Source organism: Rattus norvegicus, chromosome 16, assembly GCF_036323735.1.
Source record: "Rattus norvegicus strain BN/NHsdMcwi chromosome 16, GRCr8, whole genome shotgun sequence".
NCBI lineage: Eukaryota > Metazoa > Chordata > Mammalia > Rodentia > Muridae > Rattus > Rattus norvegicus.
In genome coordinates, this window is record NC_086034.1 from 68525647 (window position 1) to 68669825 (window position 144179).

Genomic DNA, 144179 nt, shown 5'->3' on the forward strand with positions numbered 1-144179 from the left:
CCACAGCTCACCTGAGTGTCTTGGCAGAGAGGCAGCATTGCTGATCACAAACATACAGGATGAAGATGTGATAAAGCCCACACAGAAACTTTTGGTTTAGATAGTTTTAAATATATGAACAAATAATTATCTTTATTCCTTTTCCAGTAACATGTATATTAAGAGCCAATCCTAAAGCATACTGTGTGTGCAAATATTTGAAATTACAACATGGCATAATGTGGGTAATTATGTGGTAAAAGAAATTCCCAAAAATCACCAACATATTTCTTGCTAGATAACAATCATGACTAAAATGTTTTCTCTTCTTTTTCTTTTCTCTTCAGATAAGACATGAACCTTTAAGAGCCCCAACTGGACTTGTATTAAAATTCACATTATGCAATTAAGTTATGTTCATTCAAAATATGTGCTAAGAACACTGGGAAAGAGAAAAGTGAATATATATATATATATATATATTATAATTACATCAGTTCCTGCTTACCTTTCCTTACTCCAGACCCTAACTCGCAGGGAGCATTGCAGAAGAGGGAGCAGAAAGATTTTAAGAGCCAGGGACCAGAGAGTTTTCTGTGAGATTGTGTCTCCCAGAAATATCTGATAATATACCCATAAAGTCTCATCAAAATGACTGCCTACACACAGAAGTTGAACAAGGCCAGAAACAATAGACATACAAAGTTGGACAATCAAAAGTCTGCAGAGCCTCAACCCTACACAAAATGCTATAGGCAACAAAGAAACACTGAGAATGGGAGAAATACTTTTCACCCCCGAGGAGCATACTGATTGGTTAACCCATATGAAAATGGAAAAGAAAATTTTCAATGGGAGAAGCCATTGAGGCGTTCGATTGCATAGTGTGCCATGACTCAAAGAAGTCTGGGACAGAGAAATGATATGGGAAGAAGAGAAAAGCACGAACTCAAGCTGAGCCTTGCAGGAAGAAACAAACCATGAGGAAGATTTTGTTTTTTCAATTGAAGTTCGGATTAAAATCCTACCTTACTTAGAGGTTTTGTACAGGGCTCAGACTATCAGTCTTTATTTCATTTGTACATAAGAGACACGTTTTCAAGCTATTAAAGAGGATTAGAGATAATATAATTTTAGTTTAAAGTTTAATATAGCTTAGTATGTAGTTGTTTCTTCAACTTCTCTGGCCAAATGATTCAAGAAATTATTCATTTTTGAAACATAGGGTTAGTAGTGCTGGTTCTACGACCAGAATTCATGCTTCTTTGCTTTTGGATCCTTGATTTTCTGTCCCTTAATGACACTTTTTTATTTTATTCTATTTATTTTTTTATTATTGGCAAAATACAGAGAACATTGCCTGCCTATAACACAGAAATAGTAGTCAAGATTTAGCTGCTATCATTTTCAACTGATTCCAAATCTTTCTAAAGATGCTCTTTAGCAAGTAAAGTTTGGGCAAACATAGAAACCTACTACTTTCTGAAGACAACAGCCTGTACTTGTTGTATAATTCATTGTTGTCTATAAGCTCATGCTGGCCGTGTACCTACCCAAGATGTTGAAGAGATTGAAGCATGACTTGGAGCTCTTTCCTGTTCAGAAATAAATATATGTTCCAAGCTGTCTCCTGGTTTGAGTCATTGCCAGACCTGTGACTTCCAAGATTGAACAGGACTAGACTTTGCATGATTGCAGGCTTGGTCCTTTACAAGGTTCTGTGTGTAAACTATGAACCCATAGTGTAGACGGGTGGGCAACCTGGGGCAGTGAGTAGAAAACCAGTAACTCAGATAAATCTTCTACACACCTAACCTATGACAATGTAGACGTCCACTCACAACTTACTATGGTCTAGCACATGAAAATAAAATAGCAAAAATTCTGAGAGTCCAATTCTGTTTTGAAAATGAGAAAATATATCCTTAAAAGGTTAAATATCTGCATTGAGGTCACACAGTCTGAAGCTAAGCTATGCTTAAATCAGACTCAGTGACCAGATCTCCTACAAACATAGAGGCAATTGCTATGGGAAAACTGGATGTAGGATGGAGAAATACCATAAAGAACTGAGTTGGCATTTCACTTTTCAAAAAGAAGGAAACAATAGAATATTCCATAATATGCTATCAAATTGTATACTGGGTATGGTGCTCATGGTGAAACACATAAACACAAACGTGCACATATACTTCCTCAGAAATTTATTCTGTTAAAAAAAATAGGCAAAATTCCCTGAGTTGCTGTCATGTCAGCTACTGGTATCACCAAATGTCTTTAATCTCTTTTCTGAGCATAACTCTGATATTCAACAGCTGGGAATAAATAAGCAATATAAATCTCAATTTCTCAGGAACAGAAATGAATTCTATACCTTGCAGATAACTTAATAATCTCCAGCATCAGTAATAAATATCCAGCTTTCTGTATAAATTACACGGGGCCTTGGAATATTATGCTCATACCTGAGTTATTTGTTTCCCATCTCATATCTGTAGATATACAAATTAAAAAAGAAGTGCTTTAGAATGTGCTTGTGGTCGGAAGGAGGCGTGTGTTAACAGGCTAAGGTTGAGAAGTGTTGATCTCTATTGCCTATCTTGTTCTTTGCCAGAATTGCCTTTAATGGAATGAATGCACTATAAATTCAGAATAAGGGATGCGAGTGTCAAGAGGAGCCATTCGGCCAGCTTCACGTTCAGGCCATCTAATCTGGCTTTGGACAAGGAGGTCTTGACATCTGATAATGGTCACAGACTCTGATTAGTTGTTCCAGCCTCTGTAGAGAGCTGGGGTCAGAGATAAATATGGCAAAGTTCTAGTCGTTCTATTGCTTGAATGAGGGATGGCACTTTATGTTCAACTGTGCGAGAAGACTGGCTAACTGCATGCCCGAATTATTCTTTTACCCGTGTTAAAAGGAAAATTTGACCTCTACTATCCTGCAGAGGTCCAAGCTGATTCCAATCAAATCCATTCCTCCACACACTAAGCCACGTGGTTAGAGAGCTTAGGATGCAATAGGAGCCCCCAGGAAGGCTTTGTAACGTTGAATTGGGAAGTGTCATAAAGCCAATGCACTCAGACACCGATGGACTAAATAAAGCCTTATATCATAGCAGAAACGTGTGGAGATTGTTTTCCAGTTCATTCATTACCAGCTCAGCACTTCCTTTAAGTCAGAGTGTATTCCCAAAGAGCACATATGTGACATGAACAACAGTGATGGATTTATATATGCTGTGGTGCGTAGGCCCACACATAAAAGGAAAATACCTACAGCAAAAGATGTATCAGCCAGCCCATCCCTATGCAAATTACTGTGTTCTAAACATAGGGATTTCATTATAGAAGAGAATCCAAAATATCATTATGAAGTTTGCTTGCCTCACTGAGTTTGTGGCCTTTGCTTTTGCTTGAGCAAGGCATTATTAAATTTGAGTTATTAGTATTTTGAAAATAATACTGGAGAGAAAATTAAATCTATGTCCGTAGATACAATTTGAATTGAACATAATTTTTCTTGTGGTTTTATTTTATTTATATTTATTTATTTATTTATTTATTTATTTATTTATTTATTTATTTATTTATTTATTTATTCATTTATTTCTGATAAGTTTTGGATAAGGCTTAGAAGTCTGCAAGTCAAGATGTAAAAAGTGGTGGGTTTTGCTTTTAACAAAAATTCCCATATATGAGAGGATGGAGAGAGTTTGAGAGATGAGTTATCTTTTCCCATCTTTATATCATGTTGGGACATAAATGTGCTCTTCTGAAGATCCCTCACTCACAGTGCGTGAACACTCACTCACATTGCATAGAACAATGACAGATTATGTTCTTGTGTTGGTAAGTTTTGCTATGGCTTTAATGTATAAGCTAGTTTGTGCAGTGGCAGATGTCGTAGGAATAGTTATTTTACTATGTGACAGTTCCCTTCATAACAGGTAAATATATTCGAATGAGGAAAGCAGGAACACAGTAGGCCCACATCAGTTATCATTGATCACCATTTTCTTTAAGCATTAGCCATTCAGAATTTGGATCACACATTGAGGCCTTCATGGTCCTCCTCAGTGTGACATATTTATGATTGTTAGTATACACATGGCACACTTATTAGTAACAGCACTGAAACAGCAAGTGACCCTGAGGAGGATCTTCTGATTGCAACAGATAAGACAAAAGGTCTACGTTATACAACGATTGGCTAAGAATCATATAACACTGCATAATGATTCCATATTTGGAGACAGAGAGTATTGGCTTATAATCAAGCCAATTACAACTTATTAACAACACGATTTTAAAGAAGTTAACTCACCCCCATAGGGCTCAGCTTTAAAATAAAGTATTTATGAAAATACATCCATCTTTAGACTTAGTGTGGCACTGGTTGATTAATTCTCATAAAATAATTAAAATAGTACTTGACATACTAAAACATCTTAATACATATTAAATATATTATCCACAGGGCTTTGCTTAAGAAAAAAGATGGAAACAGAGTTCTGGGCATGAGGCTGCTTCTGATGGAAACTAATATTCCAGAAACTTCAAAGCTACATTCCAACATGGATGAAAAAATTTATATCTCCACAATTACTTGTTTTGAATCATTTTTTCAATATCTTATTATATTTATTATTGTCTGTATTTTTTAAAATCTTAAATCATCCTGGTGGGTTTAAAGTTTTATCTCATTCTGGTTTCCCATTCCCAACTGAATAATGATATTAAATATTCCTTTTTTATATACCCATTAGCTACTTGTGTAGGCTCAAAGATCTTTCTGTCCCAAACCCTTTCCACTCATTTTAGCAATTATAATTATGAGAGCTTGGATCTGTGAATTTTTTCACATTTCTCCTTTCACTGTGACTTTCACTCTTGTCTCATAAAATGATTTTGGTAGTATCCCTTTGAATTCTCTTCTTTTTGCTGTCAGAGTTTGTAATGCATTGTTGTTAAGGGTTATTTTAACTTATTTTTTAAAGATTGATCAGTGAAACTATTGTTCCAGGGATGTTTCTTTGTGGAGAGGATTTTGATATCACATAGACCACCATATTATAGATACTTTTAGAATTCTCCACAGAAATTTTTACTGGGCAATTTTTATTTGGTATGTTGTTAATGACTGGTGATATTGTATGGGATGATATAGATCTATTCAAATTATTTTATTTTAATTTAGCAACTTTGTCTCAAAGGGCCATTTATATCTAGAAATTTATCCATTTCTTATAGATTTTTTAACTTTGTGGAATATAGATTTTTTTAAAGATCATAATTGGATGAAAATATGTCTTCTTTCCCTTTCCTCTCTCCAAACTTTTTCATATCCTTTTTCCTGCTGTCCTTCAAATTCATGGCTTTTTTGTTTTGTTTTGTTTTGTTTTGTTTTTTGTTTTTACTAATAGTTATTTTACACACATGCACACATGTATACACATTTCTAAATATACATCGTCTGTCTGTATAGTGATACTGGTATATGTTTTCAGCGCTGACTCTTGGCTGTTCTTTTCCCTGGAGAAAGCCACAAACCTCATTCCCAGCTTTCCACAGTTGCCTGCAATGGTTTGTTTAGGACTGAGGCTTCATGGGCTGTCTTTGTCTAGTTTGATAGGTTCATTAGTGTCACCACTGTTCAATTCACATTTAGGCAGTCATGGTGGTAAGATGGTATGATTATAGCTCCTGCAGTTAATAGGAGACACAATCTTACAGAAAAGTTCCTAGCCCTCTGGCTCGTAAAGTCTTTCTTGCCCCTCTTTCTACAATGTTCCTCGAGCATTAGGTTCTGGGAAATCTTTGTAGATTTGTTCCCTTGGAACTGAGATCCACAAGTGCATTTTGAGTGGTTTGGTTTTCTGTAGTGGTCTCTATGTCTTACAAAGAGAGGATTTCTTGACAAGGGATGAGTACTACATTTGTCTGCTGGTATAAAGTCAAAGGTTTATACATTGCCGTTTGGGATTAAACTGGTTTAGCAGATTAGTGCTTTATATTCTTCTCCAATAACCAGAATTTTGAATAACTCATTATATATATGTACATATATATTTATATTGCATTAACTTAAAAAGCAATTGATAATGAAAATTGTAGTGTCTTTTGAAGATAGATAATGTTAAAAATAATCACTATATTTTACTTACTAAAGATTTTACCTCAAAACAATCTTGGGAAATATTCTGGCAATTTCTAGGTTTGAAAATCAAAGTATGCTTTATTGATTGTTACAGAGAAAACTGCCAAGAAATGTGGAAAGTAAGACATCAGAGTCAGCTAGTAACTGGTCTAGATGGATTGTCTGTGGCATCATGCCCAAGCTTTTGTTGACAAGAGGTTTTCATCCACAAAGAGCTTTTGTTAGTGTTCGGTTTGTTTGATTTCATTCCACATGAAGTGCTGCTCCTTTAGTAATATGTCAAAATATAAAATATGAATATAAGTATCTATGAATAAAGTTTGTACTCATCTGAATAGAAAGGGGGAACTGTTGGTCTATTAATCAAGAAGAAGTTGCAGACTGAACTCTTGGAATCCATATACAGCTTGGTGTAAGGAAATAACATTACAGAATCCTGACAGTCCAGTGGTCCTCAGCTAAATGTGAAATCCAGTGACTTCTTTCATTTAAAGGTAAAACCTGTAATTCCCAGAATGAGCTCTGTACTGACTAGTTCACCAATTCACTGCTTACTGGTCTTGCCTAGTAAGAGAGCATAAATATTTAAACCTTGTCTTTCTTTAGATGCAGAGTAGCAAAGATGATTTTCCATGGAATTTAGCACTAAACTCGGGCAATTTATACAGCTGTGCATATAAATGGCTATTCACATAATCTCTAGAGGCCAGGGTCAATGTTTCTCCTACATTTTAATGCTGTAGATGACACAGCGACATCTTTCCAATTTATGTTCCCTCATAATTGAAAGGGGCTTAATAAAAGCGAGGAAGAGACAGTGTGTACACAGTGACATCGATTTCTGCTGACAGCTGAGCAGAAGTTAATTGTAATTTTAATGTAATTTGTTCCATGGTTAATGTTGAGCCCTAGAACATACCTAAGTCCATTTTAAAAGAAACAGTGTATTTGTATGTATACCATATCAGAGTGACCCAATTATATAGCTGTCATGAAGACACCAGAAGATTTCTTTAATTATTTTACTCACTGGTATGTTTGTTTAAAGAAGTAAAAAAATCGGTCTTTATTATCAACACAGAATGTTACCCAGTCAGATTTCTAGGTGATGCCAAAGTTATGTTCCCAGTAACAAATGCACACATGAGTTACCTAAGTAGCAGCACAACACAGTTCTAATTGCTAAATTTAAGCTTATCGGTGTGAGCTGTGGTTAATGTTTATTCTGGGTGAAATAGTTTTTATTAAGTTATTTTTTCATTGACTCTAGCTAATAGTTTTGTTGATAATTCAAACATGTCCTGCTGTGAGTTAAAAACAAATGCAAAGCTACAGAATGGTGGTGTTCTTCAACTCTGAAATTTGCTAATTACACAGTTATTCAATTATAGGTAATATTCTTTTATTGCTAATAAGATTACCATGTGTCAACACGACTGCAATCTGAAATGGAATTTGTCCTGTTTGCCTTGTATGGAATTTAAAGCTGCTCGGTAGAGAGGAGTCAGGAAAATTAACAGTGAGCTATGAAAAACAGGGCAAAGAAATTAGTAAAACGACAGGCTCAGTGTTTCCCATCCAGATGGTTTTGGTACGATTGCTTTTTGTTTTTGTTTTTGCCATCCAAAATCAAATAAACAACAATCCCCAGTGTGCAATCGGATCTATTACCATAAAAGTTGAAAATTCTTAAAGTAATTAAAACTTTTTTATGTAATTTAATGTTATTGAAACCCCCATCTCCTAGTCAGCGTATAGTATTATATTGGGTATATTATAAGCCAAAAATCACTAGAAAGCTATGCCTTTCGTGTGAGACTTGAAGTATCAGGCTCCAATAATAGAGAAGATAATGGCATACAAAAATGTATTATTACTAAGTCCTACCTCAGCAAATGTTTAAAATTCTTATAATACCTATTCCCAAGAATGTGTAGGTTTATAGTGATCTTGCCTTTTTATACCCTTGTATGTTGAGAACTACTCACCTGAGAGGATCATCGGATGTGTAGGCTATTGTCCGTGTCTGATCTTGTGAGTTCTGACTTTGATTATTTGGCTATCAAAACCATAACAATGGCTTTTCATCTTCCGCATAGGAGAGCATTAGTTATCTACTTACTGACTAGCAAGCTAAAGTGAGGTGTTGTTTTTTTTGTTTGTTTGTTTGTTTTTTCGGAGCTGAGGACCGAACCCAGAGCCTTGTGCTTGCTAGGCAAGCGCTCTACCACTGAGCTAAATCCCCAACCCCTAAATTGAAGTGTTTTTATGTGTCCTGAACATCAGCTCGGGCATTACGAGTGGTTCTTTTCTAGCGGGTGCTAATGCTCAGGCATGATGGGATACAGTCGCTCTCCCTCTGCTTTCATTATCACATGTGTTCCATTTCTTCTCGAAGTCTTCCTACTCAGGGCCCATTTCTACTGTTCTAGATTCTACAGATGTTTCAAATTAAACAAATAGTTTAAGCAGGGATAACACAGGAGGGTGAGATACTGGGATAGTGGGAGTGGGAAGACGGGAGGGCTAATAAAATTTAAGGAGATGTGAAAAATTTACGTAGGAACCTACTAATATAGAAGATAATTCAAATATCTTAGAATAGACTCTGAATGGGAATACCCAGTGTGCATGGATGCTTTTTTTGCTCCTGGAAGCCATTAAAGAAAAATCCCTGTGCCAAGTGTGGGGTACTTCGTTATGGGTCGTCAGCTTGGGAATCCACAGAGGTTCCCAGTACAAGTTATTGCTCCTGGTCCTGGTTGCACACCAGAAATGGATAGTAAGGCGTGATTACTGAAGATATCATACCATTGCACTGTTTTCTTGACAGAGAAATCAAGTTGGAACTGAACTTGAAGCTGCTATGCAGCTGCCCAGCTTTCTTAGCACTGCCGGGTGCTATGCAGGCTGCTGAAGGAGTAAAGATATTCATACTTTCCCAGAAGTCGATCTGTGTGTTTCAATAGCAGTCTACCAAGCAAGATGTGACCACTGGTAGAAGAGCGACATGGGTATAGTAGGGATAAGCAAGTACTTTCTGCTTGGGTTTGAGAACTGCTTTGTAGGAGAGAATTTTTTTTTTTTTTACTGTAAATAAGTGTTTTCCCCAAAACTCATAGTAAGGAGGTCATAGAACCTAGGAAAGGGTTTCAAACTACAATTTTATTACTTGGATATATTATCAAACTATCGTATGAATATTTATGTTTACATCCATAGATAAGCGAGTGCTGCTTTCAACCTTGGTGAGAGAAACTTCTTCTGTGTTTGCACGGCAATTAATGGAGAGACTCAGAACAAGGTGTTCAAAGTGTTGAGTATAGGCCTACATAGGACATATACACCACTCCCTTCATAGCTCATGGGACATAATGGCAGATGAAGAGTAAATAATGTAGGAGTCACAGATGGAGACAAGTATTAAAATAACCCTGCCCCCTGATTTTGACATGGCCACTGGTGGTGGTATAACCATTGGGCAATTACTAATGCCCCAGTAAATAATCCCCAAATATGTTCATGTCAGCAACCCTAATCAAACTCAGTGGATGATATCCATACAAATGATATAAAAGAAGGAATGAAATTTGTTGGGAAGGAGAAGGGGTGACTGGTAAGGGAAGAAAAAGAATAATGGGTGAGTGCCTAGTCAAAATACATTGTATGCATGTATAAAATTGTCAAAGAATAAATTTAAAATTATCTTCAGTATACAACTTGGTAGGAAGGGTGCTATATTAAACTCATTTATTACTTACATATTGCATTCTCCTCCATATTTGATATTTAATGTGTTCTTGTAAGATAAAGAATGAATGGAACTACAGAAAATATAAAAAGAGTATGAAGGACAGATCCGTTGGGAAGTATGATTTTTCTTTGTAAAATGCTATTCTACAAGTGAGATCTGTGGATCATTGACATCATACTAACTTAGAAAGATATAACCAGTGCAACCCTTGCAGTTAAATCCAAGAGAATGGATCAAAGATGTATTAGCATGCTTTCCACAACCCAACCTTGATTCCCAGTGGAATCATACACACTAGCTGAGGGAAATACTTTTTACTCTTCTTTCTGCTCCTAAGCCAAACAAGTGTGTCTGCACGTCTCCAAGCTTTAATTCTGGAAGTGACATGTCCTAGGAAATTCCTTATCCCAGAGAAAATTAGTATAGCTGTTTCCCTAAAATGTAATTTCAAATTCTGGTTTACCAATATTCGTGCCCATAATAGGGTTTTGAGTGCAGCACTAAACCATGTTAAGATTCAATTTCTTCAATGTTTAGTGTCCATTTTATGGAGAAATTGTGTGGATTAAATGGAATTAGATATGATTATGTATGTGAACCGTCTATCAAGCAGACCTTTCACAAACATTATTTCTTTTTCCTACCATTGCCTAAAGTATTCTTAGTCCCAAAGGGACTGTTCCAACAGGAATGTAGAGTTCACATAACTTATTTTACTTTCCCCCCACAAAAAAGGATATACTTTGTCAATAAATAACAGGTTGTCATAAGCAGTTTGTAGGAGGATGTAGATTTTTTTATTTGCAAGTATGCAGATTAAGTCATGATTCACTTCATTTCCATGTAAAATTAATTAACTCAGTATATAAACAAAAAGAAGGAAAGGGGACTTTAAAATATGGAGATGTATGTCTTAGAAATTATTGAAGATGATTGAAGCTATAAAAAGCAGAGCCAGTATGGCTTTTAGAGTTTGACCCGACATGTGAACAAAGCCTTGAGGTCAGGTTATATCCCCACTGTTGGCTTTGGTAAACAGTATGGATTTAGATAGTGTTCTATTTTATTTTTTTATCCTCAGATTCCAATCTTACAGAAGGATGGGGTTGAATAGAACATTAAATGGATCTCTAAAGTTCCTGTGAGTTCCATGATCCCATTTGAGATACATTATTTTGCATCTATTTGAATCCTCCCCATCAAAGAGATAAACTATACTAAGGAGATTGATTTAAGATTATTTTCTTTTATTTTTAATTGAAATCTTTTCTCTATGACGGACTTCCACTCTTTATAAGTCTATTCTAAGACAAAGTCAGAGATTCTTTTACTTCCTTTTCCGTGGAGCAGTTTTTTCACTTGTTTGAAATGGACAACTCCATTGATCCATGCTATATCACCTACTGGAAAAGACCATGATTCAACAGTGTTTGATCATGTTAGTCTTGATTGGAGCAGACGATGAGAGTCGTCTAATTAACTATCACCGAATAGCTATGTTGCACATTGATAATTTGGATAAGCATACACCGACATAAAAGTGTGGGGTAGCCAAATGAAAGGTGTTACCATTTCTAGGCAGTTCAGTTAGAAAACTGTCAGAGACTGAGGACGGCAAGAAATGGGGAACATAAAAGCTTAGGAAAAGCTCAATTCTAGAGAAACTCCAGAGCAAGCAGATTCAGGAGTTCACCTGACAGGGAGACTGGGAGAATAGTGAGTGTGGAGTTAATTTCTTACCAGTAACAACAACCATAAAACTTAAGGTAGAAAGGGTTTGTTTTGGTACACACTTTTGAAGCATTCACTCCATAAACCCTTGGCCCAGTATATTTTAGCAGAACACCATCGTGGCCAGAGCATGTAGTAGAAGCTACTTTTAAGTTGTTGGAAGACAGGAGGCAGAGAAGGAGGATTCAGGAAGAATTTAGGGAAAGATGTTTGCAGCAACTACTTCTCCCACCTGTGTCCCACACCACATGCCTTTTACCACCTCCCATTCATGGTGCTGTACTATGGATCAATGAAAGAAGAAGATAACCCATTGCTTAGAGCAGAGTTCCCATGATCTCAAGCTTCTTCTGAAAACCCATTCTTCACACACACACACACACACACACACACACACACACACACACACACACACCCACACACACACTCTCTCTCTCTCTCTCTCTCTCTCTCTCTGGTAGTTTTTTGATGCAATCCGATTGACAACCTAAATTACCCACCTCAGAAAGTGTTTAATCAATACTAATATCTAAACCTGAATCTTAGCTGAGAGGTAATAATCCCATCATGTATTTAATAACCAGGTTTTTACGAACTCTCTCCTGTATATCAGTCGCCCAAGCCTAAAGATCAAATTTTACTAATGGGGACTGAAACCAAACCAAGAACTGCATAATTGTTAAGGAGCTGCATTGTTATACATTGTTACTAAGTCTCCATTGTTGTTACAGAGCCTTTGTCTTGCATTGTTACTGAGTCTCCATACTTTAAAAGACCAAGCTTCTGTTTCCTAAGCCTAATCTATCCTGCAAACCTAGTTTTACAAGCTAGGCTTGTATCCCCATGATGTATGCCTACTCCTCTGCTTTAGAAAACTTCTGAATCTGTGATATATGATTGCCTTCTTGCCTTATGTAAATGTGTCTTCCTGATATCGAGATGATTCCCCTTCTACATGGTGTATACTTATCTGCCTCCCAGGCAGCCTTGAGCCCTGAGTTCCCTACTCTTCTGTCCTGGTGCTAGTAACCAATACCAATTATATCAACAGCTCTTTTTCTATCAGCCTTGACAGTTCCCCATAAAAGAGACTTCAAAAGCCAGTGAGCTGCTGCTCTCAAAACTGACTTAGGCGGAGTCAGTTGTCTGACCAATCCCTGTGTACTTCTAAATACAGCTTGCAGACAGTGGTGGAAATGTTTTTTTTTTCCCCTTCAAGTCTAATAGTCACTATTAAAGTGCCTACTATTAATATACAAATGATGTATTCAAGGTCTTATTGTTACTAAACTGTGTGAAGTGACAGATTTCAAACTCATAGCTGGTCATGGTGTCCACAAATATAATTCCAATACCCAAAAGGCAGAAACAGGAGGATTACTATGAGTTTAAGTCCAGTGTGATTGATCTCTATGTAAAATCTAGGCTGAGTGGGCAACAGTGAGATATTCTCCAACTAATCAATCAATCACACATGTAATTTTGATTGATAGGTTTAGCATGAGACCTAGAGATACAAACTTTAAATATACCTTCATTTTTTTCTAGAAACCCTGATTAGATACTTTGAAAAATTGCTAGAAAGAGAAATCAGATTGCCTAAGCAACTGATTCTTTGAACGGAAGTACATATCCAGCACAGCTGAAGTAGTATTTTCTATCCATTGATACATGACTTATTCAGAGCCTTGGCAACCCAGAAGCTATCTCCAATTGACAACCATTCATGAGGGAAAAATTAGTGTTCTCCAATAATCTCAGTCAGTATACAAACCACATTTAAGGGTAAGCCCCATGCCCGCCAATAAAACTGAGAGGTATTTTTGAGTTTTTTTAACCTTACTGATGTTTCCATATAAATTATGATTTCTGAGTTTGTCTTTATTTTCTGTGTGTATGATTAGATTTGTCTGAATGTCTACACTTGTTTCCTTTTACCTCTTGTATTATCCTATTCTGATTTGCTTTCATTTTATCTTATTATTATTACTTTTTAGATGTGTGTTTGTATTCTAATGAGAGTGGAAGAAAGGGTGTAGATTTATGTGGGCAGGAAAGGAGAATCTGGGGGGAGTGGTAGAGGAGAAAATACATTGTAGGAAAAAATATTATTATTCCAACACAAAAAAATACAAAAAGGGTATTGGGGAATAGCAATTGAACCAAAATAAAATACACACACACACACACACACACACACACACACACACACACACACACATATATATATATATATATGTGAATGGAATTATAAAAATAAAAACAAAGTTGTATGTTTTCTCTCAAAATAAATGGCCCAGAATTAGCCAAGTTTTTCCCGATGCATTCAACCAGTTGGCTGCTATATTCACCTTTATATTTTATATTTTTGACAGCAAACATTTACTAGTAAGTTAAAAAGTATACATTTATTCTCATCAATGAAGTTATGTTTTTGCATGTTATTGAACTTGCTCTCAGAACAATCAATCCGCCCGGCCCGCAGCAGCTCTCTGCTCCCAGAACCGGTGAGAAAGAGACCCAACCGCCTGGTCAGGTGGGCACTCCTGAGGCTGCAGAGCGGAAGAGACCACCAACACTGCTCACCCCTGCCCACATCCCTGGCCCAAGAGGAAACTGTATAAGGCCTCTGGGCTCCCGTGGGGGAGGGCCCAGGAGCGGCAGGACCCCTGCAGGAGACACCGCCGGACCCTGAAGGAAACAGACCGGATAAACAGTTCTCTGCACCCAAATCCCGTGGGAGGGAGAGCTAAACCTTCAGAGAGGCAGACAGGCCTGGGAAACCAGAAGAGACTGCTCCCTGCACACACATCTCGGACGCCAGAGGAAAAAGCCAAAGACCATCTGGAACCCTGGTGCACTGAAGCTCCCGGAAGGGGCGGCACAGGTCTTCCTGGTTGCTGCCGCTGCAGAGAGCCCCTGGACAGCACCCCACGAGCAAACCTGAGCCTCGGGACCACAGGTAAGACCAAATTTTCTGCTGCAAGAAAGCTGCCTGGTGGACTCAAGACACAGGCCCACAGGAACAGCTGAAGACCTGTAGAGAGGAAAAACTACACGCCCGAAAGCAGAACACTCTGTCCCCATAACTGACTGAAAGAGAGGAAAACAGGTCTACAGCACTCCTGACACACAGGCTTATAGGACAGTCTAGCCACTGTCAGAAATAGCAGAACAAAGTAACACTAAAGATAATCTGATGGCGAGAGGCAAGCGCAGGAACCCAAGCAACAGAAACCAAGACTACATGCCATCATCGGAGCCCAATTCTCCCACCAAAACAAACACAGAATATCCAAACACACCAGAAAAGCAAGATCTAGTTTCAAAATCATATTTGATCATGATGCTGGAGGACTTCAGGAAAGACCTGAACACACTTAGGGAAGCACAGGAAAACATTAATAAACAAGTAAAAGCCTACAGAGAGGAATCGCAAAAATCCCTGAAAGAATTCCAGGAAAACACAATCAAACAGTTGAAGGAATTAAAAATGGAAATAGAAGCAATCAAGAAAGAACACATGGAAACAACCCTGGATATAGAAAACCAAAAGAAGAGACAAGGAGCTGTAGATACAAGCTTCACCAACAGAATACAAGAGATGGAAGAGAGAATCTCAGGAGCAGAAGATTCCATAGAAATCATTGACTCAACTGTCAAAGATAATGTAAAGCGGAAAAAGCTACTGGCCCAAAACATACAGGAAATCCAGGACTCAATGAGAAGATCAAACCTAAGGATAATAGGTATAGAAGAGAGTGAAGACTCCCAGATCAAAGGACCAGTAAATATCTTCAACAAAATCATAGAAGAAAACTTCCCTAACCTAAAGAAAGAGATACCCATAAGCATACAAGAAGCCCACAGAACTCCAAATAGATTGGACCAGAAAAGAAATTCCTCCCGTCACATAATAGTCAAAACACCAAACACACAAAATAAAGAAAGAATATTAAAAGCAGTAAGGGAAAAAGGTCAAGTAACATATAAAGGGAGACCTATCAGAATCACACCAGACTTCTCGCCAGAAACTATGAAGGCCAGAAGATCCTGGACTGATGTTATACAGACCCTAAGAGAACACAAATGCCAGCCCAGATTACTGTATCCAGCAAAACTCTCAATTAACATTGATGGAGAAACCAAGATATTCCATGACAAAACCAAATTTACACAATATCTTTCTACAAATCCAGCACTACAAAGGATAATAAATGGTAAAGCCCAACATAAGGAGGCAAGCTATACCCTAGAAGAAGCAAGAAACTAATCGTCTTGGCAACAAAACAAAGAGAATGAAAGCACACAAACATAACCTCACATCAAATATGAATATAACGGGAAGCAATAATCACTATTCCTTAATATCTCTCAATATCAATGGCCTCAACTCCCCAATAAAAAGACATAGATTAACAAACTGGATACGCAACGAGGACCCTGCATTCTGCTGCCTACAGGAAACACACCTCAGAGACAAAGACAGACACTACCTCAGAGTGAAAGGCTGGAAAACAACTTTCCAAGCAAATGGTCAGAAGAAGCAAGCTGGAGTAGCCATTCTAATATCAAATAAAATCAATTTCCAACTAAAAGTCATCAAAAAAGATAAGGAAGGACACTTCATAATCAAAGGAAAAATCAACCAAGATGAACTCTCAATCCTAAATATCTATGCCCCAAATACAAGGGCACCTACATACGTAAAAGATCTTAGCTTTCCTCCGATGTGAGATATTATGGCTGACGTAATACATTAAAAGGAGGAAATATTGACTTATGCTTGTAGAATCAGATGCTGCCAATTATTGTTAGCTCCTTGATTTGGAGCCTGTAGCAACACAGAGCTGTTGGCACGGAGCATGCTCTGAGAAGAGCTGCTTACTTTGTGACATCCTCCTGGGGCAACAGTACCCCAAATCACTGTCACATATATCCTTGCAATGACCTAACTTCCTTCCACCAAAATTCATATCTTAAATATTCTATAATCTTTAACCACCTGATGGATAAGATTTCAATATGTTGCATTTCGAGGGTATTTAAAGTCTAGATCATTGTAGTTCTCTGTAAAGTTACCAAGTGCCATTGATAATATTTAATGTAATGTATTATTTCAACTATCCTATTTTCTTCACTTTTATGTAAATATATTCTACTGGTCTTCTTCTCATTACTAACTTAACTTTGTAAATCTTATTTTATAACTTCATGGTAGTCACACAATCTCCAATACATAAGATGGCTCAGGACTTTTATCCTTCTGCCTCTCATCCTTTTATTTATTCTTTGTAACGAGTGCTTGCAGGGAGAAATTGTTATAGTTGTTTCAGATACTATTTTCATTCCATTTATCTTTTTGGATCATTCAAACATTTACTGCATGGGAATTAAATATGGCACTTAACGCAACTGACTGATCAGTCCTGGTCTATTTTCTAGGTATCTAAGAATAAATATGGCAGAGCAGGGTATCTAAGAATAAGTATGGCAGAACAGATCTATTAACTATAACTCTTCTAGCTTGTTCTGTTGCAGTATTCTTTCACCTCGGGAATCAGTCCCAGTATTCTGTCACCTCAGGAAATGGGACCACAAATTTAAAAAGGAGCTTAGTCTATCAGTCTAAGAGTAGTAATTCTTGGTGCTTTTCTATTTCCTTCATATTCTATATCAAATCTATTAGTTAGTCTTCCCATCCATCCTGCCAATGTATAGGTCACATTCAGCTACTTCTAGGGTCCAGAAACCCATAACAGTCCAGAAACCCTCATTATTATGGAGTCTCCTTTTATGTTACCACACATTTGCTTTTAAATCACTTTCCACAAAATAGATACAGTGATAATTTGAAAAGTCAGTGAGTGTATTTGTAGCATACTTGTGATAATAAGTATGGCCTTTTGTTAAATGTAGAAGAAAATATTTTGAGTCTTGTGAGAACTCACTAAGTATGTGTTTATATTTTTGTCTTCGTTGCAAACCCATTGCTGTGTTAAAACACCATTTCTAAAACAAATCAAGAAAGAAAGTAAGTAATTTGCCATTCAGAGGATTAGAGTCCATGATGGCAGAAGGAAGGAAACAGCTGAGACCTTACATCTTGATCCACAACCACAAGACAGAGACACTAGCAATGGCATGATGTAGATATAACTTATTTGCCTGAACTGATGTAATTGTCTGAATAAGCTCATCTTTTCTAGTTCTTTCTGAACTCTGGCTGGCTGGTTAAACTAAGCTGTTCTAGGCAAAAATTCTCTCCAAGGTAACTGACTCAATCTGACTTCTCTCAGCTTCTCACTGAAATGCTTTGCTTGGCTTCAAATTAATTGATAATTTGTTTTAATCTTCTGGCTGATTCTTGTTATCTGGCTTCAAATAATTCTAAAGACCCATAGTGAACTATCTGAAATCACAAATGAACGTGACCACTGCATTGTACTCACTTCACTGACCTTCAACTGACTGAACTGAACCAAACTGAACGGACTGACCACTCTCCTGCTGACACTCTCTTCCTGCACTGCCCTTGAATAACCTCCCTTTCCTGTGTGCTCTCATGAAAGTTGGGCATATCATGTCTCTGTCTCATTCTGTCATTCTTTCTATGATTGTCACGTTGTTTCCCTTTCAATTAGATCTCACTTTCAAACATGGCTGCTTCCCTCCGCAAACTAACTTTTCCTTCATTATTTAGGATTAAAGGGTGTATCTGTATTCTTGCAAGCGTAGACATGTTGGATTAAAATTCCTCTACATCTTCTCCCTTTCTGTTTAAGGAAAAATCAGTACACTGTTTAACTTTTACAAGAGAAACAATTATTAACCTTGAAGTGTTAATAGTTTGAATTTTCTTATGAAGATCCACTAAGCTATTTTTGTGATGACTCATAATAACTGTGGTCCTGATCATCTATACTTCAGCAAATGTCCATTCCTGCATCAAGGTTTTTAGTCTGCCAGTCTGATGAATTATCTGTTCTTACGTAGCTGGTTTGTGAAGCTGTCTCCATGCTAGGGCCATCAGCTTTCTTTATCATCTGCGATGCTTTCTTTCTGTGTCTCTTCCTTTATTGAGTTGTACGGAACCTTTTTTTACTCAGATCAGATCTTTATCAATATTGATGGAACAGAGAGTCTTCCACCACCTCTGGAAATATAGGCAAAACCTCTTCCCCAATGCAACACGTGACCTCTTCCCCAATGACTTCCATTCTGATGTTAGAAATGTTTTTAAAGCAATGGTTGAACTGATTTAGCAGTTTTCCTACAAGCTAGTGTCTTTCAGCTAAAACACGATCTTTTTGAAATGTCAAAGATAATTTCTACTCCTACAAGTATGCCAAGCAGACCATACCTCCTAATTTTTTCCAAATAGTTTCATCAACAGGGGACCAAATATTCAAATATATGAGCCTATGGGGCCATTCTCATTTAAGTTACCACAATCTTCAGTTCACCCATGTATATTATCTCAGTTTCTTATAAATCTAGCTCCTCATTGACATTTTTTCTGCTCTGCAAACAAAGCAAACTTTCCACCTATGCCTTAGAATTAAAAAGAATTTTCTGGCTATTTTAGACTATTATTTTTCATTTTATATGTTTGTATAAATGCCTGTTTTTATTTGGAATTCAATGTAAATATTAGTTCCTTACCGAAGTGTCCTGGTCCCTGATTACCCCAACTTAAGGAGGTCTTTCAGTCACTTTTCAAATGAATAGTTTTTATTACAATTGGTGTATTTAGTTCCTAAAATTTGCTTCTGTATATTTATAACATTTCTCATCTATGTAACAAAATACAGGTTCTTATAAACATTAGTGATATACCCCAATAGCTTAAAATAGCACCCAACAAATAGTACATATTCAATAGTTTCTGATTAAACAAAGGTCATGTCCAATTAAACAAAGTACTTGTCCAATATATATATATATATATATATATCTGCTTTGCAACCACTCAAATGTAGATTTTCAAGATAGGTCAAAATTCCATTCCATTCCACTGGTTTGGTCAGTTGATCTGACTCACTGAGATTCCCTTATGTCATAAATCCTACACACTTATTTGTTACCTTTCCCTGTGGTTCTTTTGTTTCAGCTTTATATACAACTGCATTCTGTTTTTTAGCTTACAGTTATTTAATGTACTTTTGTGAGGTATCAATTTGTTTTGCCAAGTGGAATTTTAAAGTTGATAGCTATGAGACGGCACTAAAAAAAACCTTGTTTTGTAATTAAATACAATTCAACCATTAAAAATTCAGACAAACATATACATGTATGTGCAGAGATTAGCCCTGACTGACCAACCTACAATGTGACTTCTGCACCTCAGGTTCAGGAAACATGTCAAAATGGGGGGTAGAAAGTTTAAGTATCAATAGAACAAAACATCTGCTCTGAGGTTGTGTTTTCAAAAATGTCAACAAAACCTACAGACATGAAGTCTTAACAACATGGTTGCATTAATATGACCTGAGAAATACAACATAATAAACGTGTTCATATAGAAGGGGGAAAATCCCACAGTGCCCTAACCCTATGCAAAATACTATAAGCAATGAATTAATACTGAGACTAGGAGAAATTATCTTCCTCAGGGAAGAGTCTATCAATTGGCTATCTAATACTAAGTTGTCTTTACTGAAGTCATGTATCTACAAGTAACATTATATGATCTTAGCATAGTTATGAAATATAATTATATATAATATATATCATATATGTATATATATATATATATATATATAATATCTATTACAGAAAGAGGCCAGAGGCCATGAATTTGATGTCCATTTCTTTTTTCTGAGCTGGGGACCGAACCCAGGGCCTTGCGCTTGCTAGGCAAGCGCTCTACCGCTGAGCTAAATCCCCAACCAGGCCATGAATTTGAGATAGAAAGGGAGTTGTATGGGAGAAGTTGGAGGGAGAAATAGAAAAGGAAAAAATGATATAGTTATATTTGTTTTAAAAAAATTGTAAACATAGAAAAAAGTGAAAACATGAATATTATCCCCACATTGTCTTCTTTTGTGGAAAGGTTTTTTATCTGTAGCTCAGTTTCCCCATCTGTCAATTGGAGTTTGCAGTATTTTGCTTGAAATATAGTATGTAAAGATTGGTCCCTGTGATGCTCGGCATGGAGAAGTTGCACATAAAAGGAGAGTGAGCTACTTACTGCCTGCACTCCTAAGTGAGAGGTTAGTTCTGAAAGGCACAAAACAAGGCAGTCTGGCCTCGAACACTATTTTATACATTTTAGGCTTGCAATTTCATGCATTACGCAGTTACCACTTAACTTTCTATTAATTTCTTTCTTCTAAAATAGTGGGTATAGTTAGATAATCTCCATAGATACAAAAATCCTATCGGGTTAAATTAATTTACAAGGGGTCTGAGAGAAGAAAGAGATTTCCTGAGTTTCCCAAAGAACCCACTTTTCGATGTCTGGTTCACTGAAGACTTTGGGAGTTTTGTGTCTTGCATTTTAACCTCTTGCAGTATTGGGAAGAGGAGAGTTAGGAAGCTGGACAGGAAAGATTCCCACTGTGGATTGGAATCTTCCAAAGGAGGATAGAGTTCTTATGTGGAAAATTGTAAGTAAATATGTCATCATGTTATGGGTCTCCAGAAATCTGTTTAAGGAATAAGAGCATCAGGACATATCATGGCTCAGTGAGAGGAAGAAGTTATTTTTGTTCAGCTGCATCAGAGCCTTTACTAAGACTGGCAAACAGTAGCACAGGATGCAGTTCAACTTTAAGTATAGAAGATCTAAAACCAGAGGCAATGTGTGCTTTTATGATTTTAATCTAAATCCATATTATCAGTAGTATTCAGTTGATTTATGTGATGATTTGATGTATGTGTCTAATGTAATGTGGCATAATATCAAGTTTAGGCACTTAATATTTCCACAGTCTTAACCATTAAGAAAGTTCTTGATTAATCTATAATGATACATTCTAGCTATGTAACCTTCTCCAAGACATTAAGTGTCTCTAAGTATCAACTGTCTCATTTGTAATAATTGGCATATCATCTCCCTCATAACTCTTACTTTAGATAGTTGCCCAGATAAATATGACATAAAATGAAACAATTAATCAATATTTCTCAATGTTTCCTGATAATGATAATCACCTGTTTTTTGCCCCCCCAACCCCGCAAAAAACACAAATTATAATGACCTACTTCAAAACAGTCTGACTCATCAGATTCTGTTTGGTGACCAGAATTTAGGCTTTTATTAGTCAATGGAAATATAACTTGAAACAAATACAAGGATATGATAGTATTTTGCAATGATCGGGTTGTACCACTTAATAGTTTTGTAAGAGCTGGTTTTCCTTCTGTTGAATAAGCCCATTTAAAAGCATGGTTGACAGCTTTCCCTCCTCCCAGTTCTCACTGCAAAATGTACTTAGTGTTGTCTGTCCACTAGATTGCTCTAGAGAACAAGAGGTGGGTTTCAAGATATTTTTTTTTTATTTTGGTGGTCAGAATAGGTCACAGTGTGCTCAGGCTTGCCTCAAACTTAACAATCCTCCTGCCTCAGCCTCTAGACTGTTGAGATTATGGGTCTGCAACATCCTACTACTAGTCGGATTTTAAAATTGAAACCGTCACTGTATATAGTTCATCCTCCCATGATTCTTCAGGTTCCCTAGGGTACCCAGTAAAAAGCAAGGTTTACTGTAATCTTTGCCTCACAGGGTAAGAGTGGCATAGGCTAAACAGGCTGCTTTTGTCTAAGTAGTGGGCTCGGCTCAGGCTTAGGTACAGAACCATAGAAAGCAAGAGGCAGCAATGGCGTGCTACAAGTTACACATTCACTGTATTGCTACTTGTTAAAATTACTTGGGAGATCTTAGATGATTTTGGTTTGTGTGACTTGTGGTTGGCCTACACACAACATCATGGCCCTTAGAATGAAGAGAGAGAAGCATGCATGATGCCTCATTTTTAGACTTCCCATGTCACTGGTTTTGACATCTGTCCCCTCATTATCATTGGCAGATCAAGCAAAAACAAAACAAATAAACAAAAAACTGACGACTTACACTCATCAGAAGTTTGCTTTCATTATGTCCTAGAGTCTGCATCATCTAGTGACATCATCTTCAGAATGAGGATTTTTAAACTTGTGAATTTAGAGGGATGGTAAAGGTTCCAGTTACTACATTTTTCTAGTTTCAATTGCTGTCTGTCTACCTATTCTCCTAGGTGTCTGTCATGCCATTTCCTGATAAGGACTTCAAATCGGCCACTCTAAATCTGGCAGGGTATTGTCAAATATTAGTCACAAACTGATTCACTCAATCAACCTATAAATACCTTGATAACCAGAGCTCATCATGTTGTAACAAGACCAATGATGTTAGACTGGATGTTACTTTCAGTCTAGTACATCAACAGTCTACATATTCATTTTTCGTAAAATATCTTACTGGAATTAGCCTCAGAATTCATATTTATTCTTCACAAAACACCTTATTGGATTCCAATAACAAATATTAATATCTTGTAAATTCTGGGGTTGAAACCTTGGAAGTTGCTTAGATAGATTCTGGCATAGTGCTTCCTATGGCATTATCCTGGAGAGCACATCTACCACACGGTTATCTGGCATATGTAAAATTAAATATCAAATCGACTTCCTTCCTCAGAAGATTGCACATAGGGGAGAGTTAACATCTATTCTTCTTTATGAGGCATAGTGACACATGACTGTAATCCCAGCACTCCAGAGACTGAAGCAGGGGGATCCCTCGTTCTAATCCAGTCTGTGCTCTTGGCTGAGATACTTGTCAGGGTACAGGGTAAATAAATATAAACACAAACAGAAGAGGGAAGGGATTTTGTTTATATTTACTTAGATAATTCTCATAACTCTATACCTCTTCTTTTAAAAAAATACAGATTTTACTTTTCATGACTGAAGGAAGCAATTTATCCAATATTTCCCAGGTAATAAGTGGGAAAACAAGATTCTGAACCTGGTCAAGCTAATGCCAGCACTGTTTGAATTCTGTAGAGTGATACCCACATTATCCTCTTCTTGACATTTCCTGTTGGGTCAGTGTTCCTAAGTACAGGCATCTTCATTACACCATCAATATCCTTTTTGGCTTTTTTCCATGATAAAGTCAAGTCACAAATTAGGTATAATTTCCTCCCATCCAGATGCATTATCTCTCCCCTCCTATGATTTCTTTTCTACTGATCCCTTAGCAGATGAAAGATCAGAAGAGAGTCACTACTTTAGAATATCTAATTTCCCAGAGAAAGAGAATCCCCATTTGCCAGCAGTAAAATGCAACCTTTAATAACACCATCATGAAGGATTGCAGTTCTACTGCTATTCTGGTTAACATCACTCTTGGAAATCACCACTGGACAAGCCCTTCTTTAGTCAGAATGTCATTTTTTGTGTGTGATGTAGATGAAAAAGGATATTTTATCTTCTACTCATGAGCCTCTGTGGCTCCTTCTGCTTTCCCAGATTCATTATCCCTTGGGGAATAAGTGTGTATAATAAGTGCAATTTTTATTCCTACCACACCTCTCAGGGTACAGAGCCCTGAGGATATGCTATGTCTTTGCCTTGATTTATGACTATTTTAATGCCTATGGTTAGCATTTATTGCACAGGTTTCAACTATAAAAACACAGAGATTCCTGCTAAAGGGGCAGAATGAAATAGCAAGCTGTTCTTACAAGAGAGGTAACTCAGCTTAGTCTCGTCAAAAGTCAAAGGTTCCCAGTGTGCTATATCCATCAGTTGAATCCTGATGCTTCTGTAGAATCAAGTTCATAGATGTTGAATGTGTAAGGCCCTCATTCAATGTTACAAACTTTGTTGCTAAACTGTCTTTGTGTCTGTTTCATTTATTATTCTCCAGGACTCAAAAGAGTGAGACTGGTTTCTAATAATCCTTGATCTCCTAACAAATCAGAATATTTTCACCATCACTCATTGTCCCCTGACATGCCTGGCATGAGAAAGAAAGGCAGGCTACTAAAGGATCACCCGTACTCGAGCATATCACTGAAGATGGACAGTCGTGCCTGTGATCTAATGACGAGCCTCTCTCAGACTGAGCAGGCCAATATTTCTAGTGCAAATCTGGGAGTTTGTGCTTATGCTTCAATGAAGTAATATAATTAATGGCAATCTGTGAGTCACTGTCTACGAAAGCATGATCTTTTAAAATCCAAAGTGTTAAATGAAAAAAAAAACACCTGTTTTCTTTCCTTCTTTTATATTATATTTGTATGATGATGTTTATATTTGTATGATTTCTGATCACATTTTTAAGTTTAACATATTTTAGTCATCTTGGGTATAATAGTGAGTTTTGGCTTCCTATAGGACAACTTCATTTTATACACCTTCATATTTGATTACATAGGATAGGAATGGCCATTTTGATCTATGTTATATAGATAATTATATTATCTATAATATGCTGTAAGCTTCCTCATCAGTAAAGCAGGTGAGGTAAGTCTAACAAACTGCAGGTGACAAATGTAGACAATTAATATTTACAGATGAACTATTTGCTACTTCTTAATAGCAGGAAAGAAAATGAGCATGGAATAAGGTCAAGAACAGTGGTGGCAACAATGAGCCTTGAGTGGAGTAAGGAACCCATCAGCTGGCTTTATTACTTGTTCCTCCTTAAGGTGCCAGTCCTATAAATGTGTAAATAAATAATGAGCAAATATTTAAAAAATATATTCGAATAAATGTTAGATGATGTGCATGCCTAGAAGTTTGGCTTTTAACAGTAACTTCTTACCTATCTCTAGGTCAGAAATATAACTAATGGAAGAACAAACATCTGAAGGAATCGAGAAATGGGAGGACATCAAGCCTAGGAACACAGAAGGACCTTACATGGGGTAAAGTTACATAAGGATTCTGTTCCTAGAAAGTTCACAGGCAGGGGCTTCTGTAGGCAGTCCACAGAGACAGTTGTACAATAGTCCTCAAAATATCATTACTTCAGTGTGATATTTACAGTGACGATTCAAGCTTAAAATAATAATAAAAAGAACAATACTTTCTTTGTAAAATACTTTGTAGAGAAGGTAAAACATAAAAGTTATCAGAAAATAAGGTTTATTATCAAATTTTATCAAAACACAAAGTACGTGAAATAAAGGATTGTAAGCCAAGAGGACTTTATGTGAGGAATCACTGAGGGAATGGTTTTGCTTTATTAAACTGCTACACCTCACTACCAAGGTTGTATCCTACCATGTCTGGAAAGCTTTTCTGAGCTTGGTGAAAATGGTAGACTCCCTTTTCTTAGCAGGGCTTCCTCTTCTGATCTCTGGAATGCCTTTCTATGCCAATAAGGTTTCCCCAGATCCTTAAACCTTAGCCAATGAAACTTCAACCTAAGGAGAACCCCTTTCCACTTCCCAAGGTTTGTATAGCCCCTGATCCACCCCAAGTAAGGTGTTAGTGCACAAGCTGTTTGGCTGACTACCATCTAAGAAAGCTGTTTCCTAAAAGAGCTGTAACATGAAAAACAGAACCTTTAACCTTTTCACTCTTATAGCAATGTGATCTATGCACTGGTTGTTTAACCACCCCTCCACCCCCTTAATGACCACTGCCACTTTACTAATGTAGGTAATTTTATCAAATGTATTCTAAGAAGGCTAACCCTGAAACGTGTGGTGATTCATTGAAGATTAATCTACCTATGGTAAGAAAAATATAGGCCCAGGAGCAGCAGGAGCCTCGGGACCACAGGTAAGACCAACTTTTCTGCTGCAAGCGACCTGCCTGGTGAACTCAGGACACACAGAGGCAAAATTCCTCTAGGACTGGACACTTTCGGTGTTTACCGAGAGTCCCAAACCAGCCGACCCTGGCACGCAGCAGCTCTCTGCTCCCAGACCCCGTGGGAGAGAGATCTCACCGCCTGGTCAGGTGGGCACTCCTGAGGCTGCGGAGCAGAAGAGACCACCAACACTGCCCACCCCTGCCCACATCCCTGGCCCAAGAGGAAACTGTATACGGCCTCTGGGTTCCCATAGAGGAGGGCCCAGGAGCAGCAGGACCGCTGCATCTGAGACACCGCCAGAACCTGAAGAGACCTACCGGATAAACAGTTCTCTGCACCCAAATCCCGTGGGAGGGAGAGCTAAACCTTCAGAGAGACAGACACGCCTGGGAAACCAGAAGAGACTGCACTCTGCACACATCTCTGACGCCAGAGGAAAACACCAAACGCCATCTGGAACCCTGGTCCATGGAAGCTCCCAGAAAGGGCAGCGCAGATCTTCCTGGTGGCTGCCGCCACGGAGAGCTCGTAAGCAACACCCCATGCGCAAACTTGAGCCTCAGGACCACAGGTAAGACCAACTTTTCTGCTGCAATCGACCTGCCTAGTGAACTCCAAACACAGGCCCACAGGAACAGCTGAAGACCTGTAGATAGGAAAAACTACACGCCCGAAAACAGAACACTCTGTCCCCATAACTGGCTGAAAGAAAACAGGAAAACAGGTCTACAGCACTCCTGAAACACAGGCTTATAGTACAGTCTAGCCACTGTCAGAAATAGCAGAACAAGGTAACACTAGAGATAATCTGATGGCGAGAGGCAAGCACAGGAACCCAAGCAACAAAAACCAAGATTACATGGCATCATCGGAGCCCAATTCTCCCACCAAAGCAAAGACGGAATATCCAAACACACCAGAAAAGCAAGATCTAGTTTCAAAATCATATTTGATCATGATGCTGGAGGACTTCAAGAAAGACGTGAAGAACTCCCTTAGAGAACAAGTAGAAGTCTACAGAGAGGAATCACAAAAATCCCTAAAAGAATTCCAGGAAAATATAAATAAACAAGTAGAAGCCCATAGAGAGGAGTCACAAAAATCCCTGAAAGAATTGAAGGAAAGCACAATCAAACAGTTGAAGGAATTAAAAATGGAAATAGAAGCAATCAAGAAAGAACACATGGAAACAACCCTGGATATAGAAAACCAAAAGAGGAGACAAGGAGCTGTAGATACGAGCTTCACCAACAGAATACAAGAGATGGAAGAGAGAATCTCAGGAGCAGAAGATTCCATAGAAATCATTGACTCAACTGTCAAAGATAATGTAAAGCGGAAAAAGCTACTGGTCCAAAACATACAGGAAATCCAGGACTCAATGAGAAGATCAAACCTAAGGATAATAGGTATAGAAGAGAGTGAAGACTCGCAGATCAAAGGACCAGTAAATATCTTCAACAAAATCAAAGAAGAAAACTTCCCTAACCTAAAGAAAGAGATACCCATAAGCATACAAGAAGCCCACAGAACTCCAAATAGATTGGACCAGAAAAGAAATTCCTCCCGTCACATAATAGTCAAAACACCAAAACACACAAAATAAAGAAAGAATATTAAAAGCAGTAAGGGAAAAAGGTCAAGTAACATATAAAGGCAGACCTATCAGAATCACACCAGACTTCTCGCCAGAAACTATGAAAGCCAGAAGATCCTGTACAGATGTCATACAGACCCTAAGAGAACACAAATGCCAGCCCAGGTTACTGTATCCTGCAAAACTCTCAATTAACATAGATGGAGAAACCAAGAAATTCCATGACAAAACCAAATTTACACAATATCTTTCTACAAATCTAGCACAAAGGATAATAAATGGTAAAGCCCAACATAAGGAGGCGAGCTATATCCTAGAAGAAGCAAGAAACTAATCGTCTTGGCAACAAAACAAAGACAAAACAAAGAAAAACAAAGAAAAACAAAGAGAAGAAAAGCACACAAACATAAACTCATATCCAAATATGAATATAACAGGAAGCAATAATCACTATTCCTTAATATCTCTCAACATCAATGGCCTCAACTCCCCAATAAAAAGACATAGATTAACAAACTGGATACGCAATGAGGACCCTGCATTCTGCTGCCTACAGGAACACACCTCAGAGACAAAGACAGACACTACCTCAGAGTGAAAGGCTGGAAAACAACTTTCCAAGCAAATGGTTGGAAGAAGCAAGCTGGAGTAGCCATTCTAATATCAAATAAAATCAATTTTCAACTAAAAGTCATCAAAAAAGATAAGGAAGGACACTTCATATTCACCAAAGGAAAAATCCAGCAAGATGAACTCTCAATCCTAAATATCTATGCCCCAAATACAAATACAAATACAAATACAAATACAAATACAAATACAAGGGCAACTACATACATAAAAGAAACCTTACTAAAGCTCAAAACACACATTGCACATCACACAATAATACTAGGAGATTTCAACACCCCACTCTCATCAATGGACAGATCTGGAAACGGAAATTAAACAGAGACGTAGACAGACTAAGAGAAGTCATGAGCCAAATGGACTTAACAGATATTTATAGAACATTCTATCCTAAAGCAAAAGGATATACCTTCTTCTCAGCTACTCATGGTACTTTCTCCAAAATTGACCATATAATTGGTCAAAAAACGGGCCTCAACAGGTACAGAAAGATAGAAATAACCCCATGCGTGCTAGCGGACCACCACGGCCTAAAACTGGTCTTCAATAACAATCAAGGAAGAATGCCCACCTATACGTGGAAAATGAACAATGCTCTACTCAATGATAACCTGGTCAAGAAGAAATAAAGAAAGAAATTAAAGACTTTTTAGAATTTAATGAAAATGAAGGTACAACATACCCAAACTTATGGGACACAAAGAAAGCTGTGCTAAGAGGAAAACTCATAGCTCTGAGTGCCTGCAGAAAGAAACAGGAAAGAGCATATGTCAGCAGCTTGACAGCACAACAAAAGCTCTAGAACAAAAAGAAGCAAATACACCCAGGAGGAGTAGAGGGCAGGAAATAATCAAACTCAGAGCGGAAATCAACCAAGTAGAAACAAAAAGGACCATAGAAAGAATCAACAGAACCTAAAGTTGGTTCTTTGAGAAAATCAACAAGATAGATAAACCCTTAGCCAGACTAACGAGAGGACACAGAGAGTGTGTCCAAATTAACAAAATCAGAAATGAAAAGGGAGACATAACTACAGATTCAGAGGAAATTCAAAAAATCAACAGATCTTACTATAAAAGCCTATATTCAACAAAACTTGAAAATCTGCAGGAAATGGACAATTTCCTAGACAGATACTAGGTACCGAAGTTAAATCAGGAACAGATAAACCAGTTAAACAACCCCATAACTCCTAAGGAAATAGAAGCAGTCATTGAAGGTCTCCCAACCAAAAAGAGCCCAGGTCCAGACGGGTTTAGTGCAGAATTCTATCAGACCTTCATAGAAGACCTCATACCAATATTATCCACACTATTCCACAAAATTGAAACAGATGGAGCACTACCGAATTCCTTCTACGAAGCCACAATTACTCTTATACCTAAACCACACAAAGACCCAACAAAGAAAGAGAACTTCAGACCAATTTCCCTTATGAATATCGACGCAAAAATACTCAATAAAATTCTGGCAAACCGAATCCAAGAGCACATCAAAACAATCATCCACCATGATCAATAGGCTTCATCCCAGGCATGCAGGGATGGTTTAATATACGGAAAACCATCAACGTGATCCATTATATAAACAAACTGAAAGAACAAAACCACATGATCATTTCATTAGATGCTGAGAAAGCATTTGACAAAATTCAAAACCCCTTCATGATAAAAGTCCTGGAAAGAATAGGAATTCAAGGCCCATACCTAAACATAGTAAAAGCCATATATAGCAAACCAGTTGCTAACATTAAACTAAATGGTGAGAAACTTGAAGCAATCCCACTAAAATCAGGGACTAGACAAGGCTGCGCACTCTCTCCCTACTTATTCCATATAGTTCTTGAAGTTCTAGCCAGAGCAATCAAACAACAAAAGGAGGTCAAGGGGATACAGATCGGAAAAGAAGAAGTCAAAATATCAGTATTTGCAGATGATATGATAGTATATTTAAGTGATCCCAAAAGTTCCACCAGAGAACTACTAAAGCTGATAAACAACTTCAGCAAAGTGGCTGGGTATAAAATTAACTCAAATAAATCAGTAGCCTTCCTCTACACAAAAGTAAATCAAGCCGTGAAAGAAATTAGGGAAACCACACCCTTCATTATAGATCCAAATAATATAAAGTATCTCGGTGTGACTTTAACCAAACAATTAAAAGATTTGTACAATAAGAACTTCAAAACTCTGAAGAAAGAAATTGAAGGAGACCTCAGAAGATGGAAAGATCCCCCATGCTCATGGATTGGCAGGATTAATATAGTAAAAATGGCCATTTTACCAAAAGCGATCTATAGATTCAATGCAATCCCCATCAAAATACCAATCCAATTCTTCAAAGAGTTAGACAGAACAATTTGCCAATTCATCTGGAATAACAAAAAACCCAGGATAGCTACAGCTATCCTCAACAATAAAAGGACTTCAGGGGGAATCACTATCCCTGAACTCAAGCAGTATTACAGAGCAATAGTGATAAAAACTGCATGGTATTGGTACAGAGACAGACAGATAGACCAGTGGAACAGAATTGAAGACCCAGAAATGAACCCACACACCTATGGGCACTTGATTTTTGACAAAGAAGCCAAAACCATCAAATGGAAAAAAGATAGCATTTTCAGCAAATGGTGCTGGTTCAACTGGAGGGCAACATGTAGAAGAATGCAGATCGATCCATGCTTATCACCCTGTACAAAGGTTAAGTCCCAGTGGATCAAGTACCTCCACATCAAACCAGATACACTCAAACTAATAGAAGAAAAACTAGGGAACCATCTGGAACACATGGGCGCTGGAAAAAATTTCCTGAACAAAACACCAATGGCTTATGCTCTAAGATCAAGAATCGACAAATGGGATCTCATAAAACTGCAAAGCTTCTGTAAGGCAAAGGACACTGTGGTTAGGACAAAACGGCAACCAACAGATTGGGAAAAGATCTTTACCAATCCTACAACAGATAGAGGCCTTATATCCAAAATATACAAAGAACTCAAGAAGTTAGACCGCAGGGAGACAAATAACCCTATTAAAAATGGGGTTCAGAGCTAAACAAAGAATTCACAGCTGAAGAATGCCGAATAGCTGAGATACACCTAAAGAAATGTTCAACATCTTTAGTCATAAGGGAAATGCAAATCCAAACAACCCTGAGATTTCACCTCACACCAGTGAGAATGGCTAAGATCAAAAACTCAGGTGACAGCAAATGCTGGCGAGGATGTGGAGAAAGAGGAACACTCCTCCATTGTTGGTGGGATTGCAGACTGGTACAATCATTCTGGAAATCAGTGTGGAGGTTCCTCAGAAAATTGGACATTGAACTGCCTGAGGATCCAGCTATACCTCTCTTGGGCATATACCGAAAAGATGCCCCAACATATAAAAAAGACACGTGCTCCACTATGTTCATAGCAGCCTTATTTATAATAGCCAGAACCTGGAAAGAACCCAGATGTCCTTCAACAGAGGAATGGATACAGAAAATGTGGTACATCTACACAATGGAATATTACTCAGCTATCAAAAACAATGACTTTAGGAAATTCGTAGGCAAATGGTTGGGACTGGAAAATATCATCCTGAGTGAGGTAACCCAGTCACAGAAAAACACACATGGTATGCACTCATTGATAAGTGCTATTAGTCCAAATGCTTGAATTACCCTAGATGCCTGGAACAAATGAAACTCAAGACGGATGATCAAAATGTGAATGCTTCACTCCTTCTTTAACAGGGGAACAAGAATACCCTTGGCATGGAAGAGAGAGGCAAAGATTAAAACAGACACAGAAGGAACACCCATTCAGAGCCTGCCCCACATGTGGCCCATACATATACAGCCACCCAATTAGACAAGATGGATGAAGCAAAGAAGTGCAGGCCGACAGGAGCCGGATGTAGATTGCTCCTGAGAGACACATCCAGAATACAGCAAACACAGAGGCGAATGCCAGCAGCAAACCACTGAACTGAGAATAGGACCCCCATTGAAGGAATCAGAGAAAGAATTGGAAGACCTTGAAGGGGTTCGAGACCCCTTATGGACAACAATGTCAAGCAACCAGAGCTTCCAGGGACTAAGCCACTACCTAAAGACTACACATGGACTGACCCTGGACTCTGACCTCATAAGAAGCAATGAATATCCTAGTAAGAGCACCAGTGGAAGGGGAAACCCTGGGTCCTGCTAAGACTGAACCCCCAGTGAACTAGATTGTTGAGGGGAGTGCTGCAATGGGGGGGATGGGGAGGGGAACACCCATAAAGAAGGGAAGGGGGAGGTTTTAGTGGGATGTTTACCCGGAAACCGGGAAAGGGAATAACACTCGAAATGTAAATAAGAAACACTCAAGTTAATAAAAAAAGAAAAGAAAAGAAAAAAAAAAGAAAAATGTAATTACTGAAGGTTTCTTTCTTTCTTTTCTCTTCAGAGCAGTTTCCAAAGAACAATCAATCTAGACCTCTAGACCAAAGATGATGTAGAAAATTGGCTAACTATGCAACAAAGAGGAGAAACCTTAGACAGAAACTGAAAGGTTCTGTCCATATGGTTCCTCTGACTTCATCACTGGTGACAAGCCTGTGCTATTCATTAAACACTGAAGGCAAGGTCAAGCGGGGAGTTAGGTCTTCATCATTTTAAGTTAAATCTTCCTGTGTTTTACAATTGTTTTCTACAACGTAGAACTACTACGTGCTTCTCAAATAATTCCTAAGTCAGTATTAAAAAATCTTGATTGGATACACTATGCACCACAATATTCGTGGTATATGTAAGTGCATGTGCATATAGGTGTGTGGAGGCCACGGGTAGAGGTTTTCTTCTATTCTTTTCTCACCTTGCATTTTGAGATGGGTTTTTCATTGAGTCTACAACTCACTATTTTGGCTCCACTAGCTGGGCAGGGGCCCTGAGATCTTTCTGTCTCTAGCACTAGATTGGCTTATTTATACCACCCCACTTTATTTCTTATACAGGAGTGGGAAATCACAACTCAGGACCTCATGCTTATTCATCAAACGTTTTGGCCATTGAGCTGTCCCCCAAGCCCTAGAGAGATTCTTTCTCATGTTAGTCTATGTTCCCCTGAGTAACACCAATGATGATAAAATTAGAAAAAACAGGCATATTCCTTTGTGTTATGTTTATAATACAGTTTCAAACTTGAATCCTTGTAATAAAGAAACGGTGTGTTGTTTCTCTTATAAATTATAATTTTCAGGCTTTCTTCTTTATGCTCAAAAATGGAATTTAATTAGTGAATAGTATAATTCTAGGAAAATAAAAATATAGTCAAAACAAGTGCATTCCTTTTTCCTAATAAAAAATATTATTGCATTGGAGAAGGGAGCTCACAAATCATCTTGCTTCCAATACTCTTCTTTAGTCAGTAGAAATAATGGTAAATTTGACAACAAACTTCTTTGAATTAATTTTGTAGTAAGGTTGAGGAATAATACTTTTACACCATTGTAGAGTTGAATCAACATTTGACATTGTTTGTATTGAAATATTACTAGAAAAATACACATATTTGATCATCACTATTAAGAAAGTTATTATTCACATCATATGTGAAAAACAAAGGATTAGGAAAAGAATAGTATTGCTTACCTTTCAATCTACCCATCTGTCTTCATCTCTATATTTATCTTTAGATTTACATAACAGATGAACACTTTTTAAAAACAGTGATATGCAATTTAGAAAGAAAAGAGAGACTGCAGGAAACAATGTACCATATGGCAGGGGCTCCAGAGGAGACAGATTCTCACCTTCCACAGTGAGAGTATCTGTTTCAATAAAAGCTCAACACACATGGCTTTGAAAGAAGTGCTACACATACATAGACTTCTGAATACAAATTTAATGGAATTTAGTTGAGAGTTGTCCATCACTATTTGGAGTGATTCCTGTTCTCACAAAGGTAAATTCCTTTACTACCATTTTCTTTTCCCATTATAGATTCTGGCATGAGGGCAAGATATCTGGATTTTAATATCTTGATATATTTTATGAAATATACTAGTGTACTTTACTATTTTGACCTTTTGGCTTATCATATTTTGCTTCAGATGGCCAATTCACTTTTGGCTTTCCAGCTTAGGGAGGCCATAAAAGAGTGAAAGGAACAGATTGACTGTAGTTCGTCACCATACCGAATACTGAAAAGGTCACTTTAGCTCATCATCTGTACGATTATTCATGGAATATACAGGATCTTAAATACATGATAGTATAAGCTTCTGAGAAAAAAATCTAAGAAAATGAAATAAAAATCACTTCTCTCATGGCAAGTTTCACCATTATTCAGGGAAGAAAAATAGCAGAATAATTGTACATGAATGAAAAAAGCATTTCATTTTGATCTCTTTTGTGGTTTAGCTTCTGTCTTACCAGAAAAGGCTTTAATGATAACCCTTTCTTTTTCTATACCTATAGAATCTTTGCTTCTATATGTCTATATTGACAGTTGTCTTTGGAGTACATCTCATATCTACATTCATATATTCTCCTCAATCATATCTTCACCCCATTGACCCTTGGCTCCCACCATTCCTCATTTTACAACTTAAATACTGATCAACATTGCCCAGTCAACACTAACTTAATACCTATATTAGTCAGGGTTTATAAAGAAACAGAATTTATTGAATATATGAAATTAATCAGAATTTTTCTTGGAAAAGTCTAGATAAGTCAAGATAAGCCTGATAAGACAGGCAGAAAAAACAAATGGATAAAACTTCATGCAAAACTGGGTTGTTATAACACATGCCAGTGGAATCCAGATCACTTTAAGATAGCCTGAAAACCTGGAATACTAAAGACTAGATGACAGAAAGAATTTATGTTCACAAACTCATAAATTCACAAATGCATATGACCTACCCAAATTGAATTCCCAAAGTATGAGCAGTTTAACAAGACTCATGGCAAGCAATGAAAACAAATCAGCAATTGAATTTCCAAAGAAAGAATATCATAATGGAAGGATGTACAAATGACTTTTCCCAAACTTCCAAGTAAGATCTAAAGCCGACAATTTTCAAATGGTTTCAAATGGAAGGAATATTTTCAAACACATTCTATGAAGACAGTTTACCCTGATGTCAAAGAGCACTACATACTTAGTAAAGATCAGTAGTCCTCAATATGTGAGTTGCAAACCCCTTGAGGGTTGAAAAAGGCTTTTGCAGGAGTAGCATATCAGATATTCTGCATAACAGATATTTTATTATTATTTATAATAGTATCAGAGTTACAGTTATGAAGTAGCAATGAAATAAGTTTATTTGTGAGGGGGTCACCATGACATGAGGAACTATATTAAAAGGTCACAGCATTTAGAAGTCTGAGAATCACTGCTATAGATCATTTCCCTTGATTAAAATAGATAAAATATTCTCAGTAAATAACATTCAAGAACACATTAAGAAGATAATATATCACCCCAAAATGTTTTCATCCCAAATATGTACACAGATATCATTAAAGTAAATATACTGTATAAATACACTTTAAACAGAAACTAGATGATCATTTTAGTGGATAAAAAAGGCAACTGACAACCTTACTCTTCATTTCATGAAAAGTCTAGAAGAAAGTAGGAATGGATGAACAGTACGTCAACATAATAAAGGCTTTATAGAATGAACCTATAACTAACATTACACTAAGTGGAGAATCTGAGAGCATTGGTTTTTAAGTATAGTGATATGTGAATACTGATTCTCCATTCTTATCTTAGCTACTTTTCTGCTGCCAAGGCACATTAAAGAAGAAGTGTGTGTGTGTGTGTGTGTGTGTGTGTGTGTGTGTGTGTGTGTGTGTGTGTGTGTGTGTGTGCGTGCGTGTGTGTGTGTTTACATCTTCTGGTGACAACAGAATCTATAACTGTAAAACCTCACAAATATGATCCCCCAAATATGAAATTGAAAAGGATGACACATACCAGCGTGCTGCACTGGATAGAGAAAGCCAAGAGGTCGACCACCTACAGAAGAGATTGTCCTCCCTAGGAAATAGCTGACCAATTGGTTGTCCAGTGCCAAATGGGTAGTCATTAAAGCATACATATAAGTACATTAGACTGACTCAACTGATTGTATTTAGGAGACGTCTGTATGTACCAATAGAAACAAGGACAGTTTTAAAGTGTCAAAAAATGCATGGATCCCAAGTTCACAGTTAGGTTCTACTCACATCAGGAGTAAACCTTGACAGCTCCCCAGTCCCTGTTGAACTTTCATTTCTCATTCCTTAAAGGAGCTTTGGGTATAGATTAATTCAACTTTGGCTCTTAAGAGTGCAACATTTTTATTTATTTCAAAACTGTGATTGCTCAGGTGAACTATTCTACCTCTTTATAGGTTCCTTTTATTAAACTATGAAAACAGTCCCTTGGGGAGCCCTGCCCGAACATAGTCCTCATTCTTTTTAGAACACCGTTAGACACCAAATATCAAAAGCAATGCATGCTACAGATTTTACTTGATAAAACGTGGCACAGCAGTTGGTTTTTGTCTCTGTATTTTATCACCTGTCCGTTTAGAATTGAAGCCTCACCAACAACTTCTCAGAAATGACCTCTTAAACCTTTGTAAATTAATGTAGAAGTATTATTTTGAGGGTACCAGGCAGCCACAGGGGAAGTTCCTTTGGGTTTTTAGTGTTTATATATTTCTTAATCAGAAAAAAAATTATGACACCCATTTCCTAGTTGTTCTCTGATATTTTAGGTTTCCTAGTCTTGGCAAAGCTATTTCTGCTCCAAAGAAAACAGACTAGACTAGACTAGACTAGACTAGACTAGACTAGACTAGACTAGACTAGACTAGACTAGACTAGAAAATGGTACAACATATCTAGGTCTTTTTAGAAAACCATTTTTGTCTATTCATGCAAACCTTTACCCATCCCTGATGAAAGCCATAGGTCAGAATAAGGTTTTCCAATTACTTCCCTGTTTAGCAGAATAGAAGCTTAGAGGCAAATAAGATTTGCTTTAAATAAGAGCTAAGGTTGTGATATTTTAATATACTAAAAGTATGGTTGCAAATATGGAGTGACAACTGACGTCTGGGAGACATATATGTTCTTAGTCAAATCTTGAACCAAAGGACTGGATTCAATAGCTATAGTGGCACAGAATCTTTTTAATACTCAGATTGTAAGGGCTTCGCTACACCCTAATTCCTCTCTAGTTTCTGTATTCTGTGTTATGATTCAACTGTGATGAACTTAGAGTGAAGAATACATCGTTTGCACATTTATGTGTATGTGCATATGAGAGCAGAGGATAATATCATGTTATCCTCAGGAACACAACCTTCCTTTAAGACAGTGAGCTCAATGACCTTGAGCTCACCAGATAGGTTAGATTGCCCTTGTATGAGTTGCAGGAATTCTCCTGTCTCTGCCTTCCCTGGGGCTGAGATTATAAATTCACTCCACCACAACCAGCATGTTAGTTTAAAGGTTTTCTATGTTTATTTGTTGGTTTGTTTAGTGTGTGGTAGTATGTATGTACCATGGTATACATGTGGTAGTCAGCAGTTAACATACAAGGATGGTTCTTTCCTTCCACCACATTGGTTGTGAGAACTCTGACCATCAGGCCTTTATTAGCTGAGCCATCCCATCCGCCAACATACTTAGAATCTTCTGGAAACATAATGAGGATTAAAGTAAGGTCTTTTTTGCTTACAGGACAAGTGTCATATAAGTTCTTTCTCTCTAGCCTGCCCTTCTTATTTTTTGAAAATTGTCATGTATGCCAATACACGTACCTAGACAGTACTGCCTAAGGAACAGAATAAGGAAGATATTTTATATACTTTCAAATATTGCATAAAAATGTGGATTAGCATAAGATATTTCAGGTTACTATTTTTAATTTTTCTTCATTTTGGTAGGTAAATCAGTCACAGAAAACCTTCACTGATTAAGGTAACGTTCCTCTTACTTTATAACTAAGCAGTATGTTGGATCACTTGTAATTACAGAGTTCAAGGGTCTTCCCATCAGTTACTCATGCTCTGAGTCCAGTGCCTGAGAATTTTCATTTGATGATTCTAATAGTCACCTTGTGGTGGTCACATTTGATGACCAAGCTACTGTAGACACTGGTTTTCTATGTATAGTAAATTATGTTTAAAAACTATTCATCATAGCTTTTAGTTATTTATGAAAATAACATGAACATATGTTCAAAACAGCATTTATATTTTAGGATTGTAAAACAGAACAAATGGCACAATAAGAATGAGGGTAATGAATGTCCTACGTTCTTCATTGTTCAAGTTAGGAGAAGTTGAGCAGCTAGCCTGTCAACATGACACATGAACCTTTTCTGCTCTAGTCTGTTCATATCCTAATAATAATTTGCTTTCATTTAGAGATTCTCAAAGCTTCTGCTAAGCTTCTAAGTTTCTGTTTCTTAGTCCTATTTTTGGAAGCTTTGTGTTTCCCACCCCATCACACATAGGGTTTAGAAGACAGTCTGTTTACCTCCTTCCTCTGGGCTTCAGGGAAGACCCAGCCAAGATGAAATCATGTCCTAACACTCAAGACAAACCAATATGGGTTTCATATTTCTGTGTACATAAAGGCTGAATGTTTAGATATGATTATTCCCTGCCAGGCCATACAGCACAAGCTGATGGTATTTGATGAATCCAGAGAGTCAAAAAGCAATAATGTTTTAATGGTTACATAATACTGCCTATTGTTGAATAGCAATAAGTAATGTTCTCATCATAATAATGTGAAATCTGTTCACACAGTACTGTGACCACTAATGAGATGGGATTTCTAGATATGAGTTAAGTGCAGTGGAGTACAGAATGCCACAGTGCTTGTCAGATGTTCTACTAAAGAAAATTGCAGGGCTGGAGAGATGGCTCAGCGATTAAGAGCACTGACTGCTTTTCCAGAGGTCCTGAGTTCAATTCCCAGCAACCACATGGTGGCTCACAATCATCTGTAATGGGATCTGATGCCCCCTTCTGGTGTGTTCAAAGACATCTATAATGTACTCATATACATTAAATAAATAAATCTTTTAAAAAAGAAGAAAGAAAATAGCAGAGGAGAACAACATGTAATTAAACTAATTTTCTTATGATTCATACAGTTATAGTTTGATGGTGCCTTAAATTAGGGACACGGAATACAAATTTTCATAATATAATTATAGTGATCATCAGAACTCCTGAATTATATATATGAACTTCTACAATTCATTGTCTTGCCTCTAAAACTTACTCAACCCTTCCCATGTACCTATATGTCTATCAGACTGTGTTTCTCTGTGTCAACATACAGATTTAATATCAGTCAGTTAAGGAAATCGCATTATTCTGAATCATCATTTTTGAAATTTTAGTCCATCAGTAAGTAGACCCATGGCTTCTATGTTTATGCTGAAGATATCAAATGGTAATCCCATAGAGGTTCATTTTGTGGCAAGGAAGCATAAAATGAAGAGGTAATGCCCAAGAGCCTCATGATGCCACTTAAAGACACAACTCCAGTGACCTATATGCCCCCTTCTCAGCTCCATTTTCTAAATGTTGGAGCAAGTCACTATAGCACCTGCTGGGATAGGACCTCAACATCAGCACAGTAGTTCTTGATGCCTTATGCTGGTCTTTTAAATTTGATTTTCTGTAAAATGGTGTTAGTTCCATATTGATTTTCAGAATATGCTGAAACTCAGTTTTCTTCTGAAATTATCTTCAAGAGCTACCTGACTCCACTCCTCCGTTCCTGGTATTTGTGCCTTGTTTTCCAGGACTTGGGGCATTAATCCCTCTGTGTTGATCACAGGCTTCCCCCATCTTAACATGAGGTGTCCTGTCAGAATGAGGTTGGTTCCTCCTTCTGTATCACTCTGCTCCATACTCTCCCTTGACTCACCTTATGCTCTTGTAGGTCTCTGCTGTGTATGTTCTCTTGCACTCTCTCTAGTCTTTCTACAAGTGTATTTTCTTAAACCAACCTGAATTCAGAATAAAGGACTGACAATGGATTAGAAACATGATATATAAACTGAGGAGGATAAGAGTGAGCCCCAAAAGATGCCCCAACATATAAAAAAGACACGTGCTCCACTATGTTCATAGCAGCCTTATTTATAATAGCCAGAAGCTGGACAGAACCCAGATGCCCTTCAACAGAGGAATGGATACAGAAAATGTGGTACATCTACTCAATGGAATATTACTCAGCTATCAAAAACAATGACTTTATGAAATTCATAGGCAAATGGATGGAACTGGAAAATATCATCCTGAGTGAGGTAACCCAATCACAGAAAAACACATGGTATGCACTCATTGATAAGTGGCTATTAGCCCAAATGCTTGAATTACCCTAGATGCACAGAACACATGAAACTCAAGAAGGATGACCGAAATGCGAACGCTTCACTCCTTTAAAAGGGGAACAAGAATACCCTTGGGAGGGAACAGGGAGGCAAAGTTTAGAACAGAGGCAGAAGGAACACCCATTCAGAGCCTGCCCCACATGTGGCCCATACATATACAGCCACCCAATTAGACAAGATGGATGAAGCAAAGAAGTGCAGGCTGACAGGAACTGGATGTAGATCTCTCCTGAGAGACACAGCCAGAATACAGCAAATACATAGGTGAATGCCATCATTAAACCACTGAACTGAGAACAGGACCCCCGTTGAAGGAATCAGAGAAAGAACTGGAAGAGCTTGAAGGGGCTCGAGACCCCATATGAACAACAATGCCAACCAATCAGAGCTTCCAGGGACTAAGCCACTACCTAAAGACTATACATGGACTGACCCTGGACTCTGACCTCATAGGTAGCAATGAATATCCTAGTAAGAGCACCAGTGGAAGGGGAAGCCCTGGGTCCTGCCAAGACTGAACCCCCAGTGAACGTGATTGTTGGGGGGAGGGTGGTAATGGGGGGAGGATGGGGAGGGGAACACCCATAGAGAAGGGGAGGGAGAGGGGTTAGGGGCATGTCTGGAAACCGGAAAGTGGAATAACAATCGAAATATAAATAAGAAATACTCAAGTTAATAAAGATGAAAAAAAAAGTGGGCCCTCACTGTAAGAATCATCAGAAACCCAAATCACTACTGATATCAGCCAACGTCAAGTAAGTGGATGACTTGTTGACTCTTCCTAACCAGTAAGTTAGTTGTTCAACAGCTTATTTAGCAAGTTAAACTGCTTCCATCCAACTGCTTCTTGTATAAATTCCCTTGTGTGTTGGTAAGTCTTTCTAAAAATCCTAGGCCATATTTATTTTTAAATTTCTGCCTGGATAACGCCTTTTGTGTAAGACAGGGGTGTATATCTGTATTAACCAACATATTTCCAGCTCTGGGTGTGAGAATTTAACATGCATCTGACCCTCAGGATAAGGTTTCTCTGAAAGGCTGTCAAATGGAGACAGGGAGGGGAGGCTACCAAGAGGAAAGTGTTGGGATCCAGGGCATGTCAGGCCTGCCTGACTTATTATGTGAGTTCATCAAAGTAAGAAAGCCAAAGGGCTGAGCGAGGTTAAAACTCATGCTATATTTCTCAGAGATTTAGAGTGAGAAACACTGAGACCGTTGAACACTTAAAGGTTTTTGAAGTGCTATAATTGATGACCGGTTAAAGTAACATGATTGCCATTTTCTACATAAGAAGTGGAAGGGCTCAGAATTAGCTTTCTAAATCATTGATCAGTCCTTTTTGTTTAAATCAGGGTTTCATCACAGCAAATTGGCCACATTTCACTAATTACTTGATTTGTTTAGATTTACAAAATGCTTAGTTTCTCAACTCTTCCCAGATTGCCACCTGGCCCAGCTGTATGTGCAGGAATACATTAATTGTCCTTGTTGAAGATAAATAATGTTGACTGTAAGGGCCATTCTTTTCCGCATTGATGATTGACCAACAGGAACTCCCAAAAGAGCTCTCACAAAGACAGTCTGGATGCATACCCTGGGAGGATTTTCTTTACCTTAGAGATCTAGTTTTGTGGAGTGTTAAGCTGGTAGAGGGGACAATGCAAACTGACATAGTCACAAAAGACCTCCTGATTTGTGTCCCATGTAAGTTCAGTCAATTGACAAGAAGACAAACTGCTCTTTTCGGAATCACATTCTTGCTTGCCATTTTTCATACACCTACCAGATCTTCTTATACTGATTCTCATCTCTGATTCACAGCCTGTTATTGTCTCATTGTCTTAAACTGAAAACAAACACAGCCGCCAGCAATGCTGTCTATACAATATGCTCTCCCACAGCGAGACTCCCACAGAGCAGATGAGTGTTTACGCATGTGAGAGTTCACTTTCCACAGGGTGTTGAAGTATTTGCCAAGACTATCACTATGTGGGAATTTTTCTCATTTGATCATACATCTTTTAATTCCCTCACACATATTTTTATTTATTGAGATAGAGTTCCTATATAATAAAATGAACAAATGATAAAATATTTTTGGTAAAACTTGTGAAATGTGTGTGTGTGTGTGTGTGTGTGTGTGTGTGTGTGTGTGTGTGTGTGTGTATTTCATAAAGAATAAGACCATCAAATGATTGTATCAAATGAGACAGACAGAAAGGCTTCTTGAGTCTATTTCAATGTACATAATATCTTTTTCCCCAACTCATTTCCCAGCCCAGGTATACCCAGGCGTAGTCACTATAATTTCACCATAGCTGGTCTGCCTGTTGTTAGTTTTCATATAAATAGATCTGTGCAATATGCTGTTTTCTGGGTCTGCGTTTGTACTCTAATCATAACATTTTGATTTGTCCATGTTGAGCGTATAAGAAGTTATGTTCCATTTTATTGCATGGTAGGCTTTCATTATATGATAATACCACAGTTTGCCAATTCGTTCTTTATTGGTGGGTATCCTAATTGTTCACAGTGAGGGACCATTATGGCTAAACTTGCTGTAAATGTTCACATACAAGATGTTCAAATGCAAATCATGTTTTCATTTCTGTTGCATTTACAGAGCAGGTGGACACTGGGTCATTTAGGTTAGGTTTTAATATTCTGTTTCTATGAAAGAGCTGAATAAGCCTGAGGAAGACTGTTTAAAGATGTCCCAGCGTTCTTTTGACAGCAGAATGTCTGGAGGCCACCATAATAGACATTCAAACACTGGAAGTAAGTTTGTATGTTTCTACCGTAAAGAAACGATCTTGGTTTGAGGAGATAAGAATGATTACCCATATATATGAATATTAACAACCCCATATACTGTGTTGAAACAGTACAGATTTAAAAGTAACATACATGTCAAAGGTGATTGCAGGATTTTACACTTCTAGCAAAAATGAAAATTGATGAGACTTTTCCCCCCATTCAACTTAAGTGTCATTTTTACTAGATTTATCTTTTTTCTTATATCCCAGTTGAATATATATAGAATTTTATTGAGTAACTAATTTTCACTTCCTGTACTGCTAATGATGCAAAACATATCCTATTTTTTCTTAACAATTATTGTATTAATTTCATAAAATGACTGCTGAAGACTATTTGTGCTTTATTAGTCTTCATATTAAAATTATGTATCTTTTGTTATTTACAATTGATCTTTCCATATTTTAGAATAAATCCTTTGTTAAAACTTATGTTATAAATGAAATAATTTATGTCTATTTTTCTATATGAATATCTTGTGCTAGAACAAAGTTGTGAACAGAAAAACGTATTCTTGCAACCAGAGTTAATATTTCTCTTGTAAACGACTGATAAAATAATCAGATCTGTTTGAATTATATGTAGTCTCCCTACAAACTTTGAAAATTTATTCTCATACCTCACTGGTTAAGTTACAGTAACTTTTGAGGCTATAGTAAAATTGGGCAATAGAAATGTACTAAAATTTTATGTTCTTTTTCAAGGTTATACTGACTTAGCTTGAATTTGATTCGAATTGCATTGTAAGTGATATTTTGAGAACTACAGCCTTGACAACATTGACTTTTCTAATGCATTAGATGATATTTTTTATTAGACTGTATTTTATTTTGCTGTAGGAGCACCTTTATAGTTTTCTGATATAAGTCACAAATATTTGTATTTAATATAATCACATGATACACATTTGTATTCTCTGTAGTCTTTGAATACATTATTACTTTTTAAATTTCACTTCTAAATACCACTATTACACAAAGATACAATCATACTCTCATATCTTTGCTAGTGACTAAATCTTATCTCTGTCAGAACACATGTTTTGTTTTTAATTATTAAACCCTGACATTTTGACCATATGCAACCATTTCACCATGACTTCTTTTATTGTATGAGCTAAAATTTGGAGTGCCATGACAAATTAATAAGTGTAGGCATGATGCAGAATTTTAAAGATCATATCAATGCCTTGATCAAAATTAACATTATGGTAGTCAAGTTTTTAATAGACACACTGTCTGTTATACTAAGGTATGCTCACAGACAGGAGCCTAGCATGACTGCCCTCTGAAAGACCCAAGAAGCAGCTGAAAGAGTCAGATGCAGATAATTACACCTAACCAATGGACAGAAGCTGCTGACCCCTGTGGTTGAATTAAGGAAAAGCTGGAGGAAGCCGAGGAGGATAGCGGCCCTTTAGGCAGAACAGCAGTCTCAGTCTGGACCCCTGAGATCTCTCAGACACTGGACATCAACCAGTCAGCATATACCAGCTGATCTGAGACCCCAGTCCCGCTCCCACCCCCGACACATGTACAGCAGAGGACTGCTGGATCTTGACTCAGTGAGAGAAGATGCATCTAACCCTTGACTAACCCTAGGGAGTAGGGAGGTCTGGTGGGCTGAGGGTGAGGGTGAGGCGGGGACATCCTCTGGACACAAGTGGGAAGAAGTTATGGGAACAGTCAGAGGGCAGGCCAGGATAAACAATGTAAAAAAAGATTAATAAAAATAATTAAAGGAAAATTTAGTTTTCTTTCTTTTCTCCTGATTATAACATCATCATCATCGTCTCCATCATCATCGTCATCATAATCATCGTCGTTGCCGTCATCATCATCATCATCACCATAGTCGTTGTCGTTGTCGTCATTATCATCATCGTCGTCATCGTCGTCGTCATCATCATCATCATTAGCAATTGACATTAATTAAACTTGGTTATTTTCTCCTTGATTCTTTTGTAAAGACAACTTATTCCTTTATCCTTTTATCCTTTATCCAGGTGATGTACACTGACTTCAACAGTTAAATCAATCAAAGTTTCTCAGAATTATTTGACTGATCACCTTTTCTTTGGGTGAATTTGTTTGTTTTTTAGTGCCATTAGATTTGTGTTTACCTTATTTCGTTAGTGAGGAACCACAACTTCATCTCTATTCTGAGTTTGTATATATTAGTACTATGTCTCGTTGATATGCTTGCTTGAATTCCTCATTTGAAAATATCTAGAATAAACTGCATTGTGAATTTAATTTGTTGTATAAAAGTGCCTTCTAAATTTTATCTTTACTAATTTTGAGTTTATTTATATTTCCTGAAAGTCTTTTATTTTGTGTAAGTTGTCAAAATAGTGACCTTGATTAATAACAGACTATATCAGCCTTATCATGTTTAATAGCCATAACATTTAATGTGGTGTGCCCCCCATCATTGCTGACACATTTCACTGTCTTGGTCACTCTCTTTCATTGATTGCCCACAAAAAAGATTAATCAAGCATAGAAATCTGTTCAAGAAGCCACATATAGGTTGGGAAGATGGGCCTGGGAGCAAAGGTGCTTCTTGCCAAACTAGAAGACCAGAGGTTGACTCCCAGAACACAGAAAACAGAAGGAGAGAACCAATTCTTGGAAATTTTCTTCATACCTACACGTAACATGGTGTGGATTCTCATCTCAGGAATTCAATAAACAAATAAATGTGATAAAAATTTTAAAATTCATATTATTAAGATACATTTTTGAAAAATAATATTTCTACTTTTATTTTCTCTATAGATTTTACAATTTATTTTGGTGATCTTTTATTCAGATTTATATTTCAACTGATGAATTTTCTTTGTTTAGTATGCTTTAAAAACAGAAAATAATCAAAGGTCTTTTTGGCAATCAACTTAGATGATACATTTTTGAAAATGACCCCAAAATCATAACCTAAATTCTCAGTCCATGTGGTATAACTTGTATGTGTGTATGCATGTATGTGTTTCATGTGCTATGTGTGCGTGTGTTTATGTTTGTGTGTGTGTGTGTGCGTGCGTGCGAGCGAGCGAGCGAGCGAGAGAGAAAGAGAGAGAGAGAGAGGCAACGTCAATGCCAATGTATTAAAACTATTTCAAAATGAATCACATTAAGGTTTTAAATAGAATTTTAAACACGTCAATCCTTCTCACTATTTTATCAATGTTTCTTTTTTAATCACGGAACCCATGGAGGTACACAGAAGAGTTTGTTATCTATCCTGTATTTCCATTTTTTCCATATCATTGTGGCTTGTACCTTTATCTCTTGAATTTTAGGTTTGATGATTTCTTTGCGTCGGTGTGTATATTTTCACATTTTTGATCATCTGATACTCAGTTTGTATTTTAACATTCAATTAAATATTCTGTAAGTGATGTATAACTGGGTATTGCTGGTTTTCTAGATTGCTCTCTTATTTATAGTTATTATGATCTTACTATTTTAATGATTCCTGATAGTTGAGTTTCTTTATACTTCAATACTTGCAAATATTAGATCTGTCTTCATTTTTGCTTGATAGCTTTCCATTAATTATTATCAACAAAATAGATTTGCTCATACAATTTCTTTCCCTGTACTTAGATATCTATATTTTTGATGTCTTACATATTTTTATAAGACAATTTTTATATTGTTATTTTATTAAATAGTTAATATTGTACAGAAATGAGTATATATCATTTGTCTTATATACATACAAATATAAAGATATGAAGGTAAGTAAAATGATGAGTAGATAGAATGTAAAACACATATTAAAACTAGGAAATCCTTGTTATAATTTGTAGTTCACATGTACAACTTGGTACTTAGCCTATATATCATTATGAAAGTGACAGACATTTCAGGAAGTGGGACTAAGTTTGAAACCATCACAGTAGGGTACTCTACAGGCTATACCTCCAGATCATGAAAAGTATCTTTCTTCTTTATGTATTCCCATCAGGATGTTTTGTTCCTTGTTGTTACAATTCTTTCCAACACCACCACCACCACCAAAACACACACACGCACACACGCACACACGCACACACGCACACACGCACACACGCACACACGCACACACACACACACGCAATCAGAAACTGAAGTTCCTGAAGGATGCATCCTTTAAGTTAACCGCAAAGAATGGGGATAATATGTTTTGACAATCTAACCACATAGTTCAGAGTTTTTGGAAAATGGATTGCCACTGTAATTTGGAAAAGTTTGGAGACATACCGTAGAAAAATCTCAGAACACTGTAGGCAAAGCTTGTGGTTTATTCTAGTAGGATTCCAAGAGAGAAGATTGACAACTGTCAGGACTGTCAACAAAACAGATAATGCTTATGATGTTTCAGATAAGAACAAGGATTTCATATAAAATTTAACTGGAGGCCATTCATGTTCCAGTCTAGTAATGCACTGGATCTACATTCTGTCTGTTCTCTAAGACAAGACAGGGTAGGGGAGTGTAAAGTGATGGACAAACAAATCTGCCTGAGAAATTTCTGAAGCAATGCAGCCAGCATTCAGAGTACAATATGCATATAGATTTACAGTGACAATTTAGAATAATAATATCAGCCAACCAGACCCCCCAGAGCCCCCAAGGACTAAACCACCATCACAAGAGAACACAGCAACAGACCATGGCTTCATCTGCATATGTAGCAGAGGATGCCCTTGTCAGGCATCAATGGGAGGAGAGGTCCTTGGGCCTGTCAAGGCTTGATGTGATGCCCCAGTGTAGGGGAATGTCAGGGCAGGGAGGAGGGAGGGAGTGGGTAGGTGGTGGGGAGGGAACACCCCCCATAGAAGCAAGGGGGGTATGAGATAGAGGGTTTCTGGATGGGAAACCGGGAAAGGGGATAATATTAAAATGTAAATTAAAAAATCTAATAAAAGATGAGGAAATTCTAGGGCATAAAAGTTGGAAAGCTTACAGTTTACTAATACACAAAGCCTCTGAAAGTTTGGGGATAAAGAAAGCATAACTCTTGTGGCTATTCAAAAACAAACAAACAAAACCAGACGGGAAACCCTACTGTCTCCCCTAGGAAGAGAAGGGTGCCTTAATATCATCTCAGGAATTAACTAGATTCTGACCATTACAGGCTCAACGATATAACTAATTTGGAAGCTGTTGCTTTGGGAAGAGAACTTCAGAAATCTGTGTCACAAAGAAATTTTCCCTTTTATTCAATCACCCAGGTACTCCATGCTCACCAAACCTTGACAATAAGACAACATGGCTACTGCTCGAGCTAGTAGCATACCTTAGCATCACCTATATGATGCTGCTTTTAAAATTTTGTAGAAGGTAAGAATTATGGAGTCATAGGGACTTCTACCCAGATTTCAAAAGAAGCTTAGAAGGCTGGGGAATCTTACCAGGGTCAGAGTCACTGAAGGCTACCCCTGCGAGTGTAGTGAACAAGGTTGTAATGTTGAAGATAGATGGATAATCGAGAAAGTTGGTGACAGGAGTATCAGACATCTGCTGGGGAAAGTCACAGTAAAGGTGGCAGAAGGAACAAGCAGGACCACAGGGTGGTTTGGTGGGGTGGTGTTTGCCTAAGGCCTTGAGAACTATTGGAATATCATCACACATGTCCTATTGAAAGACATGGGGACACAGAATATGCTTTTTGTCATTTACCTTTTGCTTTTGTTTTCTTAATAGAAAATATGATTATAATAGGCCAAGAGAGATGTGTATTCTTTTTAACAATTTTGGAAGTATCAGCCATTATCTCTTTAAACGTTGCTACTGTTAACTTTTTTTCCTAACTTTCCTTAGATACACCAAATAGCCAAATGTTAGAAGATTTGATAGTGTTTCATACCTTTTAGTGCTTTCTTTTCTTTTTTTCTTTTTCTTTCTTTCCTTTTCTTTCCCTTTCTTTTCTTTGTATTTCTTCTATTTCTTCTCCCTCCATCCCTCCCTCCTTCCTTCCTTCCTTCCTTCTTCCTTCCTTCCTTCCTTCCTTCTCTTATATAAGATGGACTAACAAATCTGCCAGAGAAATTTCTGAAGCAATGCAGCATACAGGCTGCAATATGGATATTGTGGACTGCTAACATATAGCTTTACATTGACAATTTAGACTCTTACCGGTTCCCCCATCTCCTCTCTCCCCCATATCCCCTCCCTCTAGAAGAGAGTATGCCTCCCAGAGATATGACAACAGCTTAAGACATTCAACAAGGTCAGGAAAAAGACAGTCATCAAAGCTAAGTAAGAAAACCCAGTGGGAGGAAAGAGGTTCCAAGTGTAGGCAAAAAATGTCAGAGATGCCCCCTCCCCATACACGACCACTGCTAGGAGTCTCACAAAAACCTGTAACCCAACTGCCATAACATATATGCAGAGGTCTCAGTGCAGACCCCCTCAGGCTCTACAATTGCCACTTCAATCACTGAGTGAGTCCCCATTCACCCTGCTTAGTTGCTTGTGGGACCATGCTCTCCCAGTGTCTTCGACCCCTCTAGCTCTCACAGTTTCCTGTAGTGCTTTATCTTGGTTATTCCATTTTTTTATTTTCTTCACTTCTTGGCTTATTATTCTATTGAGGCTATTTCAATGTATTAATCGTTCACTCTGCTGTGTTCCCTAATCTAAAACATATTTGGAGGTTTTATTATTTTTTTAATTGTTAGGAGGTTTTCTCCGATTGCGTTTCTTGGCCCATTTTAACAACTAAAGTGTCTTCTAGCATTTTACATTCATATCTGTGGCTCCCCATTACTCAGCTGCTGCTGGATATAGTATTAGATTAACTATAATTCCAGTTGATAAGCCTTGTAGTCAATTCTGAATCTGCTTTTTCTAATCATATCTCACTTATCCAAGTGCCACAAAGTCTTGCTTCCTCATTGATGTTTTGATTCTTGGACTATGTTCTCCATCTGTTTAGGGACACGGAATTAGCATGTATCTCCCATTGGTTAGTGCTATGGACAAAAGGTCAGTCTACATGTGTCAGTGGCAGCAAACCTAATAGCTGGGCTGGGTTTGGGTTTGGAAAGCTTTGGTAGATTCAAGTTTTACCAATAACTCGCAGTTTTATGAATGAGACTAGGATTTTCTATTGAAGAGATTGTGAGCATCACGATGGGGTCACTCGTTTAGAGCAGAGGTACAACTTGGGATTCTGATTATTTTTAAGTCCCCCAGCACATGGCCTTTTGCTCATAGGAGCTATCATTCCTGTTGTCCTGCACCCAGGTTTCTCCTGGATGCTACGTTATTTGCTATCAAGATGTAAAGTCTCAGGTTTGATTTTCTTCAGCTCTCCTGTCAAACTTCAACCTTGGTTTACAAAACCGACTTGATTAATACAACCATTTCCTAATGCACTTATGTTTGTAATGATTGAACAATTCATAGATTTTCTGGCTTGTGCTTATGTGTATGGGTGTGGTTTGGTTTTCCCATCACATCAGGACACAAATTTGATGGACAGTCCAAATTTAGGAAACACTAGCAGTTGTTTTCTTCTGATCGGGTGACTTTAACCTGCATTTATTAAGATGATTTAAAATGTCTATTTATGAATGTCTATATTTTTAAAACTGTCAGTGTATTTTATGATGCTGTATTGTACACATACAGATGGCATGTAAGTTTAAAAAGAAAGTATTTCTGTGTTGTTTATAAGAGTCAGCAGAAGAGGCTGTCTGTAAGGTATGTAATTATTTTAGTGTTGGGGATTAAGTCAAGAGTCAGGGTTCTTGAGTTGAGGGGCAGCATTGAACTTAAATGGCATGATACTGTATTGCCACGGTAGACAAGGTCTCAATGCTCTGGGCTTTCCCATAAAGCCATTTCAAAGTTTATCTTTATGCCTAGTCCTGCACACTTGTAATCTCGTTTCTCACATGACTGAGGTAGGAGGATCACAGGTTTCATGTGTGCCTCTTATACAGGATGAGGTTGAGGCCACCTTGGCAAATGTGTGGGCCCCTTCCCTGAAATGAAAGCCATAGAAAAGTTTGGGGTTAGAGGACAAGAGTAGAGCTCTTCCTCTACTGCCTCTGTGGTACCACAGAAGGAGAAGGCAGAGGAGAAGTGGATAGGGAGAGGAGAGCTTGACTCCCGAGGCCACTGAGAAATTATGTGAAGTCACAGAAGCAGTGGGTTCTGCTCAAGATCATTTAGAAAGAATCCATATCAGGATGAGGGAAAAAAAAATCACAGAAGGGGCAGCTACATGGTCTTTGTCCTTGTCCGGGACATCTAACACTTAGTCTACACATGGCAAAACTGCCCACCTACTTTAAAAGTCTCTTGAGGCAACTATGAACACCAACGGTATTTAGTAACTTTCAGATCACAGGTATCTGTCATGTTAGACTAACCTCTGGCAGTAATGGCCTCAAGATGAAGCACAAAAAAAAATACACTTACAATTTGAGGCAATCAAATTACCACTGTTACATTTTTAGGCATCCGAAACCAACAATGCTTAATTTTTCTTACTTATGTGCTCAAACATTCCTAAAATTGAAACTTATTAATAATCATATTACTTATTCCATACAGAAATAAAATCGGTTCTATTTATAATAGAAATATTTATCTTTCAGAAGCATTTTGTTAAATACTTTACAAATATTGTCTCATTTAATATTTATAAAAACAAATATTATCTGATCTTTTGTTTCAGGAAGCACAAATATAGAAGGTCATGACCAGTAAGCTGCAAAAGATATATAAATATATGGACATATAGATATAGATATAGATATGTACATGTCTGAGTCCATTGCTTTTTCCATTATGTAAGAAATTCCTATTATTTCTGTAATAACATATGAAAATAAATGGAAGCATCATTTTCTATAGACAAAATGATTTAATTGTTATATATTTTTACACTAATACATCTGTATTTCAACAATGTGGATCATTATGATCTGTGAATAAAAATAGTAATAGAGTATTTTCTTCACCAGAATCCATGACCTCACTAGTCAGGACGTAACAAACTAGGTATATGGAACTATGCATGAATCCCCTTCTATTCAGTGAGCCTTATGTCCAATTAGGTGGCTCTTTGTTGCATCAAGATATAAGTACTACTATTGTAATTTTGAGTATATTTTGACAAACTAGTCATGGACTTTAATGCTGGGAGATCTTTTAATTACTTTTCTTTCTTGTCAGCTTGCATAACTTTTGAATGATAAGAGAGTTAGTCTTCAGGGAGGAAGCTTCCTGGTCAGTTGTAGTTTGACTTTTCCAAGTCCTATCTAAGAAGCCACCAATGGCAATTGTAATAATGTATATTGTTTGAGGAGTCTCTCAGACTACTGGGGAACATTCATTCTTTCTCTCAGCAGTCATTAATTGCCTTGAGGGTATTGAGGTAGGGTTTGTGAGAGATCCTCCACACATGTGGGGAACATTGGAGGTGTTTGAAGTAAAGAGGGAGGGGCTAATATGATGTAAATATAGTAGTTATGCCTGAAATATGTATAAAAATGATGAAAAATAATATAAATTATTTATTTTGGGTTTCCTTTAAAGATTATTCACACTGTTGAGTTTATAACCATATTCAATTATAAACATTTTTTAAAAATTGTCTTACAAGAAAAAACATGAGTTGACAATTGTTCAACTACTTTCTTTATGGTTTTAGTTCCTCTTTTGCATAAGAGAAACAAACACTAGAACAGAGATCATAATTTTGTCCTACATCAGGTTAAAACATGCTAAGTAATTATTATGTTTTTAAACTTAAAGATTTTACACAGAAAAAAGTAGGGCTTTTCATCTTCTTTTGAGAGGTCAGAAAAATGGGTGTTACATATCTTACCCATGTACACAAGGCAAGGAGGGCATTTGTTATGAGAAAAGCATCAGTAGGAGAAAAAGCCTTTGATTCTGTGAAAGCTCATTTCCCCAATGTAGGGGAAAGCCAGGGCATTAAAATTGGAGTGGGTAGGTGGGGGCGGGAGCATCCTTAGAAACAGAGGGAGCATGGAGGGGTTATGAGAGGGGGGAAAGGAGATAACATTTGAAATGTAAATACATAAAATATCCAAGAAAAATAAAATTAAAAAAAGAGAAACACATGAGTATACCAGGATTTAATTGTGAGTGTTTCTTTCTTGCTACTTCTTTCCTTGTGTTGACTGCCCAGTCCTTCACTACTCTGACCTGTCCAATCCTCTTTAGAGAATTGTTTTAGCCAAAGAACAGAGGAACTAGGAGCCAACAGATGATGAAAGCAGAGAGAGCCTTCCCTGGAAGAGTGCAGAGGTCAACATGTTCTCCGTTCCAGTGGTCTCCCAAACTATTTCAGCTTTGGTGTAAAACAATTTGGTCTTATATTAGCTTTTGAAATTCATCTTTTGTTTAATATAACTGTATTTTGCAAGAGATTCGTAATTGCTTTAAGGTACCATTTAATGTTCCAATAAAAGCTAACATTTCCCTTGTGATCTAGAGTCATCTCTCCGATCAGATGTCACATAAACACAGTGAATGAGAAATGTGATTGCCACAGAATGGGACTGAATGGGATGCTAGAGGGCCACCATTCCTTAGTTATTTTCTCCCACTTCTTATTTTATTTAGTGAAAACAGATTTTTCTCTCATGTAATACATCCCAACCACAGATTCTCCTCTTTCCAATTCCCTTAGCTCCCCCATGACTCCCTTCTCCCCTACATCTGCTCTCCCTCAATTTCTTCTTCAGCAAAGAGCAGGCCTTCAAGAGACGATGCCAAACAGGACAAAACACAATATAATAATCTAAGGCTAAAGTCCTTGTATATGTCTCAAGCTTTCTAATATACTCTAGAAAGTTGTTTTATCTGTCTTTTTCTCAAATTTATTTCCAGTATTTTGTTCCTCAAGTGAGAGAACTTAATTTCTATTCCTTTAAATACATAAGGTCATATTAATCCTATTCTACTAAAAAGAAAAACCCAGTAACAGTACTCAAAAGCATATCACATATAATAGTATAAATCTGTAAATATGCACATATACTAGGCAAAATAAATGCATTGAGAAAATGTCTATAAACAGCAATTCTGAGGCAGGAATGTTGGATCCGTACTATGTGTATCTAAGTTTGTGTTACTATGTATTTCCTTTTCTATATAAACATGGTACTTGGAAATAGTTTCACTGTAGGTTTATGAACCAGTGGACTTAAATATTTTTTTTCTTCTTGGGGTCCCTTTTCACAATAATTGTCCCTGAAGAGTGGAAAGAAGACAGGGAAGGGTGATGTAGATGCGAAGAGGCAGAGCAGGACATGTCCAGCACTCTTATTTTATCCTTTACGTGATGAGAAGCCATTTATAGCTATAGGCAGGGTATGGACCTAATAAAAAGTTATACAAGAATCAAGTCCACCAAAATTATTTTTAAAGCTCTAGAAGATGAATCAAAAGCTACTGAAGCTTTGGGCTATTGTAAACAATGAAGATTTTCTCATATGGACGAATGGATGCTGCATATTTAGAGAATGTGTAGGTGCGATGGTCCTTGGAAATAGTTTCACTTTAAGTTTATGAACCAGTGGACTCAAATTTTTTTTTGAGTATATTACAGAGTAGTGGGTAGGAAAGGCTGGGGGAGAGCAAGAAATCTGGTGACTCCCACCCTAGATGAAGATGCTTGGTATTTCACATGACACAGATACACTGTGAATGTAGATAGCATTTTGTCTGTATTTACTTCTGCTTAGCATAAAGGCACTCACACAGGAGCCCCTCAAGATGTTTGCTCACGAAATTTTCCTCCTTTCCTTCCGATGACAGTGGTGGGATTATACAGAGAATAATCAATATTCTTCAGTTCCTTCACCAGAGGCTATCAGATGCAATGGTTATCAAATCTTTTTGTTCTTCTTCCCTTTTTTTAAGTTGAGAATCAATCAGCATTACTCATGTTCCCATTACCATTTGTCCGTAGCTCATCAAATGTTAATGCTGATGGCTATCGCGTAGGACCATTTCAACACCAGTGACCTTCTCATGGAGCGTATATATCCATCAGGCAGAACTGAGGGAGCACGATCAACACTTGTAACAAAACTCAGTCTCTTCCCCTAGGTCTTTGTTAACATTTGTACACCCCGTGACACCTAAGCGGCAGTAGGATGCTAGCTCAGAGAAAACTACAGACATGATCACATATAATATAGCACATCAGGAAAGCCCCTTGTAAGTGATCTGAGCTGCTCAGAGCCCTGCCTGCATGCCCTTGCTTGTCAGCAGGGAATCCAACTTATAAAATTCAGCCCTTTTGTCTCCTAAAGTTTTTCTCCAGATTCTTCTCCCACAAGCAAAATGGCTCTGCCGCATAACCAGGAATCAAGGGTAATCAGCACTTCATTTAACCACAGGGTGCTGATGGTCCTCCTCTGTTCACTCAGCCTTGGGCAGGGGAGCATATTCTGTCATTTAAGATACCAAGTGCCATGATCAGCTGCATAAGCAAGCTGTATAGCTCAAATTTCTGGATTTAATTGAAAGCACATCAATCTCCGGGGTGGCAATGCTGCTCATTTTATGCAGACTTCTTCAGGAGTTTTCTGTCTCTGGCACTTTAGTAAAACATGAGGAGTCAAAGCATTTAACATCAATTTTCTTCTTCTTATAAACTGCAATCTTCTCACACAATACCAGAGTCTGCAGTAGCGTGGGAGAGACGGAAATGTCCTGATTTGTATTTTCATCTGATCTCTAATCAGTTAGCCTTTCTGAGTTTGACCTTCTATATCAGGAGTGGGGAAAACATTTATTAATTAGTTAATATTTTAGGTCGGATGACTACTGCATGGGTGAAATACCATGACGAAAGTGTCATGAGGAAAGGGCCTACTCATCTTATGCATTTACACAGCACTGTTCATCATTGGAGGATATCAAGATAGGAACTTAAACAGTACAAGATCCAGGAGGCAGGAGTTGATACTGAAACCATGAAGGGGTGCTACTCACTGGCTTGCTTCATGGCTGTGCCCTGCCATCTTGTCTTCTTATAGAACCCAGGACCGTAAGCCCAAGGATAACATCACCCACCCTGGGCCAGTGTCCAGCCATTAGAACTTCCACTATCAGTCATTAAGAAAATGCTCTGTAGCAGGAAGCTAAGGAAGGATTTTCTCAGTTAAAGTTCCCTCCTTTCAGATGCCTCTATCTTGTGCCAAGCTGACATATAACTAGTCAGGAGAGTTAATAAATATTTATTGAGCTCCCAAATGGCAGACAATATATGAAGTCTATGAATCTGCTAGGAAGAGCTCTTTTCAACAAACATATATGTCTTCAGTCATAATGCTTATAAAGCCTGTGAGTCTATGCCATAGCTCATTGCCAAGTCAAATATGAATCCTGGGACCTGCCCACAACCACTCGCTTCTACAAGCCTGCCTGCTAACTCTGGCCCCAGCAAAGTCAGCAGGATCAATGGGCAATCTAGAACAGAGACAGATTCTATGTATTTATAAATATTCTGCTAATCAGTGATGACAAGAGAGGAAACAAGGAAAATACCAGTTCAGTAGGCTTGGAAGCATTTTTGAAAACTATTTTTGATTGTACTTGGTGGAAGGTGGCAGGGATTCTTCAATCATAAAAGAAGTCTTTGGTAATGAGTTAGTCTCAGGCTAAGTTAAAGGGAATAGTTGTCTTAAGAAGTCTGAAAGAGCTTGAAGGGGCTTGAAATCCCATATGAACAACAATGCCAACCAACCAGAGCTTCCAGGGACTAAGCCACTACCGAAAGACTATACATGGACTGACCCTGGACTCCAACTGCATATGTAGTAGCAACGAATAGCTTAATAAGAGCACCAGTGGAAGGGGAAGCCCTTGGTCTTGCCAAGACTGAACCCCCAGTGAACAGGATTGTTGGGGGGAGGGCGGTAATGGGGGGAGGATGGGGAGGGGAACACCCATACAGAAGGGGAGGGAGAGGGGCTAGGGAGATGTTGGCCCGGAAACTGGGAAAGGGAATAACAATTGAAATGTAAAGAAGAAATACCCAAGTTAATAAAAATGGGGGAAAAAAAAGAAAAAGAAAAACTGAAAGAAAAAAAGAAGTCTGTGTGTACAAACCTTGTCTTTTGTTGGTTCTACAAAGGATAGCTTTAAAGTAAAGGTAATTTTTTTTCACTAAGTGTGTACATGCATATATAAAGGATCTTTGATTAGTAACACAGAAAGGTTCTTTATTAAACGGGTGAATCACAGACTAAGTCTCAAGTGTGTTCTTCCCTGTGAATTCAGGAAGGTACTGCCACACAGTGCATGATGCTACTTTATGCCTTTGTAATTTATGAGGTACATACTCCATTTATGAACTTGGGACCATTTCTTTCTTTCAATGAGACGACAAAGCCATCCAGAGGAGTCCTTATCAGTTTTAGAAAGAAAAGTTTTAAGTAGTTTATCTCTGTTAACATGGTTGATATTTCAGGTTGAGATTACCAGATTATACTCAGGGAAATTCTACAGAATCTGCTAAGGGGAAGGGCAAAGGTAGATGACCTATTATGACCAAAAACTGACAGAAATTCTATGCTGCTTACTATAGGTTTTCATTCTGCATAGATTTTATGTGTATAACTCATAATTCCAGAAATGAAATAAAAGAAAAAAACAAAATGTTACCCTAAACACCTCATTACCAAATGTTAAAACTCCCAAAGATCGAAATCCTATGAATATAATAATTCAGAAATATTTTAATACAGATTAATTAAGAAACCACATAGGATACCATAGACTACTTCTTAGGCTGTTATACATGGTAAAATAGGTAATGATACTCTGTTGGTCTCATTTGTACTCAGCTGAGAAGAAGCAACTTTGGGAAGGATGGATTTATAGTGGTTCATCATTTGAGGATCTAGTCCGTCAAAGTGCAAGGTTGGAGGAAGAATATTTTCCTAGCTATGGTTGCAGGAACAGGAGGTTGTTCTCTCACATCTCAATAGAACGGTAAACAGAAAGCATGGACAGAACATGGGATGGGTTCATAACTCTCAAGGCATACAGTAAATACTCAATACCATGTCTCCAGCCAAGTTAATCTGTTAGCACTTGCAGGCTGAACATACATTTAGATGGCATTATTGTACCCAAGGAAGTAAAGGTATAGCCCAGGATGAACTTGAGCTTATGACTGTCCTGCCTATGCCTCTTAAACATATCCTACATAGTATGTGACACCACACTTAAAGTGATTCTCAAGCACTCTATCAATTATGAATACAGACATGTTATATACCTCACATCAAGCTAATGATCTGTAATACATGAAACAAATATTACTGCACTGACCCCTTCCCCTAGCCCTATGAATTGAGGAATTTTCCTTTTGGGTGCTTTGGTTTGGTTTGGTTTGCTCTTTGGTTTTGAAGCAGGGTCTTGTTACATGGTTCTGGCTCTTTTTCTTTATCATTTAAGAAAATGTTACTTCATTGACTACCAAATAGACCATTACAATGAAGTTAAAAACATGCATTAGGACTGCCATTTTCCATGTGAGGAAATTAGGTTCTCTTAGTGTTCTTACGTTCTTGTAGTCATATAACTCACAGATAAAAACACAGCTATTTAGGTTGAATTTTTTTGTTATAAATTTTCATCAACCACAATGAATCTTTGAATTAACAAAATGCAAAACCAAAAGGTTCCTTTTCATCTCATGATCTCAAATCACGAATATTCAGATAAAAGTGTATTTTCTAGGCTTTCCATTTTTATGTTCATCAACCATTCTTCCCAGCTCTACCTTTTCTTTTGACTTAAGCCTTGAGAACTCTTTAAAATACCTCCATGATAAGGAGGTTTTATGCTCCATGATGGTTTTTATACTCTGTTCCTTTCCCAGTGCTCCTTGAGGAAAGATCGTCTTTTGTTGTTTTATTGAGTTTAGTCAAGTGCCTGGAACATGGATCAGAAGAACATAGATCACAGTTGGGAATTTTGCATGATCATTACTACAATCCAAATATTGTTCATTCTTTAAGGATTTAATTCAGAGAAACAAAGTAAGCCTAACAACAAATATTTGATAGAGAATACATGTGGTCCACAAAGCTGGCAGTCTTTACCATCTGGTCCCTAATAGAAGGCATCTTCAGACTTCTGGTTCATGTATAGCTGAATGAAATAGAGCAGCCATGCATGTAGGTTAAAGTGGTCATGTGTGGTGGTACTTTTTGAAGTATGACCCTCAGCAAACCTTAGCTCTTCCTTCCATTCTGAGGCACTGACATCTGGCAAATAGAATAATATACTTCAGTCCTTTGTTATTTCCATCTCCATAGCACAGATGTAGGTTAGACATCTGGAAATCAGGAGCTATTCATCAGCTACTGGAGAATATTCATTGTTATTTGGGCTGTCAGTGTAATTAGCTCATCTTTTAGAAGCTTTTGCACCAAGGCTGGTTTGTTATTGGTAACTTCGCCTCATCACTACCATTCACATGCATATTAGCCTTTCAAAGAACATGTTGCTATTTTGATTTTTCTTAGGAATTAAGATAAAATATTCAATATTTTCCCCACCCTTTTATAGTCCTTCAAGAGAAAGCCTCTTGGTCTGTATGCAGCTAATGGCCAATATTCTACAGGAGCCTTTGATAATGGCCCAGATAAGAGTGAAGAGCAGCCAAGCACAAAGTACACTGTAATAAGGTCACTAAAGCTGTAAATTACTGGTTTTCATCCTTAGATATGCCTTACATTGGCCTGAGAGAGTTTCGCTTCATTAAATGTGTGAAGTCGCAACTCCAGCTAAATCTCCCTAGAGATATTAAATGCTGAACATATGCAATTACACCAAATAATGCTTCCAACGTGAACAGCCAAGCTTCTGTTTAAAACTGGTATCTCAATTTCTTCTCCATGTATCCTCTGTTTTCCTTGTCCCCTTCCTCTGACCTACCATGCCCTCCCTAATGAACAACATTGAAAACACCAGACAGGGCCCTGGCAGAGCTGGCTGGCTGGCTGGCTGGCTGGCTCCTCTTCACAGTTCTTTGACGATTGCCACGGGCTTTCAGAATCAAGTCTGCCTTTGCCATTCACAGCAGCCTTTCCTAGTTACCTTTTAATTAATTCCTCGTGGTACAATGATGATAATTTGGCCCCAAATAAAAGTGAGACAGAGTTAATGCTGTTATCATTAGAAAGATTTAATGTACAGAAGCAATTAGGACATTCTGGAAGTACTATGGAGTGTGAAGGAGCTGGTGCCAAAAACTCATTTATCATATTAACAAATGTGAGAATATGAGGTCCTTGGTGGGTTCTCTCCTGAGCCCCTTCCTTGATTGCATCTGCTACTGAGTTCTACTTAACATCGGTGAAACCGGTGTTTTCATTATCACATGCTTGATACTGAGATCCGACACAACTTCCATAGGGGCCAAATTCCTTGTGTTTTTGTATCACCTTGGACATCTGTGTAGATCAGACTTTTCTTAGAAGTCATTTTGAGATGCAGCATAATCTTACTATGGTTTTGTTTTTGCTTTGTGTTTTAAATAGGATGACCAAAAGGCAAAGGCGTATGATAACATCTGCTTTTAGAGACGTTCTGCCCATTGTTCCCATTGCCTTTGTGGTCCTAGCCTTAGCCGTTAGCCAGATAGCTAGATATCTTTGTTGTCATTATACTTACCTATTCAAAAGGAACTGCCTAGAATCTGGGCAGATCCTTTCTAAACTGTTCTCAGAAACTGTCTCAGACACTCTTCTGTTGATACAAAGAGACCTCATGATCAATACTTAGAAAGTATTCAATTGGGGCTTGCTTACAATTCCCAAGGTTTAATCCATTATCATCAAGTCAAGGAATATGGCAGCGTGAAGACAGGCACTATAGCAGTAGCTGATACCCACCTCCCAATCCACAGCAGAGAGCAAATGACTGGTCCTGGCATGGGCTTTAAAGCCCACCCCCAAGTGACAAACTTCCTCCAATAAGACCATACCTATTCCACCCAAGCCCAAACCATCTAATCCTGTTCTTAACAAACACTTCTATTCCCTGGTGATAAACATTCAAAAATAATAAGCCTTTTAATTTTGTAAGCTTCTCAGACTTTGTCCTTGGTCTTTGTCTAAATCCACATTTGTGCTTTTCTTGTCTTCATTTAGCCTGATGGCTTTACATCCCCAGCATAGATACTTCATTTGCATTTACACCTTGCAATTCTCCATCTTGAGTTGGACTACTAAGGAAATAACTTGTATTCAATATGTCTGGAATAAACCACTGATCTTTCTACCAAATACTGTTTCTTCTGAAATCAATGGCTTTCCCATTTGCCACTGTTGAGATCAGTTCATATAAAATTTTGGTGTCATTACCATCTGTCCTATTATCTCATATATGCAATAGACAACTGTAATAGTTTTCAGAAGATCCCTGACTGTAGTCTTGTCTTCCTATATTCTCAACAAAGCAACTGTGTTGAAAATTTAGATGTGCATATTTTGCCCCATATATTCAAAACACTGCAGTGACATTCAGTTGTTTTAGGCAGAATTTAATATATATCCGGAAGGCCATATAAACTGGGCCTTTTATCATTTCCTTTTTCCCTAAACAACATTTGCCTACCACACTCTGGATATACGTGTCTTTAATTCTGCCTTCCATGTGATTCTGCCTTGGATACTTTTCCCTGTTTTATCCACCTTTTCCTTTAAGTGGCTGTTTTAACTCTCTTGATATTACAAATCTTCATCTCATTCTTTTATATCTTCTAAGCATTAAGTCATGTCTCAGTAAGTACCAATGAATGGTACCATGTATGTGTGTGTGGGGTGGGGGTGAGCATTGAATACAAACACCTGGGATTCATTTCAAATTCCATTGTGTCCTATAATAGATTAGTGGCTCTGTGTACTTACTTTGCATTTAGCAATTTGTACTGCTTAGGTGAAAGTGTATTAATGACAACATTTATCATTTAGAGATATTGGATGGACTGAGGTGACAATACAGGTGCATCAGAATTAACTCAAAGATATAGCAAAAATCTGATGAGTTAAATCTATTTTTATCTATGTTTTACTAGTGAGAGAAATAGGTTAGATATCTAAACATGTTATAAGAGATACACACTAGCCAACAGATCTGGGATAAAAAATTCGGTTCCATTTTACAACACATTTACTGTTTAGCCTCGCCTTCTTGTTAACAATGCTTTTGCAAATAGAAAACTACTTTCATATTGCATTTTCCATCTGTAGGAATATAAGAAACTATTGATTCTTGCATCTTATCTAGCCTATAATATGAATTTTGCCCTTTAATTCCTATTTCAAATCTTGTTTCACATTCTTTATTTCAGATGTTATTACATGGTTAAAGATTTTCAGAAATTATTTAATAACAGATAGTGGAGCCGCTGCTATTAATTCAAGCAATTCATTCTATTTATGAAAATCTCTTAGTGTTCATTATTAGGTCCACAATGAATTTAAAATATGATTTCTCTGTATCACTATAGAGTTATCATCAGAGCTTTGTAATCTTTGTTGAGAGCACTGAAATGTATCAACTATTTCTACCTATTATTTTAAATAATGCTGGGAGAATAAATAAGGAATAATTGTGAATAGCTATTTAGTCTTATGAATAGAAATAGTTTGTGAGTTGTAGCCCCATACAAACAATGTTGATTCAAGTCTTGCCTATTAAGATAGTTAGGATGTTTTGGCAGGGACTCTACTCGAATAGTTAATAGTAACTCTCATATAGTGTGGAGAGCAGCTTCTTCTCACAAGTTACCATCCTCTCCCAATGTGAAACCAGAGTTCAGAGCACACGAGGGAAAGTATGTTGTCTGCAAGCCTCATAGCAACCATTAACACTATCTTCTACTCCCTATTTCAGACCATTTCTTGTAGTCTTAAGAGCTCTTTCCCTTTCTGAGGTGACTGACAATTGTTTCCAAGTGTCTTCAGTACAACTCTGGAACAGAAGCCATCACTGTGGGGACTGATATTAGATGACATGCATTAGTAATTGTAAACAAAATCACCCAGGCCATATTAACCTAGATTTTAAAGCCATGGCACTCTTCTGCCATTATGCTTCCTCCAGCCTCTCTTGCAAGAGTAATATACACACCCCAACTAGGAGCAACTTCTTTTAACTCATTCTTAGAACACAGACACAGAGAGTTACTATGGAAGATGGTGGCTACTTTGGAAAGGGGCTAAGTGTAAAGTCAGAGTATACTTAGGATGGAGCAAACCCTTGAGATTGAGAATAAAGTTTAAGAAACTGTGTCTTTTCCCAAGCACTGCCTTTTTCAGGAAGATTATAACATGCATGTGCATTATAATGTGACTCACGTGGCCAAGAAAATGACAGCAAAAAGAACTCAGGCCATACTCAAGAGAAGTTGGGTTGTTTCTTAGTAATGATCAGAATTGTGTGGCTGAAATATGACTTGCTACAGTCTGATTTTCCTGAATGAAGATGAGTAAGAATGGAAAGGCAGCCAATGGCTCGCTGGAAAAGGCATATACAAGGTGAGCCTTGATGACTCTACGTCATTATTAATTCTTGGGTTGTTTACCAGCATCGTGGAAGCTGGAAGATATGCCTTATTTCCCTTCAAGCCCAGTTTTCCAGTTTCCATGTATCAAGCAAAATGATCAAATTCTTAGAATCTATCTGTAACAAACAAATAATGGATTAAAAAGAATTAGATTTAAGTATGCTGTAAGCTCACACTTACTGAAGCAGGTACACATTTAAAAGTTGCATTATTTTATACTAGTTTTATATAGCATTAATACTACCATTTATGATAACAATTATTAGCTAATGCTGACAATTAATAATAAGCAATGCTGGGAATAATTAATGCATTTGCAAATCTTAATTTTTGTCACTTTGCTGCCATGGCTTATGTTTAACCCTGTAGAGAGCCATCTCTATCTTTATCTTTATCTCTATCTCTATATATCTATAGGCTATTTGACCTTGTAGTATAAAAGTATAAATGTGAGATTCTTAAAGGAGAAAGCATTAGTTCCATAGGATTAATTAAATGATGCTGCTACATATTTCAAACTTGTAAGTATTTTTACATTTAATTTATTTATTGCTATTTATCCATAATATTTTATTTTTAAAGTACACCATGTTTTGAAAAATACATATATTATGGTCTAAAAAAATACAATCATGTATACAGTTTACTGTGTTGTAGTTTGACTTTTAGAAGGTCCCACTTGCACCTCGACCTAGTATTAATCCGTATGATAAATCCAAATCAAACATCTTCTCAGCAAAAAACATCAGAGCAAAATTTTCTTGGGCTATTACTTACTACCACAGTGGGTTTTCAGATTGTGGGATTATTTTACAGCACCCCAAAGCTATGGATTAGCTTTTCACAGGCAAACTTGCTCTGGGAGCTGAGTCGCCTGTCAGCAGGCAGGATATCCAATTCTATAATGTTGACAGCTTGAAACATATCAGATGCCACTGTAATCTAAGACTTTTGTTTTAATCAAAGTAAATGGTTCAAAAGCACCGAGGGAGGTACTGTGGACATTTAAAAATCAGTTTGATTTTAAATGGTTGTTTTAATGAAGAAATGGAGAAAGGCTTCTGTATTTTGAATGTCCCTTTTCTGATATCTTTTCCTTTCCTTAATGTGTCTGAAATAGTATTATATGCAACACAAAGAGTCTTTTGTTGTACTGTGAGCTTTTTCTCAAGCTCCTTAATATTCTATAGAACATGGGGATCCACTCATCTTTCTAACCCTGTATGACTACATTAAATATCACCAAACAGTGTTTTGAAAACCAATAGTAGGTACAGAGAGCTGAAAGCCAGTCACCAAAGAGCACTGACACACCTGAGAGCAGAGGTAAAAGCAACTCTTCTGCTCCTAGCAACCCACCTGTAGGCCTCGGGACACACAAACCCTGGACCAGTCTGGGAAAGGACCTTTCTGGATTCTGCCTATATCAGGAGCTGAACTTGTCCCTCAGATCTCTGTTCTCAGATCCACCTATAAGAAAACAGGTCTACAGGAGTGCTGACATACAGGCTTACAGAAGGGTCAAGCCACTGTCAGAGACAGCAAGACAAGTGAACACCAGAGACAACCTGATGGTGAGAGAGGCAAGCACAGGAATCTAAGCAGCAGAAACTAAGAGTAGTTCGTATCATCAGAGCCCAGTTCTCCCACCAAAGCAAATGCTGGATATCCAAACACACTGGAAAAGCAAGACTTTGATTTAAAATCATATCTCATGAACATGATAGATTTTAAGAAGGACATAAATAACTCCATTAAAGAAATACAGGACAACACACTTAAACAAGTAGAAGCCCTAAAAGAGGAAACACAAAAATCCCTTAACGAATTACAGGAAAACATAACCAAACAGGTGAAGGAATTGAACAAAACCATCTAGGATTTAAAAAATGGAAATAGAAACAATAAAGAAATCACAAAGAGACAATCATGGAGATAGAAAACCTGGGAAAGAGATTAGGAGTCAGAGATGCAAGCATCACCAACAGAATACAAGAGATAAAAGAGAAAATCTCAGGGGCAGAAGATACCATAGAAAACATTGACACCAACAGCAAAAGATAATGTAAAACTCAAAAAGGTCCTAAACCAAAACATCCAGGAAATTCAGGACACAATGAGAAGGTCAAACTTTCAGGTAATAGGTATAGAAGAGAGCAAAGACTCCCCCGGCCAGTAATATCTTTAACAAAACTATAGAAGAAAACTTCCCTAACCTAAAGAAAGAGATGCCCATAATCATAAAAGAAACCTACAAAACTCTAAATAGATTGGACCAGAAAAGAAATTCCTCCTGTCACATAATAGTCAAAATACCAAATGTACAAAACAAAGAATGAACATTAAAAGCAGTAAGGGAAAAAGGCCAAATAATATATAAAGGCAGACCTATCAGAATACACCAGACTTCTCACCAGAGGCTATAAAAGCTAGAAGATCCTGGGTAGATGTCATACAGACACTAAGAGAACCCAAATGCTAACCCAGGCTACTATATCCAGGAAAACATTCAATTAACATAGATGGAGAAACCAAGATATTCCACAAAAAAACCAAATTTACACTATATCTTTCCACAATTCTTGCCCTACAAAGGATAATAGATAGAAAATACCAACACAAGGAGGAAAACTACACCCTAGAAAAAGCAAGAAAGTAATCTTCTTGCAATGAAGTCAAAAGAAGAGAGCCACATGAACATAATTTCACCTCTAACAACAAAAATAATAGAAAACAACAATCACAATTCTTTAATATCTTTTAACATCAATGGAGTCAATTCCCCAATAAAAAGACATAGACTAGCTGGATACATAAAGAGGACCCAGTATTTTGATGCATACAGGAAACACCCCACAGTGACAAAGACAGACTACCTCAGAGTAAAAGGCTTGAAAACAATTTTCCAAGCAAATGGTCCTGAGAAACAAGCTGGAGTAGCCACTTTAATATCAAATAAAACTGAATTTCAACAAAAGTTATCAAAAGAGATAAGGAAGGACACTACATATTCATCAGAGGAAAAATCCAACAAGATGAACTCTCAATCCTGAATACATATGCTCCAAAGCAAGGGTACATACAGTCATTCAAAGAAACCTTACTAAAGTTCAAAGCACACATTGCACCTCACACAATAATAGTGGGAGACTTTCAATATCCCATTCTGATCATGGAAACAGAAACTAAAGAGAGACATAGAGAAATTAGCAGAAGTTATGAACCAAATGGATTTAGCAGATATTTATAGAATATTTCATCCTAAAACAAAAGGATATACCTTCTTCTTAGCACCTCATGGTACCTTCTCCAAATTTGACCATATAATGGGTCACAAAACAGGCCTCAACAGTTACAAGAAGACTGAAATAATCCCATGAACCCTATCAGATCACCACAGACTAAGGCTGGTCTTCAAGAACAAAAATAATGACAGAAAGCCCACATATATATGGAAGTTGAACAACACTCTACTCAATGATAACTTGGTTAAGTAAGAAATAAAGAAATAAATTAAAGACTTTTTAGAATTTGATGAAAATGAAGGCGCAACATACCCAAACTTATGGGACACAATGAAAGCTGTGCCAAGAGAAAAACTCATAACTCTGAGTGCCTGCAGAAAGAAACAGGAGACAGCATACATTAGCAACTTGACAGCACACCTAAAAGCTCTAGAACAAAAGAAGCAAATATACCTAAGAGGAGTGGATGGAGGGAATAATCAAACTCAGGGCTGAAATCAACCAAGTAGAAACAAAATGGACTAAGAATCTACAAAACAAAGATGGTTCTTCGAGAAAAGTCAACAAGATAGATAAACACTTACACAAACTAACTATAGGGTATGGGGAGTATATCCAAATTAACAAAATCAGAAATGAAAAGGGACACATAACAATTGAATCTGAGGAAATTCAAAAAAATCATCAGATCCTATATTCAATAAAACTGAAAAATCTGGATGAAATGGACAATTTTCTAGGCAGATACCAGATACTAAAGTTAAATCATGAACAGATAAATCATCTAAACAGTCCCATAACTCCTAAAGAAATAAAAGCACTTATTAAAAGTCTCCCAACCAAAAAAAAAAACCTACTCAGGACCAGATGGGTTTAGTGCAGAATTCTATCAGACCTTCATAGAACTAATACGAATACTGTCCAAACTATTCCATAAAATAGAAACAGAAGGAACCCTACCTATTTTTTCCAGGAAGCCACAATTAACCTTATTCCTAGACCACACAAAGACCCCCTCAAAAAGAGAACTTCAGACCAACTTCCCTTATGATTATTGGCTCAAAAATACTCAATAAAATTCTTACAAACTGAATACAAGAACACATTAAAATGATCATCCATCATGATCAATTAGGCTTCATCCTAGGAATGAAGGGATGGTTCAATATACAGAAATCCAACAATGTAATCCATTATGTAAACAAACTCAAAGAAAAAAAACCACACGATCATCTCTTTAGATCTGAGAAAGCATTTGAAAAAAAAAAATAACACCACTTCATGTTAAAAGTCTTGGAACTATCAGGAATTCAAGGCCCATACCTAACCATAGTAAAAGCAATACCCAGCAAACCAGTAGCTAACATCAAACTAAATGGAGAAAATCTTGAAGCAACATCACTAAAATCAGGGACTAGACAAGGCTGCCCACTCTCTCCCTACTTATACAATGTGGTACTTAAAGTCCAAGCCAGAGCATTCAGAAAACAACAGTATGTCAAAAGGATACAAATTGGAAAGGAAGAAGTCAAAATATCACTATTTGCAGATGATATGATAGTATACTTAAGTGACCCCAAAAGTTCCACCAGAGAACTACTAAGCCTGATAAACAACTTCAACAAATTGGCTGGGTATAAAATAACTGAAACAAATCAGTAGCCTTCCTCTACTCAAAGGATAAACAGGACAAGAAAGAAATTAGGGAAATAACACCCTTCACAATAGTCACAAATAACATCAAAAACCTCAGTGTGACTCTAACCAAGCAAGTGAAAGATCTGTATGACAAGATCTTCAAGTCTTTGAGGAAAGAAATTTCAGAAAATCTCAGAAGATGGAAATATCTCCCATGCTCATGGATTGGAAGGATTAATATAGTAAAAATGACCATTTTGCCAAAAGCAATCTACAGATTCAATATAATCCCCATCAAAATTTTAACTCAATTCTTCATAGAGTTACAAAGAGCAATTTGTAAATTCATCTGGAAAAACAAAAACTATTCTGAAAAGTAATAGAACTTCAGAGGGAATCACCACCCCTGACTTCAAACAGTATTACAGAGCAATAATGATAAAAACTTGTATGGTATTGCTACAGAGACAGGTAGGTAAATTAATGGAGTAGAATTCAAGACCAAGAAATGAACCCACGTACCTATGGTCACTGGAACTTTGACAAGCAAGGTAAAATCATCCAGTAGGAAAAAGATAGCATTTTAAACCAATGGTGCTGGTTCAATTGGAGGTCAGCATGTAGAAGAATGCAAAGCAACCCTTTATTATTGCCCTGTATAAAGCTTAAGTCTAAGTGGATCAAGAACTTCCACATAAAACCAGATAAACTCAAACTAATAGAAGAAAAAAATGTGGAAGATCCTCGAACAAGTGGGCATTGGCAAAAATTTCCTGAGCAGAACACCAAAGGCTTATGCTCTAAGAACAAGAGTCAACAAATGGGACCTCACAAAATTTTAATTGTTCTGTAAGGCAAAAGACACTGTCATTAGGACAAAACAGCAACCACCAGATTTGGAAAAGATCTTTACCAATCCTATATTCAATAGAGGGCTAATAGCCAATATATACAAAGAAATCAAGAAGTTAGGCTCCAGAAAGACAAATAATACTATTTAAAATGGGGTACAGAGCTAAACAAAGAATTCTCGGCTGAGGAATATCAAATGGTTCAGAAGTACCTAAAGAAATGTTCAACCCCCCTATTCATCAGGGAAACCCAAATCAAAACAGCCCTGAGATCCTACCTCACATCAGTCAGAATGGCTAATATCAAAATCTCAGGTGACAACTGATGCTGGCAAGGATGTGGAGAAAGAGGAACACTCCTCTGATGTTGGTGAGACTGTAAGCTGGTACAACCACTCTGGAAATCAGTTTGGAGATTTCTTAGAAAATTGGATATAGTATTACCTGAGGACCCAGCTCTACTACTTCTGGGCATATACTCAAATTATGCTCCAACATATAACAAGGACACATGCTCCACTATGTCCATAGAAGCCTTATTCATAATATCCAGAAGCTGTAAAGAACACAGACGCCCTTCAACAGAGGAATGGATACAGAAAATGTGGTACATCTATACAATGGAATACTACTCAGGTATCAAAAACAATGACTTTATGAAATTCATAGGCATATGGATGGAACTGGAAAATATCATCCTGAGTGAGGTAACCCAATCTCTTTCTCCCTCTCCCTTCCTCCCTTTCTTTCTTCCTTTCTTTCTTTCTCTCTCTCTCTCTCTCTCTCTCTTTTCCCTCTCTCTCTCTCTCTCTCTCTCTCTCTCTCACACACACACACACACACACTCACACGTACACACACAAACAACGGATGGTATGCACTCACTAGTAAGTGGATATTAACCCAAAAGCTCGAATTAACCAAGATACAATCCACAGACCACATGAAGCTCAAGAAGAAGGATGACCAAAGTGCAGATGTTTCAGTTCTTCTTAAAGGGAGGAATAAAAATATTCATAGGAGGAAATATGGAGACAAAATCTGGAGGAGAGGCTGAAGGAATGACCATTCAGATCCTTCCCTAACTGAGGCTCCAGCCAGTATATATACAGCCACCAAACCTATACAATATTGATGAAGCCTTGAAGTGAATGCTGACAGGACCCTGATATAGCTGTCTCTTGAGAGGTTCAGCCAGAGCATGAAAAATACAGAGGCGAATGCTAGCAATAAACCATTTACCTGAGAACAGGGTCCCCATTGGAGAAGTTAGAGAAAGGATTGAAGGAGTTGAAGTAGCTTGCAACCCCATAAGAACAACAATACCAACCAACCAGAGCTCCCAGGGACTAAACCACTACCCAAAGTGTACACGTGGACAGACCCATGGCTCCAGTCTTTCTGAAGACTAACTTCTTGGTAGCAGAGAATGGCTGTCTTGGGCCCCAATGGGAGTAGAAGACCTTGGTCCTGCCAAGCCTGGATCCCCCAGTGTAGGAGAATATCAGGGCGGGGAGGCTGGACGAAGGCATGGTTGGGGAGGGGGAACAACTTTAATAAAAGGGGATGGGAATGGGATAGGGGGATTATGGACAGGAAACCAGGAAAGGGATAACATTTGAAATGTAAGTAAAAAATATATCCAATAAATAAATAAATAAAAAGCCCTCACTATCCAAATGTTTTCCTTTAACCCCTCCCCCTTTCAAATTGACATATTGGCCATTCATTCTTCCTTTCATGTACTTTTTAGACAATGATTTTGTGAAGAGTCAACATTTTAATATTGTTTCTAAGACCAGAAACAGCAACCATTTTATCATCATAATTTGACCTGACTCTACATTGGTTTATATAAAAACATTGTGACAAACTCCTAATGGATTTTGAAGAAAATGAACACTGTCCCAGAACTTCACTACAGGAGTACCATGTTACAAGTAATTAAGCCTCATTCTTTTTGAGCTATATTACTTCAGAGAAAAGATGCAGGATATTTAACAATTATGATCTTTGCCTGTTGAGCATCAACCCTAGGCTGATTGGAAGTACCCAAAGGAATTTTTTCTTTTGTCCAAAATATGTAGATGTACAGACAAAGTTTAAGGTAAGATCAAGGGTCTCTTATGTTTTCTGTAGGTTAACTAAAATCTTCATGGAAATCAAGTGGTCTTGAAATTACTTTTCCAACTCAAATACCTCCAGAGGTAGATATTAGATTTTTGCTGCCAAGACTCAATTTTTCACTTGACATACTGCTGAAAGAGCTGTTGCTGATCGGATGTGACAATCAGATCCACAGCATAAAGTACAAAAAGCATTATTTCCCACATTTTAGGTGAAATAGCCACATTAGGAACTATAATTTTCTTGGTGGAAAACGGGAGAATTATGATTATGAATGTCTCGGCTAATGTGGTGTCTATATTTGAGGCTGTACTCGTGTAGTTAGGCAGATGAGAATGTACTGGCTTACAAGTTCCTATGTAAATTAATTAACTTGTATGATTAGTTTCTATATGCATTTTCATATTGCATTTTTCACTATGCCTAAAGCAAGTTCTTTGACAAATTGTACAGAACACTCCATTTGCTTATTTCTATGTTAATCTTTTTATTTATTATTTTGTCTACTTTGTGACATCTGGGGACCATGATAATCATCTTCATGCTAATTCCCAAATTAGAAGAAACATCATCACGATTACAATGCTAAAATTTAATCCTATAAACCACACTTCTTGTTCTTCTATCTCTCTTTCTTTGTGTGTTTGTGTGTGTGTGGGGACCCTGGTGGGTGTGGACTGGGATATGAGCATGTGTGTGTGTGGGGGGGGGGACCCTGGTGGGTGTGGACTGGGATATGAGCATGTGTGTGTGTATGTGTGTGTGTGTGTGTGTGTGTGTGTGTGTGTGTGAGAGAGAGAGAGAGAGAGAGAGAAAGACAGAGAGAGAAAGACAGAGACAGAGACAGAGAGACAGAGAGACAGAGAAACAGAGAGAGACAGAGCTGGGGGGCAGGAAGGGAGGGAGAGAGATTATATCTTTCATCTTTTGTGTTTGTCATATGAATACAGGCACATGACATAACAGTACAAGTATGTGAGTTAGTTCTTGACTTTCATCTTGCCTGATGATTCTTGTTGTGGTTACTGTTGTCTCTGCTGTATAGAATGGACAAGCTTGCCCATGAGCAAGCTATCTCTCTGCCTTCAGTCTTCCATCTCTCAGTAGAAACACTAGGATTACTAACATATGTTACAGCATTCAGCCTTTACATGGTTTCTGCGGATTCAAATTAGGTCCTCGTGCTGGGGGGCAAACACATTGCCCACAGAGACATCCTGTAAACCCTAAAACCTTGTTCAAAAGATCTTATTTGTAGATGAAGAATAATTACTAAAACTTACGCTCACAGTGCACCTAAGTTCGTGCCAGTTGGAGTGAAGAAATACAGTCATACGAGGAACCCCACGTCATTGGTTGTCAGCATCAGGATCTAAAGAATTGCTGCAACAATTATATCAGATGTAATCATAAGCTGTATTTCTTTAGCAGTGAAGCCACAGTTGTCTTTAGAGACCACCAATAGTTTAGAGTGTCTGTTAAGATATGTTTACTACTAAAATTTTACACTGAAATCATTGAATTTTAGAACTTTTGAAGTCTGTATTGAGGTCTCCTGGGATGCTGAAACTTTAGTGCTGAAGCCTTGATAGTTGCTGCCAAATGGCTCATGGACCGTTACTCTCTTCAACTGTTTGCTTAGACTATGAAGGCAATGCAATATCTTTAGTTTCATTTTCCACATGTTACTACATTTAAATTTGTTACTTTCTTATTGGTATGATAGAATATGGTGGCCGTTTGAGGGAAAGTGTAGATTGCTGTCTGAGGCAGGTGAGGTTAGATGAAAGACAAGGCTGGAGCCGGTGATAGGACAGTAGAAAAGGAGGGTGGGCACAGAGTTTATGAGAGGAAGAAGAGATAGGAGGGAGGGCAGAAGGAAGGAATATGGAGGAAAAGAAGGATGACCCAGATCTGTGTGGCTTTAAATAGACACAGCTATGAATATCATATAAGGGATGGATTACTACAGGACAATTTGTCCAATCTAAGTGGGCAGCTTATATCGATACCAATTGGCTCTGAGTTCTTTGTGTGGGCATTTTGTGGGGTGAGAATGTTCTGATATAAATCTGACTGATACATTACAAGCCTCTAGAGGTTTGATTTTACTAGGTTACGGGGATTTGTGATAGCTAACTGTGAGATGGGTGGTCGCTACCCATGGGGTTAGCCATGGAGGCGATGAGATCACTGGGGCCAGAGTAGCCAGCACTGGTGTGGAATAGTACATCCTTTTTTTATGATTTAACATAACAGAAAAGTTTTATTCTGGTTTCTTGCTCAGGGAATAGACTCTATCATAGCAGGAAGGTATAGTAGAGGGAATGACTTATAACCACAGCTGTATGTTAATGAGGGGAATCAACACATCTCCATGGATCAAGAACCAAACATCTGATACTGGAAGTAAAACTAATTCATAACCCCAAGACCCTTTCGTTTGGTCCAGTTCCTGCAGGTAGACCACCATTCAAAAGGATCCACAGCCTTCCAAAACAGTGCCACCAGCTGAGGGAGAAAGAAGGAGCAAACACATTCCCCATTCAAACCACAAATTTTCATTTCCTGACTCCCACAGGCTGATGGCTACCTAAAAATGCCAAACGCATTCAGTCTGACTTCAAGAGTCTCCTGAGCAGAGTAGTTACAACTGAGTCCAAAGCTCAGTATCTCTTCCAAGATTCCAGGCAACTGCTTGCTTTTGAGCCCATATATATTTTTTTTTAAAAAACGCCAGTATATGGTGATGGCAGAGATTAAATACTTCCTATTCCCAAAGTGAGGAGTGGGAAGAAAATGAGGAAAGACTGAGCCCAAGCAAGGCAAAAAACACACAGGAAAACCATCTACCTCCCCGATATTGAGGACTTAAAGTAGATCTTTTAGACTCTAATAGATGTGGGTACCTCTGCCCATCCAGCTTTGCTACTTCCTATACTCGTATTTTCTTTTCTGCTCTGCTTCTATTTAGTGTCTGGAGATTTCCTTGACAGATTCTCCAAATTAATGGCAACGTGGGATGTCATCTGGAAATGCCAGTGCAGCTTCAACATCAGCTTCTTAGCTTTCATGCATAACTCAAGAGCCCCAGATACGGAGTCTGACTCTAGGACAGGTTACATAGCCACAGCCACTCTGCAGAATGGTTGTGCATGCTTCCGGGATTCTGTCTTGCAAATTGCATGATCCACATGTAAATCACACCAAATTCTGCTGTCAACTCAAGAGAGAATCAGTCCTCTGGACCAAAGCTAAAATGAATACTATCTGCCTTATTAATTGAGTTGAGGAAAACATTTCCATACATAGTCCTGTATTAAGATATCTGTCATCTTACTGTTCAAGCATTCTCTTTTCAAAATGGAAGTTCTCAACTGAGAGTTTAGTTTTACACACTGGAGTCTTCTGTGGGTAGACTGTTGTCCACAAGGTACCTTTGTGGAGACAGAGTGCGAAACCTAAGCTTTCTCCTTAATTTCACTAATATCATTGTCAGTTATCTCCACTGTGTCCACAGACATTTTGTTCACTGTCCCTTTGTCCAGTCTAAATCTGCTCCGGCTGCTTCCTTGCCCAAACACTCCTGCTCCATACTTTTCTGGCCTGTTTTGTTGTGTGCAATCTTTCTATAAACGTGTCTACTATATAGTGATCAAAATGATGCCACAGATCAGATGGTACACTAGCTTGAAATTCCTCCTGCCAAGTAAATTAATCCATTCTTTTTAAATTCACTTCTATTCCAGTATTCTAGATCCAGGTACACTATAGCCAGATTCATTGCTAGAATATAGCATGAATAATTTTTAATCAAATTCCCAATGAGTCCCTTGGTCCTCTCTAAAACCTCTGAATACTGTCATTCTTTCAATCTGTCTTGGTCTTTTGAACTTACATGAGAATTATATTACTACACTTTGGGGGTCTTTCCTGCCTGAACCATCTAAACCTTCTGCATTCTTCTCCACAAACTAGTTCCTAAGACACATATACAATATAGTTCTGTTTGTCACAGGGTCCAACTTTCTGCATTAATAAATCTATCACTATTACAGAGAGCCTTGCAAGAAGTACCTAAAGGAAGAAATATTTATCTGGATTATTGTTCAGGGACTATACCCCATCTTGGATATAGTGAGGGAACTGGCTTTTGTTTGCATCAGTGGGAAAGTGAGAAAACTGAACACATCTCCATCAATCAAGAAATAGAAATCTGAGCCTAGAAGTGAACCACCAAGTTGTGATATACAACCTTCTAGCTGTTTCTCTATGGTCCTGCATTGGCTACCTATATCCAAATGTTTCTATAGTTCACCACTAGCAGTGAACCAATTTTTAACTTGTGAGCCTGTAGAGAAACATTTTCCGTAGAAAGCAAACAGTGTTGTTCACTCTAGGGCACACATTCCTAGCCTAGTTTAATTTTTTTTTTAATTTTCTGGGAGTTTCTTCAGTCAAGAAATATTTTAGTGTTGATTGTGAACCTGAAAACCATTAATAAACAGAAATTTTTCATGATGGATTTAAAATTTTAGGACTAATTTTAGTGTTTTGTTTTTTTCCTTTGCCTAATCAAGGACTGGAAAAGCTATCAGGGCTGTAGAAGGAATAGCTTAATTGCTTAGAGCCTGATCTAAGTGCTTTGGTCCTTTCGAAGGTACTTATATCTCATTACTATCCTGAAATATCCACAGTGATTTATGGAGTTGTTTCTTTGGTATTATGGATTCTCTACAAGGAGAAAGACAGGTGTTTGTGGGGGCTGAGGATGGGACGTTGTTGAAACACATCTATAAATGTTGTGGGGAAAAAACCCAGGAACATGCGATAGCTGTAGTCTAACCATATGCCTCCTGCACGGAGTTTTTCATTGCTCTGAGGAAGGGAATCACTACACTTACAAATGTGTGAACTCTACAGTATGTCCAGTAACTCATCCCTTAATGGCCTCAATCATTTATTAAGAGGCAAAGAACATTCTTACTTTCTTGAATATGCTATTAAAATTTAAAGTTATTTCTTGAAAGGAACCATTAACACTACTTCTTAGCACAATAATATCAGTTTTAAAGTTACACCCTTCTGTTTGTATATCAGGAACAGAGACTAAAGCACATGGATCTCCCCCCTCTCCCCCACCATTCTCACAATACAAAACATGTTAGAACCATGAATACCTGAGGGAGAGCTGAAAATTATAATCTACAGAAGTGATGAGGCACTAAAAATAAAAAAAAATATTTATCCAACTTTGTATATAAAACTTCTGAGTAGAAATTCTTACAGGTTCTGAAGAGGTGAGTGGAGGGCTAAGCGTATTGCTATTTTTGCTGTGCATGTGAATTCAGTTTCCAGCACATATATGGGAGCTCATACCATTTGTAATTCCCATTCCAAAGGGTTTGGGATGGTCTCCTGACCTGAAATGCCTGTGGCATACATATAAAATAATTCTTTTCAAAGGGAAATGTATGCTATAACCAAAATGTATCTTTAGGTAGTTATACTTTCATCTCTGGCCCCAATTGTTTTATTGTTAATAACCAACTAATCACACTAGCTTCTTATTTATAATATTAACAGTTCTTTTGAAATATTTCAATGAAGATTTATGCTTACCAAGACAAAACTGACTCATTTTTTGAACACGGAACATCTATGTTGTAAAACGTAGACAGGCAGAAGCTATTCAGGAGTGATAAAGCTTCCAGAACAAGCTTTGCATTTGAACACAGAGTGGTTAGTTATCCCCATATCAGTTGGATTCTATCGTATGTGTGATCATATCTTGCTTAGCTGTTCAGTGTTGTACTCTGTAAGGTTCACGGCTGGGCAAGATCCCTGGTGCCTTTTCCCTTCTGGGCCTGCCTATCACCTTCTGGTATGATGAAAATAAGCCAACTGGAGATTAGGCTTTGAGTTTGACTTGCCCATATCTTTCAAACAAACGTGAGGTGTCTTCAGCAACGGACTTGTCATTTAGTTCTAATGGCAAACAAAGGAGATGGCATAGGCTTGGATTGTTCCAAGGCTCTGTCCTATTCCAGGCGCTGCGATTCTTGTTTGGCAACTCAAAGCTTCTGCAGCAGGATTATGTTGAACATTTCCTTTCTAGCTGTAAAATTTTAACTTATACTTTTAAGTTAATTATGAAACAGTAGGGTACCATATTTATTTTTACAAAGCCTTTGTTTCAGTATTTCTTCTCTTAGTTTGCCGTCTTCTACTTCATCCTGCCTCATTAGTGCTTAAACATATCCCTCCCCAATATTTCGTTACTCTACCTTGATATAATCCATGTTCTAATAACCTCCTCCATCCTTTAAGGTAACTTTATCATCCCACAGTAACGTCTTTCTGGTTTCATGATTTCTGTAGGCATATCCAGTTAGAAGTCTAAAGATCTCTAGCTAGTATGAGTACAGTGCTTGTCTTTCTGGGTCTTCGTTAACTCATTCAGCCTAACTTTTTCAGTTCCATTAATTTATCTGTACCTTTCACAATTGAACTTTTGTTTGCAGCTGAATACCATTCAATATGCATCTGTATTATATTTACATTATCCCTTCATCTGTGGATGTACATCCAGTTAATCCTATTTCCTTGATATTGCTATCAGGGCACTAATGGACAGAAAGGAGCCAGTATCTCTATAGTAAGATATTGAGTCCTTTGGATATAGGCCCAAGAGTGTTATAGGGCCAATAGCTGGGTGATGGTAGTTCTATTTCTATTTTTATAAACCTCAACATGATTTCATGGAAGCTGGATTACTTTATACCCCCACCAAGCATTCTTCTTTCCCCACATACTCACCACAATTTGTTTTCTTGATAATAGTCACCCTTCCTGGATTAATATGAGATCTCAAAGTGGTTTAATTTGCATTTGCTTGGTGTATAATGATATTTAGTACTTCAAAATACTTCTTTATTAGCTAGGTATGTTTCTTCCTTTGACCTATATCTCATTTTTATTTGGGTTAACTTTACTCTTATCATGTGGAGAAAGGCTGTGAGGCATAGCTAAGATGATGTTTTTAAATGATATCCAAATAATGTGATTTACACAGTCTCCATACGCTGGCTCCTTCTACTTCAACTGCCAGAAATCTCTGAGCTACTCTGGGCCTTTTGCTTCGGATCAGTTTCCTACCAGACAAAGGTAGATAATTTCTAAGCGATGCTGTTCCAAAAAACAATATAAATTCTTAGAAACCCTTAGATCTAGTAGCTAATAGTTTTTTAAACATTAAAACTCAGTTCCACTATTAGGGGCTGAGGTATTGTGTTTATCATGGACCCCCAAATACTATTGCTTTTATAATGGTCTGAGTGAGTAATTTCATTTTGGCCAATAAATATAGTAAGTTTCTTCAGCCTAACCCTGGCTTCACTGCTGGGACAGATTATTGAAAGTGAAAAGTGTGTGCTAGATTAGATGCATTGATTCTTTTAGAAGACATTGGCATAACCCAACCCCTGGGGAAATCTCACAGATGAGATTTGGCTGTACTGGATGGCCCATCAGGGAAAGACTGGAACATATTACGCAGCAGGAATGAAAACTCCTGTCTCTTCCAGAAGTCAGTTAAGTGTTTCTCCCTGAAAATATTTTGAATGAATTGTTTTTAGTATCCAGCCTGAGAACTGAGAGTCTGTTTCAGCAGAGTATCTCAGTACTGAAGAGATGACCTGGGACATGAGAAGCAGCAAAGAGCTCATGGCTTATAATATTAAGCACTAATATAATACCAAGGCTGCACTTTTGCACAAAATAAATTCTCCTTTCTTTGCAAAGGCCCTGAAGACAGAAAGTAAGACAAAATATGTCAAAATTATCATACGAAAAAAATTACCTCACAGAGGAACATACAGTAAAAAACAGACAGTAAAATCAAACGTATTTAGCTGATTTCTCCAGATAACATGTGAGTATAAACGTCTATCTCCTTCACTCCATCCATTTCTAATGTCTATTTTATTTCTTTTATTCAGGGATATTCAAGCATACTCCCTTGGTCCCTCCATATTACTTAGCTTCTTTGGGTCCATAGATTAGAGCGTGGTTATCCTGTACTTAATGGCTAATGTCCGCTTCTTAGGGAGTACATACAACATGTGCCTTTCTGAATCTGAGTTATCACGCTCAGGGTGAAATTTTCTAGTTCCATCCATTTGCCTGAAAATTTCATGAAGTCCTTGCTTTTAATAGCTTAGTAGTATTCCATTGTGTAAATGTACCACATTTTCCTTTATTCATTCTTCAGTTGAGGGATCTCTGGGTTGTGTTTCTAATTTCTGGCTATTATGCATAAACCTGCTGTGAACATAGATGGGCAAGCATTCTTGTGGTATGGTGGAGTCGCCCCACGGGAGCGAGCCAACCCCTGACAATATTAGTGATACTCTGCTATGCTTACAGACAGGAATCTAGCATAACCGTCGTCTGAGAGGTTTCATCCAGCAGCTGATGTAAACAGATGTAGAGACCCACAGTCAAACATTAGAAAGAGCTCATGGAATCTTGTGGACACCACAAGAAGACCTACAGGGCCAGTTAACCTGGGCCCGTGGTGTCTCACGGAGACTGAACCATCAAGCAAAGAGCATGCAGGCTCTAGATACCCCCTAGATATATGTAGCAAAAGTGTAGCCTGGTATTCATGTGGGTCCCCTAACAACTGGAGCTGTGGCTGTCTCTGACGCAATTTTGTTTCCTACCTTTGGATCCCTTTCCTCTAGCTGGGCTGAATGTCTGGATTCACTGGGGGAGGGAACATTTAATCCTGACACAACTTCATGTGCCACGGTGGTGGTAGTGGTGGTGGTGTTTGCTTTCTCTGAGGCAAATGGGAGTGGAGTGGCTGGGGCGGTGGAGGAGGGGAAGTGGGATGAGGAGAGGAAGGGAGGAAAAGGGGCTGTGATCAGGATATAAAGTGAGTAAATACATAAATTAATTAAAATTTTCTATTTCATACTCTTATCCATTTTAAATAATACAAAAGAACACAGTAATAATAATCAAAATAAAATGCTAGACTTACTTCAGTTGTGATGTGTTATGATAACGGGAACTCTCATAAGACATTATAATAGACAAACCAGAACGTGCCTATTAGATTTCTTTGCTTACCATGCCACAGAACCCAGTCTAGATATATGGGCTCATCTTCCAAAGAACTTAAAGCCCTTGCTACTTGTTAATTCACTATTTCATATTTATATTTGAGTTCTGAAACAATAATCACAGTTAAATATTTAATTCATTTTATTAGAAGATTTTTGTGTATGTAAATTGGTCTACCAGGATCAACTTGTTACTGCATTTCTCTATATTATTGATTTCCACAAAGGCTGGATTCCATTGAGGTTTCTCACCTCTGCCTAGTGTGTAACTCACCATTTATACAACAATGTCATGCAGGGGTGACACCCCCATCTTACTGAATAGGCTGGATTTCCACAGCATGAAAAGGTAAACTCTGGTCTTGGAAAGTCTAGTTTGTTTTGCCATAAAACCCACTGATAAACCATTCCCTTGTGGCACCTCAAATTTGCCCTTATATTTTAAAGTTCCTTTTTAATCTCCTTGAATCTCCAATAACATTTTCAAAGGTCAAACAGTTATATTCTTGTTATAATTTCCTATGTCATATTAGTACCTCACAAGAAACTGGAAAATAATACTTTTGTAATATCAGGAGCTGATGGGAGCCCCTGGCTTCCATCTGGGAATGATTATAGTAGAATCAGAAATGTGTATACACTCCATGAATTTACTTTTGACATTTAACCAAATTGGCATCATTTCTGACACATCTATCAATGATAGGATCCAAAGACATTTATCTGTCCAGTGGCAACTAAATCACTATGAGTTCATTAAGGCCAATTTTCAAAGGTTAAGCATAAGAACTAAATCCTCCAAACTATTTTGGAATTTGGATACTGGGATAGTTTGTGAAAATATTAAAGTTAAAATGTTCCTTTGCCAATGAACATAGCGACTTACACCTAGAGTCAGGAAATTGAACCAGAAAGACTGCTAGTGGAAAAATAGGCTACTTCACACATAAAATTCCTGAAATATTTTTTTAACAAACTCCAATGTTCTAGGAATCCTTAAAACTTGTATAGAGCTCCCACTACCTGCTGGAGAAGTGCTAGGCCACAGAAGCAGATCTGACCAAGGAGTGGCCTTAAGTGCAATGAGTAGGCGAATAGGTGAAAATGCTTCTAAAGTAGAACTGTGACAGAAGCAGCACCTATTGGACAGAAGGTGGATAAAGCATGTAAAAGACAAAGTGCAAGGACATACTCCACGCTGGGTCCTGAAATTCCTCTGATGCAGCAGAGTGATCAAACTCTGGCTGCGATAATACATGCTGTCCCAGCTGAAACTATTGTTTCCAGAGTCCCATAACATTACTCTGTCAGAAGGAAAGTGATTTCTGAATTGCACACTGGCTTAAATCACTTTATACCCTTTTTCAGTTCCACTTCCCCATCCCTCAGGAAAAAGAAAATCCAAAATTCTTGAGCTAACGCCACAGGGCCATCCATGTCTGACCTGTCACCTGATTGTTTCCAAAGTTCCTTCCATTTATCCTCACCTAATCTGTCAGCCTCTTAAGGTCTCTTAAGTGTGTTGTGCTTCTCACTTGTCAGGAAAGCTGGCTCTGAGCATAAAGGTTGCTGGATTCAATTTTCGTCTATCTCCTTATCTTCCACAAGCAGCATAGATCATCTCTCCTTAGCGCATCCACTCCCACAGTGACCACCTCATTTAGATGCTTCTACTCTGGCTACCTTAGAAACCAGGGCTTCTGTCTATTTTGATAGCAACACGAGTTTTAAATTGACTACTTATTTAAGTGCTTTCCTTAAAACACACTGGCCTCTAGGCAGCCAGGAGTTTTCACATTTCTCTTTGTTTAGAAGGCCGGCAAAGAATGTTCTGATATCTGTTGAATCAATAGGTATATCAGGCAATGTGCTGTATACTTTGAACTTCAGTTTAGAAAACTTAATCTGACATCAGTGTAGATTGGTTAGGAGAGAAGAAGAAATACTAAAGATAGGGACCAGGCTAAGGTGGAGAAGACAGGGTCAGAAGTATTTTGTTTTGGCCAGTAATCACTAGTGTCCCCATGAAATTCCTCCGAATGGATTAGTATGTGAATGGATGAATTGTGTGTGGGTGTTCATGTATGTGTGTGCATGTGCAGAGGAGTATGAGATTGCATGTAGAGGCAGAGGCAGGAGGAAGTCATATCAATCTCAGGTATGGTTTCCTAGGAGTCATGAACCTGTTTATCAGTAGAGAGTTTCTTACAGGCCTGAGAACTCGGCTAGGCTGAGCTCTTGGATCTGCCTATATCTACTGACTCTTGCTTCCAGTGTTAAATTTCCCAAAATAATCCTTTAGAAAATACAGTTTGAGTTGTGAATTCCCAGGCTGAAAGCACTTTAGCAATCTCCTTTGATCTCTAGCTGAGTTCAAACATTCACTTCCAGCCGAAGTGTTAAGTCCTGACTTTTTTTTTCTCAGTCTCTAGCTTAAGTAAAGTTCAGTGGCCGCACACTTCAATAGTGTGCATGAGGTCTTGGGTTTGATCCCAAACACCATAAAATATGAAGAATATCATACCCAAACTACAATCTCTGACACATCCCTGGTAGGGGACTCACAATGAATAATACAAATATCTTCTTTTGGGAAACTATTCTTTGTACTGGAAGAAATTTTTTCTGCTTTGAATGAACTCTTTATGTTTCAACATAGACCTAAGTATGTTTTGATAGGGAATGACTACTAGATCTTTCATTAAGGGTACTCATTTCCTCAAAGCATGCATGACTATGTGTGTCAAACTCCTCTAATAGCTTAGTAAGTGTTCTAATAAAATATATGTAAAATCTCAGACATCATTCCCATGAATTACTGGGTGTTGGGAGCTACAAGATGTTAATATGATATGCATGGTAACCTTTACCATGAGGGTTATGGTGAATGGATTGCATGGGTTAATTTATTTTGTGTAAGCTTTGGAAATGCTTAAATACTCACTAAACTGAAATTAATGGTATGTTTTCGATAAAGTGTCAGATTCTAGAAGAAACAGTGGTCAGGACAAACATAGTACTCTCCTCCAGCAGATTATATTTGATTGATAAAAGAAAGATTAAGATGGAGAGGTTGACATATACCTGCAATTCCAGGCATATGGATTTGTCTCAGAAGATTTCAAGTTCAAGGTCTTCCTTTGCTGCAGAGTGAAATCAAGGCCAGGCTGGTTACCTCAACAAGAACCAGTGTTAAAATAAAAATCTGAAAGGGCTAAGACTGTATTGGTAACCTAGTACTAAACAACTAGCATGTGTGAGGCCTTATATTCAATGTTCAATTAGCTGGAAAAATAAACTATTTTTATTTCAAGTGGCGTTAGAAAGATCTAGATTTGTGTAACATCTTCCACATAGGGAAACTGAATATTAATTTTTTATTGTGTTCCATGATTAGAGTACATACTATTCAAGGATACAGATAAAGTTCTTGTCCTCAAGGTGATATTGGTATATATGGAGACCATGTCACATAAGTCTATTTCTTGTGTTACAGCTGGATGTCTGCTCAGAATCTGAATCCTTTCATTGCCGAATATCAGCTTGAATTCATGAGGATTTCCTGGCCATGTAAATTGAAACATTGCTCAGTATTCTTTCTAAAATCAGCTGATAGATAGTTAGGACACACACGCGCATGCACACACACAGAGGGGAGAAGGAGAGAGACAGTGGACATGGAGAAAGAAAAATAAAGGTAGAGCTATCCAGAAACTAATAGAGACAGAGACAGAGGAAGATGAAGAGGGCAGAGAGAGGAGGAGACAGAGAAGGTGTGTGTGTGTGTGTGTGTGTGTGTGTGTGTGTGTGTGTGTGTACGTGCGTGTGCGTGTGTGTGTGTGTGAGAGAGTGGGGGTGGTGGGAGGGAAAGAGGAGATAAATGAAGTAAAAGAAATAATGAAAATAAGAGCAGAGAGAGCCCAAATAAAGGGAGACCACTTGAAACAAATCGAGATGATTTGACTTTCTTCATATTAAGTAATAGAATATCAACTTGCAACTTGCACGTGTGTGTGTGTGTGTGTGTGTGTGTGTGTGTGTGTATGCATGCACAAAACTGAAGTTCAAATAAATATTTAAAATATTTTCCTGGATTTTGAGCTTTTTCTCAAATTTAGTCATTTTGGAATATGATTTCCTTTGGGACAAGTATGGTGTTATCAATAACACTGGAAATGATAAGTGCCTAATAAATATTAGAATCCTTGAAAATTAATTGCTGAGGTGGATGAGGGTATTTTCAGTATTTTCTCATGAACCAGTCATTGACACAGTAGTCCCAATTAGTAAGAGTGTGGAAATTCTTACACTTAGGATGAGGTGAGCCCAAATGTTAATGTTTAGGTATAAGGTTCATGAGAAATTACTTTTTCTCTCATCTTTAGAGAAGATATTCTTTACATACTTCTTACATGTTCTCTGTGGAGATGTTTCTCAGCCATGGATACATCTTAGAAATCTCTGAGGAGTTTTTAAAATACATCAATTTTAAGTCACACCTCTAGAGATGATGTGTCCTGATGCTTTTTGGGTAGGCAATCACGACTTTGTATGATCCAGCTGTACCTTGTTTGGGCTTACTGCTGAAGGTGTCTGCAGCAGCAAAGCCAAGAAACCTCTAAATATGAACACACACACACACACACACCTCAAATATACACACACACACAAACATACATCTCAAATATACACATACACACACATTCGCATACATACACTCACACACACATAGATACACAAGCGCACAGACACACATACTCACACACACAAACTGTTACTGAAAAACTATTAACAATGGCCGAGTTATGAAATAATCATACATTCAATTCAGTAGGTGAGTGAATAAAGAACATATATCATGTGTGCACATACACACACACACACACACACACACACACACTGAATTTTCAATGTCATTTGCAGAAAAATGAGTAGACCTGATTGCAGTTCAACATACTAAGCAAAATAAACCAGAATTAGGAGAATAAACATTGAGTGTTGTCTTTCATATATTGGAGCAAGTATGGACTGAAGTTTTCTGAAAACAAAGCAAAATAAACAACAAAAAAACCCCAACCAAACCAACCAACTAATGAAACAAAAACAACAACAACAACAACAACACACTCCAAAACCAGTTCAAAGTTAACTGGCCAAATAGAACTTTATGATTGTGGAGAAGTGGGATGTTGTAGATTTACAGTCAAATTTTCTTTAATGATCTCTTGGCTTCTTTCTAGTTCTTTCTTATTTCTGTGTGTGATCTAGCTTCCCTGTAACTATTAGGTAAAACTTGTTGAGATTTGATAACTTAATAAATAAATAATAATTGATAACTTAACAAACCACTAGCTTCCACAAACCCAGAACTAAAATTATTGCCAAATACTATCTGAAGCCTACAACAGAGATCGCTTGATGTGCTATAACCCATTCACACCGGTGTTTTTGCCAATATAATTGAAATGTTCTCTTATGTATAACTATCCCTCATTTTGTAATTATAAAATCTTCACCTGCTCCATACTGGAACATGTGTTCAGCACAATCTGGATTCGTGCCCTTGGGTCACATATTCTCCTAGAATTGAGAACTGTGTTTTGCATCAACACTAGATTAAAATGAAGGAAGATGATTTGTGAAAAGTAATGGAGAAGTAGAAGTAAAAGGGAGGGTACAAGAGAGAGTATTGTACAGATTGAGTGTGATCATGACACATGTTTATGAAAATATTATACAGAGATGGCTCAGCAGTTAGGGATAATTGCTGCTCTCACAGAGGATGCAGATTTTTGGTTCTTAACACCCACATGGCAGCTGCCATCCATCTTTTACTCCAGCTCTAGGGAAACTACTGTCCTCTTCTCGATTCCATATTCACTTGCACTTACATGGTGTACATAAATGCATATGCACACACACACACACACACACACACACACACACACACAGAGGAGAGAGAGAGAGAGAGTTAGTTTTCAATAGTGCTTGAACAGAGCCCGCCATTCTACTCCAACCCAGAAGGCTGCTCAAAGCCAGAGCCTTCAATTAGGTCAACCTCCCACTCCAGCACCACAACCAAGCATCATTCCACATCTCCATGATCACATACCCCCCCATCCCGCCTGACAGGGGCACAAGAACAATGATCAGGAGTCTTAGAGTCTGCCATGGGCAGCCAGATCAACCTGAAGCCAGTGACTATCCATCCATTTATTCCTGCTTCAACTTGGATGACCAGGCTTTGAAGAATTGTGCCAAATACTGTCTTAACCAATTGGATTAGGAATGATGAATATGCTAAGAAACTGAGTAAGCCGCAGCACCAGCGCTGAAGACCAAATCTTCAATATGAAATAAAAACAGGCAATAATGACAGGGAAAGCAGCCTGAATGCACTTGAGTGTGCACTGTACTTGGAAAAGAGTGGGTATCACCCACTTCTGGAACTGCTTAGACTGGCTTCTGACCAAAACGGCCCCATGCAAGTGATTTCAGTGAGACTCTTTTCTTGAATAAGCAGGTGAAATCCATCAAAGAAATGGATGACCCCCAAACCAACTCACATAAGATGGGAGCCTCATACTCCTCAGAATACAATAGTAAGGAGAGTTAAGCTAATTTACCTAAGGCCACAGAATGACGTCATTGGTTACTGCATCCCTGCAGGAATGTTGGGACTTTACCTTTTCTACCAATTGAATCTAAACATTGTCTTACATTCATGAATTTGTCCTATTCATTTAAGTAAATAAAATTTTGGTGTCATCTCCTTCTCCCAAAAGATTATTACAAAACCCACTGATTTATGCAATGCCTATATATGAATTTAAAAATGCACATTAAAAATCACCGTGCTGTAGGACTATTGTCTAAACTGTTTTTCAAGTAAAGTTTATTCTATGTCTGGAGAACACATTGTGATGGTCAAAGGTCAGGATTTGAAACCTATTAATTGCAACTCAGCTTCCCAATGTCTGCTCAGAATTAAACCTTTGGACAAGTCCATCAGTAATTTTCAGTTGCAGATATGGGAAAATCGGCATTCACCAGGGAGAATTTCCAAGTGCTTTTGATGCTGCTGTTGCTAAAAGCCTATCCCAGTTTCTAACTTCTACTATATCTGTCCAGATCCCGAATACTGCAGAAATCTACTCACAGTAGGGCGTGTGTTAAATATGTATCCTCTTTTGGTGTTATCTCTGAATGGTGCCCCAGCTTCCCAACAAGTGAGAGTACCTGCACTTCAGATATAATATCCTTAAAAGATGACTCTTTCCCAGTGACATCATTAGAACATTGTAACCCAATGAATAACCCTAAAAGAAGAGGGACTGTGGATGCAAACAGAGATGGAGAGGATGTAAAGACATAGAAGTACAGGCACCCACAAGCTAATTAGAAGCCTCTGGTCAACCAGTGTATAACAAAATGGTACCATGATCCTGGCTTCCATAATGACAAAAATATATTTCTATATTTTAAACTGGGAAGTCCATGGCATTGTTCATTGCCTGCCAGACGAGACTACTAATTGGTTACTCCAAAATCTGTGGTGATAAACAAGCTGATAGAATTCTCTGAAACATTCCCTTATCAGAGAAGTCCTTCATAAAAATTTTTATTACTTTTGTATTACTTTGTCAAAACATCACAATCAAAGTAACTTATAGAAGAGTTTAATTTAGCTCACAGTTCTAGAAGGTTAGAATTCATGACCATCATGGTGGGGAAGATGGCAGTCAAAAGGCACTCATGCCACTGGTAGAGTAAATTGGGGCTTACACTGTGTCCCACAAGGATGAGGCAAAGGGCTAACTTGGAATAGAGAAGGCTTTGGATACCCAAAGGCCTACCCCTAGTGACACACCTCCCCCAACAATGCCTCACTCGTAATCTTTTCCAAACATTTCCACCAACTTTTGACAAAACATTCATATATATGGGCTTATGGGGGTCGCTCTCATTTGATACAACAAAGACAACCGTTTTCAGCTGGGTAGCTGGAACTGATTTATTCTAGAAAGTGATTATAGCTTATGCAGCAACAGCACATCCTTTGTATAACGAAATGGAAATTTAAAAAAATGATTATTTATAGAGACGTTTTATAAGGCTTATAAATTAAAAATTCATATTCCAATACAATCAAAGAATATATTTCTCTCTGTTTTAGTTATGATTGCTATTTCTGTGATTAAAAACCCATGACTAAAGCAACTTGAGGAGGAAAGGGTTTATTTGGCTACAATTTCTACATCACTGATCATCATTGAAGAAAGTCAGGATAAAAATAGGGCAGGATCGTAGAGTCGGGAACTGATGCAGACCCCTCAGAGGGGTGCTGCTTACCTGATTGCCCCATACAGTATTTCCTGCCTACTTCCTAACAGAACCCAGGACCACCAGCCCAGGAGTCTTCACATTCACAGTGGGATGAACCCTCCCACATCAATAATTAATAAAATACACTACAAACCTGCATACAGCAAGATCTTACAGAGGCCTTCTCCCAACTGAGGTTACCCCCTCTACTTGATCCCAGTTTGCATCAAGTTGATATCAAACTAATCAGCACACCTTCCTATTACAGAATATAGTAATATTGGATGTAGTACGGAAGGACGTAATATATATCATATATTAAGTAAATGTTAAAATAGCGACAGCAGCCAAATCATACCTGAGATACTGAGAACTGGGTATCCACTTAATCCCTGAATCTGGATCCCTCCAAAGTTGGAACAGTCTCAGAACAGCTGTCTGCCACCAGCGGGTAAATAATCTGAAGATACTCCTCCGTCCACAAGGCAGGATGCGTCTTCTGTACTCTGCTTCAAGTCAAGAGCCAAGAAACTTCCCAAAGAGAACTTTACTCTCCAGTGAAATGCTTTTTCAAAAATGGTTGCAGACAGACTCAGAAACAGCAGAGCAAATCAATTCAGCCACAGGAGGGAAGGCCATGCAAGCAAAAGGCAAGATTAAAATTCCTTTTGAAATACCTTTTCCACCTGGGCTGTTACAAGGAGGTTCCACCCACAATGGGGGCGGGCCTTCCCACATCAATCAAAGCAGCCTAAGAGTTCTTCAGGTGACGTTCCCTAATCAGGTGATTTTAATGGGTGGCAATTTGCTGTAAATGTCAACCATAATTACCGTAAATAAGAAACCCCTGAATAGACAATATCTAGAACTTCCGGTATATGTACAAATAAGCACTTTTAATTGGCTGGGTAGAATTTTGTGAGTTTTTCCCCCCATTTTATTACATGTGGAAAGTCACATAGGCCATATCATGTTAGTTTAATCATTAGATTATAGAGAACGCTCTGAAATAATGTTATTTCCACAGTATGTGAACAAGATTCTAATTATAGGTCAATAATCCCTGTGTTACCTAGAGTTTTGCCTCTTCTCTAATTTCTTCTTCTGTACTCAGTGAGGTCCATTCTTACTCAGATATGTTGGTCTTCCTGATAGAACAATGTTCTTTACTCAAGACCTTTGTACCTCTCTATCTACCAACAAGCGCTTTCCTAGCATCATGGGAGATTCTGTTCATTTCTTTGGCTTATTCAAAGTCTGTTTTCAATGTAAGGATTGTACTCATCTCATTTACTTCTATCCCAACATGTTCAGTAAGTTCTCTGTCATACATTCCAAATGAATAAATAGCATGAAATTTTTCTTATCGTTATTATAAGGAAGTACGTGTTAAATGTTTTCCAAGAAGAGACATGACATAAGTCTGTGTGTGAGAGTGTGCATGCATGGGACTGAAGTATCTTAGGAGTTCAAACAGCCTCATCCTATGAATCTCATAGCTTTTGCCCAATCCAAGTTTTGCTTTTGCAGCCTGTAGCAACAATGTTCTTCTCTTAGATACTAGAGCTTGTAAGACTGACTTGGCCATTTCATCTAAGGGTCCTCCCTCTGGGTCCTGAGAATCTCTCACCTCCCAGGTCTCTGGTATATTCTAGAGGGTCTCCCCACCTTCTACTTCCTGAGGTTGCCTGCTGGAATGGGTCTGCTCTCCCATAATCAAAAACTCTGACCGAGAATTGCCCGTCTAAAAGAACTGCAGGGAAAAAAAATTGGAGAAAAGACCGAGGGAAAGGAGGTCCAGTGACAGGTTCAAATTGAGATCCAGCTCAAGGGGAGGTCTAAGGCCTGACACTATTACTGATGCTATGGTGTGCTAACAGACAGGAGCCTAGTATGGCTGCCCTCTGAGAGGCCAAACAAGCAGCTGAAAGAGTCAGATGCAGATACTTACACCCAACCAATGGACAGAAGTTGGAGACTCCTGTGGTTGAATTAGGGAAAGGCTGGAAGAAGCTGAGGAGGAGGGAGACCCCATAGGAAGAACAGCAGTCTTAAGTAACCTGGAATTCTGAGTTCCAACCAGGCAGCATACACTAGCAGATATGAGGCCCCCAACACACATACACCAGAGGACTGCCTGCTCTGGCCTCAATAAGAGAAGATGCACCTAACCCTCAAGAAACTTGAGGTCCCAGGGAGTAGGGAGGTCTCTTGGGTTGGGGTGGGGTTAGAGACAACCTCTTGGAAGTGGGGGAGGAGGAATGGGATGAGGAATGGTCCGAGGGTGGACCCGAAGGGGGAATCATGAGTGGGCTGTAAAAAAAAAGATTAAAGTATAATAATAATTAAAAGAAGAAGAAGAAAAAAGACTGAGTTGAACTTTTCCTACAATTAGGCAGCACTATGATCAGATTTTTAACATGGTTTGGGGCTGTGTTAGGCTTTAGTGGCTTCAGTGTGGTTTTAGCTCATGATGTCAAAATTGTAATGCATGGTTTTCCTTTTTACCTGTAGATAAAAGCATTTGCCCTTTGTTCTATGTCCTTATGCAGTCATCTACAGCAGCAAATCCGTGATATGCTGGAAGCTTGTTCTTTAATATATGCTTCCTTCCAGGTACATACAGAAGTAACAATTCTAGCAAGTGTTTGGTATGTGCCGTAGATTTTCTAATCAAATCCCAATCCTCATCAGAATGATACTTTCAAGTTCCACCCATTTGCCTACACGTTTCTGCGAACCTGCCAAAGAGATTTCCAGAATGGTTGCTCCAGTTTGCCATCCCAACAGCAGTAGAGAAGAGTTCTCTTTACTCCACAAACTTGCCAGATGTGCTGTCACTTGAGTTTTTGATCTTAGCTATTCTGACTGGTGTTAGATCGAATCTCAATCATTTTGATTTGCATTCCTCTGACAACTAAGGGCATTGAATATTTCATTTAAGTGCTTCTCTGCCATTAGAGTTTCCTCTGTTGAAAATTCTGTTTAGCTCATTACCTCATTTTTTTAAAATTTAATTTCAATTTTTATTTATTCACTTTATAGCCTGCTAACTTCCCCTCTCCCAATCACCCCCCCCCACACACACACACGCACAATCCTTTTCTCATCCCTCCTTCTGCTCTCCTATGAGCAGGTGGGGCCTCCTTGGGCATTACCCTACCCTGGCACTTCAAATCTCTAAATCTCATCGAGGCTAGGTGCTTCCCCTCCCACTGAGGCCAGACAAGGCAAGTCAGGAAGAACACATCCCACATACAAGCAACAACCTTTGGGATAGCTCCCATTCCAGTTGGGAACCCACAGAAACACCAAACTGCACATCTGATACATATGTGCAGGGAGGCTTAGATCCAGCTTGTGTATGTTCTTTGATTGGTTATTCAGATTCTGAGAGTCCTAAGGATTCAGGTTAGTTGACCCTGTTGATCTTTCTGTGGAGTTCCTATCCCCTTTGGGACCTGTAATCTTTCCTCCCATTCTTCCATAAAGTCCCCAAGCCTCATCTACTGTTTGGCTGTGGATGTCTGTATCTGTCTGAGTCAGATGCTGGGTGGAGTCTTTCAGAGGACAACTTGCTCCCGTATAGAAGCATAACAGAGTATTGTTAATAGTGTTAGGGATTAGTGCCTGCTCATGGGATAGGTACCAATTGTACCTGCTATGGCAGGTATCAGGAATGTAGGCCTGGTCTGATGTTGCTAATGAAGCAGGCCTCTTGTGGGTAGCCTTGGACTGGACGTTCTTGGACTACCAAGCCTGGATATTCAGTGGGCCTGATGGAGTCTGGCAGAGCAGGGCCAGACGGTAGAGCTTCAGGAAGAGACCCGAGAAAGGCCATTGTACAAGGAACAGCCAGGCTATATAATTACCCCGCATGCACACATACTCTCGTATCTATCCTCCTTGGGCACACCCAGCTATCCAGTTACCTTTTTTGGGGGGGGGCAATAATTTGCCTTTTAGATGGCTTTAATTGCTATAATTCTAGTAATGCTTGCTCATTCCTTAATTCAGACATCTCTTTAGGACTACATCATCCACTTTTGTGTGTGGTCAGTATGTGGTTGACAGTATCCAGACTTCTTTAGCTTTAGCTCAATGTTTGAGGTTTTTGGTAACTGAACAGGTCATATCTCTGTTCATCTGACATTCTTTTATGATGACCACTCCTGAAACTATTGTTACCATTTTATGTGCAAACAGATTGTTATATTTTCCACCATTCCACCTTAATTTAGAAAGATTTCCTTGGGGAAGGTACTTCTTCTGATGATGGTTCAGATTATAGGGCCCCTCTGGGATAATCACTGGTTGACGGTCCCATTCTTCTTGTATGTAGTCAACTCATTTTGTATGAGAAGCTTCCTTTCATGGGAGGTTAATGTCTATGTACACAACCTATGTCACCTTCCCTCACTACAATGTTTGCAACTACCCCAACAAAGTAGCCTGGTCATCTCTGGAAAAAAAAGTATGGGTTGTTTTGCAGAAAAGATCTTCTATTTCTGATATTGCTTTGAAGATTTTTAAAGTCTCGAATCCATTTTTGAAATGAACACATAAAGACCTGTGTGCTAGAAGCTACATTCTTTGGTTAATTATTTAGATCCAGTGATAATATTCATCTTGAAATGGAAGGCTTGCAGCTATTCTATTAAGAAATTCCTTTACAGGCTGAAGTTGTGGCTCAGATGGTTAAAAGCCCTTGATAATTTCCCAGAGGACCCACATTTAGTTCCTAGTGCCCATGTCTGATACCTCACAATTACTTATAACTCCAGTTCCAAGGAATCTGATGCCCTCTTCTCCCCTCCACAGGTAACTGATATCATATGACAGATACAGACATGTACACATAAATAAAAACATCTTTGAAAATTATTACTCTGAAATGACTTGTGACATACTGGTATTGTCTTCTCTTCCCCTCCACTTCTCTCCTCCTCTCCCCTCCCACTCAGTCTCTTCCACTTTCCTTCCTTTTACTTCTCTTTCTTTCCCTTAACCTCTACCCCTTTTCTTTTTCTCTTCCCTTCCCATCTCCCTTATTCTTTCCTTTCTAGGTACTTTTCTTTTCCATTTCCAGTTCTAGGGATGAAGTTTGCCACTTAGCAGCAATAAGAACCTCAGGCCCTGGCACTGTCTATAGAGAAGGTTATGTTCTGTTAAAAAAATACACACACACACACACACACACACACACACACGTGCACACACTGTCAGGAATGTACCCAATTGTGAAATGTCTGAATTCTAGATCTAGAATAAAATCTGTCAGTCAGATAAATAGTTTTAGAATGAAAGAATGGACTTTTAACTACCAAATTGTCATATATAAATCAAGTTTGTCTGGTGTGAACCAGGGTATGTGTGCATTCTGGTACCGGCATATGTGTGTACAATTCTAGTTGATAACACGAAGTACTTTTAGTAGGTGATGTAACTCTCACTCCCAACAGCAGTATATAAAATGTCCAATTTACCATCTGTTCGGAATTCTTGATATTAGACGTTTTGTGTGTGTGTGTGTGTGTGTGTGTGTGTGTGTGTGTGTGTGTGTTTGTGTATGTGGGTGTTATTGTCATCTTTTGTTTTTACTTAGTACTTCTGTAAATACAGATGGCAGTAAAGCCCAAATATGTTATTGTGATTTGTACATCTGCTTTGGAGTATAGCTGCTTTACTTTCATACCCATTTTTATATTGAACTGCTTGTTTATTTTCCCTTACCAATTCATTGTTGTTATTTTTAAAGTGAAGAGAACTCAGAACACATTTGTATTAAATCCCATATAGATTTTTAAACTGGCATGCTCAAAGGGACATCTACACTGGCAATTGTATTTTAATGGAATTGTGTAGAATCTTTGGATCATATATATATATAGCTATATATATATGTATATATATGGTTATATGGTTATATATATGGTTATATATGGTTATATATATGTGTGTGTATATATGGTTTTATATATGGTTATATATATATGTGTATATATATGGTTATATATACATATATATATGTATATATCTATGTTATATATATATATAAAACATTTGTGTGAATTATTTATGGCATTTGACTTCTTTTGTTTTATGAAGATTCCTCTGGAATAAGAGAGATGCAGTTGCTTCTGTGTGTAAACTATGCTTGGAGCAGGGGAGATGTGCTATGAAAGAACTGAAAGCTTGTGGCTTTTCTCTCACATCTTCAGAGTAAGGACTAAGCTTATTGTTAGTACAATTCCCTGACCCCTATACAAATAAGAATAAACGATGCCATTGTCTCACCTTCCCTTTCCTACAGTACACAGAATTTAGTCTAACAATATGCTCCCTGGATTTAACGATAAAATCAGAAATCAGTTCGTCATCTGGAAGTAGGTGTAACCTATTAACAAAGAGGAAATATCGCTTCCCTCCACTGCCAACGTCTCCCTCTGAATCATCCTGCTCAGCATCCTCCACGAGGAAGAGCCAACTTGAGCCACTTTTGTATTCATAAAATTCTCCCCCTCCCATATTTGTAAATCTCTGCATTTTTAGGACCATCTGTTCATTTTCTGTTTCCCAGGATACGGAGTAGAGCTCAGTTCCAGATCTTCTATTTTTCCTCCCCTTTTTTATTCAAGCAGTTTTACTATTTATTATTTTTTTAACTCCTGGAAGAATCCAGGGATTGAAAACATTCCACTTGGAGTGAGAGCAGCTTCTTCCTCTTATACAACAGCAGTATTTCCCATCCTGTCCTCCATGTCCCTGTTCTCATTATCACAGTGCCAGACTTTACTCGTCTTGCTGGAAAATTATGTGCCAATCTTTCTTCAGTAATTATCTTAATTCCCACAGAAAGATCTTTTTATCTTAAAGGTTCAGAGACCCGTTTTGAAGAAATTATTGTAATTTATTTTCACGTCCTTAAGTTGTTGTGCAGTGTGTGTGTGTGTGTGTGTGTGTGTGTGTGTGTGTGTGTGTGTGTGAGAGAGAGAGAGAGAGAGAGTTTATGACTAGGAAACAGTTGTTATAGACAAAGCATTATCCTGTGTATTAGACAGGTATAAAACACACATTCTGAAATCTTTTTTCATTGCTAAACACATCAAATAAGCTGCTGAACTTCCTACCCACCAATTCCCTGAGACGAACCTCAGTTACCATTCTTTAAAAAAATGGTCTCATGCCACCATTCAATTATTATATATTAATTAGAATCATAAATGCTGGTCAGTGAAGGGGCTGTGAACCCTCACTGAATTTAAGCTAATTCCATTCAAATGATCATTTGTAATACTTTTAATTGGAACTATTAATGTGCCTTGTAATATGATCTTACAGGTCCAATAGCTCAACACAAGAAAATGACATTTCTTCTTTGTCTTATATAACCCAGCTTAGATGGACTTTTTTGTGTAGCTATAATTCCCATGTAATAGATCCCAGATACAGTCCTATTCTATGGAGTGAACCCTGCCCAGGTGTTCTGCCTAACTGCTATATCTATCACTTGAAGTAACGAGTAAATCACCATACCACGAATTCAGTGGTCAAAGGCAGAAGAACACTGTTTTATTTTTTCCTTCATTCTGTTAAACATAGCTAGAAATATGGTCCAATCTAGATAAAAGAGTACTGGAAACTGTACTCCTCTATGATCTGATATGTACATGTAATGGTCAAATTGAATTATCTCTACATGTAAGATGTAGGCAGTCGTGACGCTCATAGGCTATGAGTATGCATGACCATAGGAAGTTTCTGATGAAAGTTATTATTCAGTAAACTGAGACAACACTTCATTTGCAGTAACATCAACACTCTTAAAATACTAAGTCTACAGAGAACCCTTGGGTCAGTTTGCCACTGACAGCCATAGGTGATAGGGTAGAGTGGGTAGGAATGCCACAGCTGCCATGACAGCAACTCTCTACAGATTGTTGCCAGGCTGCCAAAACAAGGACAATAAACAGATTTCTATTCTTTCACAATATTAATTTGCAATAAGACAAATGCAGTTCTTCATCTGATATCCTTTGAGGTCTGAAGCTCTTGGGGTATAGAACAGGTGAACTCTGAGTGCTTGAAGCTGATTTTACAGTTATAGTCATCGTTTACACCAGGTCATATTGGCCAATGGTGGGCTGTAGTATTTCCATAAGATTACATCATCTAGTGACACCTTAGGTATCCTAATTGTTGGACATACACTATGTGACACTTGTACAATAATAAAATTGCCTAATGACATGTTCTTTTCAGAGCATTCCTTGACATTTTGGATTGTGCTACTGCAAATGAATGTGTTTAGTTCTATTTACACCTCCCTGGAAGAGAGAAGGTATGGCTTTATCACTTCCTGTAGGGGTTTGGTGTCCCATATAAGCCAGGAACTTTGGGTAGTTAAATGACCATGGCTTGAATTTACTATGCCCTGGTTGAGATTCAGCTAATTCCCCGTGGACTTTTATTTTGATTAAAGACAGTGAGGGAGCATTAGTGAAAGGTTAGGGTGAATCCTTGCCAGGCTTCTCCCGTGTCCTGCCTGTTCTCTTGCAAATGCCAGCTGTGCGAAGGGTGGTTCCTTTATTTTGCATTTTCTATGGGGGACCTACTTTATGACATTATCGCATAGGGTACTGCCTTGGAGACCTCTCGTTTCTCTCCCTAATTTTATCCCTTTGAAATTCACATCAGTGATCTTCAGCACAGTCCTGGTTGGAGCCCACTACCCTTAATTGAATCATATTGAGTGAATGCTACCCTCCCCTCTGCTCCTCCTGCAGATCACTATGGGATCTTCTCATGCTACCAGCTCTGAGCAGCTGGGGCTCACTTTTCAGCTCCAGTGCTAAATGGACTTTGTTTTTAATTAGTTGACTACACTTTACAGCCTTTACCCGGCCGGCTTTCCCACAGCTCTTCACTCAGAGGACCTGTTTTCCTGATGCTCTTTTCTGTGGATGTTTGTTTACACACTGGGGTAGAGAGTGACCTTATGAGTTAAAAGTATTTAGCTGCATCCAAGGTTCAAAATAAAGTGCAGATTTTTAGTTTTTATCTTTTTTTGGGGGGTATTTCTGGGTTTTTAATAATAAATACAGGATTACATCAAATAAAAATAGTAATTTTAGTTACATGACAACAATACAAAGCCTCATAAGAATGTTGGTGAACAGAAAACGTTCTGATGAGAGGATGGCCGAAGTCCCCAGTGGACATTAGCTTGCTTGAGCTCCTCCTTCTTCATGAGAACAATGTTACTCTACTCCAAGTTCAAGTTGGATTTGTGGAGTCATCCTTCATGCCCCACCCACCCATACGACCCCATTTGAAGGACTGAGATTAGGGAGATAAATGCTCTCTTCATTCCTGAGCTACACTCATGATCGCTTTGACTCCCTGAACGCCAAAAGCTACTAGCAATTTCTATTATTTTTAATGTCAAAATATATTTTATTCCTGCTCACACCAGTCCGTCTTCACTGCCATCTCTGTTTTTTACTAATGTCTTTTCTGTGAATCCATGATCATCCTTATTGAGTTACTCCTTTCAATTCTTGTTCACTCTAATCTATTCTTTTTAAGTGAGCAAATATGAGGGATGGCTCACTGCTTAAAAGCTTTGGCTTCCCTACCAGAGAACCTCAGTTGGATTCCCAGGACCAGCGTGGCTGATTCTGACCATTTGTAACCCCAGTCCCAGTGGATCCAATGCACTTTTATTTATTCCAAGGACATCAGGCATGCACATGGCATAAAGGTACATATGCAAGTAAAACTCCCAAGCACATACAAAATTATAGAAGCAATAAGAGTCATATTCAAATGTCAACCAGGTCATAAACTAGCAGATTAAAATTTTAAGGACTATTGCTTCATTCAAATTAAAATCCAAACCAGTTATTTTGATTTGCACATGCCCAACTTTCTTCCATCACATAGCTTGCCATTGTATTCTTTGTTAACTAAGCTGTCCTTAGGTAAGTTGCAAACTGGTTGAAAGAAAGAAGTGTCCTTAATATTCAAAGAATTAGCATACATTTGAAATTGTAGTAAATGCTACAGAGAATTATCAGGGACCACAGGAACAATTTGTTGTGAAGTAAAAGAACATTTTCTAATGGAATAGCACATATGATGATAAAAGGAGATATCTCAGGTATAAGAAATGGGTGAAGACCAGGGTGGCCGGTGATGACCAGGAGTTTCCTCAAGTATGAGGTAGCCGTGAGGGCTGCAGCACAGCAAGGTGAGAATCACAAGACATCAGTGTTTTAACTCCTTTGTCAGAACTGAGAATGGGAGGTCAGGAATGCATAGGCTTCAGGACAAATTGTGAAATCAGATGAATATTTTCACACATCCATGTGTTTGCCAAAGTAGCCTTTGTGAAGCTCAGTCAGGGATGTTATTATGAGCTTTTGGGATGAGTTTCAATGAAGTGAGGTGCATAGAAATGTCTATGATGTCAAGGATGGAATTGTTAATAAAAGGTCACAGCACACAGAGGAAGCCTATTAAGTGTCTATTGAATGTTAATCTATTATTTATCAGTTAATTTCAGGAACAGTAAACTAGGAGACAAGTTGTATATGTTCAAGTCACTATAAATGGAGAAAATAAATTTCTCCCATGCTGATACTTGCACGCCCTCTTCATTGCTGATGCTTCAATCAAAACTGTCAAGGAGCCTCACTGCTGGTACTCACAACCCCCACAAACAATATGAAAGCAGTTATTTCACATGGATAAAATATAATAGGCTACAGAATAACTGATTTGCTGTTTAGTACAGTTTCCTGTCCCCAACTGAACATGCTGCATTTCCAGTGGAGTCTTATGCAGGGACTGTCTGACCATTTGGATGGGTCTTGTAGCTTACTTCTCTCTAATATACTCCCATCTAAATATAAAGATCAAGACCTTTACAGATGTTTCTGAATATACTTATGTCTATAATTTGATTGACTATAAAGTTAAGTATCTATCCCTGTCAGTGATATTAACTCAATTTTCTTTGACCCTGCCACAACGATCTCAATCTGACTTCAAATCCTTTGTCATCTATGTGTGTCGAATACAATCCATATCCAACATGGATGCAAGCATGACACATCTTCAGAGTCTGTCTCTCTATTTGTTTTTCATATAAATGTATCCAATCTGAATGATTTGACCATCCTTTTCCACAGATAATAACATGGGCCCATGCTGAAGTCAAGACTAAAGCTTATGGTGCTATTTCCTTCCCACAGCTCCATCAGATCTCAGTATTATCTATTTAATGACTCTGTCCTCTGTTTATTAATCTACTGCATAGTTACCCGTTAGCTTATTAGCATGCCAATGCTCAGAGCTTTTATTTATTTCTAACATGTGTATTTATGAAATACAACTGTTTAAAGGCAGTGCTAGAATAGAATAGGAGGAAACGGGCCAACATAGGGCGCAAATCCCTTCTTGTTCTCTGCCTGGTTAGTGCACTTTCCAGTAAACGCAAACAAGAAATTGAGAGGGAACTGTCACCTGGCATGGGCATATCTGTGCCTTGTAACAGATGGCATGGTTCTGCATGGGGAGAGGGATGAAATGCCACATGCATGGCTGCAGTGCAAAGATTCGAGCAAGTGGCATCCCTGGGAAGCTAGCCGGCGGGCTCTGACATTAGCTGTTTTATTAAGTTCAGCTGTAGGCCAGAGCAGCCTTTGTGTCCAAGGCTTCCAGTGTTTCATGGCCGTGCCTCTGTTTCATGTGAGGTGGTGTGAAAAGCAATTGTAGCGGGCGGTGAGACTGGCAGGATTGAGCCAGATGGAGATATAATGTGCTTTGGTGTGGCTTTGTCATTTACTCAGGGAGAAGAGGAAACATGGTTGAATTACAAGCATGGGTTTTGCTTTTTAAAGAGAAATTACCTGAGCAAGGTGACACTCTGGCCAATTTTCAAAAAATTTTCCAAATTACAGTTCCAGTGAGTCCTGCATTATATACAAAAATTGTGCATCCCACTGTGAAGTCATACTCAGGGGAAAAGTGAGTTTGCAAACACCCTGGCCTCTAAAGAGGCTTAGCAGGCATTATCAGCGTGATATTTGCAAATACTGGGGAGTCATTTACACACATCAAGGGAAGTATTTCTCTTGTTTTTATTCCTCGTGAATCTCCAAAGAGAAGAGATGTATTTGAATGATTAGAGTGTCCTACTGACTATACATTGTGACACTACTGGGTTCTTTGCAAAGACAGTGTATAGATGTATAGTTTGATTGGTCTGCTAATCATTTCCCAGAATAACTATCAAGAGGAGATGTAGGATTCAGAGTAATATTCTGGAGAGGAGATGTGGGTAAATCCTAGGTCTGGGTTATAGTGACATGTTCCGTTAGACAAAGCAGATACTTGCAGTTTATGATTGTATCATTAGCTCTATACACTAACAAGTTTTGCATTTTTTTTGTTCTTTTGCTACTTGATATTGAACTCCAGTAAGATGAAAACTGCTTTCACTTTTATAGCATGAAACTTTTGTTTATAATGATAAAGACTCCTGGTTAATTCAATAACTTCTCTTAAACCAACTCTATGTACATGGCAATCTAGAAATGGCATTTACTGTACAGCTGGTGCTATTAGTGTCTGAAATGATTACATTTGATCATATAGAAACAGGGCAATGCAATACAGGTTGTCAGCAGTTATATTAGCCAGTTAGCTTTATGCAAATTCAAATTTTTCTCTCCATTCCACACAACTATTTTAATCTTCTTTCTGTTTTCTTATTCATTTTAGAAGCAAAACTACTCACACTAATACCTTGAAAATTATGACAGAAGACATACTTTCCAAAATGTTTATGGTGTTTTCCTTCTTCAAGTAGAATAGTACTTTTTTTTAAAGCGATGATGGTTAGACATAAGTAAAGTTTAATAAGTATGGATGAAGTGTAAGCAGGCACATTACAGTTGAAACCTAGAGTTCCTCACTCAGCTGCATACTGAATTACATTCTAAGTGACCTGTTTTACGAGTTATTAAAATATGTTTTTTCACCACATTATTGTCATCATGTGTTTTTATGTATTTTTATCCTGTCTCTTAGTAAGGCAAAAATATTTGGTTAGACATGTAAAACCTGAAAAGAAAATTAGAAATACAAATAGCCTGAAAACCATTTAGACCTCTGGAAAAGAATGCAAATATCATTTGACTATATATAGATTTTTTTATTGTGTTGCACAGTTTATTTCCATCTATCAAGGAAATTTCTAGAATCTTAAGTTAGTCAATTTCCACTGTGGGTCCCAAGTTAAAGGAAAACCTCTCCAAAGGGAAGCCTCTCTGAAAGGAGAGTGCTGTGATGTATTGCATTCTTTGTTTCCCCAGTTATTTGGAGCACCTTTTCCTTAACTAATATCAAAAGAAACAATTGAAAATGAGCAAGCATCTGCACAAATATTTCTCAAAAGAAGGTATAGACATGGCCAAGTATTCGAAACATTTCTCAATACCATGAACCATGAATGAGTTGCACATCAAAACTACTCAAAATATAGTCTCACCCAGTTTAGATTTATAATCAGAAATCAAAAGCCTATACTGCTGACAAAGATGTGGATGAAGAAGTCGTGGAGACTGTCCCTAGGAATGTAAATTAGTCTGACCACTGGGGAAAACGGTATGGAGGGTCCTCAAAAACTTAAAAGAAAAAGACCATATGACAATTGTTTGCTGCTGTGTATATCTCTAAAGAAACAGAAGTCAGCATATCAAAGAGCTGCTCTGCATTATTTCCCATCTCAAACTGCCCTGCTCTTCACCATCTCTTCTGGCAAAGTCTTCATTTCCTTGGCTGACATAAAGCTACTCTTTGCTGAACATTAAAGAAAAAAATGAAATTGACTGAAATGACAGACGATTGATATTAACAAATAACTGATAAGAACATAATTTTCAGCTTTCATTGGTTTCAAGTTCATTGATATCTATGGATACTGGTTGAATGAATGTAACTCTTATATAATATAAAGAATTAGAAGACTCATCACAAGGACATAAGCATGCTCATATATGTGTTATGAGAGTACAGTTCTGAAATTAGACCCAGAGAGATAATTTTTTCCTGAATATTCTTTTTTTATTGCTCTCATAAGCCTATCTTCCTTTCATGATCATACTATTTCTGAGAAGTTTATAACATACAGTGGTAATCTAAAAAGCATGAAAAGCAGGAAGTATAATTGTGTTGAATAAGTAGAAGAGAAGATGACACTTCTCATTAGTCCCTGAATCCTTTATATCTTAACCATATAGAGTCACTGTGTCTCAGTGGAAGGAACAGATCCCACAACATTGGGTGGGTTTTTGGAAGAGAGCATCAAGGAGCTTATAGGAGGGGTTCATTATTCAATTGGGTGTGCCTCTTTATACTGCCTTGCTTTGCATATTTGTGCCCTTTTACTATGCATTATGAAAACTTAACCATCAGTGTAAAGAGGTAGAGACTTTAAGCGATTGGGTTATGAAGTCTTTACCCTTTTATGAGTGATTAGCACAGTTATAAAGGGAATCCAGGAAGTCTGTTCCTTAGGCTTCTGTGTAATGGCAAGAGTTGCCTTCTTGAAAGCAGAGTGAATGCCCTTGCTGTACATCATGTGCACTGCTGTCTTACACAGGTGCTCCAGATTTCAGAACTGAGAGAAACCCATTTCTATTGCCTCAAAATTGCTAGTCAAGGTATCTTATTACAGCAACTCAAGTGGGCAGAAGTGCATGCTTCGGTCATGTACTGTTAATATAATGCCTGCACATTATTAACCTTGATCTTTGCTGTTCGTACATTCCTGGAAAGGAGACTCTGAGTTAATGAATGTTGCTGGTTGAAGAGGTGGAAGTTCTGTTTTAAAATCCCAGTGCTGCCACAAAATAAATACCATGATTTTTTTAAATCAAAACATCATTTCTTTCAAATTTCTCTCTTTTTCTAGAAAATGTCATTTGTACTTATATCAGATATTTCAAATAATTTGTAGAAGTTGGTACGCTCCAGTCAGAAATGTACTGTCATTCACTTAAGTTTCCTATCCTTTCTCTATTTGAAGGGAGGAACAAGTATACAAAAGCACAGTGAACTATTTGCCCTATGATTACAGAGAGAAAATACTGTAGCCTTCAGAAGAAGTAGACAGCCATTCTTCAGTCTTCAGTCCGGGTCACTGTCTTCCAGCATTCAACATCACCTCAGACAGAAGGCTTTCTGTAAATGCAATGCTCTGGCTTGTGAGAATCAGGGTCATTCTCATTGTCATTATTTTAAAACCATGACTTCCTGTTTTGTACATCATGAAACAGAAACCAACGTTTTTTCTAACACTCTCAAACAATAATCAACAGAATCCGAGATGTTGTGAGAGCATTTCTGATTATGGATGGGGAGAGATGCAGTGGACACACTAGGTTCTAACCACAGGTGGCGGGTCTTGCTGTGTATTGAGTTCATTGGTGGTAGAATCAATGCCTTGCTTCATAGGCTAAATCATATTGAGCCCACATAGACTTTCCTCATTAAGAATCTTTGATTAGATATTGACGTATGAGAGTTAGAATTCACAGAGACATCAACAGCGAGACCTTAACATTTGCCTGCTAATTTTGCAAGCAGAGCTTTGGCAAACACCTGGAGCACTCTATTTTATTTAATATTGTTAATGGAAGTATATTTTTAATTGATGAAAATTTATCAGTGTAGAACCTGAGACAGCATTTAAGTGACACATGTAGCTTGTCTCTAATTGTACCCTCAAAAGTCCCAACTTCTAACAGTAAAGTTTCATAAGAGATAAGGTATTTATCCCCTTATCAACTAAAGAAACAGGGATTAAAAATATATGCAGTGGCTACACATGGTACTGCATACCTACAGTATTAGAAATCAGGCCACTAAGGCTGCAGATGGAAGTGAGTCTGAGTTATATAGTAAGACAATGTCTCCAAAAAATAATGCCTCCAAGCTGCACATTTAATATGGATGGTCCACAAAGGACCATCAGTGCCACTTAAAATTTTACTCAGAAAAGAATCAAGTTTTTTTTTCAACAAACAAGTGAGACAGTGTTACTTCAAATAACTCACTATCAAAATAACCTGTATAGGTAAAGGGCTTTTAGGAAGAAAAGATGTTTAATCAAGAAAAAACATGATTGGAAGACATCTGTAATCAGCAAGAAGGAAGTCTGAAGAAACATTCTGCTGCAATTTACTAATCGACGAAAAGGAGGTCAACATGACATCTATGAAAAGAAACAGTTTGCTGTTATTTTTTTTTATCATTCCCAGAAACGATACCTTGACTTTAAAATATGCATTCAACAAACATTTATTCTATGCGTATCCTGTAAAAAAGGCAGTGTTGTAATGTCACTGAAAAAGTTCAGATGGAATCCTACCCGGAAGGAACTGCTGCTAAAGGAGAGTTAACAGAATATAAATAAACGGAATATAAAATAGAAAGTGCCTTGAAAGAAAGCGCAACTAGGTCAGGAGACGGAGGCACCATGGGTGCTACTGTGCATAGCATGGGCTTAGAAGTGGTAGCTGAGGATAGTGTAAAGTAAACCGAGTAGACATCCCAGGAGGTCTCTTGGTAAAGTACACTCAGACAGAGATCACAACAGATGCTGGGACTCTGGGGCAGGAAATAGCATGCTTGTTGGATGAAGAGCTGGAACAAAATGATTCAGGGGATATGGTAGGGAATGAGGTATGGTGGAACAGGGAGGTCCTGAAGCTCATGGACACACAATGCTAAATTCTCCTGTATCAAGGGAAGCCACTGCATGGATATATCTAGATGATATGACATGGTTTCAATTTTGAAACAGTCGTGCTGACTGTTATGTGAAGAAACCATCTGAATTCAAGAGAAGAAATAGAGTAGGGTTGACATTATAGGAGTCCAGGTTGAAGATGCTATAGACCTGGCCCGTGAAGTAAGTAGTAAAACCTGATGGAGGGACCAGAGCCAGGATAGGTTTTTAATGGAGAATTCGTGCGACAAGAATAACCAAGACATAACATGGTTATATCCCATGGCTGAAGGTCCACTGAAAAAGTAAGACATCATCAGCAAGGTCCATTGCCATTGAATGGCAAACCACATGTTCTTTGGGTATAGGTTCTGGAAAGTTTTAGAAATCAAAATACATTGACTTGGTGTTTCTCAGCCTTTGTGACTGCTTTCTGTAATTGTATCCTATGACAGTAAAGAGTCACCAACTGTGTCTTGGAATTATGATTTAGAGACAGCAGAAGAAACTGGATAAACAGACTTAAGTGCAGAAGTACAGAAGTAAGTTTCAAATAGCAGTTGACATATGTTTAGATTTCTCTGCATATAATATATGGACGATACATGATCAAATACACAGACATACATACACTTATCTGCTTTGACTTTTCCTAGGAATTAAAAATAATCAAGTGGTATTATTAGTTTCATAACTTTCAAAGGACATTTTAATACAAAGAGAATTTGAAGTATGAACTTTCATAATTAATTGCAGCTATATGCTTCAGATTATACTGTAGGGAGCAAGATAACTCCTGGGTGAAGTGCATTATTTGACGGGCATGGTCACATCAATGACCTCAGTGACTTTCTTGTAGGGGAGTAGAAAAGACTTCCAGAGTAGAGGCTCAAAGGGATGCCAAAACTTACCTCTTGTGTGAGTAAAGTTGTTGACAGTATGTCCATAAAATACCCATGGTAGCTTTCTTTCCACAGATGCTTACAGCCTGAAGACTGCCCCCTTTAGAGTCTGCTCCCCCTCAAGATTAGCAAAACCTGCCTCTTCTATAGAATAGCCTTGAACTCTTGTTTATCCACATGTAATAATACCACCTCCTTGTTCAGATATTTGAAAAAAACCCTGCCTCCTCCTAAGGTGCATAACAGACATGCTGGTTGCTTCTCAGGTGCTGTGACTTAACCATGAGAGGAAATAGTTCATCCCATTCCAGCCTTTTTATGTATTGTGTGTCTGTCCTTTCTTCATTCCCTCAATACCCCGATCGGGTCAGTCCCCAGAGCAACACTAGACCCAACCATGATTCAAGAAACATTGATTCTACTGCCCTTGTCTTCTCATGCGCCACACAATTGGAAACTAATTGTGGAGTTGTAGAGAGCGGCGTGGTGAAACAAAGATGGCGCTGACATCAGCCTTGTCTGGATATAAACGACTTATGTGCAGGCTTGTCCCCTTGCTAGGGCTCCCTCTAGTGGTGAACAGCGGTACTGCACATGTGCGGTTTATTCACCAGGTGTCAGTTGACCGTTAATATGCTAATGAGGTGATTCATTCTCCGCCAATCCCTGGAGGACAAGTAGTGGGGTGATCCAAGCCCCACCAATCCCTGAGAGATAATTAGCATACTGTTGTCTATATAAGCCGAGCGATTTTGCTGCTCGGAGCCCCTGTTCAAGAGAGCTGTAACACTAAGAGAGCTGTAACACTAAGAAGAGCTGTAACACAGTAAAGGCTTGCTCGCAGAAGAATCCTGTTGCCACGCGTCGTTCTTACTGGCGGGACATTGGGCGCGCGACATGGAGTGACCCAAGTTCTTAGAGTGACATTTGGAATATTACGACCAACTGCACAAGAGTTTGAAGCAGCATGAGCTGGCCCTTCCTTTTTTCTCTCTGTGCTTCTCACTGACCTGAATCTCTTCTTTGTTCTTTTCTACCATCCTTTTCTTGTTCCTTTCTCTTTTATTTTTAATGCTTTTTTCTTACAGTCCAGTCTTTATCCCCTCCCATTCCATCTCGGATTGTTCCTTGTCCCATACTCCCCCCGCTCCTGTATCCAAAAGGATGTTCCCACACCCTACCCACACCCCACTAGACCTCCCCACTCCCTGGGGCCTCAAGTCTCTTGAGGGTTAGGTGCATCTTCTCTCACTGACACCAGACCAGGCCGTCCTCTGCTGTATATGTGTTGGGAGCCTCAGCTGGTGTATGTTACCTGTTTAGCTCAGTATCTGAGAGATCTTGGGGGTCCAGGTTAGTTGAAACTGTTGATCTTCCTATGGGGTTGCCCTCCTCTTCAGCTTTTCCCTAATTCACCAACAGGGGTTCCCTGCCTCTGTTCATTGGTCGAGTGTAAGTATCTGCACTTGACTCTTTCAGCTGCTTGTTGGGTAGTCATGCTAGGCTCCTGTCTGTAAGTATACCATCAGTAGTAATGTCAAGCCTTGGAGCCTCCCCTTGAGCTGGATTCCAATTTGGTCCTCTCACTGGACCTTCTTTCCTTCAGGTGCTTCTCCTTTTTTGTCCCTGCAGTTCTTTCAATCAGGAATAATTCTAGGTCAGAGTTTTTGAATATGGGATGGCAACCCCATCCCACCACCTGATGCCCTGTCAACCCTCCTTTTCTATGGCTTTCCCATCCCTCATATCTGCTATGCTTTCAAACAACAGGCATGTTCCCTTATTAGAAATTTGAGGCTTACTTACTCATATTAGAAACATTTCTTGACTCTCCCAACCCTGGAAAATGTTTTTTCTCTTGCTTTAAGTTTCTATACAGTCAAGACAAGAAAAAGTTCCAGGCTCAGAAGAGTCAGGGAAATATGAAGGGACTGCAAGGAGGTCACAGTCGACTTGGGCAGTATGATGACATTCCAAGGCTAAAGGGAAAGAAGACATCAGAAAGTCAGGGGCTAGAAAACCAAAAGATGGCATCCAAGTCTGAGTCAGAGAGGAGTAATGGCTTTTGGTACTGGCCAGCTGAGGACTGTCAAAGCCTAATACAATCTATGTGGGGTTTGCCATTTCTATTACTCAGGGGTTTTCAAGATATGAGGTAATACAAATTATTATGGTTTTTTATCTTGGTAATGTCTACTCTGTGTCTCAGAGACTATGAAACTAATGAACCTATTAAAATAGAAATCTCAGTACATAAATTCTGCTTTGCTCCCAACTTGCATGTGTGTGTGTGTGTGTGTGTGTGTATGAAAGAATTTAGCTTTTTAATTATGTAAACCTAATCAATTTATTTTATATTTTTCTTCATTCTTCAGTCATACAATACATCTGATCAAAGCCTCCCCTCCCTTCTCTCCTCCCAGCATCTGCCCATTTGTACTCCCTCCACTTGTACTTCCCCATATCCTCCATTTCCATCAGAAATAAACAGGCTTCCTTGTAATATCAACCAAACATGGCATAAGATGAACCAATAAGACTAGGCACAAGCCCTCATACTCCTTTTAAAATGATACTATTGCTTTAGAAAAGTGTTTCACTCTGACTTGTGTGAGGTGGAATCTTAGGGTCGTTTTGATTTGCATTTCCCTGATGACTAGGAATGCTGAACATTTAAGTGCTTTTCAGCTATTTGAAATTTCTCAGTTGAAAATTCTCTGTTTAGCTCTGTACCCCATTTTAAATAGGGTTATTTGGTTCTCTGGAGTCTAACTCCTTGAGTTCTTTGTATATTTTAGATATTAGCCCTCTATCAGATGGCTAATAGCATTGGTAAAGAACTTTTCCCAATCTGTGGGTTGACGTTTTGTCCTATTGACAGTGGCCTTATTTGGCATCAATGGGAGGAGAGCCTCTTAGTCCTGTGGAGGCTTGGTGACCCAGGTTGGGGGAATGTTTGGGCCCTGAGGCAATGGTTGGGGAGCAGGTGGGGGAGCACCCTCATAGAAGAAGGAGGAGTGGGGAGTTGATGAGGGTTTGTGGAGGGGAAACTGGGAAGGGGATAACACTTGAAATGTAAATAAATAAAATAACCAATAAAAATTTTTTAAAAGTCTTTCATGCCTCAAATCTGACCTTCACACACTAGATAATGGTTGAAGATACATTCATCTTCCTCACCCACTTCCTTCCAAGCCACATTAATGGAAATGAGCCCAGATTGATGGCTAAATTTTTTTTTTTTGGTTCTTTTTTTTTTCGGAGCTGGAGACCGAACCCAGGGCCTTGCGCTTCCTAGGTAAGCGCTCTACCACTGAGCTAAATCCCCAGCCCCGATGGCTAAATTTTTAAAATTGTACTTTATCATGTTTTATTATTAAAGGTAAAATCTCTGATCTGGGGGTAATATCTTCAGTTACTTTTCCATGTGACAGACAGCTGTCATAAAGGCACAGTGACACCTTCTGTCGCACCTAGGCTGGTGATGCTCTTCTCTACCCATCGCCTCCCCAACCCCTAGGTGAGTGAAGATGGTCACTTAGGTCCTCTCACCCAACAATGATAGTGTCCTCATTCTCCTAATCTACCTTCTTCATTTTTAGGTGTGTTCGCAGTCTTTTTACACTTAAGTCACATGACTTAATTCACCTTCTGTCTGAGTTTCTTTTCTTTTGACTCTAATGAAAATTTCCATTTGCCTTCCTTCACTTTCAATAAAAAACTTTGTATGTGTGTAGAGGAGTGTTGGGTACAAGTGGATGTACATAAGTGTATAGAGATGTGTGGGCTACCGCATAGGTGCGTGCGTGTGTGTGTGTGTGTGTATGTGTGTGCGTGTGTGTGCATGTGTGTGTGTTATAGGTGTGTAGAGAGGTATATCGGAGTGGGATACATAGGGATGTGTAGGTTGTGTAGGTGTGTGGTATACAGGGGTGTGGGTTGTATAGGTGTGTGGATATGTGGGTGTGGATGGGTGTACAGATACTTGATCTGTTGTGTTCATGTATTATTCAGAGGTAAGAGGGTCAGAGAAAACTTGGAGGAGTCTCTTCTTTCTTTGTGGGTTCCAAGGATTTAGTTCACTTTTGACAGCAAGCACCTTTTCTGGCTAAGCCAGCCCACTAACCCTTTGACTCCTTTTAAACTAATATGTGTATTTTGTTGTTTCTATCTTAGGTAGCTAGCTCATTCCTATTTCTGAAGTTCAATTCTCAACATTATCTTTTTTCATTGTATGTTTGTTACCCATGAGACAACATATACATTTCTCAAGCCCAAACTTAATTCTTTTCAATGATTCTCATTATCATACAAACATGTTTTTACTCCTTTTTTCATTTTTAAAAAGTTTGAAATGAAAGGAGAATCATCACTTAGTTCCTCTTTTCCCCAGTAGTGCATTATGGGATGTTCCAAGACTCATTCCTTAGTCTTTGTCTGCCCTTCTTAATTTTGCAATATTGTCATTTGTGAAACACTTTTTCTTTCTTATTATTACATTGAATCCCTTTCCTCCTTATTATTACTTGAAAGTTATTTAAGTAGCTACAGTGACACTAATTTCTTTTTAACCAAATGCTTTATCCTGAGTCCCATCACAGAATGCTCACAACTGAAATGAGTCTTTCTCGTTTCTGAACCCTCTTAGCATCCCACCGATACTCAGCTCTCACCTCAACATCACATCCCCATTTGTCATTTTCCCTTGTGCACAGAAAACACAGTGAATTACACAATTAGCCTCTCCAGACAACTTAGGTGGAACTCTCTTTTCACAGCATTCTACCACTTATACAGATTTCTGTTTACTGATTTTATAAAGCTGCTCTTTTCTTTTACTTTGGGATGCTTTAACTCATAGAAAGCTCACTTGGTACCTTCGCACATTTTTTTCTTTTATGCCCACCACTAAAGTAGATTTTAAACTCCAGTCTTCAGAAACTGGGGTTTTACAGAGTTTCTTGCTGCGAAGGAAAAGGGGGAAGTTGAGACAAATGATTTTCTAGCACTTTCCCATCTTTACAGCCCCAGTCCTCATACCTATTTATGATACAGTCCTTAATATACCGAGGCTATACGTGTATATGTGCACACACGGAAATATGTGCCTTTTCTTTGGCAAAATGACTCTGTTCTTTAAAGATATTTTAAAAATTGAATATCTGACCCGCATTAGCTCAGGAATTTTCAATTTCCAATTTCCTTTGAATCAAATTCTCGAGCACATTTATGATTTCATTTTCAAGTTGATGAGCTGCAAGTTATGGGCATTGTCTAGGCTCAAGTTCTTCCAATAAAATCATAGATAATAGAGCCGCAAAGATGATTTCTGAACTGCCCAGACAGCATCTTCTTTTTACTGATGATGAAAAGAGTCTCTAAGAGAGACTGATTTGCTCACATTCATACAGTTACTTAGCACAGAAGTCAGTAGATCAAAAATTAGAAATAGGCTTCAAGAGAGAAGGTCATCCCATCCTCCACCTTTCCAAACTGCCAGTATTTTCGTTCAGATTCCATTAGCCTTATATAGTCCTCGATCCATGAAAGCAAAACTTGTCTCATATTATTTCTAAGAATTAGCAAATATTCTGAGCTTACCATACAAAGGTTGCAGCTGCCTTCCTACCATCTTCTGCCCATGTTCTTTCTGGTCACTGTGTGTTATGTGTAGTGCCATGGCACTAGGAGACCACAAAAAACTGAAGGACAGAGGCTGTAGGGTGAACAGTGTAGGAGACTTGTGAAGGGAAAAAAATTAGTTGTCAGTTTTAGGGGGGATCCAGTAATCCAGGGTGGTCATCAGGGTCCCATAGAACCAGCTTGAATACATATACAAGAACTTAATTTCCTGCTCTGTAAACAAAGTGAGACCTGGCTCAAGCTGCTTAGTATTTCTGAGCTTGGGTTTCTCATCAAACATTAAAGCTGTAACAATAATAGTATTGTTGCATAGATTAAATTAGATAAATTATGTAAGAGGCACAGCCTTAGACTACTCCTTTAATAAACTGTAGGTGTTGGTAATTGGGAAACATAACCTGACTAATAATATAAAATTAAAAGGGAAGATACATTATTAATATGATACCTAATGGTAGACATACCAACTGAATAATTTTACTTGGCCCTGCTATATTAGTCACATCAATTGTGTATTTTCAATGAAACTATGAAGCATCCCTCTAATTTTGCACCAGCAATTCTGTCTCTGCTGATCATGAGGGGAAGGTACTGGACACGCAATGTATAACAAGTCCTTGTTTCTGAACATTTAAGGCAATATAAACATGACATCTCCTATGTAATACTCTTTACTATTGTCTGGCGCAGGTCCTTTGGTGATACGTGACTTTACTTTATCTTATTTAGTTAGCTTAAACAGAAGGAACAAAAAGATGAGCCTACCTATGCCATTATTTCTTTGGAGCCAATATCAAATGCCACAGTGAAATTAATGTAATTTATATGCAGATTCCTGGAAGGAAGGGGAACCGCTGACCTCCGGTTCTGCTGCTTGGAATCTCCCTGGACTCTGAAACAGAGAGTTTGAAATATTAATGCCTCGAATAATAAATGAGTGAACATAGCAAATGAGGTGTGAGCACAACAATTTTAATTAGTTTTAGGCACATTTTAATGATTGTTTGTCCATTAGTTCCAGTAAACAAAAAAAAAAATGCAAGGGGGAAAAAAAGATGTACGAGGTCTTCTCCACATAGCTTTGTTTTAACTGAAGCCTTTGCAAAGATGTATATCATTTTAATTTCAGTTCCAAAGGCTTTTATGTAAATTAATTGCATTGGAGAATTGGCAAGAACATTTTATTCAATTTGGAACAGCAGTGATTATAAGCTTTACATTAATACAACAACAATTTAACAATGGCTGATAGATGGGCCACAGCCATGCAATTATCAAAAGTGAGCCACCCTCTTGATCTCTAATTAGGTCTATAAGCAAATAGAGTTTTGCTGGCACTAAGTGCCATATTAAAACTGGCAGTGAGGTGGTGAGTCAGCTCACCTTGAGGGAGTCAGCTTAGAGCAGTGTTTATCCAGAGATTTTTTTTTCCCATTCTTTGGATTTAATCAGATATGTAATTCATTTATATATGTAGTGAAATAGACATTTAAGGGAATTGTAAGGCAGCCTCCTGCATCAGTCTTGCGGGCACCTAAAGAATCAAATCAGATTCTGTTTCCCACCATCCTCACGGCTGCTCAGCCACCCATCCTCTAACAGCTCAAGCTGATTGGCCAGGCTATGCTGTGCTTCACTCAGTGCTGGACAAAAGGAGTGGGTGGTTGATGTGCAATCCTATTGATATGTTGCTCCAGTTCTGTGGGGATTAAATGGCACTCAAACGGGATTTAAAAGGTGTTTGAGCATCAGGCTAGACAGGATGAGACCAGTTTTAAAGTACCTTAGGACATAATCTTCATTTCTTTCAGGCATCCACTTAAACCGTATGCCACAGGTTTGGTTTGGTTTTTCTCTAGCTCTTCCAATGGTCACATCAGTGTTATTAGAATGGAAAAAGTATTTTCCTGTAAGCGTCAGGACTTAAGCTACATCCAGGAAAAGTGTGGCATCCACAGAATTCAACCCAGCGCATCATGGTGAATTTTTTGGTTTTACCACAAAAAGGTATCATGCTGTGAGTAGTCAGACTGTGTAAATTACCTCAGCCAATACATGGTGTTTTATACTGGGCCAGACATGTCATGAGCTTATACAATATTTAATCAGTTAACAAAACAGATCATATACCTAGATTTCTAGGAGGGGAAAATAAGACTGAATCAAGAAATAGATTAACAGTAGAAAACAAACTGCCAACCAACGATTAAGTGGAAATCTAAAAGTAAGAATGCTGGAGTGGGAACTGAAGAAAGGGCCATCCAGAGACTGGATGGGGATCTGTTCCATGTGCAGTCACCAAGCCCAGCCAGTACTGCTGATCTGAGGAAGAGCTTGTTCACAGGAGCCAGAAATAGGTGTCCCCTGAGAGTCTCTGCCGGAGCCCTACTGATACAGATGAGGATGCTTGCAGCTAACCATTAGACTGAACAAGGGGACCCCAATGGAGGAGTTGGAGAAAAGACTGAAGGAGCTGAGGGGTTTGCAACACCATAGGAAGAACAACAATATCAACTAACCAAACCCCACCAGAGCTCCCAAGAACAAAATCATCAACCAATGACTGCGCACGGAGAGACCCATGACTCCAGCCACATATGTAGTGGAGCATCAATGGGAGGGAAAGCCCTCGGTCCAGTGAAGGCTCATTTTCCCAATGTGGGGGAATGCCAGGGCATTAGGGTGGGAGTGGGTGGGTAGGGATGGGAGTGTCCTTGTGGAGGCAGGGGGAGGAGGGAGGGGCTTTGAGAGAGGGAGCAAAGGGAAAAACATTTGAAATGTAAATACATAAAATATTCCAAGAAAACAAACAAACAAACAAATGAAAATATCCAATATAATCCAAGCAGATCTTTTTGTACATACAGCAGTGCTATGGAGAAGAAGACTCATGATGACTCTGAAGAGTAGAATTTTAAATCCATAGATAATGGTCTGAGGTGAAGTCTGTGTATATTCACAGCACTGTATAGGGAGGGATACTTTAAAAGGCATGAAATGGATAGAAAGTTAGGATTTTCCCCTATTATGCACAAAATCTGGTGATTACTTTCAAAGGTGCCACATCTTATGTCCAGCTATAAATGAGCAGAAAACAAGGGACCCCTGTTAAGATCTGCAAGTTTATTTTCTCATTCACTTACATTCCGTGCTATGCATCCATTCCCACCCACATCTATAGTAGATAGCTACAAACAGCTAAGCTTGCTTTCAAGGTCATGATCCATTTAACCTGTGAAATAAACAGGCTGTGAAATGTAGAGATGAAATCATAAAATGCAAACAAAAACTGGAGTGTATGCGATAGGGAAAAATAAACCCTGGATGATGGGATGGTACCCTCCTCCTAACGCAGCAAGAGGAACGGGAGATAGTGACACTTCATAGGGTTTGAAGACTCCAGTGTTCTCATTATGATGTGAAGACCTTTGTTTCACACAACCTTAACTATCGCTAGTAATTATTGTTTATTCTGGGAATGAGTGTGTTTGTACTCTACCTTACCCAACCAATCAGTTTTGTATGGACAATTACAGGACAACAATAAGGGTTTTAAAGTAACCTAGCAAGAGCGACCCTGAAGGAAAATCTGAATCCAGGTCTCTATGTCAATTCTGGAATGCTGTGTACCATTTAATGATGCCAACTCCTTCTTTAGCTATTTTGGAAGGTTGATACATCAGTACCCACCCAGGAAACAATGATTCACTCTTCCACCTCCTCCATTCATTACCCTGACTTACCAACCCAGAGAAAAGTATCCTGCTCCTAGTTATAGGTTAAGGGATGGAATTCCGAGAAGATGGATGTGAATTCCCATAGAGGACATTTAGAGAAGTTTTCACTCAGAATGGCACTGCTGAGTAGGGAGTCCGGGGGAGGGGGGCAAGGATGTACTCAGGAACTCAGGCCATCAGGGATCACCCCTGAGGTGCTGCCCAGAACTGAAAATAGTACAAGTAGGCTCAGTTTACATGTTACTCTTTGTTATATTTCGACTAACTTTTCCTAGTCTGTCATTGACAGTGTTAATACATATAAAATTAGAATGTTGTGGGAACACACATGATACATACTCACTGATAAGTGGATATTAGCCACAAAGCTCAAAATACTCATGGTACAATCCACAAACCGTATAGAGCTTAAGAAGTAGGAAGACCAAAGTGTGCGTGGTTCAATCCTCATAGAAAGAAGAAACAAAATCACGGGGTGGGGGGTGGACTGGGAGAGAGAGAGGAGGAGGAGGGGGAAAAGGGTATAGGATCAGATATTGGAAGGGACAGGAGAGAAGTACAGAGGGTCAGGAAATTGAATAGAAATATGTAGCAGTGGGGTATAGGGAACTTGGGCTAGTCAAGAAAGCTAGAAAGTTCCAGATCTCAGGAAAACAAGAGGCTCCCAGGACCAAATGGGGATGACTTTAGCCAAAATACCCAACAAAGGGGAGAGAGAACCTGTAGAGATCACCTCCAGTAGAAAGGCACAGCCCCCAGGTGAGAGATGGGGCCATCTACCCATCTCAAAATTTTTAACCCAGAAATGTTCTTGTCCAAAGGACAGACAGGGAAAAAAATGCAACAGAGAAGAAAGTAAAGGCCGTTCAGAGACTTCCCCACCAGGGATCCCTTTTATCTGCAGACATCAAACCCAGACACTATTGCTGAAGCCAAGAAGCTCTTGCTGGCAGGAGCCTGGTATGGCTGTTCCCTGAGAAGTTTTACCAGCACCTGACCAATACCGATGCAGATAATCACAGCCAACCATCATCGGACAGAATCTGGGACCCTAATGGAAGAGTTAGGGGAAGGATTGATGAGCTGAAGGGGACAGCAACCCCAGAATAAGAGCAATTTCAACTTATTGGACCACCAAGAGCTCCTAGAGACTAAACCACCAACCAAAGAGTATATATGGAGGGATCCATGGCTTATGCCCCAGTGTAAGGAGATGCTAGAGCAGTGAAGCGGAAGCGGAAGTGGGTGAGTGGTGGAGGATCTCCCTCATAGAGGCAAAGGGGAGGGGCAAAGGAGGAATGGCATGGGGGGTTTGTGGAGGGGTAACTGGGAAGGGGGTTATCATTTAAAATGTAAACAAATAAAATGAGTAATAAAAAAAGGAGAAAAAGAAATAAAATTATAGAACCAGAAAAAGAAAGGATAACCTTTCACAGTCGGGCTGGTTCTGGCATTTGTGACGATAACTCTCATGTTATTGTAGTCAATATCAACCAAATCTTCCAGGCACTGCCAGTCTGGAAGTGGGGACACCATTTGAAATGTTAATAAATAAAATAACCAATGAATATAATAAACGTATGTGTGTGGGGGATACAATTTCTATGTGTGTTGGGGGTGGGAGAGGGAGGATGACTTGGTTTAGGACAAGTAAAGTTCCAAGTGTTATTTGTGTGTGTTCCAAATTTGTTAACTTATGCTATTTTGGCATTGAAACATTGTGACAAAGGAAAACTTCGCTAGTTGTAGCTCCATAGCAATGTGAGCAACTTAGTTTTCATAGCACCTAAGAAAACAAGATTCCACCTAATTTTTCTTTCCTGCACTGGGTATCTAAACCTAGATTTTGTAGATTCCAAGAATGCAGTTTACTATGATATCGATAATGCTTTTTTTTTCAACTAAGAAAAATGAAAAGGTATTTGAGACTTTATTTTTTTTTTAGTTTTCTGTTTCTTTTTTTCTTAATCTTTATTAACTTGAGTATTTCTTATTTACATTTTGATTGTTATTCTCCCTCCCCTTCTATATGGGCTTCCCCTCCCCATCCTACCCCCATTACCACCCTCCCCCAAACAATCACATTTACTGGAGGTTCAGTCTTGGCAGGATATTGCTTTTGTACTTTGTTTTTGAGACAGACCTTCTCTCCATCATTTAAGCTTACGATAAACTCATTATGTGTCCCAGACTAACCATGAGAAACTCTATGTCCTTTGGCCTAACCCTACTGAGTACCAGTGACTATAATTGTGTCCCATCATGCAAACTCTCCCTATATCTAAATACCAATAAGAACAAAGTAAGTTATTCTTTTCTTTTTTTATTAATTTTCCACATGCCATGATGTTTTTCAAATGTGTGTGTGTGTGTGTGTGTGTGTGTGTGTGTGTGTATTAATTTAAAGAAGTAAATTCATTCTCTATGAAACGATGAGGTCTATGGATAAATGGAGATCCGGCTAATGCCTACACCACACTATTCATTTATATTATGTTTATTTCTGCAAGACTTTGCCATAGCTTGAAACACACAAAAGAGATTAAAATTGTGCTTACAATCCTGTAAGACTTTGCCAGTGTCTCCTATCAGAAAGATCTTCCCATGTTAAGGTAAATAGAGTCATAAGCAGATGACTTCGGGGCCTTAAATTGAGCATTGTAACACATCCTAGTAAGGTTCTATTACATTGTAAGTTACAAGAGAGGGTCTTTGGACATCAAGGTCTTTATTGTCATGTTCTTGAGCTTCAACACCCAAGATTAAACCATTATCAGGTTATCCTTTTGTTGTGTAACATAATATTGGACTAATTGCATTTATATCATACTTTCTGATTTTCTGGGAAGGTAGAATTAACCCATCTCAGATAAACAAGAATGGTATCTAGATATAATGTTTTACCATCAAGTAATTAAAAATAGGACAATGCAATAAGTAAGAAATCTGGTGAGATGCCTATTAGGGAAGGATAGAAAGAGTAATCAGTGATGGATTGGGTAGGCAAGACTCTAGAAAAAGAGAGTGGAAGAATGTCTCTCCTCTGCAGATGTGGATGCTGATAGATGTCAGTGAATGGTCATTGATGCCTGCTCATAAGGCACAGTAGATGGCCACAGACCCTGGTTCACAAGGCAACATTAAAATGACTCTGGAGGTTATTAATAACAATGATAAAGAAGACATGGATTTGGAGAGGAAGTATAGTGAAGTGGCAATAGTGAAAGTTATCTTAGAGAGGCACTGTCCTTACTACAGGGCAATTGTAGGTGCATATATGATCTTTTACTTGTGTGCTTGTATTCAGATAGTGAGTGTTTTACTAAGAACATTTGCACCTATGTCCATAAGAGAAGTTGGTCTGTAACTTTTTTTATTCGTTGGGTCTTCTTGTTGTTTAGGTTGCAGAAAAACCGTGGCTTAGTTAAAAGAAATAGGCAATATTTTCTATGCTTCTAATTTGCAAAGTAATTTCAAGAGTATTGGTGTTGATCCTTTTTTGAAAGAGCAGTAGAATTATTCACTAAAACCATCTGGCCCTAGGCTTTTTATGGATGAGAGATTTTAATTACTGTTTCTATTCCACAAGGGGTTATAGGTCTGTTTCAATGCTTATCTGACCTGAAATAACTATGGTGAGTGGTGTACATCAAGAAAATTATCTATTTATTTCAAGTTTTCTAATTTGTTGGAATACAAGTTTTTAAAGTATATTCTTATGATTCTATAAATTTCTTGACTGTTGTTAATATCTCCCTTTTTCTTTCTAAATTTGTGATCTATATCATCTCTTGCTGCTTTCTAGTTACTTTGGTTAATAATTTGTCAATCTTACAGAATTCAAGAAGAACCAAGTCCTTGTATCATTCTTTCTTTGTGTTTTTTATTTATTTCTATTTATTGATTTCAGCTCTGGTTTAATTAATTTTTTCTGTCTACTGCTCTTAATTGTTATTATTTTTACCAGGACTCTCACATATGCCATTCAGTTACTAATATAAAATCTCTCCAACTTTTTATATAGAAAATTAGTACTGTGAATTTCTCTTTTAGAGCAGTCTTCATTGTGTCCCATTAAGTTTGGGTATATTGTGTTTTCATTTAGAATTTTCTAGCTTTTTAATTTCTGCATTGGCATATTTTTATTCAGTAGTGAGTTGCTCAGTTTCTGCGAGTTTTTATAGTTCTGTTGATTTTACTGATATCCAAGATATAGGATGTTATTACTGTTTTATTCTAGCTGTTGGGATTTGATTTGTGTCCAAGTATGTGATGAATCTTTCAAAAGTTTCATTTGCTTCTGAGGTGTATTTGGGTAAAATGTTTTATAAATAGTCATCAAGTTCTTTTGGATTATGTTTTCATTTAGTGCCATTATTTCTTTGTTTAGCTTTTGTCTGGATGACCTATCTACTGGCAAGAATTGTTATTGATGTATCCCATTATTAGTTTGTGAGAATTGAAATGTGATTTTTAGTTTTAGTAATTTTATTTTAATGTACTTTTATGTTTGATGTAAAGATGATTAAAATTGAAGTGTTCTCTTGCTGTATTTTTCTTTTGATGGGTATATAGTGTCCTTTTCTCTCTCTTCTGATTAGTATTGCTTTGGTATATTTTGTCAGATATTAAAATGGCTACACTAGCTTGATTCTTGTGTCCATTACCTTGAACTTTCTTTTTCTGTCATTTTTCCAAAGGTAATGTGAATCCTTGATGTTATGATATGGGTTTTTTTGACAAAGTACTGTCAAATTTTGACAAATACCATTTTTAAGTCCAATCTTTCAGTCTGCATCTTTTTATTGGCAAGTTGAGATATTTGATGCTGAGCATGATCAGGTTATGTATTTTGATTCTTTTGGATGGGTTCCCCTCTTTTATATTTACTGTTCTGTGATTATTTATTTTTAGGGTTTTCCTGGATACCGTTAATCTCTTTATCTTGAAGCTTTCCTTCTAGTATAGTCTGTAGAGCTGAATTGATACATAAATATTGTTTAAATTTCTTTCTCCATCTATTGAAATCGAATGTTTGACTGGACATTGTATTCTGGGTTGGCATCCGTAGTCTCTTTAGAGTTTTTAGAACAGCCCCCATGCCAGACCTTTCTGAAGTTTATAGTCTCCCTTGAAAAGTCAGATGTTATTCTAATGGGTCTGCCTTTATATGTTACTTGGCCTTTTCCCCCTTGCATTTTGTACGATTCTTTGTTCTGTATGCTTTGTGTTTTCATTAGTATGAACAAAGGGGAATTCCTTTTCTTGTTCAGTCTGTTTAGTGTTATACATGCCTCTTGTACTTTGATATATATCTTTAGGCTAGGTAAACTTTTTATATTATTTTTGACAGCATTTTATAAGTCTCTGACCTTGGCTTAATCCCTCCCCTCTCTATTCCTATCATTTGTTGATTTAGTTTTTTCATAGTGCCTCAATTTCCTTGGTATTTTGTGCCTGGATATTTGGAGATTTATCATTTTCTTTCACTGATATATCTTGTCTTCGATGCCCAAGATGCCCTTTTCTATCTCAGGTATTTTGTTTGTCATGCTTTCCTCTGTGATTCCTACTTGAGATCTTAGCTTTTTCCTTTCCAGTTTTACTTCACTGGGCATTCTTTATTGACTTCCTCGTTTATCCCTTGGACAGTTTGTTTTGTTCCTGTTTGTTTGTGTTTTTGTATATTTCATTTATGGATTTATTCAAATCCTCTTTATGGCCCTTGACCATATTCATAATATCTATTTTGAAGTCCCTGTTCTGTGCTTCAGCTATATTACATTCTCAGGACCTGCTATAGTAGAGTTTCACTAGTGAAGACATATTGATCTGACTGTTATAGATTGTGTCTTTATTTGGGAATCTCAGCATCTGGGTTTGGAATGAATGTAATTATGGGTGTTCATATCTGGTCTTGCCTTTATAGGGTCAGTTTTGCATTTCTTGCTTCTGGTTGTCCTTTTTGTTTCTGAGGAGTGTGCGGTAGATATGTATTTGCTGATAGGGATTGTTTCTAAATTCCTGCAGGAAAGGCCAATTGAGGGTTTCAGGTAGAAGGTATTTCTCTGTGTCAGAAACTGACAGGAAAGATTTGAGATGGGCTAGAAGGAGATGGTCTCAGAATATCCCCAGGAAGGAAGGACTGCTACTAGGATCTGTGAAGTCTCCTGGAGGCAGAAAAAGGTAGGAATGCAGATCCCTAGAGGTTGTCTGCTACACAGATGGAATTAATATATTGGAAATGGTCCCTGGTCAGTGTGGCTAAGTGGGTTTCCAGGAGAATATACCTCTGATTTTGGTAGCTGAGGCAAAGGCATGGGGTCAGAGAGGAAGCCTGTAGGAGACGACTTTCTTGCTGCCTTGGCAACTGGGGAGAGCTAAAGTTCTTGTTCTGAACCTATAGATAAATGATTCCCTCAATCCTCATCAGAGAAGCTTCTTTTTTTGTAGTAGATACCAATCAGTACACAGCCCCACAAGTCAACATGCAGAGGATGCAATATTCAATTTTCATGGGACATCTGTCTCTAACGTCTCCTAATAAGGTTCAGGTTTTAGAGCAGAAGAGCAGGTAGAAAGACTGTAATAGCAGGGGGAGTAGACATTTACAATGAAACAATATTTGGCGGACATGACAGCACAGTCTGCACATGAGCTTACAGTGGCTGGGATTATATGTATAAGACTTACAGAAGTTAAAGCCAGCCTGTAGTCCCACCATGGTTGAGGAAAGGGCTCATGAAATCCTATTCTTGCCTAAGAAATTATTGGTGAATAATGGCCATTGTGGTAGAGGGGATCCATTTCCTTCAGGAATGAAAGCTATGAGAAGTTACTCCCATGAACTTACATATAGGACAAATAAACTCAATGTGTTTTTTTTTTAATAAGTTGAGAAAAATGTCAGGAGGGGCTGATACAGAATTGGTGGGGAGGGAATAGCATGTAGATGATACCCAATATTAATGCATTGATATTAATTTTTAAGAAGTACCATAGAAGACAGTTATGGTTTCTGACGTAGCTGTGATAACTTAAGTATCAAGAATTTAAACACCAATGAGAAGAACAGTATTGCCAGGGTAACTGGAAACATCCACAGGAGAACGATGGACAGAAGATGTGGGTGTGTCAGGAATCCTGCCTTGAAGTGTCCATGTCTTATAAACATGGTTAGGAGGCTAATGTTAGAGAATTTTAACTTTGAATGTTCAGACCACCCTTCATTTGATTTTGCCTTGGAAAAAGGATGCTTTTATGTTTTAAAGTTTTAGGTCCATATGGGTGCAGTAATAAAGTAAAATAAGAAATCCTTGGTCTTGGAAACAAGCTATGAAGTTAAGAGATCACTGAAAATTGGGATGCTTGACTACCCTTCTCCTGCTCTAGCCTTTTCTTAGTACTTCAGAGTTCTATCAAGGTCTCCATCCCAAAGTTTGATTGCCAGTTTACTTGCCAGCAGGTATGCATCACTGGTCTAAGGCTAAATGGTCATCTTTTCCATTTTAATTCTCTTGCCCTTAATTAATAGTTTAGTCTTTCAGACCTTCGTCTGTTACACTTAAATGGATTTTGTAATTGCCTTTACCTTACAGTTAGGTCCATTGTCCCGTTCTAGTCCAGAAAGGCATGCAATTAGTTCTAGCTCCTCATTCTTGCTCCCCCACTTGGAACATCTGCTGTATTTCTAATGGGTTAAATACAACAAATATGATCCAGTAAGATCAGCGCTCAGCACTGCAATGCACTTAGTTAAAAGATTATTGAATTTATTAAGCATTTGTATCAATAGGGTTTTCAACAAATGCATTCTGAGGATATGACAGTCACGGTGAGTGAGTTAAAGGCTCATTATGTGGACTGTTAGTGTTCTTGCATGGAAACTGTGTTTCTTGTTAAGACCATTAGCTGCTTTACAAAACAAGAGCTGTCATTTCATTAGGCTTCTCTACACATATCAACAGCTCCAGGGTGAATTCTGGTCACTTCTTGTCTGTGTCACAATTCTTTTTGATAGTAGACTCTCTCCTGCCTCCCCTGCCCGGTGAATGCCAGCAACCTACTAGTTTCATTGTACAGGAAGATGCCAGTTCAAGAAGGAGCAGTTAATAAACAGCATAGAATGATAAGGTTAGGTAAAAAGGGTTGTGTACTTTTAGTGTAATCTCAATTTTAAAATTTGGAGAAATAGGCCATTAACTCGGTCTAATTTTCAGTTAAAGGCAGACTAATAAGAATTAGAATTCAGACATCCTACCTTCTAATCCAATGTTGTTTTCTGCAAAGTGAAGCACACTATTTCTGAGGAAATCCCTTGTAAATTAGTTTTTGTCCTTCCTACCTTCCTTCATTCATTCAATAAATATTAACTGGACTTTTTTCATGTACTACGTTTTGATATTTAGATTAAACGAACAATTTTACGTCCTGGCCTTCATGCAACTTAGATTCCAGCTTGCTAAACTAATACATCAGTGAAAAGTGTGATGCTATATAATGATGAACGTAAATAGTGACATCGGAGATGGAGATGAGGAATTATGGGCAGCCTCCAGAATAAAGTGGTAGAAAATGCCTATTTGAAGTCACATGGCTTGGGAAATGGAGGGTAAATAGCAAGTTCAGTAGAGAGGAAAATTTTACCAACCCCAAGGCAAACACAAGTGTTGTGCACGGTATCTGCAGAATAGAAATAAGACTGGTGTAAGGAATAGAGATGGAGGGTAAGGATAGCAGTAGGTAAGAACATATTCATAGAGCATGATTATTTCTAGCCCCTGTATGACTAGAACTCTAAGTATATAAAATATAGGAAAGGAATATTTGTGATATCGAGAAGGCTGACATGTTGATACACCCTTAGAATTGATCAACTTTTATCATTTTGTCAACAATATTTTGTTACAGTATCATACAGCCATTTACCTATGTCACTCTGTTCATTGATGTATTTCCTTCAGAATGTTATATGAGTAATCACTGTTCATAAAAAAAAAGGCTGACAAATTGTTGTGTGATCTGAGAATACTAGGAGTTCTGAATGATGGATGACAAACTCAAGTCAGCAAAAGACTCTACCAAGCCTAACATTATGTCTTAATTTTAACTGATTCAATACTGATAGGGAGGATAGCCCTAGAAGAAATGTAGTCAAGGGCTGGAGGCATGGCTCAGAGGTTAAGAGCACTGACTGCTCTTGCAGAGGTCCTGAGTTCAAATCCCAGCACCCACATGGTGGCTCACAACCATGTGTAATGGGATCCAATGCCCTCCTCTGGTTCTGAAGACAGCTACAGTGTGCTCATATACATAAATAAATAAATCATTTAAAAAACAAAAGAAGAAATGGAGTCAAGAAGTGACTTTTCCCTTACACATTAATGGAGGGAAATAGAAAAATAAAACAGTAAGAAGTCCCATCTAGTGGTGTAAAATGTAGTCGAAGTTCATTGAAGGGTGGAATAGAGATCACAGGAAGATACAGACCTGAACCATAGAGAGGATAACATTTCAGTTGTGAAAAAGGAATATAATGATTTGGGAGAATAGAGAAGGTTTATGGGAGTCTAATCAAAGCTGAGGAATAGGGATTAGTAAAGGAAGGAGGTGAATGACAGCCATGGATCGGTGGCAAAAGTCCCGGCACTTTGGAGCATGAGATAAGAAAGCAGTATCAGGTGTAAATGGCGTTAAAAAGCTACATATTCTTCAACTTGTATCTTGTATTAGGAGCTTGTATCTAATTAATTAGGCAACAGAGAACCATTGAAGGCTTCGTGAGCAGAATAATGACAAAAATTTAATAGGAGCCATCTTTAGCTTTTTATATAGTTCAAACTACAGAAATTAGTCAGGAATTTAAACCATTAAAATCTTAAAACTTGGAATATTTCAAAGAACCCATAGTTATGGACACAGAATGATTTAATAATTCCTTGTTTTTGAACTTTGTTCTTCACATCTGAGAAGTTGTAAAGACTTTTTTTTAAGAAAAATGTATGAAAACTCTCTTAAAGAAACTATTGATCAAACTATTTTGAATCCATTTTCCTTTACTAGTCATTTTACTGTTCATCTGGCCACTATCAAATTCCCTTTGTCTTGCTTTAAAGGGTGAAGAATGGACCAGTTGTCAGCATACACCTCATACTCTACCTGCTTCGATGTCTGAGGCTAGGTTTGGGTGATTATAATAGTGAGATAAGACAGAATGAGAATGAGATTTGGACAACTGAGTAATGTGGAGATTGGATAAAATGGGAAAGGCGCTCAGAACAAGCTGGTCAAACCTTTAGACTTTTAGGTGATACAAAATTATTTTCGCAGATTATAGAAACATGAAATTTCAGCTAAGAGCTATTGCAATCCATCCTCTTTAAAGGTTTGTTTTCTACATTGACTTCTAAGGTGTAAGATTAACCACTGTAATCTCAGTTACAGATGATAAACTGGCAGGTCTAGGGTTATTCTTTCATAGATGAAGCTATGTAAGAGGAACAGAAATGAACTTCCTCACTTCTCTACTGCACACATCTCAACTTGACTATGATGTACATGAAGACAAAAACACTGGTTTCTGCTTCTATATGGTCAAGATTGTTATTCTGCTTATAAAAAATGTTTTGGATAATTTCTGGGTGTTCACAGCTCTTATTATTTATGTTTCCCTTAATTACATTACAAAATGTTTCATAACTAGGAAGAGATGTGTGTTGTGGTTGCTACTAAGCTTTACTCCCTGCCCTGTGGTTCAGAGTAAGATTCAAAATGCACGTTAGGAGGTCAGTGACTCTCACAGAAAAGTGAGGGGAGAAATGAAGGCATGGGAGGAGATAAAAATTACACCGGAAGATCAACAGAGCCAACTAACATCATCTTTTGGAAATTCCCAGAGACTGATCCAGCAACCACTGAACATACATGGGCTGGACCAAAACTCCTCACATAAATCTAGCAGACATGGAAGTCAGTCTTCATGAGGGTCCACCAATAACTGAATTGGAAGCTTTCCCTAAAGCTCCTGCCTGATTATGGAATCTGTTCCCCAACAGGGCTGCTTTGTCTGGCCTCAATAGGAGAGGATGAGCCTAACCTTACAGAGAATCGATATACCAGGGTGGGGGAGACCCAGGGGTGTGTCCATCCTCTCAGAGGAGAAGGACAAGAGAGGAGACAGGACTCTGTGAGAAGAGGACCAGGAGGTGGGGCAGTGATTGGGATGATGATGATGATGATGATGATGATGATGATGACGACGACAACGACGACGATGACGACGACGACGACGACGACGACGACGACGACGACGACGACGACGACGACGATGATGATGATGATGATGATGATAATAATAATAATCCTATAATTTTGTGCTTCTATAGAGAAAGTGCCCATTATTTGCAGTTCTAAGACAGGGAGATGTTTATTCACAGAAACCTTTCTCGATGCTCTGTAGTAGACTTTGAAGTAGACTCTAAACCTTGTTTGACAAGAAACATGGTATGCAGAAGTAATTACAGCATAGGCATCTCTAGTCCTGAATAGAAATGTAGTTTGGGAACTCACTTCTCTTCAGGCACATTTCCTCAGTGTGAACATTTTACATGCTCAGTTGGTTATAAAAGAAAAAGGAGGATGTTATAGTCTATGCTGAGCATTCCAGGGCTGAGCTTGTAGAGTTTGGAATTTGTTTTCTTTTTTCCTTTTCTACAGGCAGAGATAGAAGTATAATTCAGAAAGATGTAGCCCAAGGAGAACATTAATTTCATGTTATCTTTAGTAATTTAAGTTGCCTGATTAGCCAATTCTTTCTCAGTTCATTGAAGAAAACAATGTTCAAATTATAACACACACACACACACACACACACACACACACATACACACACACACACACGAACACACACACACACTTATTCCATCACATATTATGTGATGGAAGTGTGAGTCCACATGGAATAATGTAGAATTTAAGCCCTTAAATTAACAATTTAAGCAAGCATGTGAAAGAGTGTGATGGTATCATTGTGGAATTTCATTCTCTATATGCTTCAAATTGAATTAGACACACACCACCTTGTCTTGTTTTAAATTGAGTGACCACAGTAATATGAGAAATCAATGTGTAACAAAATAAACAGCTTTTCACTGAGCAGAATTACTTCTGAATGCAGTTTTTTTAGGAGAGTATGAGAGGGTTAACCCTCAGTTCATGGAGCGTAGAGAGGAAAAGAACATGAAGACTTGTTCATCTACAAAACTGATCAATAGTTTCTTCAGTAGTCCTGGAATTTCCTTTACTGAGTCAGATGACTACTGTCCATAATATGAAAGAATATGTAAACAGAAAGATGGAAAGGCTTGGAAAACCGCAACTCTCTTAGTCCAAATTTCTATTTTCTTTAGCAGAAAGTAATGGAGACTATTGGCCAAGCACCAAAGCAAAGCTCACTGTTTGGCAATCTCTCACTGAAATTCACATTGACAACTGTGTTTCTTCCTCTTGGGCTGTTTTTCATGTTTATGAATGTCTATGTACTAGGAAATCTAGGCTCTATTATAGGGAAATCTCTCTCCTTCACTTATTTATCTCTGTCCTATGTGGGTGATACCTAAGTATCTATCTCTTTCTCTTACAGACTTGATGATATTGAGCATCTTCTGACTTACTGATTCTGTATTTCCTCCCCGTGGAAATATTGATTATATCCTTTCATTTGACGTGGTTTTAAGTGTCCTTGGGATATCTCTATTTCAGAGGGGCTTCAATTCATGAAGATCAGTGCAAATGGTAGAAGACTCTTTGGAGTAGTTTTAGTATGAATTGTCTCCATGGCTCATATATTTGAATTTTTGGTTCCCTGTTGATAAAACTGTTTAGGAAAGTTTAGGAGATGTAGACTTATTGAAGGAGGCATGTCATTGTGGTTGAGTTCTGAGGTTTTAAAGGTATAAGCTTCTCTATCATCTATCTATCTATCTATCTATCTATCTATCTATCTATCTATCTATCCATCCATCTATGATCTATCTATCTGCTGTCATCTATGTCTACTTTTTATCCATTTATCTATCACCTATCATCCATCTATCTATCATCTATCTATCTATCTATCTATCTATCTATCTATCTATCTATCTATCTATCTATCTATCTACATCCAAACTACTTCTTTAGTTCCATGCCTTCTTGTCTATCACTATGTTTCCAACAATGATGATCATGGAATAACTCTTTAACAAAACCTTAAGCAAGCAACCATGTAAATGCTTCATATAATGTTTTATAAGTTTCCTTGGTCGTGGTATCTCTTCACAGTAATAAAACACTAACCAAGATGCAATTATATTGCTATTGCTTGTGTAAAATGAAATAAACTAGATTACCTATCTAATTTAAAGGCTACTGGTAAGAATTTAGATCCAAATAAACTGTCTGCATCAATATCCTAACATAATATTTAATGACTTATAAGATTCTATTGCTTCTAGGTTAAATTTATTAATATCTAGAAAATTTTGATAACTTTCTTACCAAGAATAAATGTAAAAATGTCTGGAATAGTGTAAAAAGTATCTAACTGTGTGTTTTCATTGTCATCTGGCTCTGAAACTCCAGCGACTTTAAACTTTAATGGAATGATTGTCCCAATGACCCACTCCTTGTTATTTTCCTTCTTGCATTTATTTTTCCCCTATTAAAGCTAAAACCTTTTGATATGTAGCATTTTCGTTGACTCTACCTTTCTGTAACACAAATTAGGTTGAACATTATAAATACTTAATTACAGTTTAGGAGGAAAAAAGCCTCATGGTCATTTTTAGGATCCCCTCTAATGCTTTTCCTTTTCTTTGTCCATCTCTGCAGCCTGTGCAATCATGTGCCACATATGATTTACAAGAACTTTGTTCTCTTTGACTTTTTTCTATCATTTTATATGTTTGATACAGCTTTAAATTTTCGAATTTGGACTTATATTTTTGATCACAATTTGGTTTCTTTAAAGTGATTTTTTTTTAGTTTAAATCTGTAAAATAGGCTTGGTTTTAAAGTCAACACTTACTAATGAACTCTTTGTGTCAGCACACACTTTGGAATTTATTATCCATAATATATTTTGTTTGGTTTGTGGCAGAGTCCCATAGAGCCCAAGCTTTGTTCTCACAGTTGAACAAGGCTTACTTGATCCTTCTGGACTGCTGGAGATTATAGTTATGAGCTATCAGGCCTGGACTAATATTTTTATTCACAAAACTAAAAATATAATTTGAGATATTGCTTTGCTACAGAAGAAGAAGAAGCCCAATATTCAATATGTGCAAATAACAAGAAACTATATCATTAGTTAATTTGAATTTTATTTCCTAATTTTATTTCTGGCTTGTGATGAAACAAATAAAATTAAATTCTACTAAAGAAGAGATTTTGGGAAAAAGGAACCTTGAGATTTATTGCTCCTCAGTCTATACAGTGCAGGCTTAATGTCACTTAGTTCGGAATCCCCACCTCTGAGGTCTCTCAGGATCTGGAGAAGTGCTATTCACATTCCCATTTTGATATCATAAGCATGTTTTCCGACCTGCTGCAACAGCTGCTCATAATATTCAGCCCCAGAAATCCAGACAGATGCTGCCTAACCTCTCTTATTCACCTGTCACAGAAGTGTAATAGGAAGTAAAGCACATTTGTATTCCCACAAAAGAAGGAATAAAGTCCCAAAGGTTCATGATGCAGGAGGATGAAGACTGGGCAAGACTCTTATTGTATGCATTGGCTGCTCATCGAGAAAGGGATACGTTGAGAAAAGAAATGGTTAAGGAAGATGATAGTTCACAGGAAATGAAGTTCATACAAAGAACAGTCAAATTCCCAGTTCATAGGGATGTCTCTCAGTGACCTTGACTTATTCTCATATCTGTTCTCTTTCCCTTTTAATGTAATCCATGTTGAGGAAGTCTTGACTGAAGTCCTCTAATGCAGAGTAACCACCCAAGGTCCATAACAGACCATGCACTGTGAGAGAGTAAGATGGGAGGAAGTATAAACCTTTTGTCGAAATGGACATTTGTTCTCTTTCACAATTTCTAATAGACTTTGACTTTGGAATTCATTTTTAAAGTCTGTTTTCAATGATACATTTATGTCACTTACTAAGAAACTAAAGCACACCCAGTTTTCTTTAGTGATTAATAATTCATAATAAAATAGATGTCAGATTATAAAGGGCTTGGGAAGTTAGTTGGAATTGGCTTTGAAGAAAATGAACGAAACATTGGAAAACAGCTCAATATCAAAATTCAGTAAGAATGAGACCAAAGTGCCACCTACGGTAGGACATATTTATATTCACAGAATTGGAGGCTAAGACATGATGATGGTGAATTCAGGTTCATCCTTTTGTATATAATGAGATTCTGTTTCAATAAACAAACAAATGAAACCAAATGAAAACTATTTTGGAAAACACCTGGTTCTGCTCTTTCAATGGGGTTTTCTGCATATAGGATTGAACCACAGGAATAAAGCCAACATTGAGGCAAGCTCTTTTAAAATTGTAAACAAAAGACTTGATTCAGTGTGTTTCCTTTCATGTATTGAGCTCTTCTTATTTGGACATTCTCAATGTACACATGGGATTGAAATCCGGATAATCAAGAATCCAATGTTTCATTGACAGTAACAGTCCAAGGGTAAACATTTTCTTTAAAACTACTTAACAGACAGATGTGATGGTATACTTTTAATCCCAGTATTTACCAAAAGAGGCTAGTGTACCTCTAAGAGTTTAGGGCCAGCCTAAACTATTTAACAAGACTATGTGTTTACTCACAATGTATAGCAAAGCTAAACAAAACAAAACTTATAACAAACAAACCAAGCAAAGAATGAGTTTCCACAAAGAAGTTAAGTAACTCAGGCACAGCATGCTGATATCACACTAATTTTACTACTAAAATTCAGTTTTAAGGCATCAGAATCTATTGTGATTGATGATAATGTTACAATAGGCTTAAAAAAACATTTCTATCTTGACCTTCAGAATTAGCTTTAAAACCAAGTTTTTTTTTAATTTTGTTTAACAAAATTTTCTTCTGAGAATTTTTTCTCATTCTCAACTAAAGAAAAGGAGCTAAATTCCAATTTTAGAAATCTAGCAAATATGTTGGCTTTAGGTCACATTAGTACATTTCTTGGTTGTGGCTTTATGCTGAGTATTCTGTATCTCAGATTCCCCTAAAGAAAACATAGCACTGACGCTCAGCTGCATAAGACAGGACTCTTAAGGTCTTCTCCTTCCCTAAAGAACTGTTGGAAAACCAACAGATATTCAAAATTGCTTTTCTGAGCCATGAATTAACAAGGGATTTGAACTAATCTACCCTGATCACTACAAAATTGAATAAGCTAAAAATAACTTGCTGGGGAGCTGATGAGGCGCCCCCTTGAGGAAACATTTCAATGAGTCTTTTGAGCACACTGTGCAGAATTATCAGCAACTTACAACTTTTTCTTACTGGGACAAGCATGATCATATCAACATTATGTAGCAAGAATGCAAGCCATTCAATTGCATGTATTCTCTATTTATTTTCAATTGCATCAACATGGCTTCCCTCATGACTTGTGTTTAAGGATGCTAAACAAAATGAAACAAGGAGCCTTACAGGATCTCGAACATGGGGAATCTCTTTTCTCAGGCCCCAGTGGGGAATAAAGTCTAAATGACTTAAGAATAAACTCTAAGAACCTATGAGCAGCCCTCAAATGGCCTCTGTGTCAGTCTGTCATCATTTAGATCTATGTCTTCCCATACAGTGGATTTGCATGTGTTAAGACTCATTTAGAAATGTCACATGAGCACCTGCAGTTTCGCATTGCAGTTAGAGTCCCAGTGTATCACACACTTGATTAATAAACTCTGAAGTGCTGAAATGATTCTCTGCCATTAATCATATTCTCTTCTACCTCTCTATTACCTGAAATCATTAGAGGAGAAGAAAGCCTGAAGTGCAATCAGCTACCTGAATGCTAATGCAATGACTGCGCTCTCAGCTCCAAGTAGGCTAAAGAAATTAAATGGCAAATTATAAGTAGGTGTGATTTTGTGTTATAAGGATGATGCAGCACCCTTCTTTAAAACAGGGGGTATCTCATAGGAATTACCTTTTAATGGCATTGTACAACATATCTAGATAGATAGTCTAGTAAAGTTCTCTTGCTAGAGAAGAAATTAAAAAGAACTCCTGCTTTAGATAGCAGAAAGTTCCCAAGGGGATTTCAGGGATATATATATATATATATATATATATATATATATATATATATATATATATATATATATATATATGTTGAATTGAACCTCAGAACTCCAGGAAGCAATTTGACGTCATCAATTAGCAGAACTAATTCTCATGCATTCCTAGTGCACTCATCAGTATGGCCTTAACAGGAAGTTATGCAGATTCTTTGAGATATGGGCCCATTGATTTATTTTTTATTTGGATAAAATAGCTATACTAAGTGCTTTCAATAGAAGATCTAAGGATAGAAGCAGGTGGATCTCTGTGAGTTGAGGCACAGTCTGATCTACAAAGTGAGTTTCAGGACAGAGTTACATAGTGAGACTATGTCTCAAAACATAAAATAAAAATAAAATCAATGTATACAAGATGCAGCGACATATACCGATTAGATTGTTTATGCAGTTTCTTTGCTGTCAGGAATGTAGCTTCTTATTGTGTGTGTACAAATCCCTATCTTATTTCAAATCTATAAAGAAGTATAGACAGTCACAAGGCCAAGGCCAAGGCCAAGGAAGGAAAATTAATTTTTGAGTGAGGTAAGATAAATCACTTTAAGTGATAGTGAATGAAATCTTAAATATTCACAACATAGTAGGAAAGAGACATTTACCTTGAATTAAATAATTTAAAAATTCATATTATTTCTTAATTTATTTTTTTAAACTTTATGTATTTCTGGGTCAAGTATCCTGAAATAGCAACTATAGTCTCCAACCTCAGAGAAGAAGTATTAGTAAAGTGACCTCTTATATACTCTCCCTGCTAAACATACCATGTTGTCTGTAACACATTGAACTACTATATCGTGGTTTATGTGGTAAATTGTAAGCTAAAGAATAAAGTTTTCTCTAATTACATTGTATTGTTATTAAATTAGCCCTGGAAATAATAGAGGCAAAGATCAGAAACACTAATTGTTTCACATTTCTATATTCTCAATCAACACACATATAAATGTAGTCATCCAATTCTGTGATCTTTACCATTATTTGTAAGGTAAAGGATTTAGGACACCATGGCTTTCAAAGAGTCCAGGAACCTCTATTGAATGCAAAATGTTGTGTGGCTCACAAGACTCAGGAAGCCAAAGTCATAAATCCAATAGTCGCATGAAACTTACAAAGCTCAGAATTTCTATTTCTGAAGTTTTATAGGAATGGAGCAATTTTAGGAGAGAAGCGGAACTCCTTGTAAGTTGTACAACTTACACCAGTTTTCCCTCAGGTCTGAGTGGGCTTTTCAATGGGGACCGATTCCTGTCAATCATCTATCTCCTCTAAGTAACCCCTCAAACATGTTTCTACAATATCCCAGTAATTCACAGATCACCAAGTTAGATGTCTGTAGAATAGTTATTTTGTTGGTGTCCTGTTGATGAAGATATTCTGCTCTTGTCCACACCAGTCCTGACTCTACCTCAACACATAAAAGTCACACGATAGGGATGTGTGAGATAAAGAAAACCCCAGGATGTTGACTTTCTTGCCTTGCATATGATAGACAAACAAACTCCCATGAAATTTCATGCTCAGCACCTTCAAATTTTTCCCAAGTATATAATGTATTTGGTTAATATGTATTCCTCCTTTCCATGTCCAACCCTTCTTTAATATGTACCATCCCCAAATCCACAACTTTCTTTTTTCCTTTTAGTCCTCTGGGTTCAGTTAATGTTGCTGAAATAACCAACAAATGGGAGATAGAGATCACCTCCATTAGATAGGCATGGTCCACAGTTGACAGATGTGCCCACCCACCCAATCACAAAATTTTTAACCCAGATTTGTTCCTACATAAAGGTAATGCAGGGACAAAAATGGAGCAGAGGCTGAAGGAATATTGACAATAGATTGGCAGTGTTCACTAATGCAGAGAACTTTTCATCGAAGTCTTTTAAAATTATATATTTTTCCTCACATTTATTGGCTCAGATAATTTTGACAGTGTACTTTGGTTATATTCAACCACATCTAATTAGCTTACCAATAAGTGAGATTTCATAAGGTTTTCCATATTTAATTAGTTTATGCTATCCCTCATTTCCTCTACTCTGTTCCAATGCCTTGAAACCTTAAGCCCCCAGTATGTACCCACTTTTCTATATCACATGTGGTCTATATACTCCATTTTTCTTTTTTAAATTAATACTATTTTTAAATTATAATTATAATTTTACCCTCTCCTTTCCTCTCTTGAAGTGCCTCCATATGCTCCCAACTCTTTGTCCTCTTTTAAATTCCTGGCCTCTTAATAAAAACAACTTGGATTAGAATATCATAGGTGCCCAAGAAATTTCTTAATGCACCCTTCATTTTGTTAATGACTTTTCCTGGCCCATCCAATTTCCCATACACTTATTTTAGAACATCTTTGAACCCTTCTACATTCAGATTCCCCTAACCTACTTACATTTCACTGATACTCCATTACTCCCCTTCCTGTGAATACATTGCCCCTGACAATGACCATTTCTAATGCCCTAGCTTCCACAGGTGCTTCATGTGAAACACACAAAGCAAAAGTTTTGAAGCTATGATTCTTACATGAAAAAGAATATTCAGACGTTACCTTTGGGGACTTGGGTGACTACACTCAGTGTAATCGTTCCAGTTCCATAAATTAGCCTGCAGAGTTTAACATTAAAATTTTCTTTACAGTTAAATAATATTGCACTGCATGTGGATATTACAATTTCATTATTCACCCGTCAGCTGATGAAAATTTAGGGAAATTATTCTTTGTAGCTATGGCAAATAGAGTAGCAATGAGTGTTGATATGCAAATGTCTGTGTAGTAAGAAAAAAAGTCCTTTGGGTATATCTAGGTCTCTTGGTAAACCTATTTCTAGATTTGGAAAACCTCTTGCCTGATTTCCTGAGTGGCTCCACTAGTTTGGACTCCCATTGTAAATGGGATTTCCTTTCCCCACATTCACAGCAGCATGTGATGTCCATTCTCAATAGGTTGAGACAGACTCTTAATCAAATTTCGATCTGTATTTCCTTGATGATTGAGGATGTTGAATAATTTTCTGACAAATATTTCCTAGATTTATCGCATCTCCTCCTCCTTCTGCACCTGCTTCTTCCTCTTCCTCTTCCTTTTCCTTTTCTCCTTGCCTCTTGCTCCCTTTCTCCTTCTTTCTTTAGTTTTTAAAAAGATTTTTTCGTTTACTAACATACTCTTTTTTTTAAATTAGGTTATTTGTTTCCCTGGTCTTTAATTTTTTGGGTTGTTTGAATATTGTAGATAGTAATCCCATTTCAGATTTCCTCCAATACCTGCTTTTTCACTTTACTGATTTTTTTCTCTGTACACGGAAGTTTTTTAATTTCATGCGAATTTACTTGTCCAGTTAGATCTCTTACTTGCTCTTGTCATCATATTTTGAAACTTTCCTTACACACCTATAACTTGAAATGTGCTCCCTGCTTTTTTCTCCAACAATTAGAGTATCTGGTATTGTGCTGAAGTCCATGATTCTTTTGAAGTTGAGTTTTGTTTAAGGCTAATAGGCAATGATCTGGTTTCTTTCTTCTTCCTGTTGATGTCAAGATTCCTCAGCACTATTCATTGAAGATGCTGCTCCTTATCTAATGTGCATTACTGGCTTCTTTGTCAAAGATAAAGATAGTGGTAGTTGCATGAACTTATGTCAGAGTCTTCTGTTTCTATTTTGTACCAGAAGTGTCTATTTGGATTATTCTGTTTCTGCTGTATAACATTAAATTAGATGTGGTAATGCTACCCACACAGCAGTCTCCCACATCAGGATTGCTTTGGCTGTTCTTGATATTTTGTGCTTCCACATAAGTTTTAAGATTTTTTTCTAAGTCAGTGAAGAATGTCCAAGGTAACTTGAATTGGATTATGTTGAATCTGTGGATTGCTTTGAGTATGATGACCAATTTTTAAATGTTATTTTCTTCTCATGAATAATTATGAAGTTTTCCAACTTCTAATGTCTTCTTAAATTTCTTTCCTCAGTGTACTAATATGGTTACTGCAAAGGTTATTTGTCTCCATGATATATTTCTAAATATTATTTTATGCCTATTATGCATGGGACTGAGTTCCTGATTTCTCGCTGCTGGTATATAGAAAGACTATAATTTTGTGCTGAAATTGGATTGGTTACTTTGGTGAAATTATTCATGAATTGAAAAGATTTAGATGTGCCTTTCTGATGTATGCAAACATACCATCTTTGAATAGGCATACTTTAGCTTCTTTACTAATTGCCTCCCTTAGGTTTCCTCTCTTCCTGTGTTACCTAAGATTTCAAACACTATACTACATAGGAGAAGTGTGAATGGAAACCTTTGTCCTTTCCTGACTTTAGTGGGAAGGCTCTTAAGTTTTCATCCATTTAGTGTGGTGTTGGACATAGATTTATCATGTATAGCCTTTATTGGTTTGAAGGATGATACCTCATCTCTAGCCTCTCGGTGTCTTTTTAGCAAGAAGGGATGTTGAATTTCGTTAAATAGCTTTTCAGCATTTATAGAGATACTTGTGTGATTTATGTCCTTGAATCCATTTATTCAGTGTATTATATTTATTGATTTATGTGTGTTAAACCTCCCTGGATCCCCAGAATGAAGCAAACTTGATCTTGATGAATGAACTTTGTGATGGGATCTTAAATCCTGCTTGTCCGTATTTTACTGTGAATTCTCTTCATCATAAAAATAGGTCTGTAATTTTCTTTTCATTGGTATTATTATGTTTTTATCTGGCTTTGTAATCAGGGGTAAAGTGGTTTTCTGAAAATATTTGAAATATTACTTCCTTCTTATAGTATAGTTTCAGTTATGTTATTGTTACTTCTTTGATGATGTGGTAGAATTCTGCAGTTAATTCTTTTATCTGGGCTTTTATGATTTAGGAAAGAGTAATTTTTTCACAGATCCTCCCTATCTCCATATCCCTTCAAATCCATATCTACTTTTCTCTTTTAAAAAGTCTATAAACCAACAAAACCAAACAAAACCAAAAAGGACAAAAATGCCATATGTACAACAAAGAAAACATATGTGTATGCTTTTGGCATTGGTCAACTACTTCTGAGTGGTCTCTCCAGAGGTGAAAATGGGTTTGTTCCTTTACCTGCAGGTATAAGTTGCAGACAGCATCTTCATTAAAGGTAGGACTTTGTGCCTATGTCTTTCCCCCTGTTGGTATTGTGTCTGGCTTGAACTTACTCTTGAGTGTGCTGTCAAATATCTGTGAGTTCACATGTATACCTGTCCTGTTTTCGGAAGATCTTGTTACCTTGGCATCAAATACTACTTCTTTGAATTGGATTATTTTGAATCTTTGGATTGTATAATTCCAACTCAATGTTCTTGCCATCTTTGTGCCTCCCCTTCGTCATAGATCCCAAGGCTTAAGGAAAGGATTTTGATTTTTAAAAAATCCCATTGAAGAGATCCAAGGTCTTTCACTGTATATACATTCTTCAGTTGTGGATCTCTGTTTTAATTACAATCTACTGCAAGTATACACTTATCTGATGAGGTTTGAGCAATGTGCTGGGTTCATTTATATTATTTATCATTACAAAGAGCTCACTCTTTGATTCCTTGGTCATTTGTACTGACATTTTTCATTTCTATTTCATCATTGCACTCATATTGTTTCTTCTCATGTACTACTTTGTGAGTACTTTCCCCAAGGAATTATTATACATCATTAAATTATTTACTCGAAATTTCTTTATTTTTTGTTGTACATATTTAAGGGAATAAATTCTCTCTTTAGAATTACTCTCATTGTATCATATACAATGTCATATATTATTATCATTTTCATTCAGTTCCGGGAAGTTGTTAATTTCCTTCTTAACTAATCAGTGACCCATTATTTAAAGATACGTTGTTTAATGTCCATGAGCTTGTAGGCTTTCTGTAATTTATTTCCCTTTTAGTATCTGGTTTCATTCTACTGTGGACAGATAGAATAAGGATATTATTTTAATCCCCTGTATTTGTTACTACTTTCTTTGTCTCTTAATACATGGCCATTTTGGGGGGAAGTTCCATGAGCTGCTATAAGAAGGCATTTTTTTTATTGTTTGGGTAAAATGTTCTAGAGATGTTCACTAAGGCCATTTGCTTTATGTTTTCCTTGAACTCCAGGAATTCAGGGTTGTTTGCCTGGATAAAGTGTGTATCTTCGTGTAGTATTAAGTTCTTCCACCATTACTGTGCTGTGGTTAAACTGTGACTTTTTAGATGGTAGTATTTGCTCATGGAATTAGAAACACCAGTGTTTGGACAATCTATGTTTTGAGTTGTGATATCTTCTTGGTGAGTTATTCTCTTACTCTGTGTCAATTGAATGCTTTATTCTTCTGACTAATTTAATTTGAAGTCTAATTTGTTTAACATTAAAATAACTGTCCTCTTGTGTTCTAGTTCCATTCGTTTGAATTTCTTTTTTTTTCTTTTTTTTATTTATTTAATACTTAATAATAATTCTTTGGTTTCCGGGCAAACATCCCCTCCCCCCTCCCCTTCCTTATGGGTGTTCCACTCCCAACCCTCCCCCCATTTCCGCCCTCCCCCAAACAGTCTAGTTCACTGGGGGTTCAGTCTTAGCAGGACCCATGGCTTCCCCTTCCACTGGTGCTCTTACTAGGATATTCATTGCTACCTATGAGGTCAGAGTCCAGGGTCAGTCCATGTATAGTCTTTAGGTAGTGGCTTAGTCCCTGGAAGCTCTGGTTGCTTGGCATTGTTGTACATATGGGGTCTCGAGACCCTTCAAGCTCTTCCAGTTCTTTCTCTGATTCCTTCAACGGGGGTCCCATTCTCAGTTCAGTGGTTTGCTGCTGGCATTCGCCTCTGTATTTGCTGTATTCTGGCTGTGTCTCTCAGGAGCGATCTACATCCGGCTCCTGTCGGTCTGCACTTCTTTGCTTCATCCATCTTGTCTAATTGGGTGGCTGTATATGTATGGGCCACATGTGGGGCAGGCTCTGAATGGGAGTTCCTTCAGTCTCTGTTTTAATCTTTGCCTCTCCCTTCCCTGCCAAGGGTATTCTTGTTCCCCTTTGAGAGAAGGAGTGAAGCATTCACATTTTGATCATCCGTCTTGAGTTTCATTTGTTCTACGCATCTAGGGTAACTCAAGCATTTGGGCTAATAGCCACTTATCAGTGAGTGCATACCATGTATGTCTTTCTGTGATTGGGTTAGCTCACTCAGGATGATATTTTCCAGTTCCAAACATTTGCCTACGAATTTCATAAAGCCGTTGTTTTTGATAGCTGAGTAATATTCCATTGTGTAGATGTACCACATTTTCTGTATCCATTCCTCTGTTGAAGGGCATCTGGGTTCTTTCCAGCTTCTGGCTATTATAAATAAGGCTGCGATGAACATAGTGGAGCACGTGTCTTTTTTATATGTTGGGGCGTCTTTTGGGTATATACCCAAGAGAGGTATAGCTGGATCCTCAGGCAGTTCAATGTCCAATATTCTGAGGAACCTCCAGAATGATTTCCAGAATGGTTGTACCAGTCTGCAATCCCACCAACAATGGAGGAGTGTTCCTCTTTCTCCACATCCTCGCCAGCATCTGCTGTCACCTGAGTTTTTGATCTTAGCCATTCTCACTGGTGTGAGGTGAAATCTCAGGGTTGTTTTGATTTGCATTTCCCTTATGACTAAAGATGTTGAGCAGTTCTTTAGGTGTTTCTCAGCCATTCGGCATTCCTCAGCTGTGAATTCTTTGTTTAGCTCTGAACCCCATTTTTAATAGGGTTATTTGTTTCCCTGCGGTCTAACTTCTTGAGTTCTTTGTATATTTTGGATATAAGGCCTCTATCTGTTGTAGGATTGGTAAAGATCTTTTCCCAATCTGTTGGTTGCCGATTTGTCCTAACCACAGTGTCCTTTGCCTTACAGAAGCTTTAGAGTTTTATGAGATCCCAGTTGTCGATTCTTGATCTTAGAGCATAAGCCATTGGTGTTTTGTTCAGGAAATTTTTTCCAGTGCCCATGTGTTCCAGATGCTTCCCTAGTTTTTCTTCTATTAGTTTGCGTGTATCAGGTTTGAAGTGGAGGTCCTTGATCCACTTGGACTTAAGCTTTGTACAGGGTGATAAGCATGGATCAATCTGCATTCTTCTACATGTTGCCCTCCAGTTGAACCAGCACCATTTGCTGAAAATGCTATCTTTTTTCCATTGGATGGTTTTGGCTCCTTTGTCAAAAATCAAGTGACCATAGGTGTGTGGGTTCATTTCTGGGTCTTCAATTCTATTCCACTGGTCTATCTGTCTGTCTCTGTACCAATACCATGCAGTTTTTATCACTATTGCTCTGTAATACTGCTTGAGTTCAGGGATAGTGATTCCAACCCTGAAGTCCTTTTATTGTTGAGGATAGCTTTAGCTATCCTGGGTTTTTTGTTATTCCAGATGAATTTGCAAATTGTTCTGTCTAACTCTTTGAAGAATTGGATTGGTATTTTGATGGGGATTGCATTGAATCTGAAGATCGCTTTTGGTAAATGGCCATTTTTACTACATTAATCCAGCCAATCCATGAGCATGGGAGATCTTTCCATCTTCTGAGGTCTTCTTCAATTTCTTTCTTCAGTGTCTTGAAGTTCTTATTGTACAGATCTTTTACTTGCTTGGTTAAAGTCACACCGAGATACTTTATATTATTTGGGTCTATTATGAAGGGTGTCGTTTCCCTAATTTCTTTCTCGGCTTGTTTCTCTTTTGTGTAGAGGAAGGCAACTGATTTATTTGAGTTAATTTTATACCCAGCCACTTTGCTGAAGTTGTTTATCAGCTTTAGTAGTTCTCTGGTGGAACTTTTGGGATCACTTAAATAAACTATCATATCATCTGCAAATAGTGATATTTTAACTTCTTCTTTTCTGATCTGTATCCCCTTGACCTCCTTTTGTTGTCTGATTGCTCTAGCTAGAACTTCAAGAACTATATTGAATAAGTAGGGAGAGAGTGGGCAGCCTTGTCTAGTCCCTGATTTTAGTGGGATTGCTTCATGTTTCTCTCCATTTAGTTTAATGTTAGCAACTGGTTTGCTGTATATGGCTTTTACTATGTTTAGGTATGGGCCTTGAATTCCTATTCTTTCCAGGACTTTTATCATGAAGGGGTGTTGAATTTTGTCAAATGCTTTCTCAGCATCTAATGAAATGATCATGTGGTTTTGTTCTTTCAGTTTGTTTATATAATGGATCACGTTGATGGTTTTCCGTATATTAAACCATCCCTGCATGCCTGGGATGAAGCCTACTTGATCATGGTGGATGATTGTTTTGATGTGCTCTTGGATTCGGTTTGCCAGAATTTTATTGAGTATTTTTGCGTCGATATTCATAAGGGAAATTGGTCTGAAGTTCTCTTTCTTTGTTGGGTCTTTGTGTGGTTTAGGTATAAGAGTAATTGTCGCTTCATAGAAGGAATTCAGGAGTGATCCATCTGTTTCAATTTTGTGGAATAGTTTGGATAATATTGGTATGAGGTCTTCTATGAAGGTTTGATAGAATTCTGCACTAAACCCATCTGGACCTGGGCTCTTTTTGGTTGGGAGACCTTTAATGGCTGCTTCTATTTCCTTAGGAGTTATGGGGTTGTTTAACTGGTTTATCTGTTCCTGATTTAAGTTCGGTACCTGATATTTGTCTAGGAAATTGTCCATTTCCTGTAGATTTTCAAGTTTTGTTGAATATAGGCTTTTATAGTAAGATCTGATGATTTTTTTAATTTCCTCTGAATCTGTAGTTATGTCTCCCTTTTCATTTCTGATTTTGTTAATTTGGACACACTCTCTGGGTCCTCTCGTTAGTCTGGCTAAGGGTTTATCTATCTTGTTGATTTTCTCAAAGAACCAACTTTTGGTTCTGTTGATTCTTTCTATGGTCCTTTTTGTTTCTACTTGGTTGATTTCAGCTCTGAGTTTGATTATTTCCTGCCTTCTACTCCTCCTGGGTGTATTTGCTTCTTTTTGCTCTAGAGCTTTTA